Source organism: Elgaria multicarinata, chromosome 2, assembly GCF_023053635.1.
Source record: "Elgaria multicarinata webbii isolate HBS135686 ecotype San Diego chromosome 2, rElgMul1.1.pri, whole genome shotgun sequence".
NCBI lineage: Eukaryota > Metazoa > Chordata > Lepidosauria > Squamata > Anguidae > Elgaria > Elgaria multicarinata.
In genome coordinates, this window is record NC_086172.1 from 160053432 (window position 1) to 160197610 (window position 144179).

The 144179-nt window shown below is 44.0% G+C and overlaps 1 protein-coding gene across 1 annotated transcript; it reads left to right on the top strand.

Moving 5' to 3' along the window:
• Positions 1–48254: 48254 nt before the first annotated feature.
• On the top strand, positions 48255–108195 carry C2H14orf132 (chromosome 2 C14orf132 homolog). The gene is made up of 4 exons (XM_063118489.1): positions 48255–48281; positions 51632–51901; positions 107194–107466; positions 107802–108195. Exons 1-3 carry the CDS (start codon positions 48255–48257, stop codon positions 107416–107418), a joined length of 522 nt encoding a protein of 173 aa, XP_062974559.1. The 3' UTR covers positions 107419–107466; positions 107802–108195.
• Positions 108196–144179: the final 35984 nt, after the last annotated feature.

The window sequence follows — 144179 nt, forward strand, 5'->3', positions numbered from 1 at the left end:
AATGGAGGGTTGCCCTCCCTGGAGGCGCTGCCTCTCCACGGCTGCTTAGCTGGGCTTGCACTGTTCTCAAGGTGATTTAAAACTTGTCTGCCTGCACCTGCTTGGGAGGTTATTCGCCCTGTAAGACCAGGTCCATTCATCACTAGACTGTCTGTCTATGTAGAGCACATGTCAGGTCACTGCCGTAGTTTTCCAGAAGAGGCTAAACCAAAAGTATCTGTTGCTGCTAATGATAAGCTTCCCTTATCAGGGAGCATGATCCAGACCATAAATAAATACGTAAAAAACGTGATTAATTTTGGATACTGGACGTGTATGTGCAAAGGGCTTTTTTCCCCATTATTTTTTTTTAAACAAAAGGTAGGGAAAGTTGTGGTGGCAAACCACTATGGAGGCTTATAAAGGACAAAAAGCTGGTTTCCTCCCTATTCTTGCAGTGCAAAGGTGGCAACGGGGAGTGGGGCGGATTTGTGGATGACACAAAACTGGAAAGTTTGGTCAACAGCCATGATGACAGAATGAAACTGCAATCTGATTTGGATAGGTTGGAAAACTGGGCTGAGAGGAACAAGATGTCCTTTAACAGGGAGAAATGTAAGGTATTATATTTAAGAAGGAAAAATGTAGGGTACACATGCAAGATGGGGGATTCATGGCTTGAAAGCACTACAGTGGAGAAGGATTTGGGTGTGGTCATTGACAGCAATCTGAACATGAGTCAGTACGAGATAGCCACTAGAAGGGCTAGCGCAGTTCTAGGCTACATTAGAAGAAGCAGTGGATCTAAGATGTGTGAAGTCCTTATTCTTCTCTACTCGGCACTAGTGAGACCACACCTGGAGCATTGTGTACGATTCTGGGCACCACCTTTCCAGAAGGACATTGACAGGTTGGAACAGGTTCAGAGGAGGACCAGAAAGATGATACAGGGACTTGAAGACATGTCCTATGAAGACAGGCTGAAGGAACTTGAGATGTTCAACCTGGAGAAAAGAAGACTGAGGGGAGACACGTTAGCAGGGTTCAGGTACATAAAAGGGTGCCACAGGGAAGATGGTCAAGAACTATTTTCCTTGGCCACAGAAATTAGGACCTGAAATAATGGGTATAAGTTAAGGCTACTTAGATTCCAATTAAATATTAGGGAAAACTTCCTGACTGTAAGATCTGTAAAACAGTGGAACGGTCTACCTATGGAGGTCGTGGGTTCTCCATCTCTGGAGGCTTTTAAGAAGAGGCTGGACAACCACCTCTCATGGATGGTTTAATGGGTTTTCCTGCACACTGCAAAAGGTTGGACTAGATTATCCTTGTGGTTCCTTCCAACTCAACAATTCTGTGATTCTATGGGTGCAGCCAGCACTGGGTCTGGGGGGTTGGAACTGGCTCCTAAGATACCTGTAGTTTCCCACCCCTGCTGAATAACAAGGTGTGCCCACCAAATGTTGGGATGGGTGATCATCACCCTCCTGCTCACCCCAAAATTACACAGAACATTTGTCATCCATTTATGCTCTGTACTTCATGACATGCGGACACAATCATACATGTACTGTGGCCATTTCTGCATGAGGCATTTATCATGCACTTGTGATTGTTAACTCATGGAAGTTCACAGGTCCTTTTCACAATGTAATAAATCTCCAGTGCCTCTCCTATCATTTTTAAGCTTTATGTTGCCATTTTATAAATCGCCAAAAATGCAGTAATAAATATAAACCTCCATCAAAGAGGTGGTGTACTTCCAGAATTGTGTAATACTGCAGTGCTTCCCCCAAACCAAACGCCTCCCCCCCAAAAAAAAATGGAGAGGGGGAAGTGTGTGTATTGTGCTGATTGTAATCCTGCAAAGACTCTGGAAGACGAAGCCCCAGTAAGCATGTGGTATTTTTGCTTCATATATGTAATCTGTTCAGGACTTTTCCAAGGAAAAAAACGGGTATACATGTCATAAATTAATATGCAAATAAATAAAAAGGAAAAATAGCCACAACAAAAGTTCTGTAACCTCGAGATGGCATTTCTTTGTATAACCTGATCAAGCAAATTCAGGCTCAGTTACAACAGCTGGGATATGGGTTTCAAATACTTTTCTCACTCATTCGGTAAATACAATTTTCATATTTCAAACAGCATCTCTGAGTGTCCTTTGGAAGTGATTTTTAGCAACTGCTCAAGGTTTAGAAACAAAATCTGGCGATTTGACCCATGTGGCTGTCTTCAAAACGCCCATCTCCAATGGTTTGTATCAGAAGATTCTTCCAAATACAGAAACGATTAGCAAGCTGTGAAGTGGCGAACTGTAATTTAAGGCCTCCCTTCCAGAGATAATTAATCCAGTTAGTGAAGAAAGCCTGAGTGCTCATCTCAAAACAGGTCATTATGAAACAATTGTTATCTACTGAGGGCCATTTCTTTCTCCTTCCCTTCTTCCAAATGCCCTGCTGAGGCATAGTAGAACATTTGTCAAGTGTCTGCTGACTTCCCTCTGCCTGAGGGATGGACTGCAATTACAGCACAGTAAATATTTCATTAGAAGAAAGCAAAGCAGTAGAGGCGCCTATAGGAGGCCAACTTTTCTTTATTTAAAACTTTTATTAGAATACAAGGAGATGATCTAACTGAGGAATGAGTCTCTGAGTCCCACTTGCCAGTCAGACTGCTGGGTCACGTTCGCTTTCCTTCTACTAAATCCTAAATGTCAAAGGCGATTTAAAAGAATAATAAAAAAACCAATCCATCTTCTCAGCCATATCCAAAGAAAGATGGCTTCCTTCCTTGATACTTAAAACTGCACTTACACTATAGCAGTGGTGACCAACTTCTTAATAAGTGCGCCACAAATCATGTCCTGGAACATAACCAGACACTACGATCAACATGGGGGGGGGGGAGGGCCTCTGAGTGCCACCTCTGAGGGAGGCTTGGAAAAATGGCAACAAGAGACACGGCCTTCACAGTGGTGGCCCCCCTCTAACTGTGGAATGAGCTCCCCATTGAGGCCTTCCTGGCGCTGACACTCATCTTTTTAGCGTCAAGTAAAGCCCACCCTCTAAAGTCCCAGGCATTTAATGGTCTATGACGAGCCATCTATGTCGGCTGTTTTAGAACAGGTCTATTAGGGGCGGAACATTGTTTATTTGTTTTTAGCTGTTTATATTGTTTTAATTTTTCTGTGTTAAAAACTTTAGACTATTTTTATTTTGTTCTATTTTGCATTTTTATCAATTGTTGCAAACTGCCCAGGGAGCTTTGGGTTTGGGTTGGCATAGAAATGAATTAAATAATCATTTTAGCTGAGTATATTTATTGTTTTACATTGTTCTGATTTTATCTCTACACCGCCCTGAGATCCCAGTGATATAGGGTGGGATACAAATGCTTTAATGAATAAGTAAAATAAATAATCCTGCCCCATGCTAGCTACGCATAGCTTTGGGCGGCTGGAGTTGGATCAAGGCACAAACTTTGCTTGACAGTGCTTGAGGGTAATGAAACCACCAGTACATAATGGCAAGGAGGAAATATGTTTCCAATAAGGGAATCGTTTGCCTTCAGTGATGGCCTGGATCTGACTGGCTACATGGGCCATTTCTATACCAGTCTGGTGTAAAGGGAGGAAGGGGGGAGGATCTCGTGATATCCTGATCATGAGATCCTCCCCTTAGTCCACCTGCAGACGCAACATCCCGGAAGGAAGGAGGGTGTCACCCTGCCATTTTTTTTAATTTTTTTTTTAAGGAACTGAGCACATGTGCATTCCAATGAAATGTGAGGGTGTTTTTTTTAAAAAAAAAAGAAGCCATGACCGTCCCTCTCCCCCCCACCACCACCCCCAATTCCTCCCGGCCTGGTTCCTTCTCTCTACTGTTCCCCTCACAGGGAGGAGGGAAGAAGCCAGGACGGGCGGCCACATCTCCCGTGGTCTCAGGATGATCCCGAGGCCGCTGGAAGAATCGGATTTTCCCGGGGAGTACTTATCCCTGGGAAAACCTATTCTTGTCCTTCTTTCCTCCTGGGAGTCCCTGTGCATCATTTGGATGCACAGGGACTCAGCCGTGACTCAGAAACGCCCATGTTCTACTAGATCCCTGATAGGCTGGGATTATAGAATGAAGAAGTCCTTTCAAGTATAAAAAGAGATGGTGCCATTAAAGCAATGGAGCAAGAACGCATCGGCTGAGAGGAGGGTGAAATCAGCAGAAGAGTCAAAGGAAGGTTATGGTGGTGGTGTGATGTATGAATGCTTTTACCTTCACAAACTGGCAACTTTCACCATCCCATACTGTCAACCTTTTCACAGCATTTGATTGCTTTTATGGTTTGTTGACTTGGCTGCTTTTACTTTACCGCTGCGGTTGTTTTTTAATACTCTATTTGTTTGCTTTTTGTTGTGTCGGTTGGTTTTGTGTGTTCGTTTCTTTGTTTCATCTACTGTCGTGAGCTGCCGTGAGGTTTCAGGAATAAGGCAGGATAGAAATCTTGTTTGAAATAAACAAACAAATCCACCAAAACTTTCTCAACCAAAACCGGTACCTTGGCACCAATCGAAAAGATTCTACTAGAATCTATAAGCACTCGCATTAAAGTCAATTATAATCCAATTACTGGAGGTTATTCAAAGGTTATTTTGAAAGTGCTCCACAGAGAGAGAAAGACAGCATTTTGTTCATTGACAACAGTGGCTGAAACAGGGAGAGGAACTCCTGCAGGAGGCATCAAAATAGGTTTGAACTCCTGCACAATGGGGAAATCTTCCTAAAATCAAAGGGTGACCTTCACAGCAGTCGGATTCAGCAGTGCTCCTAAGTCCTGATGAAAGAAGAGTGTCTGAATAATTAAACCAAGGTGCTTTTTATGTGACTGACATGTTGACATTGATTAATTGTCTTAATATTTGTTCCGAGTTCTCTAGCTGTACAACGTGATTAAAGATACTGTTGGAAATTAGTGGCTTTGTTTGCATTCCACCCTTTAAGCTGTTTGCTAAATAATTTACTGTAATTAGCTATTAAACGATGGAGTATTTCAAGTGAGAGTTATGCAATATGACTTAGTATATATATATGGGTTGGATCCAGCTCCATTTCTGCCAGTTGGAGCTGTTGGGAATATGGCAACTTTGTCTGCAAGTTGGAGAATGGGGAAGTGTTGCAATTAATTCATGGGAATTTGGGCATAGCTAGGCTTTGAATCTCTATAGCCTACAGTGTGGTTTCCTGCTCTTCCCCTCCCCTCTCTCTGGCCTTCTTCTTGCTGGGTGCACAAGTGTTTGTTCTCTCTTCCAGTCCTATAGAATACAAACAAATACACTGAACAAATTTTGTTTGAAACTATATGCTGTATCTCCATTTTTATGCAAGAAGTGGTGAGTAAACCATTTTATCTTTTCTTCACTACAGAAGGGCGTGGTGGTCTTCTTCTTCTTCTTCTTCTTCTTCTTCTTCTTCTTCTTCTTCTCCTTCTCCTTCTCCTCCTCCTCCACCACCACTTTTTTCTTCTTCTTCTTCTTCTTCTTCTTCTTCTTCTTCTTCTTCTTCCACTGTGTGGATGTGGGACTGATAAACACTCATTCTGTTCTGCCTTTTGTTTTTCTCTGCTAACTGCCCTTTTAAGTAGGTGGCAGCAATACCAAATAATTCCCATCAGGAGCAGCCCATGAGCAGAAGTCTGCTCAGAGCACTTTCACCAGTGGAAAGTGAGGTGAGATGATCTTCGCTGATTCTCCCCCTTTCTCTGCAACCCCCTGTGCCAACTCCCGCACCCCCAGATCTAAGAGTCCTCCACCAACCCTAACCCAAAGCAGCTTTGGTGGTCTGCAGGGGAAGGAGAGAATCAACAGATATCTCCACCGCCTTCATTCCATTTCTGATCCGGGAGGATTCCTCCACTGAATCAAGAGCTCCCTGCATACAGATGGAGCAATTCTATCCATGAGGGTGGGGTGATCCCCATTATTGCCGATACTGTACCCCCCCCCTAAAAAAAGGTCAGGTGGACAGCAAGTCAAGAGACCTGCCTGGCCTGGATGTCATGCTTTAAGGGGCCCTTCCTCAAAGCGAGGCACTGTGAAGTGGCCCTGGAGAGTTTGCCAGTATTTTAACAGTTTATCATCCTATCTGTATTTTAAATCTATATTAACCTCTGCATTGCTGCTCGGTTTTATCCTGGTTGTGCTTTTCTATTGCACTTTTATACTGTGTTTTTATACTGTTGTTGGTTGAACTGTCTTCGTGGTTTTAATTTTTCTGAACCGCCCTGAGAGCTTTGGCTATTGGGCAGTATAGAAATGCAATAAATAAATAGATCAATAAAACAAAACTCCAGAATGCACACACACACACACCCAGCCACCCCTACTGCGAGAGCTTCTCTAAAATTGAATTCGCCCCTGTAAAAGGTTCCCCACCTCTGTTGTAAGGTTGTTCGAAACTGCTGATTCATTCTTCCAACTTCATTGTCAGCCACCTTGAGCCTTCCCTAGATAAGGCAGGATCAACATGTTTCCTATGAAATCAAATAAAAGGCACAACCCAGCCGTGTGTCCCAACTTTCACTGGCTGGTGGCCACAGTTTGGGTTTCTTGTTGACCAGCGATGATTGCTTTCCCTTGTCAGATGATATCCAAGTGACTGCATTTCTGTGGGTCCCTTACAAACAGAGAAGAGGAAAACTAGGCCAGGTCTGAAGAGAGCGCACGAATCTAACGCTGAAGTGCACATGGGCAAAGTGCATCAGCTTAGTTCTTCTGGGCACAGCAGAGAAAGTTTGGAGTCCAAGTTGTAAGAAACAGAAGCTTGATTTTGCAGTAGAGTCTTTTCGCATGCACAAAAGCATGCACAAAAGCATCCGAGTGGTGTTTTTCCCCCTGCAAGCATGACACTTTACAAATGGTGTTTCCCTTCTGGAGACCATAAAACTGACTCACTGGCAATATAGTTCCTTTGTGCCTGTGAACAGTATCAGGGGGAGAAAAAAAATACACACAGGGTGACCTATTTGCTTGAAATGCACTCTACACCCCGATGTACAGTTAATTAATCTTCACTCTCCTCGGCAATTTCTTTGTGCTGTAGCCACCCAACTGGCCCAGTAGCAGTACATCTAATACATGAGTTCAGCTCACTTCTCTGCAGAGTTCTGGCAAATGTTTTAGCACTGAATTTCTAAGAGCCTTTCAAACGATCGGCCAGAGAAAAAGCAGCTATTACTTGTTTATTGCATCCTTTAATGAAGTGGAGATAGGGAATCACACTGTTGCTGTTGGATCACCAGTAATGAGCAATCTTTGAGACTCTCTGAGATTGCATTTTACTGTGAGTGCATGCGTACGCACATGTACATCCACGTATATTTTTGCATTGCCACTTGCAAACTGTAGTTGCATGCATAGGCAACCATACAACACTCCCTTTTTATTGCAACTACATAATGTCAGGAGGGTCAGGTCAGCACAAAACCTTCCACACTAACACTCAGAGGTTCCCTATGGGTTTACTTGTGTGTCAGCCAAGTAGTCTGTGACTTAGCTGCTTTATTTGGCCAAGAGGATCAGATCCGCACAGGCAAGGAAATCCACAATTAAGCTTTAAACACACACAATAAAGTACCCATCCACTGAATAAAGACTCACAAGACATGAATTTAGTTGAATCCACACTAGAAGCCAAGCGCTCATGATTGGCCACTTACGAAAGTTTGAGGGTCTTTTACATGACAGCGTCAACACCAGGATGTCTCCTGTGGTATCCCCTGGAAATTCCACTCTGAAAAGAACCACTTTTAAAGTGGTGACATCCTGAAAAAAGCGGGATCTTCCCCACTAGATGCCACTGTCTCATTGAAGTGAACGGGGGAGAAGTATTCAATTCAAACCACATGACTGCCCCTCTCTCCCCATGTAATGCAGCCCATAACAATCATGCCAAAAAGCAGGAAGTGTGAAAACCCTGGGAAACAATGCAGTTTTGCCTTAATGTAGAGATGCTCCAAGAGCCTAGGGGGCAAAATACTTGCAAAGATGCCTTGGAATGGATATAACATTAATAAAATGGTGAGCTTAGTCAAACTGTAATTAGTTAATTGGCTTGTTATTCAGGAGTTGTTGCTGTTTCCATAGCTTTCATGCATTTCCAAACTTTCTGCATTTGCTTCTGTAATTTTCTCCACATTCATGTCTTCGGAGCATACATTTTTTAAAAAAAACGTTCATGATCATGCTTATGGAACTGTCTGGGCTATTCTTCCAAATTGTAGTGTGAAACAGCTAGCCCACAAAAACCACAGGAGAGAAAGACCATTTCTGAGACTATGTGAAGGTAATCAGGTCCTGAGCCTGGACCAACAGCTGTGGACCATCAGCCGTGGTGGCCTGATGACTACTACTGCTCCACTGCAAAAAAGAGGCATCTACTCAAAATGCCTCCTAAATGAGTTGCAAATGGGTTTAAGGCAGCTTCCCCAACTCTAAGCTAGATCTACATGACGGCTTTTTGAAGTGCACTGATAGCTGTTGGGGCCCAATCCACATCCCATATACCACTTTCATAGTGTTGTTTCCTGCCTTTTATTCCACAATCGTACAGATCTGGCATAAGGTGTAGATCTGGCCCTAGTCTCCAAACTTTGGACCATCTGCATTCTCTCTCTCTCTCTCTCCCTCTCCCCTTTCTCTGAAGCCATCTGCTAGCCTTGCCCTCCAGGACTGAGCACCATACTGGACTGTCTGCCTCATTAATCCTGGTCTCTCGAGCACCCCAATCTGCTGACTCGACCTCCTGCCTCCCTGGAAATTTGTGGGTTCTGCTGTCCACAGAACAGGATCAGAAAAAATTGGCAGAGGGGTAGGTGGAGAGAGAATGCCTTGAGTGAGCGGACACACTTCCTTCTCCCGAAAAAGCATCTCTGGATAAAAGCCAGTGATTTCTGTCTAAGTAAACGCAATGCTTCCCTCAGCCAGTGGGGCCAAAGCAATCTGATGCATTATTTAGAATGTCATTGCGTGCATGCTGTGGGCATCTATCAGGCTGTACCTGTGACATCACAAATGGCATATGAGACAACTCTCTCCCACTCCAGCACCTGCACCAGATTATGACTTAGATCCCTGCTTGCAAAGAAGGAACTGAAATGAACAACTCTTAATCATAAGCTACCTTTAAACCAGGATTTGTTGTTGGTTTACAGATCCTGGCTTGTTTGGGTTCAATGAACTCTAATCCTGAGTTCAGCGGTAACAACCAGCTATCCATGGCTGTTTTATTTGTCTGGGTGAAGAACAAGCAAGAGTGAAGGGTTGTATAGACATGTGGCTCATGCACATTGTGGTTTAATAAGCCAGCATTCCTGGCTTATCATTATGTGCAAATGCACCAACTGTTTGGATATACTGGCCTTAAGGAAGATGCAATCCAACATTCTCCCAACTTATGAAAAAGGGGAAAGAAGCAAAGCAGGATTTCTTTGTGGGGGGAAAATGAATTCACAGCACAGTCACAAAATAGTTTGTGAGAGGTGATATCATTTGGCGGTACCAAGGCATTGCCCAGGTGACCTGTATATCTGCCTGTTCAGTCTGCTGTCCAGGTGCTGTTGATGGCCAACTTCTGCTGTCTCTTTATCTTTTAACTGGACTTGGACGGGCCAACTCTTCAAATAGAGGATTTCTTCAAAATAGAGGCCACCCCATTGTAAAAGAGGGCACATAGGCCTTAGCTAGACCTACCTTTTATCACACGACAGAGGAGGGAAGATCTCGCGTTGTGTTTCACATGAGATCCCTCCTCCATTTACATGTGACGACCTCAGGAGGAGAGGCATCGCACCCGCCCACCATTTTTTAAATTTTCTTAAAGCGGAATGAGTGCACGAATGCAAACGGTAAGTGGTTTTTTAAAAAATAATTTAAGTTCCCGCTCCCCCGACCTACCCCTGATGGGCGCAGCGCTCCTGGCTCCACGAGAGGAATCGCGTGTAGCCAGGTCAACCCATGGCAACAGGCCACACATTCCATGGTCTCGGGGCCAAAGGGTAGGGCGAGATCCCCGGGCAAGGGAGGGATCATCCCTCCCTGATCCCAGGATCCCCTGTGTGTCATGCGGATGCACAGGGACGATCCTGGGGTTCACCCCGGAATAAAGCCCCATCTAGCTAAGGCCATAGTTACCCTACATTTCGCCTTCTTCCAAAAAAGTGAAAATACTGCTTTCCCCATGACTGTTTGCAAAGGATGATCATGGTCCTTTGGCATGACATTCTGTTGTTATTTGTGGCTTTTCTTCTCTGCTCATTTGTTTATTTGTTAGAAATATTTGAAATAGCATGAGAGAGTGTCAACCCACTTCTTTGCAGGCAGGCCTAAAACTACCCTTCTTCTCAAGAGATGTAATTGAGTCTGGCCTAGTTTGAAATTAAACCAGGTCCTTCTCCGCACCCCGCTCCCAAAACAATTGCACTTCCTTTTCATCTGTCACGTATTCCACTGATAGTGTTTTTTTTGTTGAAGTCTTAACCACCCTACAGCATCTAGTTTGGAGACCAAAGACAGGGAGGAGTACATTTTTAGTGTTTTGTTTTTTTAAAAAAAAAATCTACACACTTCTACCAAGCATCACAGTAATGGAAGCATGCAGTAAATAAAAAATGGTTTCCACAAAGTTTCAGAAGTAAGTTGCACCTGATCAAAGTTGTTTTTAGATGTATGCTGTCTTTGTGTATATTGTCTATTGGATGTTTCAATGGTTTAAAATTTTGTATATTATTTTTTAATGTTTTAATCATTTGTAAACCACCCAGAGAGCTTCAGCTATGGGGTGGTATAGAAATGTAATAAATAATGATGATGATAATTCTATCCACTAATCTCCTTCCACTATTAGTGGATTTTTTGGGTCATTTGTGGTGATATATCTTCCATATATCTTTAGTTATCAATGATAAAAAAAGTCAGTTTAAAAATAACTGCAATTCTTTCTTTCTTTATTCCTGACCTTTCACACCTCTGTTTTTACTGAACAGTTTCTGGAAGATGTAATTGTTTCATGAGAATTTCTTCCTGGATCTTCTATTGCAGCTTCAGAGAGAACAGGTGGGAGAGACAAGTACTTCACCAAACTTCTCCTGCTTCCAACTTTCTTTGTCATTGTTGGACAGATTGTCAGCCAATATCCAAGTATCCACTCTCTGGGGTCATCTCAAAGAGGTCTCTTTTCTTCCAGCTGCCACATATCCAGCTGCTAACAAGTCTGGCTTTTCTTTCATCTTCTAAATCTCAGACACCTTCCACAGTGCAGCTCCAGCTTAAACCTTCATCCAGGTTCTCGTCATCATCTCCCACCCCATGTGGTTTGCAACTCCTTGATGGCCTGCTACCTCACCTGTCAATTCCAAAAAAAGCCTCTGCTAAAATCATCATTGTCTCCTGTCACTAGGAGCTTAACTCCTTTCTCATTAAATCTCTTCACTGTCAGTATCTACTTCAAGCTCTTACTCCTTACAATGTCATGCACTCCATCTCTTATTATAGATAGATTCAGACAATTTGAGCTTATCCAGAGCTTTCCTACCTGAGACAGTTATTCTATGCTCACCATTCCTTACTCACAGTTGTTTGTGGGTTCGTTAGATGGCATCAAGAAACTCTAGTTTCGCTTCTGTTTTTAAAGAGGACTTTCACAATTTTGGGGGTAGGGGAGCAGGGAAAATAGGGTATTATTTGTGAAAGCAAAAGGAAATGTTTTCCCCCTATTTGTATAATTGCATTATTCCTCCATAACACAGTGCCACCTAGAGGTTATATAATGGAAAAGCAGAAAAGGAAACATTCTTTGGGTATAGCTCAATTCTCAATTCTGCAATATAGCAGAGTAACATCCTCCTGTCGAAAATTTCCCAGTTATATATTTTAAATAAACCTGATTCCATATTCCCACACCCACACTCCAGCAAAGAATCATAACACAGTTTATAAATTCTGGTACTATACCAATCATTTTTTAAAAAAATGGTTTACAGGGCAATTCTATACATGTTCACTCAGATATAAGTCCCACTGTGTCCGTTCAAGCTTAACTCCCAGGTAAGTGTGTATAGAGAGCCAGTACAGCGTAGTGGCTAGAGTGCTAGACTGGGAATTGGGAGATCTGGGTTCTAGTCCCCATTCGGTCATGGAAGCTCACTGGGTGACTTTGGGCCAGTCACAGACTCACAGGGTTGTTGTTGTGAGGATAAAATGGAGAGGAGGATTATGTATGCTGCCTTGGGTTCCTTGGAGGGAAAAATATCACATAATAATAATAATAATGATGATGATGATGATGTAATAAATAAAGAATATAGGATTGTAGTCTAAAGTACTCACTTGAAGGGAAACCTTGATGCTTACTAGTCTACAAATGCAGAGCAATCAGATAGTAGTGAGATGGAAGAGTCTGGAAGTAGTAGAATAGACTGTGCCGACAGAGGGCCAGGGGTCACATAATTGTACCTTCCAGAAAAATGCTCGGTGATTGGTAAACTAGCACCATAGGCAGTGGGTTGGAATATAACCTTTCTCTGGCCTTAGCTAGACCTACCTCTTAGCACGTGATGGAGAAGGGAAGATCTCATGATGTGTTTATTGCGAGATCCCTCCTCTGTTTACACGTGACGCACGACGACCTCAGGAGAGGCGTCTCACCTGCCATTTTAAAATTATTATTAAAGAGTCAGCAGTGCATGAACGCTCGTGCACAAAAGATAAGTAATTTTTTTAATTTAAATTATTTTCCCCACTCCCCCCACCCTGAGCACCGTGCACTGTTCCTGGCTCCTCGTGAGGAATCACGAGGAGACCGGTCAACCCTCAGCACCCAGCCACATGTTCCGCGGTCATGGAAAAACCAGGTGTCAAATGTAGGGTGAGATCCCGGGGCAAGGGAGGGATCATCCCTCCCTGATCCTGGGTACCCCTGTGCATCATGTAGATGCACAGGAATGATCCCAGGGATCACCCAGGGATTTTGCCGTGTCTAGCTATGGCCTCTTTGTATTTTTGACTTACAGGGAGCTCTTTACATGGAAGAGGAATCAAATTTCAAACAATGGCACATACCCTCATGCACCCGGAAGTGGTTCCATCCATTCTGACACTTCATTTTGCTGCAGGGGGAGACTAGGCCTTACTCCTATCACTTTAGTCACTACTCTGAACCTTACACAACCAGCAAAGGAGAGGCAACAAGAATAAAGTAGGGCTGTGCTCCGCCCCGTTTCAGGTCGTAGTAGCGGGAACAGAGAGACCTGCTTCGCCTCCACCAAAGGTGGAGGCAAAGCAGATTGGGCGGGCAGCGGAGCGATTCACTGATTTGTGGAGCGCTCTGTGTGTTTTTGGAGCTCCGTCCGCCATTTTGAACTTTTTTCCTATAGGATTGCATTGTGAGAAGAAATGCCTATAAGTTCTTAGTTTTCAAAGCTAGATCCCTGAAAGCTATTGTGCTTAGACATTGATGATTGGGGGTCATTTGTGTTGATTTTCAAAAAACCGTTCAGCGGTTGGGTTGCTATTAATTTTTATAGAATGGTTAAAAGTGGGAGGGGGGAACCTTTTTTTTCAGCGTTGATTGACATCTTCATTCTTCATCTCCCAGTCGTGATAAGTGATCAGCCCATGTGAAGCATCCTCCAATCCCAATGTTGGAGGGGGGGGAATAAGCAAAAAGGGATACTGAGTAACTTTTCTTTCTTTGTCTTTGGCTCAGACTATTATTATTATTATTAATAATAATAATAATAATAATAATAATTTATATAGCGCCATCAATTTTCATGGTGTTGTAAGAACAAAATAAAACAGAATACAAAATACCCTGCCATATGACTTACGTTCTAAAATCACAGTAACAAACCAACAGGGAGGGGAAAGGCCAACCAGCATGGGGGACAATCAAACAAATAATAAAAACTAGTATCGTCACACTACGGATTATAAGCTTTTGAGAAAAGAAACTTTTTTCAGTTTTTATTGGATTGGTGAAGCAGTAGCCCCAGCAAACGCACACACACAACCTTAAATAATATACAAAGTAAAATAGCAGACAGGCAACACAGCACTGCAAGATACCCACAATAACCTTGGTGGACAACTGGAATACAGTGGTGCAAGTGGATGATGTCCTGTATGGCATGTGGACGTGCCCGGTGCCCAGTGCCCTTGGGGGGGGGGGTAATCAGAACCCTCCAAAGGGGAACCAGTGGAAGCCAATGATTTGCACAAGTTGATGTGTGATGTGGCTTCTCAAAGGCAAGTACTTAGACAGGACCAGCCGAATGACTGTTGGCACAGTCCACTGTTCCCACCCACCCCGACATCTCCTCCTCAAGGTCAAATCTGCAGCTTAAAAATAATTGCCTACATTTCTGGAGGTCATTGTATTTACTAATCCAATATTTGTATACACCGATTCATCTTCAAATCTCCCATCCATTTCCATGGACAGTTTCCTGCGTTCTCATCAATAGGAGTGGAAATTATCCCTGAGCTGAGAATTCCCCACTTTGATCGCGATTGAATAACTTTAATTCCCAGATATTGTTAAGCTTGTGAAAAGCTTCAGATGCCGTCCCCGTCATCCTCTGCATTCTAATAACACCTTCTTTTGTTAAACCTGTGCCAGCTAACATGGAACTTTCCCAAGTAGGTGAAATTGTTTTCCTCCTTCAATTTCTCACCTTCTAATAAGATGCCTGAATTTCAAGCACGCCGGTCTTAGTCCTATTGATTTCAAGCCTTAATGGACAAGCAATTTCTGCAAGCTTAATTGTCTCAGCCATGCAATGTGTCTGGCAAAATAAACATCTCCTATATATTTGGCATCTATTCAGGCTATTTTCAATATTCCCCTTTATTGAAATCTTTCTCATTATTGAATCTACAGTCTCAAATGACAAAGATGATATGGCAGTCCCCACTGTCAATAGGAGCTTCACCACTGGTAAATTCACCTCCTCATCCCTGAAAAAGTTCACCCCTACACCATAAAATGGCCACACTGACACCTGCACCTTCACTACCTGAGAATGGGGAAGCAAAACTGGAGGGCTAACAGAGACATGCAAAAATGATGAACGAAACTAGACATGAAGGGGGCAGATTGCCATGTATAAAGATGCAGCAGAGACTAGGATTTAGGGCTAATCTACACCTGCAGGCATTTCAGCCCGGAAAAGGGATGCTTCCGTGATTGGCACTCACGAGGCACATGGCCCTGATGTGTACTGCAATTTCAGGGGCATCGTTGTGGGATCACATGTACCCCGTTACACCGCTTGCGCATGTGGTTTGGCAGAAATGGGTGGTGCTGGGCAGATGACACAGCTACAGGGCAGAGGGTTTTTTTTTACTGACACGTGAGCCATGCACACAAGTGCAGACGCACAGCAACACATGGGGAGATGTGCTCCTGTGTAGAGATAAGTTTGCATTTAAAAAACAAACAAACACCGAACACACTCCGCTGTAAAACACACCGATACCCACCCAAAACATGTGGTGGAAATGGCGATTCCCACAAACCTCTGATACCCATGCACATTGGCTGGGTGTGTGTGTGTTACATTTGCCCACACCCATTTTGCCTTTGGCCCCACCCACCACTGGAATGCAGCCTGAAATTAATTTAGCCTCGGGCTAAAAAACGGTCAACACCTCCCTTGTCTTAAAAGCTTATCAGAGATCGCTTTAGTGAGAAGAAGAGTGACAGTGAACATATTTACCCGGAAAACGGCTTGTCCTCAACTACTGATTTTCCCTGCAATGCAAAGCTGCAGGGAAGCATTGGCTGTTGTTCATTTTTGCAGCACACATAACTGTGAAGCCCCACAACTTATACAATTGCTGGATGTGTTGAAGTGCCCATTGTTACTTCCAACTTTATGACCTGGTTTGCCACATCACCGCAGCCCACCATGGCTTAAATAATGCCTTATTTAATCCATGTTGGGTTACAACATCTGTGGGAACCAGGTTGTAGATTCAGTCCCGCATGGCTTCTTGTTTCATCTGAACTTGGCAAGGGTGGCTTGGTGGTGGTTAACAAACAACCCCATGACCCCTATTAACAAGCCACCATGGTTTATTAACCCCCTGTGTATCATGCACACCAGGCCTTTGAGAGACTCTGAGCGCTTCCACACATTGTCTGATTTCACATAACCTGATAACTCATGCTCAGTGGTTGAATCTGGGCTGAGTGTGGGATGGTCATTGAACTGTGGGTTATCGTGTTGTCTGAACCCAGTGTGTTTTTCTGCAGAGTGACTCATTTTTCTTGAACAAGCCACCAGAAGAACCTATGGCTTGTTGTTGGGTTGTGAACTGTGCTGTAGTTTGTTAGCACAGCTAGGTTCAGACAACAGAATAACCCATGGTTCAAAGACAACTTACACTCAACCCATACTTAACCGCTGAGTGTGGGTTATCGGGTTGTGGGAACCTAGTCATTGGCTTTGTCCAGCAATCACAATGCTTTTGCAGGAGACCAGCGCACTGAAATCCCACTATGCTGGACTCCCACAAGCCAAATACTAACTGAGCTGGTTCCTGTGATGACTGATAAGGGTCTTGCTATTTACTGTTTTACTCTGTACAGCACCATGTACATTGATGGTGCTATATAAATAAATAAATAAATAAATAATAATAATAATAATAATCCCATCAGTGTGCCTGCATGTGTGTGTATGTAGTGGGAATGGGGTGGCAACCAACACACAAAACCAGCAATGGTGGCTCAAAAGCCCTCTGATCAAAAGCCACCTCCTTTGTCAGAGGTTATCCGAGTTGCAACTTCACTGATGGGGAACGTGCCATCTGGAAGCCCTCTACAAGTCTATTAATTCCTTTCCAGATGTTGTGATCTGCCAGATCATCCCTTTCCGAAAGCTTGATAGCTGTGAGTAATGGCCTGAATACACTCTCAGCACGGGGTGCTCAAATGATCTGATTCCATTCTCTTGGTCAGCCCAAAGATTTGTTGCAATCAGCAAGCTGAATACACATCCTCGGCCGGCATTTGGTGGTGTGTTCCTCTCATCTCTACAGCAAATTGCTCAAACTAGGAGAATGCAGCAGTCGCTGGCTAGTTCAGCCATGCCAAGCTTCCACACTCAGCCAGAACAAATGTTCAGCAGCTGTTCACAGTTTGGCAACCCATTATTGATCAAGTGTAGCAGGCTAGTTTGGGTGTCATAGAGCAGGACGCATGGGACACACAGCTCCTGTGGAGGCTGGTAGCTCCAATTTCAGTGGGTTGTGAATTCATTCTGAGTTCCAGCCAGAACTCTAAAAGAACTATCCAAAGTGCTTAACCCTATGCTAAAATGTGTTTGGCACCTTGGAGAGCTCCTTTAGATTTCTGGCCGGTTCTGACTGAAACTCAGAATGGATTCACTGCCCCACCAAATTCGTAGCTGCCAGCCTCCACTGCACAGCTCCTACACCTCATTTCCACTGCCTCCCCCAGCATCCACTGCCTGAGACACCCATCTCACTCTACCTAGTAGTAGGGCTGGCCCTGGTAAAGATGATGATGATGATGATGATGATGATGATGATGATGATGATGATATTTATTTGTATCACACCTTTTGCCCAATACTGGGCCTCAGTATAAATGCAATACATACATAAGTACCATGACTAGAGCAAGTAGTGGTTCTCTCCCAGTGGAATGCATGAAATGTCCTATTCCTTTAATAAAGTCTAGTTCACATGAAATTATTAACATGTTCAAAATAATAATAATAATAATAATAATAATAATAATAGTAATAATAATAATAATAATAATAATAATAATAATAATAAATGTATTTCTTACCCACCTCTCCATTATAATTGAGGCGGGGAACAGCAGTAAGTATAAAATACATAAAATACTGATTGAAAACATAGTATACATTGTTAAAACATCCTAAAAACATCCTAAAAGCATCCTAATTCATACCTAACTAACAATAATATATAAACACATCAACAATGATGGGTTGGGTCCAGATTTAGTCCTGCACAGAGTAAACCCACTGAAATCAATGGAACTTCTGTTCATCAGGACAAACTTGTCCCATTGCAATGGGTCTACTCTAAGCACCCAGCCCAATAAATTTTATTTTTATTGTAATGAAATTAAAAATAACCCTTATCAGCCTATAAAGAGGGATGATACACAATCAATTATTACATCATAAACAAAGACACATTAAAGAAAACAATGAATGGATAATAGTGGCCAGCCATACTTCTAGAAATACAATGCCAGACAAGGACATATTAATTGGAATTTACTCATTGTTTAAAACTTCCTGCCTAACATTTTTCGTAAGGCTTCATAGGTTCTAAAATCTAATAAATGGCTGCCAATTCTTTGACGAGTTTTTCTTTACCAGCTTTAAATTCAAACCATAATAGTTCAGAACACATTAGTATAAGTATATTAGGATTAACGTAAGTATACTCAGTCAGATTTTTCAAGACCACTGCTCTCTGGAAAGGATATGTAGCCACTTCCAGCAATAATATATTAACACAGAGAGAATTATTTATTTATTTATTTATTTATTACATTTTTATACCGCCCAATAGCCGAAGCTCTCTGGGCGGTTCACAAAAATTAAAATCATCATAAAACAACCAACAAGTTAAAAATACAAATACAAAATACAATATAAAAAGCACAACCAGGATATCGTGGCTACTCCCTTAAAGAAGGAGAAATTTGATTTATTTTTTAATTGTAAGGCTGCAACCATTCCTTATCCCAGAGGGCCACCTCTTGGCACAAGAAGAGAAGTGCAGTGCCTTCAGCAAGCATCACAGATTACTGACAGCTGCTGTGGCAACGTCTCCTGTTTTTAGTTCAACTGATATTCTTTGCACGCATCCTAAAATATTTGCTAGAACCAGCCCGGCAAATCTTTTGGGGGAGAACCTGTTTATAATTTAGTTAAGGGCTGCTTCTCATCAGGTATTTTGAATTTGGGCATAGATACCCAAGTGCAAGCTACGTGTACGGAATCTATTTCAGAGGATGCATGCAAGTTTCAGATGAAGTTTTTCCTTTTAAAGTGTGAGGAGATAGCAAGCAGCCTTCCCCAATCTCCAGATGTGTTGGACTGCAACTACCATGCTCCCCAGTTAGCAATGATCCCCTGGCTGGGGATGATGGATATTGTAGTCAATCAAATCTGGAGGGCACCAGGTTGGGGAAGGATATTTTAGAAGCTGTTTGTTAAATTCGAACGGGAGCACTCGTGCATCCTTTCAACCAGGTGTGCAGGACACTGTTCAGGTGGGGGTTGGGTGACATTGGTGGGCATGGCAATTTTGTCTGTTTTTGTTTATATTATATGCTTTTTATGGTTTTAAATTTTGTATATTTGTTTTTAATGTTCACTGTTTTTAACTTTTGTAAACTGCCCAGAGAGCTTCGGCTATATAAATGTAATTAATAATAATAATAATAATAATAATAATAATAATAATAATAATAACAACAACAACAACAACAACAACTCATACTGACAACTCGTCAGCACCCCACTGCCTACCCATTTCAAGTTTCCTGGCTTCACCTGGCACATGCAGTCCCAAACCACTTTCAGCTTGCAGTTGAGTCTTTTTTTCAACACTGGCAACGGCACAGCATCCTCCACCACACCTGAGGGCAGCAGCCAGCTGGGCGGGGTGGGGTAGGGGGCAGGGCAGGCCACAAGTCCCACAGCTCTCTCCTCCAACACCTTGCTGCCATTTCCCAGCATCTGCTGTTTGAGGTAACCAACTCACTATGCCTAATGGTAGGGCCGGCGCTGCATTCTTCCTAGATCTGCCCAAGCGGCTTGGGACAGCATGTGCCACGTGAAGCCGGGGACTTAGTCGGCTTTTGTATATGTACAGGGAAGGAGTGCCATCTTGCCCTTTGCCTCAGGCAGCAAAATGTCTTGGGCCAGCCCTTGACGAGTGGCACCACCTGAGTCCCCTCATAAACATCCTTGCTGTATCTCAGATAGGAGCTAACAGGAGACCTACCTCCAGGGTGGGAGGATTCTTCCAGGGGGAAGGTCTTGGAGACTTTGTGGGCAAGATGTGATGGGAGGAGCCTATACTCTTCCTTTAATGAAGGAAAGAAAACAGCTTTACTCACAAGCATTCTTGCTCATCGAAATTTATGCACAGTTGGGGTTTGTTCAGTCCATTTCTTTGTGTTGTACAACAAAGGCAGGAGCAAGAGAGCAAGCCATGTGCTCCCAGGAATGGAGGAAGGGGGAGAGAGAGAGAGAGAGAAGGAAAGGCACAGGAAGGGGAACCACGCTATAGATCCTAAGGCTAGCTATGCCCATGCATTAATTAATTAAATGGAGCTCTGCCCCCCTTCCTATAACTTGCAGGAGAGATTGCAATATTCCCAACAAGATGTGTTTGTTTTTCCTCATCCTCTGGAAAGACCACATAAAACACAATCCATTTGCACTGGGCAAAAGTTTTCAACAAGGAAACAGCGAGAGTAGAAGACACTTCTGTCCCAAAACAGAAGAGAAAATATTCTCAGGTGCCTGAAAAGACTTTTCTTATGCCCAATGTGTTTCAAAAAGGGCTTTCCTTCTCAGGGGCTGCTTTGCGCTTTTTGAACATTTTAAGACAATAGAAGCATTGGAAAGATTGATTGCTTGATTGATTATTTTTTGTGATACATTTGGAGAAAGTTAAGTGGCCCCTGGGGAAGGGAAGATCTTTCTGAAAGCATTCACGGGGCTGTGTGACTTCCTGCTTCTTTTCACCCAGCCCACTGCCAATGAATCCAAGGGTCAAAGTCAACGTGGGCCAGTATAGTATTTAAAGGGACGGTGTAAAAGCCGGAACGGAACGGAACAGGCCGGAACAGCCCCATTATATTAAAAAACCATACCAAAAACAGTGGCATGTGTTAGCAACACCTGAGAACAATATTTTAAGACTAAAACCATACCAATATTATATCATTATTAACCCCAGAACTCCCAAAATGACGTCCGGAACAGAATGGGATGGCCGGAACGGCCACTAGGGAACGAGCGATATCAACCAAACTCACCAGACATGCATAACTAAATGGCAGGGATGCAATAGGCCACAAAAGTTTCCCCGAAACCACGTTCAGATACCCGTTCCGGGCAAAAACGTGTATTGCGCAAAATGGGCCGTAACGGCAGCTTCCCAATGAGATAAGCGAACCAAACTCACCAGATGCACATGACAAGGTGGGACAAATATAGAAAGCTCCAAAAGTTGCCCCCAAACCACGTTCAGATACCCGTTCCGGGCAAAAACGCGTATTGCGCAAAATGGGCCGTAACGGCAGCTTCCCAATGAGGTAAGTCAACCAAACTCACCAGATGCACATGACAAGGTGGGACAAATATAGAAAGCTCCAAAAGTTGCCCCCAAACCACGTTCAGATACCCGTTCCGGGCAAAAACGCGTATTGCGCAAAATGGGCCGTAACGGCACCTTCCCAATGAGGTAAGTCAACCAAACTCACCAGATGCACATGACAAGGTGGGACAAATATAGAAAGCTCCAAAAGTTGCCCCAAAACCACGTTCAGATACCCGTTCCGGGCAAAAACGCGTATTGTGCAAAACGGGCCGTAACGGCACCTTCCCAATGAGGTAAGTCAACCAAACTCACCAGATGCACATGACAAGGTGGGACAAATATAGAAAGCTCCAAAAGTTGCCCCGAAACCACGTTCAGATACCCGTTCCGGGGGGAAACGCGTATTGTGCAAAATGGGCCGTAATGGCAGCTTCCCAATGAGATAAGTGAACCAAACCCACCAGATGCACATGACAAGGTGGGACAAATATAGAAAGCTCCAAAAGTTGCCCCCAAACCACGTTCAGATACCCGTTCCGGGCAAAAACGCGTATTGCGCAAAATGGGCCGTAACGGCACCTTCCCAATGAGGTAAGTCAACCAAACTCACCAGATGCACATGACAAGGTGGGACAAATATAGAAAGCTCCAAAAGTTGCCCCCAAACCACGTTCAGATACCCGTTCCGGGCAAAAACGTGTATTGCGCAAAATGGGCCGTAACGGCACCTTCCCAATGAGGTAAGTCAACCAAACTCACCAGATGCACATGACAAGGTGGGACAAATACAGAAAGCTCCAAAAGTTGCCCCAAAACCACGTTCAGATACCCGTTCCGGGCAAAAACGCGTATTGTGCAAAATGGGCCGTAACGGCAGCTTCCCAATGAGATAAGTGAACCAAACTCACCAGATGCACATGACAAGGTGGGACAAATATAGAAAGCTCCAAAAGTTGCCCCCAAACCACGTTCAGATACCCGTTCCGGGCAAAAACGCGTATTGCGCAAAATGGGCCGTAACGGCACCTTCCCAATGAGGTAAGTCAACCAAACTCACCAGATGCACATGACAAGGTGGGACAAATATAGAAAGCTCCAAATGTTGCCCCAAAACCACGTTCCGATACCCGTTCTGGGCAAAAGTTCATATTGCTCAAAACAGACCGTAACAACAGCTTCCCAATAAGTCAACCAAACTCACCAGACGCACATTACTAGATGGGACACATATAAAAAGCTCCAAATGTTGCCCCAAAGCCAGGTTCCAATACCCATTCCAGGCAAAAACCCATATTGCTCAAAACGGGCCGTAACGGCAGCTTTCCAATGAGGTAAGTCAACCAAACTCACCAGATGCGCATTACTAGGTGGGACAGATGTAAAAAGCTCCAAAAGTTGCCCCGAAACCACGTTCAGATACCCGTTCTGGGCAAAAGTCTGTATTGCCCAAAACGAGCTGTAACGGCAGCTTCTCAATGAGGTAAGTCAACCAAACTCACCAGAAGCACATTACTAGATGGGACAGATATAATAACCTCTGAAATTTCTATGAAAGTCAGGTTCTGTTACCTATTCCGGGCCATAGTTCATATTCCCAAAATTAGCTGGAAAAGAAAATTATGGGTGAGGAAAATGAGGCACTATCTATTGTCGCGAAATTGCCTCGAAAGGCAACTTCTATGTGTGTGAATGCAATCAAATAAACTACTTTCATTGTACTAACTGGAACATTTAATTAACTTTCTCAGAATCCAGAGTGAAGTTCTGCAAAGATGGTTTCCTACAGAAGCCCATAGTTGTCATGTGGTTTGGTAGTGTGCTTAAAATATCAGTCTATGATGGCATTGTTGGGGTTGGGCTGTCTCATTCCATCATGAAGCTTACAATGACCTGTGGCTATTCACATCTTTCAACCTAACATATCCCACAGGGTTATTACAAAATTGGGAAAGGCCATTGTAGTTCACCATGCGTTTCTGGGTGGCGGGTGGGATATAAATGTTCTGTCAAAAAAGCCCAGGTCTTTTGAGGATTGCCATGGGAGTACTGGAGGCTGCATTACAGGAAGTCCAAAAACGCGGCCCCCAACCCCTTCCAGGACTGATGGAGGCCTTCCCCTTCAGCCCTTTCCCCCAGGAAATTGGGTGCCAGTCCCGGTTGCCCTGGAGATCTCCATTTTTCCAGAGGTCTCCCGGGTTTTCCCGGTCATCTGGTCACCCTTATCACACCAGGAGACAAAGCGTTAATGCCCACATTCCACAATCTTGACAGGTACCCCTCCCCTCCCCAAACATGGAATTTATTTTTAAAAGCCAATCACACAATTTTTAATTGTATGTTAGGTGTCTTGAATAGGTTAGCCCCATGTGAATAAGAGGGAGCTAGGTTGACCATTTGTTTGATTCAGTATAACCCATTGTCATTGGCTGTGATGTTCTGAAGCTTTATTAACATATACACTTCTTTAGTCATATTCTTTATGAAAACATGAATACAAGAAAAATAACCACAAACAGTAAGAACAAAAACAATGTACATAATATCTATATACTCTCTCTCTCTCTCTCTCTCTCTCTCTCTGTGTGTGTGTGTGTGTGTGTGTGTGTGTGTAAATGTAAATGCTAACATATAGCACCTGTTAACATAAATTTTTGCCTACAGTGTAGATTATTCATTTCTCACAACACTTTGGACATTTGAATATACCACGAGAAGCTTGATTTATCTCAAGGCAAGAGAGATGGTGCCAGTCCTGACAGGCTCCCTCGCACAGAACCATGGTGTCCTCCTTGGGTTTCTTGCACTGATCACCCATTAAGCACAAAGACCAAGATGAAGTGTTATACTGTTGTATTGCTGAAGACAAGAACTGGATTGTAGAAAATGTTCCTTTCGGTGGTTTTCTAGAAACAGGACTATTGAATTGCTTAATTTCTCTCTGATTTATTTGCTTCTTTATTCTCTGCTGCTGTCTCTGCATTAAACTTGGCCGTGGAAGAAGTGATTTGTGCATGAGAAGTTCATTTGCAATCCACTGCCGTACAGGCACCATGTCTGCTGGGAAAGGGACAGGTGAGCCACTGCATAGCACATGTGCAAAGAGACATACAAAAAGTTTGGTTGACTTACCTCATTGGGAAGCTGCCGTTACGGCCCATTTTGCGCAATACACGTTTCCCCCCGAAACGGGTATCTGAACGTGGTTTCGGGGCAACTTTTGGAGCTTTCTATATTTGCCCCACCTAGTTATGTGCATCTGGTGAGTTTGGTTCACTTATCTCATTGGGAAGCTGCCGTTACGGCCGGTTTAGCTCAGTACGCGTTTTTGCCCGGAACGGGTATCTGAACGTGGTTTCGGGGAAACTTTTGGAGCTTTCTATATTTGTCCCCCCTAGTTATGTGCATCTGGTGAGTTTGGTTGACTTTCCTCAATGGGAAGCTGCCGTTACGGCCCGTTTTGCGCAATACCCGTTTTTGCCCGGAACGGGTATCTGAACATGGTTTTGGGGCAACTTTTGGAGCTTTCTATATTTGTCCCACCTAGTTATGTGCATCTGGTGAGTTTGGTTTACTTTCCTCGTTGGGAAGCTGCCGTTACGGCCGGTTTTGCGCAATAGGCGTTTTTGCCCGGAACGGGTATCTGAACGTGGTTTCGGGGAAACTTTTGGAGCTTTCTATATTTGCCCCACCTAGTTATGTGCATCTGGTGAGTTTGGTTTACTTTCCTCGTTGGGAAGCTGCCGTTACGGCCGGTTTTGTGCAATACACGTTTTTGCCCGGAACGGGTATCTGAACGTGGTTTTGGGGCAACTTTTGGAGCTTTCTATATTTGCCCCACCTAGTTATGTGCATCTGGTGAGTTTGGTTGACTTTCCTCATTGGGAAGCTGCCGTTACGGCCCGTTTTGCGCAATACGCGTTTTTGCCCGGAACGGGTATCTGAACGTGGTTTTGGGGCAACTTTTGGAGCTTTCTATATTTGCCCCACCTAGTTATGTGCATCTGGTGAGTTTGGTTGACTTTCCTCATTGGGAAGCTGCCGTTACGGCCGGTTTTGCGCAATACGCGTTTCCCCCCGGAACGGGTATCTGAACGTGGTTTCGGGGCAACTTTTGGAGCTTTCTATATTTGCCCCACCTAGTTATGTGCATCTGGTGAGTTTGGTTTACTTTCCTCGTTGGGAAGCTGCCGTTACGGCCGGTTTTGCGCAATACACGTTTTTGCCCGGAACGGGTATCTGAACGTGGTTTCGGGGAAACTTTTGGAGCTTTCTATATTTGCCCCACCTAGTTATGTGCATCTGGTGAGTTTGGTTTACTTTCCTCGTTGGGAAGCTGCCGTTACGGCCGGTTTTGTGCAATACGCGTTTTTGCCCGGAACGGGTATCTGAACGTGGTTTGGGGGCAACTTTTGGAGCTTTCTATATTTGTCCCACCTTGTCATGTGCATCTGGTGAGTTTGGTTCACTTATCTCATTGGGAAGCTGCCGTTACGGCCCATTTTGCGCAATACACGTTTCCCCCCGAAACGGGTATCTGAACGTGGTTTCGGGGCAACTTTTGGAGCTTTCTATATTTGCCCCACCTAGTTATGTGCATCTGGTGAGTTTGGTTCACTTATCTCATTGGGAAGCTGCCGTTACGGCCGGTTTAGCTCAGTACGCGTTTTTGCCCGGAACGGGTATCTGAACGTGGTTTCGGGGAAACTTTTGGAGCTTTCTATATTTGTCCCACCTAGTTATGTGCATCTGGTGAGTTTGGTTGACTTTCCTCAATGGGAAGCTGCCGTTACGGCCCATTTTGCGCAATACGCGTTTTTGCCCGGAACGGGTATCTGAACATGGTTTTGGGGCAACTTTTGGAGCTTTCTATATTTGTCCCACCTTGTCATGTGCATCTGGTGAATTTGGTTGACTTACCTCATTGGGAAGCTGCCGTTACGGCCCATTTTGCGCAATACGCGTTTCCCCCCGGAACGGGTATCTGAACGTGGTTTTGGGGCAACTTTTGGGGCTTATTGCATCCCTGCCATTTTGTTATGCATGACTGGTGAGTTTGGTTGATATCGCTCGTTCCCTAGTGGCCGTTCCGGCCATCCCATTCTGTTCCGGACGTCGTTTTGGGAGTTTTGGGGTTAATAGTGATATAATATTGGTATGGTTTTAGTCCTAAAATATTGTTCTCAAGTGTTGCTAACACATGCCACTGTTTTTGGTATGGTTTTTTAATATAATGGGGCTGTTCCGGCCTGTTCCGTTCCGTTCCGGCTTTTACACCGTCCCGTATTTAAAGGGGAAGGTTTCAACAAAAATAGACTATTTGCAATTGAAGCCTCATTGGCACTAATGTGAACTTCCCCTGGAAACACAAGTAGCAGCAATAGATGGGCTTTTTTGGACAGTATTTATTTATTTATTTATTTCATTTTTATACTGACCAATAGCTGAAGCTCTCTGGGCAGTTTACAAAAATTAAAACCACAGAAACCATTCAAAATATAAAACAAACAGTATAGTGATAGACTATTTATTTATTACATTTTTATACTGCCCAATAGCTGAAGCTCTCTGGGCAGTTCACAAAAATTAAAACCATAAAAAGCACCAACCAACAGTCTAAAAACACAAAATACAATATAAAAAGTACAACCAGGATAAAACCACATAGCAGGAATTGATATAGAGTAAAATATGGGATTAAAACAGCAAAGTTTAAATGTAAGTTATATTAGGTGTTAAAATACTGAGAAAATAAAAAGGTCTTCAGCTGGTTCCACAGCCAGGGTGCCTCAGAAGAAAAAGCCCTCCTCCTATTAGCCACCTGCCTCACTCCCTTTGGCAGGGGCTCATGAAGAAGGACTCCTGTGGATGATCTTAAGGTCCAAGCAGGTACATATGGGAGGAGGCGTCCCTTCAAATAACCTGCCCCCAAACAGTTTAGGGCTTTGAATGTTAGTACCAGCACTTTGAATTGGGCCCAGACCTGGACTGGCAGCCAATGAAATTGTAAAAGGACTGGCGTGATGTGGTCTCACTGGCCAGTCCCTGTTAGTAAATGGGCTGCCCTATTTTGTAACAGCTGAAGTTTCTGGACCATTTTCAAAGGCAGCCCCACTTTAAAATGCTGAGACAATAAAAAGGTCTTCGTCTGGCATCTAAAAAAGTATAGTGTAGGTGCCAGAGGGAGCTCATTCCACAGTCAGGGTGCTACAGCAGAAAAGACCCTCCTCCTGGTAGCCACCTGCCTCATTTCCTTTGGCTCACAGAGAAGGACCCCTGTGGATAACCTTAGGGTCTGGGCAGAAGGCGTTCCTTCAGATAGCCTGGCCCCCAAGCCGTTTAGGGCTTTGAATGTTAATACCGGCACTTTGAATCAGGCCCGGACCTGGACTGGCAACCAATGAAGCTGGAAAAGGACTGGCGTAATGTGGTCTTGTCGGCCAGTCCCTGTTAGTAAACGTGCTGCCCTGTTTTGTACCAGCTGAAATTTCCAGACCTTTTTTCAAAGGCAGCCCCACGTATAATGCATTTCAGTAATCCAAACGAGAGGTCATGAGAGCATGGATAACTGTAGCTAGGCTATCTCTGTCCAGATAAGGGCGCAGTTGGTATATTAGCCTAAGCTGATAAAAGGTGCTCTTTGCCACTGACTTCACCTGTGCCTCAAGTGACTGTTCTGGGTCCAAGAGCACCCCCAAACTACAGACCCGATCCTTTAGTGGGAGAGTTTCAGAGAGATAAAGAGTTACATTCCCTCTCCCTAAGCCCACACCTTCAAGGTTCCACAGGCATCTGCTATTTACGTAGCAAGAAAGTCCACATTAATTCCATTTATTTATTGTCATGTCTAGTTTGACAATAAGGGAATAATCTGATGCATATTTAGACAGAAAAAAGGCCTACCTTGTTGTATGAAACCAGTGTGCCATGTTATCTGTTCTGTGCCACCTAATTTAGCCTGCTGCCTTCAGATATAGTGGAGGATGCTGTCTTATCATCAGTATTAAGACAGAATCATTTGCCAGTCCAGTCAGCTTTTTTACATGAATGCGAAAGGGCTCCTTTGCCTCAGGCAGCAAAAATGTCTTGGGCCGCCTCAGCATTTAGGTATGATTCCCCTCCTCCCAAAATGTCTGATTTAATTGGGTGACTAACGGTTAGGAATTAGTGACCTGATTCACACAGCTTTAATCAAATTTGGAGCCAGCAGAATTCTCCATTCCTCACTTGGTGATTTCAAAACAGGTTTTATCCAAGACCTTATAGCATCCTCCACCACTAGAAATAGATTGTTTAGCTGCTAGAGTTTACCATCAAGAGGAAATTCTTTTATAAACCTTGCATAGTCACATGGGGGCAGAAGAGGCTTAGCAAAAATGAATGACTCATAGCAATATACACAGATTACCATGTTGCAGGAAAACCATCTTCCCTTTTTAGATAATAAATCTAGAGATACAAAATATACTGGGGCAGGGGGGGGGGGCGGACATAGAAAGATTGTGGTGGTAGCAAGCTGACCTAAATATATTCAGTAGGCTGTGGAGATGGAACCTACATTTGGGAGCGGGGAGAACACTGTTCAGTCTGCATTTTGAAACAGAGCTGGCAATTTGCACTTCCCAAACAAGTATGTAAAATGGAATGTAGCTATTGTTCAGCATTTACACTTCTTGGAATTTTGTAATGTAAATGTCTGAATAAAAAAAATGCATGCAAAAAATGCATATATGAGGAGAAAGTATTAGGAGAAAGTGCATACCAAAAAAATGTGTATGTTGGTGAAAAAATGTGAAAATGGGGAAAAGAAAGAAAAAAGGATTATATGGGGGGAAGTGTTTGGAAAAAGAGGGCATATTAGGTGTATAAGTGCATATAAAAATTATTTATTCATTTTTGCATTTATATCCTGCCTTTTCCCCTCCTTAAGGAACCCAAGGTTGCATACATAATCCTCCTCCACTCCATTTTTTATCCTCAGAACAACAACCTTGTGAGGTAGGTTGGGCTGAGAGTCTGTGACTGGCCCAAAGTCACCCCATGAGCTTCCATGGCCAAGCAGGGATTAGAACCCGGATCTCCTGACTTCCAGTCCAACATTCTAGCCACTGCACCACATTGGCTTTCTTAATGGATGCATTAGGAGAAATGCACGCACAAAAATATGTTTTTTAAGTCACCAACAGACGTGGAAATAAGATGGAGCAAACTAAGACTTGGAAACATGAGAAACAAAAGGGAACAGAAATGGACCGATATGTAAACACACAAACACATAGATCTGCCCACATCATTGTCTCTTGTAGGTTTCTGATCACGCAAAGAAAAATGTATGTAGCAATGTCCATAGCAAGTACGTACATTCATAGGCTCTGTTCCCATAGAGTCAACAGCATGTGCATAGCTTGCAACAGAGTCTGCCACACCAATCCCCTCTCTTTTCCCTGTACCTTTTGGGCCAAACTGGACCTGACACTAATTGTGTGAGTGCACTTTATCATGTCTAGTTCTTTATCTTTTAAGCAGTAGTCAATGTGAGGCAATGCAGGGTCAGAACTGTGATGCCCAGAGATGGGGAAGGTTTTTTTATCCTCCCCAGTACATTTCAATCTTGTTGAAAATCCATACACACGCACATACGCACACAACTTTTTTTTTTTTACGCCAGGGAAAGAGGTCTCCACACTGGCAACCATTTGTCCAGTGGAGGCTTGTGGCTCTGATGTCAGTGGAGATGTGAATCCACTCTGGGTTTCAGTCAGAACCACTCAGAACTCTAAATGAGCTATCGAAATGAGCTATCTAAGAAGTCCCCCAAAGAGGTTCAGCATTTTGGATAGCTCCATTAGAGTTCTAACTGGATCTGACTGAAAGCCAGAGCGGATTCACAGCTAGAGATGTCCAGATTTCCTGAAATCTGTCCCTCGTGTGTTTCGTGCATTGTGCTGTGTCGTTCATTCTGGCATCCACTGGATTCAAATTGTTTTGTTTCCATTATATGGAAAAATACATAAATAATTCCTTAAGAACTTTCACAACAATTTACATAATTTTAGTTAGTATGTAACATTGAGAGTATTCCATTCCACTTTTCCCACGCATATTTTCCTGCAAATAAATGTGTGTAAATTTCGGGAAAGTAAGAAAAAAAATCCGAAGGACTCCGCGCAGCCTGGGAAGGTCAGTCCTCAGTGGATTCCGCAGGTCGGATTCTTAGAAATCCAAACCTGTTTATTGCTTCTCGAATTTCTCCAGCATCTATATTCACAGCCCCACTAACATCGGAGCCAGTAGCCTCCACTCAAATGGTCTCATGTTGTCCACGAATACATCACCAAAGGAAAAGAGTAAACACGTCACTGAAATGAGGATGCAGGTTTGCACACAAAATTGCATGTGTTGATTTCTATGTACAGATGCAATTGGGAAGGGGATTCATTTCTATATAACAATACACCATAGTATGGACAACTGTGACCAGAGGAATAGTGTATCTGCTTGTTCAGTCTGCTGTCCAGGTGATAACTGTTGATGGGCAACATCAAGGGCCCCTGTTGCTCTCCAGTCTGATGGTTCTTTACCTTTAAACTGGACTTGGACAGGGCAGCCCTTCAAACAGAGGATGTCTTCAAATAAAGGACTGATCTCTCCTCTTCAAATAGAGGACTGATCTCTCCTCTTCAAATAGAGGGCTGATCTCAGACAGCCTTTCAGGTACAGGATTGTCTTCTGTAAAGTAAGATTCCTGGCCACCCTAAAAGGCGTAAAAGTGTGACCGTATCAACATTGCATTGAAAATGCCAGGGATGCACCTTCCAGAAATGTGTAGTATCCTCAAAATCTGAAATACAGGCCATAGCTAGACGGGGCTTTATTCCGGGGTGATCCCCGGAATTGTCCCTGTGCATCTACATGATGCACAGGGGATCTCGGGATCAGGGAGGGATGATCCCTCCCTTGCCCAAGGATCTCGCCCTTCCCTTTGGCCCTGGTTTTTCTCCAGTCCCAGGCTGAGCCCGAGACCATGGAATGTGTGGCCGCGCGCCACAGGTCGACCCAGCTCCACACGATTCCTCACGAGGAGCCGGGAGCCACGCACAGGGCGCAGCGCTCCTCAGGAGTGCTGCGCCCATCAGGGGTAGGGTGGGGGGAGTGGGGAAAGTACTTTTAAAAAAATTTAAAAACTTACCTTTAGTGCACAAGCTAGTGCGCTGCTGCCCCTTTAAATTTTTTAAAAATATGGTGGGCGCGACACCTCTCCTTCTGAGGTCATCGCGCGTCGCATGTTAACAGAGGAGGGATCTTGCAATAAACACATCGTGGGACCTTCCCTCCTCTGTTGCAGGCTAAATGGTAGGTCTAGCTAAGGCCACAGAGTGTCACAGGGAGTATATTTCAATGGAGAAATCAAATGAGGAAACACACTTTTCTATCATTTTTTTTTTTTAAAAAAAATGCTATTTGGAAGGCTATGCTCATTCTTAGATTATTTTTTTAACTCAATTACAAAATGAAAATTACTTTCAACAGGAGATGGAAGGGAGGCTGCATTTTGGCTCAGCCCTGAAGATAAATAAAGCCAAAAAATGAATTATTTCACTTGGTTTGTGTTTTTCCTTTTTGCAAAGAAGTTATCTCCTGTCTAGCGAACAAAGAACACTTAAGAGCATGCACACATGCCAAATTGAATCTATCACTCAAATGAATCATCTAACGCTTTGTTATTTATTAAGGCATTTTATCCATTTCATTTGGAAATCTCAAATAAATATGACCAACTGCCCTGTGTTTAATTTCACTGCATTACCCATAGACCATAAATCAGTTCATTAAGCAACAAGTGCAAACAAAAAAAGTTGATGGAAAAATAATAAAAGGGAACTCATCCAGTGGATGAATCCAAAAGCGGATGAGGTAATAGTAGCATCTTTAAAAAAATATAAGACTTTTTTTTTTTAAAAAAAGTATTGTGCCTAACAAAATGTATTGTGGTTGACAACTATTTTGTTGTTGTTGTTTTTTAAAAAATAGTCTCTTTGGGTACTATCCTATGCATGTTTAACCAGGGGGAAAAAGTCTTACAACTCCCAGCTTTCCCCAGCCAGTCATGGGAGTTATATGACTTTTTTCTTAAGGGTATTTCTTCATTTAAAGCAGTTTGACAGCCCTTCCTAACCCTGCCCCAGACTTTTGTGGAGGTTCTTCTCTTTATGGCAAACATCTCTCCATTTGTACAGTGTCTTTTGGAAAACAGTTTTTCGTCTTAGGTAAGAGAGAAGGTGCAGTATGCGTTGTGTCCCAGAAGAAGTATAAAGTATTTTTAGGTTTTGAAAAGAAGTGTGAATTTCATCCCATTTTAGCCTATGGGCTTTCATAAGCTCGTATTTGCAGGATGGGAGAGGGAGCAGAATGGAGGGTGAGTGCAGCCCTCTGGTGGAAGGATAGCATTTCAACCCCTTTTTTGACCCTTATGAGCCACTGTAGGGAGATTCTGATGGGACTGGATAATAGGAGAAAATTTGTGAAGAAAAGGCTGAGGAGACGATGAAGAGGCAGAAACGGAGATGGAAAAGAGAGGCATCATAAGGAGAAACCTGGAAAGAGAGCAGCAGCAACAACATCCTGCCCTTCCCCCAGTTAACAGTCAATAGATGCTTGACAACCATCTTCTATCAGTAACTGAGGCCTACTGCTAGAGAGGGGATTTATTTAGGGTGACCCTATGGAAAGGAGGGCTCCTGTATCTTTAACAGTTGCATAGAAAAGGGAATTTCAGCAGGTGTCATTTGCATGCATGCAGCAGCTCATGAAATTCCCTCTTTATCACAACAGTTAAAGCTGCAGGTGCCCTGCCCTTTTTTGTAGAGCTATACAGGAACGACCATAGACAAAAAAGGGCAGGGCTCCTGCAGCTTTAAGTATTACGAGGAGGAGGGAATTTCTGCAAGTGCTGCATGCATACAAATGACACCTGCTGAAATTCCCTTTTCTATGCAATTTTTAAAGACACAGGAGCCCTCCTTTCCATAGGGTCACCCTAACATTTATTTTAAGGGGAAAAACCTACCTTTGGGAACATATCACTGTCGGAAAACCTTCCCTACATTTTATTTTATTCTTCAGATACTTACTTTATTTTTATTTATTTCTAATTCATTTGGACGTTCATTGGCACCACCACCCTTTTTTCTTTTCTTTTCGATGTTAAATAAATCCTATTTCTTGTTTTATATGTTGCTCACTGAATTTCCTCCACCTGGTCTCAGGGAACAGGAGCCATGGTGGCCGGGAGGCACTGCACACTACTTTGGGGTCAGCATCTTTCTCCCTCACGCATTAGCTTATTTATGAACCTGGGTCATAGACAGGGCCGGTGCTACCATTAGGCCAACTAGGCAGCCACCTAGGGTGCAGACCTCAGAGGGGCGCAGTGCTGCCCTTTAGGGGTCACAGTTTTATACAAATTAGCTGTTTTAAGGAAAAATAATAATAAAAGGAGAATATAATAGTTCAGAAACTCTTCTTGAATAGCTGAATCAAAGTTGGCAATTTGGAGTGGTGGGGTACAAGTAGTTCGCCTTGCCTAGGATGTAAAATTGTCTGGCACCGGCCCTGGTCATAGAATCATAGAATAGTAGAGTTGGAAGGTGCCTGTAAGGCCCTTGAGTCCAATCCCCTGCTCAGTGCAGGAATCCACCCTAAAGCATCCCTGACAGATGGTTGTCCAGCTGCCTCTTGAATGCCTCTAGTGCGGGAGAGCCCACAACCTCCCTAGGTAACTGGTTCCATTGTCGTACTGCTCTAACAGTCAGGAAGTTTTTTCTGATGTCCAGCCGGAATCTGGCTTCCTGTAACTTGAGCCTGTTATTCCATGTCCTGCTCTCTGGGATGATCAAGAAGAGATCCTGGCCCTCCTCTGTGTGACAACAGCAGGTCCCCATGGTACTTCCAAATGTAACCCCACTTTCCCTACCAGCAACCCTGTAGAGCATTGGAAACCATGGGAACTGCTTCTGTAAGGGAAATATAATTGTTGTCTACTACCCAAACCAGTCTAGACATCTAATATTGTAGGCATATTCGGATGACAGACTAAGCCATGGTTAGGCCACTAACCACTTTGCAGCAAATGGTTAGTGAGGATGTTTAAATTAGGGATGTGCTCCGCTTCTAATCTGACCGGAGAAGCAGTAGCGGAGCGGGGGGCTTCGCCTGCCCTTAAGGCGGAGGCAAAGAGGATTGGGGGGCCGGCGGAGCGTGGCGAAGAGGATCGAGGTGAAGGCAGATCCTTCGCCTCGATCCGGAGCTCCGCCGGAAAGGTAAGTGGGGTTTACCGGGCCCTGCCGCTGTCGCTGTCGCCCATGCGGCGACGGCGGCAGGGCCCGGTAACGCCCCCCGCCCTCCTCTCCCTTACCTGCCTCCGTCCGCGGTCTGTCAGCGTCTCCAATTGAGCCCGTGGTTCCAGCAGGAAGTCTGGGCCGCACTTGCAGCCCAGACTTCCTGGTGGAACCACGGGCTCAATTGAAGACGGTGACGGACCGCGGACGGAGACAGGTAAGGCCCCCCTCCTCCTTACCGGGCTCTGCCGCTGTCGCCGCATGGGCGGCGATGGCGGCAGGGCCTGGTAACCCCCCCTATGGGGGGGGGACCGGAGCTCCGATCCGGATCCGGAGCTCCGAGCGGAGCGGAGTGGGCACATGCGGAGTCGGGGCGGGGCGGAGCGGGCCGATCCGAAAATGGCGGATCTTAAAGTGAAGCGGAGTGGGGGGTCCGTGCACACCCCTAGTTTAAATTGTGGTTATGTAGTCAGATTAGGAATGGTTCACAGCATACAGTAAGTCATGGTTCACACAACAAACGAAGCCATAATGTTCGGCTCAAAATGCTTAACCACCATGGCTTAGCATGTCGTCTGAACAGGGCTAATGAAATTCAATAAGGTAGTGTTGGAACTGGAGGTAACCACAGCGTAGGATATGCATATTGCCTAAATAAGATGTCTGTTAAGGGTGTTGCCCTTAGCCATCATTCCCCCGCATTTTGGAGCTTGAGTGAACATGGAAAGCTCTTAACACAATGTGTTAAACTGAAAGGTATTTTGTTTATTGAATTATTTAATTTCACAGTGCCAGAAGTATACATGGCAGTTAACAGAGTAATCTAAGTAAAACAGGCAGACTGCTTCCGCAAGGAACTTACAGCTGAACTTCAATAGTCATGGCAGGTTGGCTGGAGGGACACGTCAGAGGGATGGAAAGAAAGGATGAGCAAAAGTGACAACACAACACGTCACATATGAAAATAGGGTCATGCTTGTAATATCACTATCCTAAGGATGTTAGGATGGTCTGTGTGAGGCCCACAGATTGGGTTGAGTTTTCAGGTCTGTTATTTGCAAACCCAAGAATTCAGATTATATTTTTCCGCCCAGAAAATACGCAAATAAATTTGCAGCAAGTAATAGAATTCTTATAGAATTCATAGGGAGGGGGCAGTATCGTGCTTATTGTTAACATAGGGCATGTCTAGACCAGGGGTGGGAGGGGGGAGGATCTCGTGATATTCGGATCACGAGATCCTCCCCTTTGTTTAGACGCGCGCGCCACATCCCGGAAGGAAGGAGACGATCCCGAAACAGTGGGAAAAACCGGGCTAAAAGTGTTTCAAGATATCCCAGGGAAATTGAGGGATCATCCCTCCCGGTCCCAGGATCCCCTGTGCATCATGTGGATGTACAGGGATGATCCTGGGACGATCCCCGGGATATTGACTGGTGTAGACATGCCCATGAGCCTCGTGTGGCGCACAGCGGTCAAGCAGCAGTTTCTACAGCTGAAACTCTCCCCACGGCCTGAGTTCGATCCCAGCGGAAGCTGGTTTCAGGCAGCCGGCTCGGGTCGACTCAGCCTTCCATCCTCCCGAGGTCGGTAAAATGAGTACCCAGTTAGCTGGGGGAAAGGTAATAATGGCTGGGGAAGGCAACGGCAAACCACCCCACTATAAGGCCTGCCAAGAAAACGTCAGCAAAAGCTGGTGTCCCACCAAGAGTCAGTAATGACTCAGTGCTTGCATGAGAGGAGAGACATGCCCATAGTGAGCAGAGGGTATTCATTAAAATTAAATGCCATGTACCTGGGGTATCAGCCTGACCAAATTTCAGCCGCAATTTGCATAATTTGCACAAATTGCATCTGTAATTTGTGCAAATTTAAAGGCACAGAACATCCACTAACTGGCCTGACTCACTGCAGACCAGTTCAGGCCAGTGAGTGGAAAACAGACTGAAGTCCAGGGGACCAGCCAATGAAAGCTTATCGACTTCTACCTCCCAAACAAATTCCTCCGACATCCCTAGAAATGATGTCACCATAATAGGGAAAACTGTCTGGATAATCTGTGTGCCTGCTCTATCTTCTGTCCAGATGCTTAGTACTGATGGGCAGATTTAAAGCTCCAGCACTCCATTCTAATGGTCCTTTGTCTTAAAGTCGACTTGGCTGGACAGCTCTTTTGCCTGTGTCGTGGGATGCATAAGTGGCCGCCCTGGGGGGAGGGTAGCATTTAGCTCCCATTATCCACACCTCCCCCCCCCCCACATATAAATCAGGCATGGGAAATGTGTATCCTTTCAGATGTTGAATTGCAACCCTTGTCAGCTGAAATCAACATGGCCAAAGCTGGGTGACCATGGCTGTTGTAGGCCAAAACATCTGGAGGGCCACACACTCCCCATCCCTGCTAAAAATCGGACAGATATGGGGGGAAATATACAAGTGGCTGCCCCCACCATGTCTAGTTTGACTCTTAAAATAGGGTGATCATATGAAAAGGAGGACAGGGCTCCTGTATCTTTAAAAGTTGCATAGAAAAGGGAATTTCAGCAGGTGTCATTTGTATATATGGAGAACCTGGTGAAATTCCCTCTTCATCACAACAGCTAAAGCTGCAGGAGCAATACTAGAGTGACCAGATTTAAAAGAGGGCAGGGCACCTGCAGCTTTAACTGTTGTGATGAATAGGACATTTCACCAGGTTCCCCATACTGTATATACAAATGACACCTGCTGAAATTTCCTTTTCAATACAACTGTTAAAGATACAGGAGCCCTGTCCTCCTTTTCATATGGTCACCCTACTTAAAGGGCTGCTCAGAGTTTTACTTTCATGAATCATCTTTGGATGGAACATGCGGTTTGGCCCTGAGTCAATAAGCAATAAACTTTGCCTCCTGCCCTGAAACAGATCCACTGCTCCCAATGAGATGACAAGCCAGCAAGCATATTGTGTCAAAGTGCCACTAAGTGAGCCGACAAAACCTATGGCTCTTTTATTCAAACCACTTGCCAGCCTAGAGGTGTATTTTATCATTAGAGGCATGCAGCTTCCATTGGTTAATGGGCAACTTTACAGGGCCAGTGACAGGCACCCAAACAGGATCTGACATGCAGGGTATATATAGACATCCACGCCTTCCCACAAGCTGGGCAGGCACAGTCCCTGGCTGAACATGGGCTCCCTTAAAGCAAGATCTGAGAGCAATGGGGTGTCACATGATGACAACAGCTGCGAGTAGACTGGAATAACAAGTTTGTTTGAAGTGGGGGAGGCCTCAACTTTCGAACTTTTCTCCCCCAAGGCTAAAAAGTTGGCTACTTCTGTGGAAGTTTTAGAAGAGTTGGTTTGTGACACAGATTGTCAACACTATTGGCATCTTTGGATGCCTCCTGCTTTTAAAACTACTTTCTTTCTTTCTTTTTTAAAAAAGACTGATTCTCTAAACTCATTGATCATAGGAGGCTGCTTCATTATTTATTGTTAGTTACTATTTATCGTATTTATACCCTGCTCCACAGCCAAAAAAGGCTCTCAGAGCGGCTTACCATCAGTTAGCAAAGAAGACAGTCCCTGCCCTCAGGCTTACAGTCTAATAAAGACATGACACCCAAGGAAAAGGAGTTCAGGAGGGAAGAGGAGTGAGAGAGAGAGAGAGAGAGAGAGAGATTAAGTAGACCAGCAACAGGGCTGATGAGATTGTCCTGCTCCCAAAGGAGGGGAGTCCAATTGGAGCAGGCCCTGACGTTTCCTCCACCTGCTCTTGTCCCCTTGCTCTTCCTTTTTCCCCACAGGGCCAAGATGACAGTTAGCCCTGTGGGGGCGGGGGAAATCCTCATCTTCTCTTCTCCAATGACTCCTGTCTTGGTGCATTTCCTGGGATATCCATAAAAGGACCTCCGGCGTTCTTCCATAGCATTCCAGGATTTATGCTTTATGCCAGCTCGGTCCACCTAGCCAAGCACTGTGTACTCTCACTGAGGGCTCTATCACACGTAATTTCCCCCTCCCTCCATCTGCTTTGCCTCCGTGTTTTTTTTACTTCCGATGCTCTTCCGCTTGTTTGCTCTTCCACTCCACCTTGCCCCATCTCTTTCTACCTCCAGTTCATTGGTTGCTCCTTCCCCCCCCTTTAACAAGACAGGTCCTGTCAGATGAGTACTGCCTTTCTGCCTGCCAAAACTATGGCCTTAGCTAGAACTAAAGTTTATCCCAGGGTCGCTATAAAGCAGTCGTGTGGCTCCTGCCTTTTATATTCCACTTTCATTCCGCTTTCATAGTGGAATATCCTGCTTGGTGTAGATGAGACCTATGTTTAAATTGGAGTTAGACTAGACAGCCCTTCAAATACAGAATGTCTTCAAAATAGAGGACTGTCCTCTATAAAGTAGTATGCATGACCACACCACACAGCCATTGCTCACCAGCCCACTGCAGCAGGAGGCTGGGGGGCAAGCATCCTAGGCCTAAGCTAGACCTAAGGTTTATCCCTGGATCATACAGGGGTCAAACCTGTTCATCTAGGTGACACACAGGGGATCCAGTGCTTAGGCAGGGGCGAACCCAGGATGATCCCAGGATAAACCTTAGGTCTAGCTGTGGCCCTAGTCAGCCAGCCAGTCTTCTCAATGCCACTCATAGTACTGGGAAGCCCAGCCAGAAGACGATAGAGAAGACGATAGAGAGGCCAACATGCTACCGGTATGGTGGCTAGTTAACATTTGGCTCCCACGATGCCAATGCTTGAGGGACATGGAGGAGAAGCAAATGACTCCCCCCCCCCCTCATCTAGAGGCAAAAGAAACCAAATCAAATGAAAACCAAATCCGGCTAGACTGCAGTTGGCAATCATATATACTTTTTTAATGAACGGCCTACAAAATACAGCAAGGACCAGCAATAAATCTGCACCCTCAGCTTGTATCAGACAAAGAATAATTGGGCCAGAGTGAGGCAGCTGCCTCAGGGTGCTGGTTTGGTGTGTCATGAAATGGCAGCAAATTGTTATCTATTGCATTTATTATTACTGCATTTTTATTGTGTGGAATGGAGGTGGGAAAGGTGCTGGCATGATTTTCGGCCTCAGGTGCCTCTTGCTTCTCCACCTCAGTCAGCAAAATTTCTTGGACTGACCCTGAACACAGCTTTCTATATTGAGAAGATGGGATTCAATGCGACAACTTTAGTGCCATGTCATACTATATGGCTGCTATGTCGAGGCTAGGTGAAAGCATGGAGCTAAGAAACAACAGGTGTTACACACAGTTCTTACTTCTCATTCATAAAGGGATGGTTTAGGTGATAGGACCATGATGCAGCTAGGGGGAGAAGCTCTACCTTCACATCACTGGGCAAGCCCTATTTTCTTGGCACACCTCGCCCCATGAAAGGTTGCACTCAACAAGAATGTGGCATTGGGACTTAGACCTTTGGTTGGGACTGACTGGATAGGGCAGTTCTACCCCACTTGGTTAGCTCTTTCATGTGTACCAGCTTGCCACATGGATGGACTTCTCCACACAAAGGTTTGGAGTGTGGCAAGTCTTTTGCTGAGAAGAAAACTCTTGTAATCCATCAGAGGATCCACACAGGAGAAAGACCGTATAAGTGCTTGAAATGTGCAAAATGTTTTTCTCAGTCACAACTGCTTACTAGATACCAGAAGACAGCCCATAGTGGCAAGAAAGTATAGAAAGGTGAAAGAAACCTTACAAGTGCATGGAGTGTGAAAAACGTTTTGTTGGCAAATCACAAAGAATACATAGAGGAGAAAAGCCATACCAATGCAGAGAGTGTGGGGCACCTTTTTCCGAAAACTGAGCTCTTCGAATATACCAGAGAGTCCACACAGGGGGGAAACCACATCAAAGTTCGGAATATGGGAAACATTTTCAAAAACACCGGAGGGTCCACATGGAAGAGAAAATATAAATTTTAAATTTTGTACTTTTTAATACTCACTGTTTTTAACTTCTGTAAACCGCCCAGAGAGCTTCGGCTATGGGGCGGTATATAAATGAAATAAATATATAATAAAATAAAATAAAAAAATAAAAAATACATAAATGATTCATCACTGATCCACAACAAGAATCAGTGGTGGAATGGACCAGTGGTGGAATGGACCAGGCCATCAAAGGTTGACATTATCAGGCACCTACTATGGCATACCACTTAAAAGGGGGCCCACATGCCTCCCAACCCTGCTGCTGCTTCTCCTTGCCATTGCCACCCACTTACCCAGAATTTCGCAACGTACTTCTCAGATTAAAACCTGTGTGTCAAAACTCTTTCAACCCAAGGGGACAAATTCAATTTCAGGGAAACTCTCAGGGGCCACATTTCAGCAGGGGTGAAGAACATAGGAAGGGAGTGTGGAACCCTGCCTGGGGTCCCCAGATGGCCACCCCCTTCCTCTGGCTCCACAGTAGAATAAAAGAACTCTTTCTCTAAAGAACCTAAGAAGAGCCATGCAGGATCAGACCAAGGTTCCATCTAGTCCAGTATTCTGTTCACGTAGCAGCCAACCTGTTGTCAACCAGGTACCCACAAGCAGGACACATGGCAACAGCATCCTCCCTCCCATGTTCCCCAGCAACTGGTAGATATAAGCACACTGCCTATGATACTGGAGGTAGCACACAGACATCAAGACTAGTAGCAATTGATAGCCTTCTCCTCCAGGTATTTATCCAACTCCATTTAAAGCCATCCAAATTGGTGGCCATCGCTACGTGTTGTGGTAGTCAATTCCACTGTCTAACTATGCACTGTGTGAAGAAGTACTTCCTTTTATCTGTCCTTAGTCTGCCACCAATCAGCTTCACTGGATGACCACAATGGCCTTGTAGTTTTCTGGCTTTTGTGCTAGTTTTCCCCATTCGAGGAGGTTTAAAGTAAAATATGCTTGCATTTTTATTATTTCCCCCACCCACCCACCTTGTTTGCCTTCAGCCCTTCCCACAACTGTAATCTAGTTAAGGCTTTTTTGTTAACAAAAAAGCCTTAACCACTGTGGTTTAAGGTGTCTTCTGAACAGGGCCTCCCTCTCCCTCTCCCTCTCCCTCTCCCTCTCCCTCTCCCTCTCTCTCTCTCTCTCTCTCCCTGAATCTCCTGGAGATTCACATCTTTTTGGCTGGGGATCCCACTCAATCCTTGTTTGGAGGACTTAAAAGCCTTGTTGAAATATGAGGAATAAAGCTCAACAAATGCTCTTCTTTCCCTAACCATAAACAACATTAAGCTGTTTGTGATATTCTGATCCCGACGAAGCAGTTGTTGTGAAACAGGTCAAAATAAAATCGGAGGCCTGTAGCTCAAGCATTCAGTTATCACTTTGTTATTGTTAACTACTTGAGTTTGGTTCTGTTAACAATTTGTTCAGTTTCGTTAAATACTTATGTTTGATTATTGTTATATAAAATGTTTAGGAGGTTTATGATAGGTTTATATAAAATTCTTGTTTACCACCCCAGTTGCTTTGATATTATCTAACATTTTAGCAGTTGTGTGCTGATTAGCATGTTTTCATTTTGTTAATTCCAACTGCTCTGCCTTCTGCATTGTTGTATTGACTCAGTATATTTAAGGCAGCGTCTTCTCCACCCCCTGAGAATTTGGGAGCTGCCCTAACATTCAGCCCTCGTGCATTATGCATGCAGTCAGTCCTCCCTTGCTTTAGTAGAACCCCTACTTGAGTGTAGACCTGGAAAACACTGATATAAAGATTTATTTATTTATTCATTTATTTATTACATTTCTATACCGCCCAATAGCTGGAGCTCTCTGGGCGGTTCACAAAAATTAATGCATGCAGCACACGACCGACACAATCACCACTCATAAATAAATAAATAAATAAATACCTAATAAAAGGCCCCTTTCTGGAGAAGGAAGTGGAAGAGATTGGAAGGCCATCTTCCCTCGTAAAGCCAACCAGAGCTACAGTAAACCCACAATTCTTATTGATGTTTTATGTTTGCTTGATGGAACTCATCCATGAGCCAGAAATACAATCCTCTTGTTCAGCTGTAAATCAATTGTTACCCTGTTCATAGGGGATTTCTGAACAGGCATCTTCTTGCTATGCATTAGGAGGAAGCTAATGTCACAGCGCAGCTGTGTGTCATCTTTGCCTGACAGCTGCTTCTCTCTTCAAAGCATCCTTCAGAGGATGTGGTTTGCAGGTGGAGATAGGGCATTCAGTACTTCCCCTGCCATCCTATTTGCCCCTAACATACCCTCTAATGCTAGCTGCTGCTTCCTTTCACAGGTTTCACACCTCGGTTTATCTGGCAAATGTGGGTCTGATTTCCCATGGGAAATAGAATCATAGAATCATAGAATAGTAGAGTTGGAAGGGCCCTAAAAGGCCATTGAGTCCAACCCCTGGCTAATTGCAGGAATCCACCTTAAAGCATCCCTGCAGATGGTTGTCCAGCTGCCTCTTGAAGGTCTCTAGTGTGGGATAGCCCACAACCTCCCTAGGAAACTTCCAATTGTTGTACTGCTCTAACAGTCAGGAAGTTTTTGGCTTAGGGGTGGGGAGTTTCAGGGGCCATAGGTTAGCAGAGCAAGAGTTCAGGATTGCCTTGAAGATATATGATTGGACCATATGGTTAATACAAAAGGATTAGTTTCAAAAAAATTACTCACAAATTATTAAATATGTCAGAATATGTCAGATGGGCTGGAAATTAATATGGGAAAATATTAGGAAACCAATAAATGAGCAAAAGATATGGCATAAAGTATGGGTGACACAAGCAAGGAAAACTGTTTCAATAACTCTCAGGGAGAACACGTTGAAATTGTTACACAGATTGTTACATCACACCTGAACGTTTGGCAAGACTAGCCAACACAAATAACACAAAATGTTGGAGAAACTAACCAGAAAGTGTTATATATTCGTATGTGGTGGGCCTGTCCTATTGTGTCACAGTTTTGGAACTTCATATTTTTAGAAATGGCAAATATTACACATCAGACCATACATGTGACACCACCGTTAGCTTTATTATCAATATGGGAAGAACAAAATGCAAAAGTGACATCTCAGGATTTAATTGAATTCATGCTGATGGCAGCCCAAAGAGTTGTAGCTACAAGTTGGGAACTGCAGAACTTTTAACACTGAAATCAAGGTATATATGGAATGATGGTCCTTTCTACATCATACCATAAAGGGAGGGAGGGGGGAGGATCTCACGAGATCCTGATCATGAGAACCTCCCCTTAGTCCACATGTGGGTGTGACATCCCAGGAGAAAGCAGAGTGTCGCACCTGCCATTTTTTTAAAAAAAAGTAAACTTAAGTTTTTTTTAAAAAAAAAACAAGCCCCGCCCCCACACCCATGCCACCTTTGATTGCTCCCACCCTGGTTCCTTCCCTCTACTGATCCCCGCTACTCATGGGGAGGAGTGAAGAAGCCGAGATGATCCCGAGGCTGCAGGAAGAATTGGGTTTTCCCAAGGAGTATATATCACTGTGAAAACCCATTCTCATCCCTCCTTCCTCCCAGGAGTCCCTGAGCATCATTTGAATGCACAGGGACTCAGCCATGACCAGCCCGGATCTTCAGGCTGGTGTAGAAATGGCCTATGGCAAACAGCCACGACAAATAAAATTAACATACCAACTGAAATTAGCTAAAGGCAAAGGCAAAATAGCTGACTTTTATTAAATAGGGCAGGATTTTGTTCTATACAGTGATCAGGGACATACACAGGAGTTTCTGTCAAAGCTTTTCCTCAGATTATGGAAAAGAAACTAAATATAAACTTAATATATTGAAGAATTATAAAGAAAGCTTTAATGCAGCCTATGAATTCCATTGATATCTTGGTCTGTAAAGTAAAGCAGAAAAATATGACATTTTTTTCCTATTCAATATATTTAACGTAACATTTCTTTTTATCTATTTACTTACTTATTTATTAGTTATTACATTTATTTATTTATTTATTTATTTCATTTTTATACCGCCCAATAGCCGAAGCTCTCTGGACCGTTCACAAAAACCGCCCAAGAATATGCCGCCCAGGAACCCAAGGTGACTTACATGTTCCTCCTCCTCTCCATTCTTATCCCTACAACAACAACCCTGTGAGGTAGGTTGGGCTGAGAGTCTGTGACTGGCCCAAAGTCACCCAGTGAGCTTCCATGGCCAAGCAGGGACTAGAACCTGGATCTCCCAACTCCCACTCCAACTCTCTAACCACTACACCACACTTGCTCTCCTCTTTTCTTTTTTCCTTTTTCTTCTTCTTGTTGGTTTGGTTGATTTTGTTTTGGGGAACTAATAAAACCTTCAATAAAAAATGCACAACTTTTTTTCCCCCTCAAGAGCTGCATCAGGTGTCTAGTGGGTTGGTAGGAGGCACAAATTATTATTATTATTATTATTATTATTATTATTATTATTATTATTATTATTTATATAGCACCATCAATGCACATGGTGCTGTACAGAGTAAAACAATAAAATGTTTATTACCCGCCTCTCCGTTTAGATCAAGGTGAGGAACAACAATAAGTATAAAATACATAAAACTGTGCATGTTGATGCATGCACTTTCCACTCAGACATGTTCTCTCTCTCTCTCTCTCTCTCTCCCCATTCACAAACATTCACACACATCATTCACACACATTATCAAAACTTTCACACACCACTCACACAGGCACACACAGAGACACCAGCTTCTTCTCTCAGTATTTTCACTGACCGTTCATGCAAACATTATCCTGTGCTCTTTCCCCATTATTTCCTTACGATGGCTATGCGGCCGCATTTCTCTCACATTAACTGGGGGGTAGGGGGGGTAGGGGGGTGGAATTCTATCAAATCACTGATTATTTATTCAGTTCCCTAAGTGGCGCTGAAGTATGAATGAAAAATGTAAAGCATTTCCTAAGTGCACTTTCTTCTGGCAATTCATTCCAATCAGCCTCTTGATTAAAAATGCAGCATCCCAGCTCTGCTTTATGTTGTAAGGCAACAACAGCGGGTGGGGGGAAGGTGGGACATAATGCACTCCGTCTCCAGGCAGGGTTCCACGCATCCATTTGGATGAGGCTTACTAAAGACAACACACTGCCAGCTGCTTCGGTGCAAGGCCTTCCAGTGCAGAGAGCAGAGGGTGGGATAAAAATGATGTGTGTGCAGATGTGTCTGTGTTGGATAACATTTAATTAACTAGAGCATAAATAAGTGGTTCCCAACCTGCTGCCATCCAGATGTCTTGGACTACAATCCCCATTAGCCTTGCAGAAGCTGGGGCTGATGGGAATTGTAGTCTAAACATCTGAGAAGCAGAAGGTTAGGATAGACTTCCATAGGCCATAGCTAGATGGGGCGAAATCCTGGGATGATCCCCGGGATCATCCCTGTGCATTCAGATGATGCACAGCGGATCCCGGGATCAGGGAGGGATGATCCCTCCCTTGCCCTAGGATCTCGCCTTACCCTTTAGGCCCAGTTTTTCCGCGGCCTTGGGCTGAGCCCGAGACCGCGGAACGTGTGGCCGGGTGCTGCGGTTTGTCCCTGCTCTTCGCGATTCCTCGTGAGGAGCTGGGACCTGCGCACGGGCTGGGGTGCTGGGGTGGGGTGGGGTGAGTGGGGAAAATAATTATTTTTTTAAAAAAAATAACTTACCTTTTGCGCACAAGCGTTGGTGCACTGCTGGCCCTTTAAGTGTAAAAAAAATGGCGGGCACAATGCCTCTCCATCTGAGGTCGTCACGCGCCACGTGTAAACAGAGGGGGGATCTTGCAATAAAACCATTGTGAGATCTTCACCCCTCTGTCACGGACTAAGAGGTAAGTCTAGCTAAATCCATAGATGAATCGGAAGGCATGTGCATCCTTTCAGGCTGTAGATCTATTTCATTGCTTTATCGTTGTTTATTTGATGAATTTGTATCCTGCCCTTCAACATATTGGTATTTCCAGGATGGCTCCTCAAATTAAAAGGTTAAAACAACAGCCAATAATAGCAAGCAACATGTCCATATATGAAATAAAACAGAGCAGAAAAAGGGCAGAAAGTAAACACCCAGCTGATCAAAGGAACCTAGCTGTGGGTTAAAAGGCCTGAGAAAATAAACAGGTCTTTGCCTGACACCAAATCACATCGAAGAAGCTGTCAGACAAGACCCCCCAGAAAGAGCATTCCATAAATGGTGCACCACAGCCAAGGAGGCCCTATAGATGGGCTGTAGATGTTGTGATGGCCACTAAGGGCACAATCCTAGCCAGAAGGGGGGAAAAACTCCAACTCCTGGCATTCTCCAGCCAACATGGTGACTTAAAAAGAAATTAGATACATTCATGGATGTTTATTAAATCACAGCATTTGAAAATGGAACTGCCATGTCCAGAGCCAATGCACCTTTGGTTGCTAGAACGGCCATGTGCCCTACTTTCAGAGGACATTTCTCAGTTTGATGATTCCTCTATTCCAGCTCTGGTTTAAAGATAACCCTAAGGAGGAAGAGCGGGGGGGGGGGCAGGAAGTTGTCCATGCACAATTTGCACCAGACTAAACAGGTACACGGGTCATCTGGTCCCCACTACAGTTAGATGTATTGTATTTCTATTTAGATTATAATGATGATGACATTTTATCCCACCATTTTTCCTCTTTCAAGGAACCCAAGACGGCTTACATGGTCCTCTCCATTTTATCCTCACAACAACCCTGCAAGGTAGGTTAGTTCATTGCCTGGTGGTGACTAGAACTCGAATCTCCTGGGTCCTGGTCCAGCACTCTATTACACCACCCTGGTTCTCCGATCGTAATGATTTCCAAATTTGCATCTATATGTATACATTAGCATATGCACATTTCATGCAAATCTCTGTCCTCTTCTTGGAGTTTGAGAAATGTGTTTCTTCTTTTGGGAGTGATGCTTAAATGGGTACCCAATCAGTTACTAGCTGGTGTGGACTGCATTTGAGGGCAAACAACTGTGGTTGGCTCTCTCTGTTTTATGAGCTTGCCGGTTGCATCTGGCTAAGTGGTTTTAAATTCAGGGAGCTGCACTGTGGACTTTTCAGTCTGATACAGAAAGGGAATTTTTAGATTCTGATGTTCTTACTGTTTAAATGAGATCCATGAAAGAAGAGCTGGAAATTGCTTTGGGGAGTAAAACACGACATACAGTAAATGCAAACTTACATAAATACAAGCACATTTTAAATTCCTCTTCAGAAGCCAGACTCGATTGTCAAATTTGGTTACATCTGCTTTATGAAGCAAAAGCAGAGCTTATGTACACATTCAGTGCAACAAAGGATTTCCTACTATGCCAGAGGAAATCTGACAAACCCAGCTATTCGCTAATTGACTTATGTTCCATTGCACTGAGAAAAACAACAACCTCAACAACAAAACCATGGCCTTTTTCTCTCTTTTTTTAAGTACACAGATTTAACGCATTTTTTCTTAATATGCTTTTATGCATGTTTTGAGTGATTCGTGTATTACGCAATTGACAGTGTGATCCTAGAGTTGTCTGCTCAGAAGTCAGTCCCATGGAATTCAATGGGGCTGACTCCATGGTAAGTGCGTGTAGGGTTGCACCCTGCATTTGCTTTTGCAGTGGGGTTGTTCAATTGCATAATTCATCCAAGGTTCTAAGGCATGGACAAACATATCATATAAACTGTTTCAGGCTTTAAAGATTCCTTTTAAAATGGAAGACTTGACTCAGTCCTAATGCAAATCCTAATAGAAGGCAGAAGGCTGATGGATGTCACATTCAACAGCAACAATAAAATTGGAGCAAACAAACTCTTCAACTGGAGGATAGCAGTCAATCAATTAACAGTTTCAGTAAAAAGAAGATTCAAACATGGTCCCATGTAAAAGTAGTCATTGACATGGGAGAGTTGTATTGATTTATTTGAGGTAGTTCTAGGCCACCTTTACTATGCAACTCTCTGCCAATGATGGCCTTGTCCTCAATCCACTCTTTGACCTTATCATTCAATAGGCTTGCATATAGTTTCCCTACCATCGATAGGAGACTAATGGGCCTGTTGGGGTTTTGTTGCTCTTGCTGATTTGCTCACTGGCTGATCCCTGCTACCCACGATGGATTGGCAGTGCTGGGTTCTGATGACATGCCAACCCATCATGGGCAAAACAAGCCCTAGAACAAGCCATATGTTGTTAGGGTGGCTTGTTGCCCATGAACAAGCCACCCTGCAGAAATCGGTCTGGGTTTGGACAACATGACACTCCACTATGGCTTGTGACCTACAGTGGGTTGTTGTATCATGCAGACCAAGTAAGTAGGTTGTGGTTGGTTTGATTAACCAACCTGTTTATATGTCTGATGGTCTGTTGACCGAAACAATAAAGATTTGATTTGATACAATGTACTCTTTTACAGAAAGATTTGCATTTGTAAAAAGTGGGTTACAAGCATGTTTGAGTAAAGCTGCTGTATCTAGGACTGTGCCTCCTTGACAAAAATTTAAAAGCACTATCACTCTCCCAGGATGAAGATGCTGAGCAGCTGGTTAAAAAAAAAGTTGCCTGTTGAATGTCTGCCTGTCTTTCATGCCATAATAATAATAATAATAATGATGATGATTTGTAGAAAAGGAAGAGGAAAAGAGAGGAAAATATACACCACAGGCTATGGAAGTTAAAGAACTATGGCAACAGGAAAAGGTTATAACTATTCCACTGGACACATCAGTCATCACATCAAAACAATTTATAGAAAACCTTCAGAAACTGGGCCTGCCAAAATACATCCATATCAACATCCGGAAAGCAGTCATACTTAAAACAGGCTCAATAGGAAATTTCTGAATCAATAAAAGACAGCATGACTTGGCAAAGCCCATCATGTCCATCTAGAAAGACAACCACAAGAGAGGAGAAATAATAATAATAATAATAATAATAATAATAATAATAATATCAACCTGTGACAAATGATAATAGATGGAACCAGTGATGCAGCTATTGCCAAAGTCCAAGACATTGCAACTCCAGGTGTGTGTTTGTGTGTGTGAATGACCATCCAGAGAGCAGCAGGGCAGCACAAGCCAACTCCATTTTGTACCTGTGGTCATGATGGGGCTACAATTTAAAATGCAGAACTGCAAATGCTCAGAGATTATTATTATATTATTTTAAAATCAGAGTTGGCAAAAATGTTCTTATAACATATCAGGGATGGAGGAACACCTTTAAACTACAAAATGGCACTTGAGGGGGGAAGGAGTTGCTGGGGAACATGGGTGAGAAGGTGCTGTTGCACCATGTCCTGCTTTGTCCTGCTTTGTTGGTCCCTGGCTGACAGCTGGTTGGCCACTGTGTGAACAGAATGCTGGATTAGATGGACCCTTGGCCTGATCCAGCCTGGCACTTCTGATGTTCTTGCGTTCTTAAGGAGAGAATTGTTAATTGTGTGCTTCAAAGCTGAAGTAACACATGCCACTTTTCTTTGTAGTAAGGCACAAATCAGACCAATAAATAAACCTGACACAAGACCATTCAGCCCAGGGTCTAAAATGACCTAGCTGCCCCACTGGAACCATTTGACCCCAGGTTTGAATGGTGAAGATTAATAATAATAATAATAATAATAATAATAATAATAATAATAATAATTTATTTCTTACCCACCTCTCCACTTGGATCAAGGCAGGGAACAACAGTGAATATAAAACACATAGCACATAACTGGACAACAAGTTCCAAATTTTGGTCATTTGAAATACATCTCCACTGCCACCATCACCCCTGCTGCAATGACGAAATTCATTGGAACATTGGAAGCTGCCTTAGACAGAGTCAGACCCTTCATAGAATCATAGAACAGCAGAGTTGGAAGGGGCCTACAAGGCCATCGAGTCCAACTCCCTGCACAATGCAGGAATCCACCCTAAAGCATCCCTGACAGATGGTTGTCCAGCTGCCTTATTTCATCAAGCCCAGTATTGTTGTCACTGACTGGCAACGGCTCTCCAGGGTTCCAGGCATGAGTTTTCCTACCCTACCCAGAGATGCCAAGGATCCGAACCTGGGACTTTCTGCATGCAAAGCCTGTGCTCCGCTACCGACAGGGATAGCTGGTGGCTCCAGTGCCAGTAAGGCTCTGGATCTGCAAGGGATCTCAACGTACAGCTTGCTTATCATAGAATCATAGAGTTGGAAAGGGACCACAAGGCCATCGAATCCAATCCCCTGCTCATTGCAGGAATCCACCCTAAAGCATACCTGACAGATGGTTGCCCAGCTGCCCCTTTGAATGCCTCTATGAACTAAATTGGTTATTTTATTAACTAATGCATGTCCCATTTTTGTTCACCATGCAACTCAAGGTTGCTTGCTTCCAGTGGAGGCTGATAGCTCCATTTTCCATGGGGCTGTAAAGCAATTCCGGTTTTCAGCCAGAACCAGCCAGATCTCTGAAGGAGCTATCCGAGGTGCTGAAACAGCCCGCAAACCCCAGGTTCAGGACCTTGGATAGCTCCTTCAGAGCGCCGACTGAGTCTGACTGACATTCAGAGCGGAGCCACTGCCCCACTGACATCAGAGCCACCAGCCACCACTGACCTACGACCCCTCTAAATCCTGTCAGAGGGAGCGAAATATATTCATCGCGGGCCTCCTCGACGGCGGGGGCGGGGCCTGCTGGCGCGGAGAGCTGCTCAGGTGGTTGCTCGGCGCCGCTGCGCACTGGCTCGCTGGTTTCCCCTTGGCACGAGGCAGAAGCCCTCATTGTTGGAGGAGGCCAGGCGGGGAGCCCGGGTTTGTCGTCCCCCCCCCCCATCTGTCTGTTTGGACGGAGCAGCCGGGGAGAGGGGGCGTGACCAGGCGGCGGCGAGACTCCCCGCGCGGACGGCTTTTCTTGCCGAGACGCCGACGCCGCCTCTTCCTCCTCCAGAGCTTTCGGACAGACCATGTTCCCAGGAAGCTGGGGACGGCCGGGCAGCCGCGCGGGCTCCGCCACCCCGGGGAGCTGGAATTGGTAACGCGGCCCAAGCTGCAGCCGGCGGGACCCCCTCCCCAGCCCCCCAGAGAGGCGTCCACGGCCGGGGGCGGCGGCGGCGGCAGCGTCCTCACCACCAGCTTCACCAGCACTTCGACGACGAGGAGCAGCAGCAGCAGCTCCGGGTCCAGCAGCACCATGGACCTCTCCTTCATGGCTGCGCAGGTGAGTGAGGGGCGTTGGGGAGGAAGGGCAGGGCGTGGCAGGGGCCCCCTTTCTCCTGAGGGGTGCCCCAGCCCGCCCCGGGACATCCCAGCCCATCTGGACGAGAGATCTCCCCCCCTTTCCACGCTCCCCCCTCTTCGTACCTCAACCCCCCAACTCGTTGCCCCCCATCACCACCACCACCACACTGAATATTGGCAGGTGCGCAGCCAGCTGGGCGTAGCGTCGTGTGCCCATTCATCATTCTCTCTCTCTCTCTCTCTCTCTCTCTCTCTCTCTCTCTCTCTCTCTCGAGTTTAGTGGACATTGTGATGAATGAGGCTTTCTGGGACAACATCGAAGCTGGCTTGGGAAGGAGGTGGGGCGTGTTTTTGCACAGATTTCAGGGCGGCTGCTCTGATTGAGATGTAGCGATTTTTCAAATTTTATTATTATTTTCTAAGAGGGCAGAGATTACAAAGGGTTGGCTTGATTGAATTTCTAGGCAACGTGTTGAAAATAGATATCTCTGAGAACAGGGAATGTGGGGGAGGGAAGAGGCAGGCGTGTGCGTGTGTGTGTGTGTGTGTGTGTGTGTTTATGCAACAAGCAAATCTTAATATTGTCCATGGCAGAGATGGATGCATGTGGCTCTTCGATTGGTCGTATAACATACACAAGTAGACCACATGATTCCACAATTGTAAAAACAACGAAGAGCTTTGAGGCAACTTAAAAACCAGCACGTTTATTGTGGCTCAAGCTCTCATGGTCACTGTCCACTTCATTCAGTATGTCTGAAATGCCTATAAATGTAGAATGATTTAATTCACTGGTATAGCATGAAGGACCCTTCACCATCCAGGGAAGGGGGAAAATAATTTTCAAAATGCCCCCCCCCCCCGTCTGTATAAATATCCAGATAAATATAAACACATCAAACAGTGCAATCCTGCCCAGGAGGGACCACAGTTCAGAGGCATTGCCCATGCGTTACAGGCAGAAGATCCCAGGTTCAAATCTAGACCTCTTCAAGTAGCTTTAGCAAAGAATTTTGCCTGAGACAATACTGGACTAAATGGACCAATGGTTTGACTCAGTATAAAGTAGCTTTCTGTGTTTCTACTCAGAAGTAAGCTCCACTGAGTTTAGTGGGATTTACTCCCATGTAACTGAGTATAGGATGGCAGCCTTAGAGCTGTTATCTTGCTACATCTGATCCATCCGTCTGTCTCTCCCTGGAATTTGACTGCCTCAACCTGTTTCACTTCTCAATGTTACTATTTTCCTTTGTTACTTAAGGGAATAGAATAAGTAGGGCCTAAATGAAGGATTAACATTTAATTTCCTACGGGGATGAGAGGGAGGGGGAAAAACACATGTTGGATTAACTTCTCATTTCACTAGCTGGTTTATTGACTGAGCTCATATACTGGTACCATCTTACCAAAGTCACTAGGAACACATCTGGTATAATTCCCCTATTCTTCTCTCTCTCTCTCTCTCTCTCTCTCTCTCTCTCTTTGGGAAGATCTACCAAGAAGTACTCCTGCATGATTTTCATTGAAATGAATGAGAAACGCATAATTCCCATTCATCATGATGGAACTTACGCAGGAATAATTCCCAGTGTGCTTTTTGTGGGAGGGAAAAGGAAAATCCCTTAACAAACAATAGACTAAGTGCAACCCTATACATGTCTACTCAGAAAAAAAAAGTTCTGTTGTGTTCAAAGGTCTTACTCTCAGGTAAGTGTGACCTATGCCAATTTACCTGCAAGTAAACCCCACTTAACTCAGTGGGACTTCCTCCAAAGTGGACATATATGAGATCGTGCTGTTAAAGGGCTTTTCCGTTTTAGACGAATAGGTACCAACAGCATCTTTTGGAAAGTTGGCAATGAACCTAAATATAGCATGTCTGGAATCTCAACAAACGGCAACAACATCATTGATCATCACTGGCATGACTACTTTTCTGTCCTTTAAATGAAAAATGCCATAGTAACAGTAGCATTAGGAACAAACCCAATATATTGCGGTCTGCTAGCTAGCTATCAGACTATTCTTAGTTTGCAAAGCTTCGAGGTTCTGTCAGGTGATTTTGTGTTAAATTGAATTAGATTGCATTAAGGAGGGCTGAAATATTTGTCTTGTGTGGTAATGCTGCCTGTTAGGCTTTGTTTTCCTGGCCTGATGTCTATCTGCTTGATGAAAAGCGATGCAAACCAGTGATGAAAATACCCATCCAGTTGTGCAGTTACATTTGCATTATGTATTTCAGTAACAATGGCGGCAGGAAGACTCAGATCCTTTTACCCAAATTGCATGTTTGCTATGGAACAAGGAGATGTGTGTATGTTGTAACATGGCATTTTGTATTTTTCTGTCGTGTCACCAAAAAGCTGGCATTCTCCCCCCCCCCCCGACCTCACTTCTACTTTTTATTTTAGGAAGCTATATAAATGATACAATAAATAAGTAGTGGGACTCTTCTCAGCCTCAATTCAATATTCTTGATATGCCCCCCTCCCAAAATCTTTCCCATGGGGTGATCTATGGTCATAAAAGAAATAGAAAACTGAGATGGTTTCTTGCTGTAAGAACTGTATGTTTGCAATGTTTACAAAAATGCCATTTTTGCATAATGCATTGAATATATTTATGATTAAATTTAATTCGAGCCATTATTTTTAATCTAAGGCGAGAAAGATATGAACTGCACAGTCTGGATGCAAGCTTGAATTTCCCCAAGAGACTAAGAGCCAACGCTTGCTTTCTGTTTACACTGTTGGAGTGACAGTGGCCAGTTCTGCTTGGTGCTGAATTAATGTAACTAAAATAAGAGGCAGTAGGGCTTTTTCTTGTATAGTCTTCCATTTTCTTGAATTGCTTTATCAGGAACACAAGTGGGGGTTGCAACAAAATGTTGCAGTCCGGAATGCTCCTATTCAGTGACCTCCTTCAAGATACTCCATTTCACACTCTCCGTTTTTTTGTTACCCCACACAAGAGTACATCAGAGGTCCATGCCCACTGAGCATGCTCAGCCCTCATTATTCTGTGGGTTTTGGGTGTATCCCCTTTAAGTGTTTTTTTACCCTAAATATTTTTTTCATACTTTGCAAATTTTGGGGTCCCTGATACCTTCCTTGTGTGCATGTTTTGGCTACATACAAAACACTGGTATTTACTTTCAAACGTTGGAAATAGAGACAAAGATAGTAGCAGTACATTAATGTGGTTACTAATGCCGTGGTCAAGGACCACGCTGTTTCTGTTTTTTATAGCACTGGTTAAATTCTAGAAGAGGGGTGGGAGACTTATGGGCACAGGAGGCTGGTGGCTCCGATGTTAGCAGGGTGGTAAATCCACTCTGAGTTTCAATCAGAACTCTAAAGGAGCGATCCAAGGCACTGAACCTATTTTGAATAGCACCTTTAGACTCAGTTAGACTCCATCACACCTATTTTTCCCCCTCTGGTTTGTCTCCATGTTTTTTACCTCCATTTCATAAGCACGTCAAGGGCTCCATCACACATGGTCCCTTTCATGTGGGTTTTCACTTGTTAGCTCTTCCACTCCACCCTGCCCCTTCTCATTCCTCATCCAGTTCATTGGTTGTGGTACTCTGATGGGTGTGGGCTCTTCCCCCCTTTGCTCTGGCTTGGTTTGCTAGTGATTGCTTTTAAGGTTTCATCTGGACTCCTTTTCTGTGGACAATGATCGAGGGTTGAGGGTGGAGCACTAAATAGTCCATTCAACCGACTAACAAGTCCCTACGATGACATACTGGAGGAGGAGAACCGCCCCGCCCTTCCCTTTCGTCAGCAAGACTCCGTTAGCACACGCCCCCAACAAAGAAAAAAGTGAGGGGGAAATAATCCAGATTTTCCCCGCACCAAAATAAAACAACAAGGGGGGGAAGGACGAGATGAGTGCAGGACAGAGACAACATCATGTGAATACCGTGCTGTAAAACCACAGACCAGGAATGGCGAGTGTGCGATAAATTGCTGGTGTGATGGAGCTCTAAGAAGCAGGAGCCACACTACTGCTTTATAGTGGCATTGAAGTGGACTGACAACTCTTGGGGCCCATTGACACAGACCATATACCACTTTCATACTGCTTTCATACCGCTTTCATAGTGCTATATCCTGCTTGGTGTAGATCTGGCCCCAGAGTGGATTTAGAGCTCCATCCAAGGAACATTTTATTGCACACTCGTTACTGGGCACTCACGGAGTTTGCTCAGATCCATCACATGACATCGTCTGCCTCCCGTGCGCCTTCTGCCCCTTCTGGCCTTCCTTGCATGACAAAGAAAACCCCTCTTTAAGTCTGATGTTTTTTTAAACTCTGAATTGCTGCTGTCTCCTGCTGTGTGTAGGAGAAGCAGCTCCATTAGAACAGCGGACTCGATGGGCCTCGTGCTTGTTGGGTACTTCCTTTTTTGAAAGAGGAAGTAACTTGAGAAAGGAAAACATGGGTGGAGAAGTGAGGTAGAGAACGTGTCGTCCCCCCCGGTGTGATGGGGCTCTTACTGTCCCACTTACATCAGAGCCACCATTCTCCACTGTCTGTAGCCCTCCAGATATTGTTGGACTACAGTTCCCATCAGTCCTTGCCAGCATAGCCAACAGTGAGGACTGATGAGAGTTGTAGTCCAACAACATTTGGAAAGCCACAGGTTTCCCATCCCTGTTCCACAGAAAGGGAGAGAAAGAGATGTCATATTTTTCATTCCCTATCACGAAACCTTTGGAGGTACTCATTACTTTATATCTTCCAGTTTCAAAGAAGGTTCCATGGTGGAACCGTGGCTGACATGAAGTTTGCACTAAATAAATGATCATTTGGGGTAGCAGCATTGCCTGAAAGAAGACTCCGGAAGCTCAGCCGTAGAGCACAAGCCGTAGAGCACAAGCTTTGCATGCGGAAGATCCCAGGTTCAATCTCTGATTAGACAGGATCAGGTAGCAGAACTTGGAAAGATCCCAACACCTGAGACTCTGGAGACCCACTGCCAGTGAGAGCTAAGGATGTTTCAGGAATTTGAGCTTTGCAAATGCCTATACCAGGGGTCTCCAATGCACCACTGCGCCCACAAGGCCAGGCTGAGGCACCTCCCAAATTTTTTCACTCCCTGTGCAAGCCTATGGAGCGATTCCTCATGGGCTTATAGAGTCCCCCTGCCGAAATGGCTGGCGGGGGGATGTGTACCCCTCACAAAGAACCCTTGGCATGAGCTTTGCCCTGTCCCCTGCTGTTTTGGGGCAGGGGTGCTTTTTTGCTCCCTATATAAGCCCATGGAGTGAGTCCCATGCAAATGAATGGAGAAACACAGAGAGGGAGAGAGAAAAACAAGCCAGACAGAGAGAAAGAGAGAAAGAGAGAGGAGGGGAGAAATAGCAGCAAAAGTAGAAGAGAAAGAGAGTTGAGGAGCTAGAGGAGGCCTGACGGGGTGATTTTATTGTTGTTGTGTTTTTCATTGTGTTTTAATGCATTTGTTTTACTATTGTTTTCATCAAGTTTTATTTATGATTTTAAGCTGCCTTGACTGCTATTTTCCTTGGTAGAAAAGGGTGTGTATAAATAAATAATAAATAAAACCAGAAAGCAGGGGAGAAAAAAAGAGGAACTACAGAGAGAGAAGTAGGAGCCAGAGATAAAGAGGAAGAAAGGAAGTGAAAGCCAATGGCCCTTTCTACACCTAAGGATTATCCTAGGCAAATGGAGGGATCATCCCTGTCGGCTCCCAGGATTCCCTGTTTGTTATTTGGCTCATCTACAGGGATGTTCCTGGGATAATCCCCGGGGAAAAGGCAGGTGTAGAAATGGCCAATGATTTAGAAGGAAAGGGAGGGAGGAAGAGGAGAAAGAAAAACAAAAGGAAGGAAGGAAGGAAAGAATGAGAACTCAGAGGGGGGAAAAGAGAGAGAGAGAGAGAGAGAGAGAAGAATCATAGAATCATAGAATAGCAGAGTTGGAAGGGGCCTACAAGGCCATCTAGTCCAACCCCCTGCTCAATGCAGGAATCCACCCTAAAGCATCCCTGACAGATGGTTGTCCAGCTGCCTCTTGAATGACTCTAGTGTGGGAGAGAGAAAACAGGGTGAGTAGCACATACACAGGGTGAACTTTCATGAACACACATACAAACACAGATAAGGAAGTCCTCCTAGCATTTTTGTCATTGCCTCTCCACCCCACTACAGATGTCAATTTGTGGGGGCTTCCAGGACACTGTTTCAAAATGCCAGATGTGCCCGCAGGTCCCAAAAGTTTGGAGACCCCTGATCTATACAAAATGATTTGATCCACCCCTGTTGGACTAAGGTATGGGTTAGAACGTAGTTATCCAACAAATTTCATAGTTTTCCAAGAACTGTGACACAGTTCTCAGCAGTTTATATGTTTCAGAATGTACATTTAAAGGTGTATTAAAGGTGTGAAAAAATACAATTAAAATAATAATAATAAAGTACATATTTTGAGACAGTATCCAAAGATAAATCTGGGGATGGAACTGAATAATGTTGGATATCCAAAAAGGTTCTCTCTAAACTGGGAGAATGGGTGGGAGGGTGGTGTTGCACTCACGTCCTGCTTGTGGGTTCCTGGTCGACAGCTGTGTGGCCACTGTGTGAATGGAGTGCTGGACTAGATGGACCCTTGGTCTGATCCAGCAGGGCTCTTCTTATGTTTTTATATTATGTTCTTATATATTATGACTACATCATGAGTAAAAACATACAAAAGTGACACACCACCGGAAATAGATGGGTTTTTCCATCCTAGTCAAGCAGACACAGTACTGGATTAGATCAGCCTTCACCAACCTAGTGACTGCAGATGTTGGAAGAATGCTAGACTAGATGAGTTGGGAGAAGGCAACTTTATACGAAGGTAATCGTTGAAAGTCTTACATGGCTCCGGACCACAATAACTGATGGAGCATCCCTCCTGACATGAACCTACCCATATACTACATTCAACATCTGAGGCCTAATTCACACCAAGCAGGATATTGCACTATGAAAGTGGTATGAAAGCTGTATATAAAAAGCAGGAGCCACACTACTGCTTTATAGCGGTATTGAAGTGCACTGACAACTGTTGGGGCCCATTGACACATATCATATACCACTTTCATAGTGCTATATCCTGCTTGGTGTAGATGAGGCCTGAGACTCTTCTCTGGGTGTCTGCTCTGAGGGAGGCTCAAAAGGCAGCAACAAGGGAGAGGGCCTTCTTAGTGGAGCCCCCTCCCAATTATGGAATAATCTCCCCGATGAGGCCAGCCTGGTGCCAACATTTTTGCCTTTTGGCTCCAGGTTAAGATATTTCTCTTCTCTCCAGGATTTGGCAGCAGTAAGCCTATATGTACCAATTGGTGGGGAACATGGATGGCAGGGTGCTGTTGGACCTGTGTCTTAGTTGTGGCTTCCTGGTCAACACCTAGTTGGCCACTGTGTCAACAGAGTGCTGAACTAGATGAACCCTTGGTCTGATCCAGTATGGCTCTTCTTATGTCCTTATAATGAGTTTTTAATCAGGTCCTGATTGATTATTCTAAAAAACGTTTAGATATATATTGTCTGCATTTGTGCTGTCTGTTTATATGTTCTTAGGTAAATGGTTTTACACTTTGTATGATGCATTTTAATGGTTTTTAATTTTGGTAAACCATCCAGAGCCCTTCAGTTGTTGTGCAGTATAGAAATGTAATTCTTCATTATCTAGGGTGACCATATTCTGGAAACCAAAAAGGAGGACAACATGGTCGCCATGTTAAAATTATTTTTAAAAAATAATTTTAAAACCTCAAACTTTTTTAAAAATCCTAAAACTCAATGGATGGACAGATCTGTTTCAAACTTGGCATAGCTAAAGTCCTTGTTAAGAGCAATCATGGTGCCAAGTTTCATCTCTTTATCTTTAAAAATGACAATTTTAAAAATAATAATTTTAAAACCTCAGTTTTTAAAAAATTCTTTAAAAATCAATGGATGAACGGATCTGTTTCAAATTTGGTTTGACTAAAGCCCTTCCTAAGAGCTACCATCGTGCCACGTTTCATGACTTTATCTTAAAAAATGACAGAGTTATAAGCATCTTTGGGGAGAAATCCGGATTTCCCCTCCCGGATTTGTCATCAGAAACCCGGGCAAATCCGGTCATATGGTCACCCTATCATTATCAGCAGCAGCATCTAGACTACTACATGGTACTCTACGTGAGATTGACTTTGATGTCTGCTCTGAAGCTGTGGTTAGCAACAAGGTTCTTGAGTGGCACTTGCCATATGGAGCATATCTTGCCAGTTTTGAAATAATGACATTGACTGCCAATCCGTTACCAAGCACTATTCAAAGTGCTGGGCTTAAATCTATAAAGCCCTGAGTAGCGTGGGTCCCTAAAGGTCTTCCTGCTCCTTCAAGATCAGTCTCCAAGGGCTTGCTGCATATACCCATGCTATCTAAAATGTTGTGGCTGTTGACATCACACAAGGTCTTCTCAGTTGCGGCACCTTATTTGTGGAACCTCCTTCCTTGACAGGCTCGCTTTGCATCTCTTTTTGAAGTCTTCTTGTATTTGCCCAAGCCTTTAAAGTTCCCAGGTTATTTTCTTTTTAGTTGTGTGTTTATTTTATTATATTGGGTTGTTAACTGCTGCTGCTATTTGTTTTTAACCCTTTATGGTGTTTGTCATATTTTAGGTCTTTGGCATAAACCATTTTGAGAGCCAAAGCTGAAGAGCAGCTAATGCAACTTTTTAATAAATAACAACTAAATAACATGTTGAGGAAGAACAAACATGCGTCAATGAGCTAGTGGGAAAGAGCAATATTTTATATCTCTGCCTAACATTTATTTGGCATATATCACATTAAATTCAAAGCAGTATTATTTCTTAATTTTTTAAAAAATCTAATATACGTATATTTATAACTCAAGTTGACACTAGACTCCTCATAGAGTCTAGTTTATGGCCTGGTTCACAGGCAATGTTTTTTTCATTACGTGCGTACTCTGGACTATGGTTTAAATATGAGCCAGTTTGTACGATCAAAACAAGCCAGTTTGCATGCACCACCAATTTAAATAAGCCATAGTGGCTTGTTTAAATTGGCCATGCTTTTGTGCACATTCTCTGGGGTCAGGAAATGCAAAATAAATAAATAAATCCAGCCCTGTTTTGCACAAAAAAAGGCTCCGCTCAAGGCCAGGGGTGCAATCAGAGCACTGACAGGGAGCTTGAGGGGAGCTGCGGGGAGTCTGAAGCCCCTCCAAAGTGCCATTTGGACACAGTTGGAGGGGATTTCACTGGCAAGGGACAAGGGGAACTTGTCCATTGTTGGGGGTTTTTTGTTGCTGTTGCTGATTTGCTCACTGGCTGATGCCTGCTACCCACGATGGATTGGCAGTGCTGGGTTCTGATGACATGCCAATCCATCATGGGCAAAACAAGCCCTAGAACAAGCCATGGGTTGTTAGGGTGGCTTGTTGCCCATGCACAAGCCACCCTGCAGAAATTAGGGTGACCATATGGAAAGGAGGACAGGGCTCCTGTATCTTTAACAGTTGCATAGAAAAGGAATTTCAGCAACTGTCATTTGTATATATGGAGAACCGGGTGAACTCCCCTCTTTATCACAACAGTTAAAGCTGCAGGAGCTCTACTAGAGTGATCAGATTTAAAAGAGGGCAGGGCCCCTGCAGCTTTAACTGTTGTGATGAAGAGGGAATTTCACCAGGTTCCCCATATATACAAATGATACCTGCTGAAATTCCCTTTTCTATGCAACTGTTAAAGATACAGGAGCCCTGTCCTCCTTTTCATATGGTCACCCTAGCAGAAATCAGTCTGGGTTTGGACAACATGACACTCCACTATGGCTTGTGACCTACAGTAGGTTGTTGTATCATGCAGACCGAGTAAGTAGGTTGTGGTTGGTTTGTTAATCATAGCAACAACCCACCCTCATTGGGTTTGGATGTCATAATAAGCTGCAGCGACGGCTGCCAGAACTTGAATCTTCACAGTGGCTGCTGGCACAGCGGACTGCAGTGATCATGCAAACTGGCCCAATCTGGGGCATCTCCAGATTTTGGAGGGCCTTGGGGCAAGACGCCTCTATCCCATCCCCTCTGCAAGTGAGTTCATCTCTTCCTTGCTTCATTCTCTGCTACATACTTACCTTCCCCCTCTTGGCCCAATCTGTACCACTGCCCAGAGGGAGAGCACCAGGCATGGCAAATAAGGGGCTCTATCTCTTGTCTTTGCCTGTATGCTCAGAGTGGGGTGGGGGACAGGCAGGTGAATGGGCAGTGACAGCCTTGGTAAGTGCCCAACAATGCCTACCCCTGACTCCAGCCCTGAGCATAATGCAGAAGGTTAGTGGAGATCATGCTGACATATATTGTGATGTAGTGGTTGGAGTGAGAGCCAGTGTGGCATATTGGTTAGAGTGCTGGACTTGGACTCAGGAGATCCAGGTCCTAGTCCCCACATAGCCATAAAGCTCACTGGGGGACTTTGGGCCAGTCACTGACTCTCAGCCTAACGTACCTCATGGTAGATTAAAACAGAGAGGAGGATCATGTACACCACTTCTGGGTTTTTGGAGGAAAAATGGAATATAAGTGCAACGAACAATTGAATAAACCCTTTCATTTTTCTGGATCGAAGGACAAATCAAGGGCAAAAAGGAAATCAACCATCACACAGGAATTCCGTTATCTGCTTGCAAATGTAGGTCTTCCAAGTGTAGTAAGTACCCTAAGTGAGTATCCATGACAGCTGTGAATGCACCGTTCACATTTGGCAATGTAAACTTTTCTGGAACAAATCCAAGGAAATGAACTTTAAATAAGGGAGAGAGATCATATTATCCTGGGGTGGGGAAGAGGAAGAGAACCTAGAAAAGCGTATTTTAAAAATGCATGAATACCTGTCTACTTACAGCATATGCACTTCAGCAGAGATGAAAACTGCACAACTTCTTTGAAGCTTGGCAGCAAACATCAATAAAATCAGGTGTTGGCTTACTTTTATAGGAACGCATTGATTTAGATCCTAAGCTGAGTTAAAGGACTTCCTGGAAGGATTCTTCCTATTCCCCACCACCAGCACCTGTGACCCTGAAAACCCTCTCTGGAAAGTCAGGGGGCCCACCTGAGGAATGTGGGGTGGAACAGGGGGTACTGTTGCCAAGGGGGAAATTTTCCCAAATTGGTCTTGGATCCCAAGATAAGGAAGATCGTAGAAGGAGAGTTCCCACTAGCCTTGACATTTTGACTTTGTCATTAAAATCGAGATATATTACCAACATGTGTGTTAATTTTGAGGCTGCAAGGTTAGCATTCAGCAAAGTAGGTGAAAAAAGCTGGTAACTGCTTTTACAGCATGCTCAGGAATTGATTACTTTAACCCTGAGGGTCAAATGAAACTGATTCCTGACAGTCCTGGGAGTTTTAAAATGGGGATGTATTTATATCTCCTGGTACTTGGATGGCTTGGGAAGGGAGGTCTTGTGGACTTTTCTGTATTTGATTAGGGCACCCTTCCCCCTCAAGATATTTTGGACTACATGTCTCATCAGCCTCAGCTAATATAAGCACTAGTTGTGGGTTATTGGAGTTGTAGTCCAAAACATCTGGAGGGCACCAGGTAGTAGAAGTTTGGACTTCAGTGAATGGGAAGATGGACCCATGATGACTCTCTCTCTCTCTCTGGGCATGTCTACACCTACCGGCATTCTGGGAGGGAGGGGGGAGGATCTCATGATTTTTTGATCGCGAGATCCTCCCCTTTGTGCATACAGCATGTGCGACATCCCGGGAGGAACGAGGGATGTTGCGCCCACCATTTTTTCCCTTTCTTTTACAGAAGATGAGCACTCGTGTGCTCCATCGGAAATGTAAGTTTAAAAACAAAACAAAAAAACCGCTCTTGCTCCCCCACCCCGATGGACACAGAGTGCCTGAAGAGCTCCGTGCCCCATGCCCAGTTCCCAGCTCTTCTCATTTACTCGCAAGAAGCCGGGATGAAACTGGGACGGCCGCCCATACTTCCTGCGGTCTCAGGACAATCCCGAGATAGTGGATAAAATCGGGCTAAAAGCCATCCTGGTTATCCCAGGGTGGAGGGAGGGATGGAGGGATCTTTCCTCCCCTTGTACATCATGTGGACATACAGGGATGATCCTGGGACGATCCCTGGGATAAGGTATGGTGTAGACATGCCCCCCCTGACTTGAAACTAACTACCAGGAGGGGCCCCTGGAGGTTACTGAGAAGATTCTTGGCTCCTTGCTTTACTTGTGTGGGGGGCAGGTGGGGTAGGAGTGAAAACCATGACAGCCACTAGTGTCTATGCAAGAGCAGTTTGGGGGATATTTTCTCTTAAAGCAGCTAGAGCTTCTGCAAGAAACACAAGCTGCTAATTAGAGCTCACTCCATTCCTTTCCCTGTGGCTCAGCCCCAGGGCAAAGAAAAGGTAAATAAATAGGGAATAAACACTCCTGCAAAGACAAGGACTACACACTCACATGCACAGAGCACAGACAGACTCGCTTTAGCTTACATGGTCTTGATCGGGGATACATGTATGCAAAACAAAACAGCAGATTTCTAGCACAAAACTGCCGGCTTGATACCTGATGAGCAATCTATGACACCTGCTGAAATTCCCTTTTCTATCCATTTAGATTGCCTCCACCACTCCTCCCACCCTTCATTGGGTGATCAGAAGCCTCTGAGTTTGGGGGCTTCCAGTTATTGAGGACGCAATCATTTGGATTGTGTCCATCAGCAAGCCCAGAAAGCAGAACTTGAGAAAATCGGGACCCGTCAAAACGCTGGAGGAAGAACATGCTACAGTTTGGGAGTGACACAAGAGCGAGCCCTTTCTTGCAAGTCTTGACAACCAGGCCTCTGCAAGTGACGATATCCTGAAAAGGACTTCTCCATCCTTTCTTAATAACTGGTCTAGTACCTAATGAAACAGGCAGCCTCTTAGATAGTCTCCTAAGCTATGTAGAAGTTTAACGCTTAAAACCAACACCTTGAATTGAGCCTAGAAAATGGTGAGCAATCAGTGTGGATTTTCCAATATTGGAGTAATACAATCTTGATACTCTGTTGCAGCATAGCTGCTGCTTGTGGCTCTAGGTTCACCCATGAAAGCCAACAGGATTCAGTTCTTAGTAAAAAATAATAATAAAAAAAAAACAATTCTTTTTCAACTCTCCACCCTGCCCCCAAACCACAATTGTAGAAGCTATTCAACCAAAAGTGTTACTACCCTTCCTGCTTGTTGGTATATTGGCAAGGCACTGTGTCATTTGAAAACCCCTATTTAGATCCTTGAAGTGAAACGCACTGATGTGGAAAGTTAGAACAGTGGCACTGGTACGCTCAGCAGTGACCAAACTTGTTAGCACAGGCTCGCCTTCCGTGTGAAATGTTTCATGGCATGAAATCCCTTCAAGGAATCTGGAACGTTAGCCTTCGACACTAGGTTGATCCATCAAAACCTTCAGCTGTCAAATCAGATAGCTCCTTGCCTTGGTGAATGTGACGCACAATAGCACAAAAAGGTGGCTTTCTTGGTAGCTTACCTGTGCTTTGGAGAGGAGATTAGCATTGTTCAAAACGGAAATGTTTTTCAGATACGTAAGCTGGTGCTGTTCATCCAAGGTATGTCCTCTCATACGTATGTTCAAGAATAAACAATTATAAACAATAATTGCATTCATTGGAAGAATATAGTAATGGGAATGTAAATTCACCATAAGTGGGCAAAAGGTAGGATCACCCTTAGGTTTAGATTTCTTCTAGATGTTATTGCCGGCAGGCACATGTGCAATAAAGCATGTATTTGCAAGAAGACTAATGCACACGTGGCTGAAATTAGCCCCTTATCAAAAGGTTAATGGGGTTCTTAAATCCTGTTTAACCCCTATTATTTACAGTTAAACAGTGCACAGATTTTGTGTGTCTTCCAAACTCAAGCAAAATTTCTTTCAGAAATGCAGTCAGTGTCTCTCTGTTCATGTAGTGTCTCTCTGTTCACAAACACACACACTTGCAGAGAGAGAGAGAGCACACATTGCTTTGTTCCTCAGCACCTAAACCTTGGAAATTTATGTTACATTGTCAATTTCATTTGGGGGATGGTGGTGGTGGGAAGGAGAATAAGGGATTATAGAAAGAACTGCACTGGCTGCTGCTAGGAGCATGCAAATGTAGGGGTCTTCCCAGGGGCAGGTAGGGGAGGAGACTGGGGACATGAGGCTATGTGATATCCCCAGCTCTTCCCAGCCTCCTTCCCTCCCCTTCCCCGAAGCCTCTGCTAGATGGGCGAAATCACCCGTTTAGCTAAAATGCAGAGTTAAATGCATTCTAGCTAAACAGGTGATTGGATACTCATAAGACTCTGAATTTACAAGTAACTAGGGTGCATCCCATAGGATTGTGCCCTATGTTATATAAGCTGCTCTCCCTTCTAAGAACTAACACATTTCTGCAAGAATACGAATGTATTCACAAGAGAAATGTCTTGTGAATCACTGCACCATCTATCAACCGATTGCCTTGGTTCATTGTCGAGAAACTTTTCAAGCCATGGTGAGTTGCAGTTCCAACACTTTTTGTTTTATGCATCAAACAAAACCCATGTTACAATCCTCCCTTTTCCCATTTTCCCAAGAGCGAGAAAGGGCCTGTTCAGTCAATACGCTAAGCCATGGTTAGGCCACTAACCCCTTTGCAGCAAATGGTTTGTGAGCATCTTTAAACCATGGTTATGTAGCCACCATGGTAAGGAATGATTCACACAGCATGCTAAGTCATGGTTCACATGACCCGCTAAGCCATAATGTTTAGCTCAAAATGCTTAACTGTCGTGACTTAGCATGTCATCCGAACAGTTTTAACATCTTAAAACTACTGTTTATACTATGACGTATGATTTAACTCTTAGGTCAACTTCAGATGGCTCCATACTAGAGATGGGTGTGAAATAAACCAACCTAATTCACACTTTCCAAACTAATATGTGAACTGGGATGCAATTATCCGTCAGCTTTTGCACTTCTCTGAACTTTGTAACAGAAAGGCATACAAAAAGGCGTATATTCAGGGAAAGTACTTGCAAAAATGTGTGTATTATGGAAAATGACATACAAAAACTTTTGTGCACTCAAACATGCATACAAAACTTTGTGCAGACTTTTTTAAAAATAATAATAATAGTAATTGCAAACTGATACAGAAATGGAAGACCACAAACTTGTGCTTGAAAAGAAAAAGAAAACATTACAGAAAGTGAAGCAGATTTGTTCGTCCCTGTTCCGCACATCGTTACAGCAGATTTTAATCATAGCAACTCAAGCCCTTTCTACACCTAAGGATTATCCCAGGAAAATGGAGGGATCGTCCCTGCCTGTTCCCGGGATCCCCTGTGTGTCATTTGGATGCACAGGGATGATCCTAGGACGATCCCGGGAGGAAAGGCAGGTGTAGAAACAGCCTCAGTTTCTCATATTCCAAGAATTGTGATGCTACAATTAACATCCTCTTGGGGAACAAAATCCACAAAGGAATTCGCCCAAATGATTTACCATGCAGACTTCCACATGTATGCTTGTGTTTCAGGTTCATTTTGTCTATTTCCAGCTACTCTTTTAGTTAGCAGTCCTAAAATAAATCCCAGTTTGCTAAAATGATAATAACTTATCAAAGGGCATGTGAGAACATAACTAAACAGATGTCTTAGGAATTACTGTTACCTGTGAAGTGACCTATTAGTGGAATTGCTTTTGCCAAAAAAAAATGCTGTCATTTTGCAAATATAAATTTAACACCACTAGATTGAACATTGTATGGACATGGACAGATGGCTGGGACACTGAAATCAGAATTTTTAATGGCAGATTTGTGATTAAGGTGAGACAGATGGCATCCTGTCTTGGCAAGTGTGTGCAGAGATAGAAAAGCAAGAAGCAGCAAATTGAAACTGGACATCTTGCCTTCCTCTGTGGGCTTTCGTACCTCTTCTTGTACAGATAATGGCATAGGGATCGGGATGGGGGAAGAGGTGCTTTCTGGGGAGACCCTGCTCAGTATTGAGACATCCCTTGATACCTTTTACCTAGATGTTCAGAATAGAATTTAAGGCAGGAGTCTGGAAAAAATTGTAGCAAATCAGGTTCAAGCAAATGATGCCTCGGTATCCTAATTTGTTAACTAACTTTGATTAGGACAAACTTTTTTCCTCCAAGGAACCCAAGGTGGCATACATAATCCTCCTCCTCTCCTCCACAAGATGTAGTGATGGCCATCAATTTAGATGGCTTTAAAAGGGGGGTAGACAAATGCCTGGAGGAGAACGCTATCAATGGCTACTTGTTCTGATGGCTGTCTGTTATCTCCAGGATCAGAGGCGGTATGCACCATTGCTGGGGAACATGGGTGGCAGGGTGCTGCTGCTCTCATGTCCTGCTTGTAGGTTTCCCATTGACAGTCGGTTGGCCACTGTGAGAACAGAATGTTGGGCTAGACGGACCCTTGGTCTGATCCAGCAGGGCTGTTCCTATGGTCTTATGTTCTTAAGCGCTACCTCCTCAGATAAAAGCTCCTTGGGTGTAAGAATCCATGCCATATTCAGAAGGACCAGTGAGGCTGCATCCTACTACTATCCCTATATGCTGCATTTTAGCTGAGAGATGCCTTCCTACGATTCGGGTGGTTTTGAGAACGAGTCTCTTGGAGTCAGAAGATGGGGGCTGAGCTTCTCACCCAACTGTTGAGGATGGAAGCTCCTCTATCTTCACAGGAGTCTCTATTTTGGGGTGGTCAACATGTGCCCCAATAGCCATATTTGCTGGGGCCCTGCTGCCCCTGTCAAATTTGCTATCACAGTGGCACTAGCAAAATAAAGGTAGCGATTTTGCAAGCATACAAGGCATGCAAGGAGCACGCACTTCATTTTCAAGGAGAGTCGTGCTCCCAGAAGCCTCCGAGGAGCACAAGTCCACTTGCAAACAAGGCATGCGCTACCTTGTGTCCTTGCAAAAACATGGTATTTTTGCTGAGCCTACTATGGCACCAAATTCAGCAGTAGGGGTGGGGTGCAACCCCTGGCAGGTTTTGGGGAACCAATGTGGCTCTTAACCCCGGACATTGCACACCAGTGCTCTAGTTACTGGGACACAAGCCACATTCTCATGTTAAAATAGCAAATGGGATAACCGCTTGACTATGGAACTCTCAAGATAGTGCTTTTGTACTGGAAGGCACTTGTGGGAAGCAACTGTCCATGGGGTTGTTGCATTTTTCAGGTGCTCTGTTGGCTTTGTTCTTAGTCACTGTAACTAATTGTAAGGACCTATTTCAGATAAACAGATTTATAGGTGGGATGGGACGAAAGCACGTATCTTTGCAATAGTGAAATGGCTGCTATCTGAAAAGAATCAGTCGGGCCTTGTAGAAGCATCTTGTAGTTCCAAGCAGGGGCAGATCTACACCAAGCAGGATATGACGCTTTGAAAACGTTTTGAAGACTGTATAGGGAGTATGTCCTGGGCCGCAAAAGTTGCCACTACTGTTTTGTGAACCGCCCAGAGAGCTTCGGCTATTGGGCGGTATAAAAATGTAATAAATAAATAAATAAATAAACCGTTTTAATTTAAAGCAGTGGCGCATCCCGCCCAGGTCTGTTTTCATTGAAACACAATGAGTCTTTATTTATTTAAGGAGAGCCAAATTAAAAAAAAATGCTTTGATATAACTTATCTACACAATTTTGTTGTGTAGAGAGGTATTATATGAACTGAAGGGGGGGATGTTTTTTAGCCTAGCAAATTGAGTTCCATCTCCCCCTGTTTTCTTTCACCTGTTCTTTTTATCTTCCATCATTCTTTCGTTGTGATCAAATGAGCCATGATGGCTCTGTTTACTGTTTAATGATCTTAGCCTTTTATCTGTACCAACACAGCCTTGCTCTGAGCTGGGTAAATCTTACATAAGTTTTTGTCTGAGAGTTTCCTTTGTCTCCTTTTCATTCATGGTCTGCAGCAGCTTTCTCCTGAGAATGCCAATGCATAGTTCAAGGAACAGTGTGATAATTGCAATTTTTGCACACTTCATTAGAACCGAGGGCCAATCTTCATGCTGCATTGCCAGATACACAATTCATCTTGTGATATATATACCAAAAATATAGCCCCATGTGTAGCATCATTCTGGGGTATTGTGGGGAGCAGAGGTGGCCATCACCCCAAAAAAAAGGTTAAGAAAATTTGGAGAACATTCTGCAGTGTGGCTTTTTGTTTCTGGAGGGACAAGAAAAGACAAATCTCAGAAACTCAGAAAAATATCTTCTGAGGAATTTTGGCTCATCCCTTGTGGTCATTTTACAGGGTTCAGCATCTTCCCTGGGTTCTTCCAAATGTTAATTTTCAGAGGGGTGATTGTGGACAGATCTTTTCTCTGAGGCAGTTAGGATAAAGCTGTCCTATACGAAGTCAGACCGACTGACAGCTGCTCCCCAAGGTTTCAAGCAGGAGTCTTTTTCATCCCTACCAGGAGATCATAGAATCATAGAATCATAGAATAGCAGAGTTGGAAGGGGCCTACAAGGCCATCCAGTCCAACCCCCTGCTCAATGCAGGAATCCACCCTAAAGCATCCCTGACAGATGGTTGTCCAGCTGCCTCTTGAAGGCCTCTAGTGTGGGAGAGCCCACAACCTCCCTGTTAGAGCAGTCACACTGCTCTAACAGTCAGGAAGTTTTTCCTGATGTCCAGCTGGAATCTGTCTTCCTGTAACTTGAGCCCGTTATTCCGTGTCCTGCACGCTGGGAGGATCAAGAAGTGATCCTGGCCCTCCTCTGTGTGACAACCTTTTAAGTATTTGATGCTGTGGATTGAACCCGAGACCTTCTGCATGCAAAGCAAGTGTTCTACTGAGCTATGGCCGCAGTTGCTTATAACACCACGACTTTCCTGAAAGCTCTGTAGCAGGTGTGAGGTTGGCAGTGTTGTGTCCAGCTCCAGAGAAGAAGTAGCGTTAGTGCTGTTCCAAAATCTGCCATCCAATTGGCTCAGTGAAAGAGGCTTCCATTTTTCCCGTTTCATTTTCAGGGCATATTATAATTTCTGGTACCCACTTATGGAACACCCCCCCCCAAAAAAGTGGTTCTCTTGACACCTATCTTGTTATGTTTTCATGCTGTTTATTTGTTTTGCATTATATTGCATTATTGTATGTTAGATTTTTGATTGTTCTGTGATGTTTTAGTTCTTCAGCTGTGTGATCTGCCCAGTGAACACATTAGTTATTGAGCAGTTTAGAAATTAATAAATGTAATAGAGACAGTGTGGTGTAGTGGCTAGAGTGTTGGACTGGGAGTCAGGAGATATGGGTTCTACTCCCCACTTGGCAATGGAAGCCCACTGGGTTACTTTGGGCCAGTCACAGACTCTCAGCCCAACCTACTTCAAGGAGTTTTTATTGTGAGGAGGAGGATTCACTTTGGGTTCCTTAACAAGGTAGAAAGATGGAATATAAATATAATGAATAAATAATATAATACATGAATAATCAATGCTGGGAGTCAGCACTGAGGTGTTGGAGGAGAGAGCTGTTTGCCATGTAGGTTGCCCTGTTCCCTCTTAGTTGGCCTATTGCCTTCGGCATGGTGGAAGATGCTGTCCCGTCTCCAGTGTTGAAGAAAGATTCAACTGCCAGTCCAGTCAGCTTTTGGGTGAAGAATGTGCATGGAAAGGAAGGGGGCACCATTTTGTTCTTTTGCCTCAGGCAACAAATGCCTGCACCAGCAATAGTAATATAGCAAAGTATTATGCAACTTATGGCAGGACTCCTAGAATCATAGAATAGTAGAGTTGGAAGGGGCCTACAAGGCCATCGAGTCCAACCCACTGCTCAATGCAGGAATCCACCTTAAAGCATACCTGACAGATGGCTTTCCAGCTGCCTCTTGAAGGCCTCTAGTGTGGGAGAGCCCACAACCTCCCTAGGTAACTGATTCCATTGTCGTACTGATCTAAGAGTCAGGAAGTTTTCCCTGATGTCCAGCCGGAATCTGGCTTCCTGTAACTTGAGCTCATTATTTTATGTCCTGCACTCTGGGAGGATCAAGAAGAGATCCTGGCCCTCCTCTGTGAACAACCTTTCAACTATTTGAAGAGTGCTATCATGTCTCCCCCTCAATTTTCTCTTCCCCAGGCTAAACAGGCCCAGTTCTTTCAGTCTCTCTTCATAGGGCTTTGTTTCCAGACCCCTGATCATCCTGGTTGCCCTCCTCTGAACACGCTCCAGCTTGTCTGCATCCTTCTTGAAGGGTAACACACTTCATAACACACGAAGGATTTTCCTAGTGCAAGAGAAGAAAAAGAAGGTGGCGTCTGCGTTTAGGGGAGCAGTGCACAGTTAATTTTAGGGGTGTGCACGGACCCCCCGCTCCGCTTCACTTGCAGATCCGCCATTTTCCGGATCGGGCCGCTCCACCCCGCCCCCGCTCCGCCCACTTCCGCTCCGCTCCGCCCGGAGCTCCGGATCCGGATCCGGAGCTCCGTTTCCCCCCCCCATAGGCTTGCATTGAAAGCTAAAAAATTATACAACTTTTTTTCTGTTCAAGTTAGAAACCTCATGTTTGGCACCATGACACCTCATGGGGATATACACACGCATGCCAAGTTTCAAAGCAATCCCATCATCCCCTGATTTTTGGCGAATTTTTGAAAATCGGGCACCCCACACACAACATCCCTGCGAGGTGGGCAGGGGAGGAGGGAGGGAAGGCAGGCAGGCATGCAGCTGGCATTTCTGGGGGCATAAGGAAGTGAGCCAAGGATAAGCCAGTAATGCATATAAAATGGAATAAATCAATCAATAAACAAAGGAGGGGTGGAATTAAAAGCAGCAGTGTTGCTCAATAAACAACAAGAAGAACTTTTTTTAAAAGGCTATATCTGTCTTTTACCAGCAATAGGGGGACGTGCCCGGGGGAGGGGGAAGTAGCTGCCAGTTCAAGACACTGACAGCCACAGCTCCGAGAAGAAGTAAAACGCTCACTTCGACTCAGAACAGGCATTGCTCCACCACTGAAAAGTGACCATTCACTTCAACTCATGAGAGGCATTGCTCCACCGTTTTACTCTCTTTGGAAGGCTCTATGGCCTTCCAGTGCAGGAGAGAGTGGGGGCACGTCCACGATGAGATGCCCTAGGGGAGCTCATCCCCTTGCACCACATCGATTCAGTTGTTCACCAAGGTTAGGGTGGGGAGCAGTGCTGTGTTTCTATCTCTTATTCTTGGCTTAGTATATGATTTCAGGTTGTGTTTGTGCATTTGGTGGGGCTACTGTGTTAAAAAACACGGGGAAAAGCCCGTTCAGATGAAGAAAGAGAAGTTTCCCAGAATCCCAAGTTACCTGTTTTGCCTATGCCCTCCTCCAACTTTGGGATCATCATGACCGGGAGCTGACTCTGCCCCTCAGCCCTTTGAAAAAGGTATTTTTCCCGCCGATTTTTTAAAAACTTCTAGCCCGCGACCCGTACGATGCAGAAAGTTGAGAGTGGTCTCAAAATGACCCCCATCCACGACTCTCTGTGCACAAGAATTTTCAGAATGATAGCTTAAAACCCCCCCCAGTTATCCCCGATTCTTTCCCTCAATGCAATCCTATGGGCGAAAAGCCAAAAACGCAGTTTGAGCCGTGCGGTTGACCCGATTTTCACAAAAACATTGCACGTGAACCACAGCACGCAGAAAGTTGAGAGTAGTCTCAAAATGACCCCCACCCACGACTCTCTGTGCACAAGAATTTTCAGAACGATAGCTTAAACCCCCCCCCAGTTATCCCCGATTCTTTCCCTCAATGCAATCCTATGGGCGAAAAGCCGAAAACGCAGTTTGAGCCGCGCGGTTGACCCGATTTTCAAAAAAATATAGCACGCGACACGGACAACGCAGAGAGGTGAGAGTGGTCTCAAAATGACCCCCATCCACGACTCTCTGAGCACAAGAATTTCCAGAGCGATAGCTTCAAAAACAACGTAGTTATGCGCGATTATTTGCCGCAATGCAATCCTATGGCGAAATGTTTTCAAGATGGCGACCGGAGCGCTCCGCCTGAACTCGGAGCTCCGAAAAATGGTCGCTTCTCTTCGCCTTGCTTCTAGGGGGTCCACGGTCCGCTCCTACTCCGCCTCTGGGTAAGGCGGAGCAGGCCAATCCGCTACTGCTTCTACGCTCCTAATCGGAGCGGAGCACATCCCTAGTTAATTTGCTATGCCTGAATACAATACAAAACACTGATGGTTAATGCAGGATGCACATAAAAGCAATGTGACTAACTGCAACAGAGGAACCCTAATGCAAAATAAGTCTTTGGGAAGACTTTAGAACAACCAGTGGTGCAGTCATTTTTTACATTGGAATTAATGGTTTTATTCCCACCCCCAAGACAGCCATGTGTGTTACTTCACTTGTGATGCACACCATTAACTTTTCTTCCCCTCCTTCCCACCCCAGTACCATCACTAATTCATGTTTTACAACGGCTTCTACATTCCTGATACGTTAGAACAGCCTTCCCCAACCTGGTACCCTCCAGATTGCAACTCCTATTCCCAGCCAACAATGGCCATGCTGGCTGGGGATTATGGGACTTGCAGTCCCAATGCATCTGGAGCATGGCAGGTTGGGAAAGTATGTGTTAGAGAGAGAAAATATATACACAAAACTCCTTAACTACCCTGGTATTTTTTTAAAGAAAAAAAAAGACTCTAAGACTGTGCAGTTTTGCATTTTAAGCTCAAATCATACCATCATCATTGCCTACAGGGATAAAACAGAGTTTGCTCCTGCTGCCCTTGATCCCAGAGGTGTGTGCAGCACATTTAATTAAACTGTGCACCCAGGACTTTCTTTTTTTAAGGCAAACATTTATTGAATACTCAGTCATAAAGGGGATTATTTTTATTCATTTATTTATTAAACACTGTAGACACTGATGCATACTCCGTGTTTGGCTTGCCTGACTATGGGAGAGCAGTTGCAGGTGAGTGGGGGAATGAGGAGATGCTTCTCAAGCCCCCGCACTGGTGGGAGGAGGGGCTTACAAGGCAATATTAGCCTTTGGGGGCCCTCCTCCTCCTCGCTTCTTTGAAGCACAGCTCCAGGCGGAGGGGCTCTCCGCAGAGCAATTCCTTTTGCTCCCTCTCCCGGGAACAATGGTGCTCTCTCGGAGGCAGCAGTTCTTTGGCACTGTAGTGGAGCAGCTGGAGGACAACCAGAGACCATTCCTGCTATGCCTGGATCACCCTCTGGATCCCTACTCAGTGGTCCCCTCAATTCAGCGCTTATTGCTTGAGACATTAGGGTGTGCCTGGTCACACCCGACACACCCCTTGTGTAGACCTATGCCTGATACTAAACACATTGACCTGAGTTTAAGCACAATGTCTAAAATTTTGTTGTAGAAATGGATAATATATATTTTATGTGAAAATAATAAAATGAGCATCTGTACCCATGTATACATAAAATAACTTTAGGAATGGAATTCCTGACCGTTGGTCATGCTGCCTGAGGCTGATGGGAGCTGAAGTCCCAAATGTCTGGAGAACACCAGATTGGGGCAGTCTGTCTTAAAGCAACAAAAGGACTTTAGATCTGTAAGGAATGCTAAAAACAAAAAAGTGTTCACACACACACACACACACACACACACACTTTTTCCAAAGTTTCCAATTTTTCCAATTCCCCATGGCCTCAAAATTTCCAGAAATTTTACTATTCAGGGCTAGCCCCATGTAGACCCCATTGCAGTAGTCTAAACATGATGCAACCAAGTGCATCACTAAAAGTGATGCAACCCCAAAAACACACACACACAAAAACCAATCAAAAAAATCTTGTTTTCCCTTAAGACATACTCATATAGTTGTGTGCCTTCAGAGAGGACAGGACAAAGCAAAGGCAATTCCACTATAATCAGAAAGGAAAAAACAAAGCAGAAATAGACAATATGGATGGAAAGGAGTCCTTAGAGGTGGTGACCTGAAAAGGGTGTGCAATGTTTGTGTTTCTGCCTGAGCGCAACATGGCGTACACCTGTAACACGTGCAAGCTGGTGGCACTTTTGGAAGAAAAAGTGAGAGGACTTTAGCGGCGAGTGTCCACCCTCCAAGGAATAAGAGAAGACTAGGAGTTCTTAGACTGAACGGTGGAACTGCAACAGCAACAAGAAGCACATGAGATTGAAGAGCAACAGCCAGCTGAAGCAGAAGTGGAGTATGCTGAGGGGAGGAAAACCAATGAAGAGGAAACTCCCTGGAAAAGAGTGACAGTTAGGAGCAGAAGAACTAGAAGGCATTCTGCACCGGTGGAACCATTAGAGTTAAGCAACTGCTTTCAGCTACTGGAGGAAGAGACTGAAGGACAGTTTGCAGAGGAATGAACAAGAGGCAGAAATAGGTCAACCAAGAAGAAGAGAAGAGTAGTCGTTGTGGGAGACTCCCTGCTGCATGGGATTGAAACCCAAGTATGTCGTGAAGACCCATGGACTCGCCAGGTGTGCTGTCTCCCTGGAGCACAGATTAGAGATGTGACTGAAGGGTTACCGAAGCTCATAAAGCCCACAGACACATACCCCTTTCTTCTCATCCATGTGGGAACAAATGATGTCGCCAAGCAGAGCTACGAAGAAATAATTTCAGACTTTGAAGCTCTGGGAAGGAAACTGAAGAACTTTGGGGCCCAGGTAGTTTTCTCATCCATCCTCCCAGTTCTTGGAAGAGGATTAGAAATTGAAAGAAAAATACTCCGGATGAACGACTGGCTACGAAGGTGGTGCTGACGTGAGAGTTTTGGATTCTGGGACCACGGGCTACGCTACTTGGAACATGGACTGCTGGCAAGGGATGGGTTGCACCTCACAAGGGCTGGAAAGAATGTGTTCGGCCACAGCATGAAGAACTTGATCAGGAGGGCTTTAAACTGAATCTTACGGGGTCGGGAGACGTAAACTTCGAGGCAACAATGGATGAAGGCCAATGCACCACAGTACAGAGAACAGCTCCAATAGTGCTCCAAAATAGTGTCCGCAACAATGTAGGAACAAAGCCAGACTATAAAACACATGGTCTTCGATGTCTATATACTAATGCCCAGAGCATGGGAAACAAACAGAATGAACTTGAACTCTTATTACATGAAGACAAATACGACTTGATAGGTATAACTGAAACTTGGTGGTATGACTCCCATGACTGGAATATAGCAATTGAAGGATATAACTCGTTCAAAAAGAACAGAAGAAATAGAAAGGGAGGTGGAGTTGCACTATATGTTAAAAATACCTATCCCTGCACAGAAATACAGGCAGATCAGACTGGGAGCCCCATCGAGAGCATCTGGATTAAAATAAATGGGGCAAGGAATAAAAAGAACATGATAATCGGAGTCTAGTACCGACCACCCAATCAAGGAGAAGACGAGGATGAAACTTTTGAGAAACAAATTGCCAGTATTTCAAGGAAGTGTGATACAGTAGTGATGGGGGACTTCAATTACCCTGATATCTGTTGGGAGACCATTACTGCCAAAAGCAGCCCTTCCAAGAAATTCCTGACATGCGTGGGTGATAACTTTCTCCTACAGAAAGTGGAGGAAGGAACTAGAGGATCGGCAATCCTTGACATGATATTGACCAATAGGGATGACTTTGTGGATAAAGTGGCAGTTACGGGAACTCTGGAGGAAAGTGACCATGTCATACTTGAATTCTTGATTATGAAGGAGACAAAAGTTGAGTGTAGCCATACACGTACTCTGTATTTTAGGAAAGCTGATTTTAATAAACTCAGAACTATGATAAGTAAGGTCCCACAGCAAATGAGCCTAATGAGAAAAGGAGTGCAGGATGGGTGGGAGTATTTAAAAAAGGAAATTTTAAAGGCACAGTTACAAACAATTACAACAAGGAGAAAAGGTAGAAGACAACAGAGGAAACCAATGTGGCTCCACAAAAAGCTTATTGATGAACTGAAAACAAAAAAGGGTACATATAGGAAGTGGAAGGAAGGCCAGGCTACAAAAGAAGAGTACAGACAGGTGGCGCAGAAGTGCTGAAATGGTGTCAGGAAGGCTAAAGCTGTGAATGAGCTGAGATTAGCGAGGGATGCTAAAAGCAATAAAAAGGCTTTCTTCAGATATGTGAGTAGTAAAAGACAGAGGAAAGAAATGGTGGTTCAACTGCTTAATGAGGATGGCAAATTGATAACAGACGACAAAGAAAAGGCTGAAGTGCTCAATTCCTACTTTGCCTCAGTCTTCTCCCAAAAGCGGGTCTATGACCCCCCTGGAAAAAGTGAAGCAGAAGTTGAGGGGGCAGGATTACAGTCTGAGATTGATAAACACATGGTCAAAGAACGCCTAATTTCCTTAAATGAGTTCAAATCTCCAGAGCCCGATGAACTGCATCCTAGAGTAATGATGGAGCTAGCGGAAGAACTCTCAGAACCTTTGTCTATTATCTTTGCAAAATCATGGAAGACAGGTGAGGTGCCGGACGACTGGAGGAGAGCTAACGTTGTCCCTATCTTCAAAAAGGGCAAAAAGGAGGAACCTGGGAACTACAGACCAGTCAGTCTGACATCCATCCCTGGGAAAATTCTGGAGCAGATTATAAAGAAGTCAATCTGTAAACACCTTGAAATCAATGCGGTGATCACTAGAAGCCAACATGGATTTGTCAAGAACAAGTCCTGTCAGACTAATTTGATCTCATTTTTTGATAGGGTAACCTCCCTCGTGGACTGTGGGAATGCTGTGGATGTCATATATCTTGACTTCAGCAAAGCTTTTGACAAAGTACCACATGACATTCTGATTAACAAACTAGCTAAAAGTGGGCTAGATGGAACAACTATTAGGTGGATTCACAGTTGGCTACAGAATCGGACTCAAAGAGTACTTATCAATGGAACCTTCTCAAACTGGGGAGAGGCAACAAGTGGGGTACCGCAGGGCTCAGTCCTGGGCCCAGTGCTCTTCAACATTTTTATTAATTATTTGGATGAGGAGGTGCAGGGAACGCTTATCAAATTTGCAGATGACACCAAATTGGGTGGGATAGCTAATTCCCTGGAAGACAGAAACAAACTTCAAAGTGATCTTGATAGGCTGGAGTGCTGGGCTGAAAACAACAGAATGAAATTTAATAGGGATAAATGCCAAGTTCTACATTTAGGAAATAAAAACCACATGCACAGTTACAAGATGGGGGATACTTGGCTCAGCAATACTACAAACGAGAAGGATCTTGGAATTGTTGTAGAACGCAAGTTGAATATGAGCCAACAGTGTGATATGGCTGCAAGAAAGGCAAATGCTATTTTGGGCTGCATTAATAGAAGTATAGCTTCCAAATCACGTGAGGTACTGGTTCCTCTCTATTCGGCCCTGGTTAGGCCTCATCTAGAGTATTGCATCCAATTCTGGGCTCCACAATTCAAGAAGGATGCAGACAAGCTGGAGCGTGTTCAGAGGAGGGCAACCAGGACGATCAGGGGTCTGGAAACAAAGCCCTATGAAGAGAGACTGAAAGAACTGGGCATGTTTAGTCTGGAGAAGAGAAGATTGAGGGGAGACATGATAGCAGTCTTCAAATACTTAAAAGGTTGTCACACAGAGGAGGGCCAGGATCTCTTCTCGATCCTCCCAGAGTGCAGGACACGGAATAACGGGCTCAAGTTAAAGGAAGCCAGATTCCGGCTGGACATCAGGAAAAACTTCCTGACTGTTAGAGCAGTACGACAATGGAATCAGTTACCTAGGGAGGTTGTGGGCTCTCCCACACTAGAGGCCTTCAAGAGGCAGCTGGACAACCATCTGTCAGGGATGCTTTAAGGTGGATTCCTGCATTGAGCATGGGGTTGGACTCGATGGCCTTGTAGGCCCCTTCCAACTCTGCTATTCTATGATTCTAAGGCATGGATAACTGTTGCCAAGTCAGACTGACTCAGAAAGGCTTGAAGAGATTGGGAGAAGAGGTCTTTTTGTTGTGGCACATTCACAATGTGAACATTAAACCAGGAGGGGGAGCTCTGACCATGTCAGCTCAAAACTGTCGAGATGGGTGGTAAAGGCAGGGCAGAAAAATGGGAACATAAACTGATGGTTTTCCCAAGTTGTTGTTGTTGTTGTTTTTATCTTAAAGATGACTGTACAGTGTATGCGCATACGCATGGGCACACACACTCTACACACACAGTGTTCTGTATGAATAGGTTTGCAATAACATTATTGTACTATTGGAACTCTTCTAAAATCTCCAAGTTCAGAACCTATTTATTTATTTATTTATTTATTACATTTCTATACCGCCCAATAGCTGAAGCTCTCTGGGCGGTTCACAGTGTGTCGTTCTATGATGACTTTTGGGAGTTATGACAAGGTCTGATCCAGATTTTGACAGGGATGGCTATGAAGCAAAGACATTTTTATTCAGGCATGTAAGCTGGTCTGCGGCCAAAGGAGGTTTTAATTGGTTGGGTGCTGTCTATTTGATTATTGCTGTGTTTTCATTTGTATTTTAATGCATCTGTTTTTGTTAAGATTATATTTTTTATTTACAGCATTTATATACTGCCCTACATCTAAGCAGTTTCCAGAGCGGTGAACAATAAAAGATAAAATGAAAAAGATAAAAGAAATAAAACACCAAATTAAAATCTCTGTTTTATTTTTATTTATTTATTTGGTAATTTTTATTTTAAATTAAAAACTCATGGCTTGTCAGTCAAGGAAGGATTCCTGGAACAACGATGTTTTCTGTCTTTCATTCTTAGCAGCCCTGAGTGCCACTTTTCAATGGGATCTAAATCAATTAAATAAATAAAACAAATAGAGCAGATTTTCTCAAACTGTGGTTCAGGTACCACCAGTGGTCTATGAGCTGCACTTAGGTGGTCTGCAGAAATTTGCAGAAAGGTCTAGAATATCTGTACTTGGCCTTGCACTTAATTAATTTTTTTCTTACACGAGAGTTTGAGACCATTTTGACCATGACCGAATTATCAAACTGCTTAATTATTAAATAATTATTAAACTGCTTAAGAAGGCCCTGGCCTATGGCCTGCAGTTTTCTAATACGGCACTGGTGCAGTCTACTAAACTCCCTGCACCCACCTTAAAATGTACCAGTTAAAGACAAGGCTGTAGTTATTAAAATATGAGTTATGTATGTATAAAATATGCTATGTGGAATAAAGAGAGCTTATTCAGTGGTCACCTGGACAATTTTAAAGTTCTCTGTGGGCATTAAAAAAATGACCCAATTTTGAGAACTACTGATATAGACACCAAACACCAAAAAATCTTTTCTCTACTGGAAGCAGGGTAGGGGGTGAGGGTCTTTGAGATCTCTTGGACTGCCTTACCCATTTCCACTGGAAAGGAATTTTCCTCAAGAGAAAATATTTGCTGTTTTATAACCTACTTTTAACACCACAAGAATGGCCATACTAAGGGCCACTGGTTGCCTGCAAGGCAGGGTATAAATGTAAAGATTAATTGAATTTTAAATAAATCTTAATTGTAAAGCAGTAGAGAAATGAGTACACGCCACCCGGTGGGGGGGGAGCAGGGAAAACATGCCCTAACATGAAGGAGCTCATTTGCATATAGTGTTGTGCATGCAACAGTCTCTGGCTGCAGAAGGAGGAGCTGAACTTTGACATGGTTAGTGTTGGAGGTGGTACCTGGTTTGGGCTTGCTGAATCAGCTCTTTTTTGCAGCGCACCCCAGTTCCTGGTTTGGGCCTACTGAATCAGTTCTCTTTGCAGTGCACCCCAGTTCCTGATGCTGCTGAATCAGTTCTCTTTGCAGCGCACCCCAGTTCCTGATGCTGCTGAATCAGTTCTCTTTGCAGTGCACCCCAGTTCCTGATGCTGCTGAATCAGTTCTCTTTGCAGTGCACCCCAGTTCCTGATGCTGCTGAATCAGTTCTCTTTGCAGTGCACCCCAGTTCCGGTTGCTGCCACCTACCACCCACCTTATTGCATGCCTGGAGGATCCCTATTCATTCACTGTCTCCTGGTCTTGTGAATAAGGCTAAAGGACACAGGCTTCCATCGGCCTACCTAGACGTTGGGAGGGAAATGTGTTAATCAAAAGGTTGTCTCCCATGTTCTATTTTGGTTGCTTATTGTCAAACTGAATAAATACCAGTACTTATACCTCAGGTGTGTGGGTGAGGTTGCTACTCAGACATCTCTAAATTGGTGTCCCAGGTTTCCTGGGTGGGGGCTTGAGCCTGAGCTAACCTTACGGGAAAAACAAACAACCCCTAGACATAGAACCTGGCCCTGAGTACCGACCCAAGGGTTACATAATGTCTTTTCCTATAGGTTATTTTCTCATTATCTGTCAAAACTAACAGGCCTTCACATAGGCCTCATTCAGAAGACACCTTAAATAGGGTGACCATATGAAAGGGAGGACAGGGCTCCTGTATAGAACAGTTGCACAGAAAAGGGAATTTCAGCAGATGTCGTTTGTATATATGGAGAACCTGGTGAAATTCCCTCTTCATCACCATAGTTAAAGCCGTAGTTTAAAATGTCTTCTGAACGGGGCCATTGGGACAATATGTAATATATAGACATGTTTGGATATGCATGGGGTGGGGAGGGTGAATGAGTTGTTCTTGTAATACTGAAGTAACATGATAAAATTTAAATAGTAAGGTAAAATCACATACATCCACAGTTCTTGACTTTTTTTAAAAAAAAATGGGGTTGCAGGAAAAGCACAACATTTCATTTTGTTCCTGGGAGACAGATCTTCTTATCCTAGGGGTGTGCAAGACAGACTATGGTTATTGACTGGGAACCTCAGAGGTGGAGGTACTCTGTACATACTCAGTCACCTACATTATCATTACTTTGTGCATTCCAAGAATGAGTTTTACTCTGAAAAGCAAAATCCTAGGACTACGTGCATCCAGCACAGTATCCTTTATCCCCCCCCCCAAACAGTGGATATTTAACTGCACAGGTTTATATCAATGTAGGATTCCTTTGCTTTGTCTTACCTCACAAATTCCTTGCTCTTGATCAGCTAATCTAGCTCTATACAAATTGGGACAAATGTATGCATATATTTATTTATTACATTTTTAATCCATTCAATAACAAGAGTTCTCTGGGCAGGTGACAATGCAATATAAGAAACAGCTCCAAAGTAATAAAATCTAAAAGACTGAAATGCCTGGAAGAAATGAAAAGGGTTTGCCTGGTGCAGAAAATGTAACCCTGTGGGTGCCAGGCAAGCCTCCTTGGGCCAAGTATAATTGGGGTGCCACAGCTGAGAAGGCCTCCTCTCCTGTCTTGTAGCCACCCACCTAATGTCCTTCGGTGGAGGCACCCAAAGATGGGTTAAAGATCCAAGCAGACAGATATGGGAGAAACGTTCCTTTAACTCAGCCTACCCCAACCTGCTCCAATCCAGATGTTTGGAACTTCATCTCCCAAGATTCAATACCATTTGCCATGCTGGTTGGGGCTGATGGGAGTTGAAACTCAAAACATCTGGGGGCACCTGGAGGCTGGGGAAGGCTGCTTTAGATGCAGGATTCCTTGTATATATAGAGAGAATATGCCATGATAAACCAGAACCTAGAAATCACCATTTCTTAGTCTGGAGAGTGCAAGAAGAGGCCTTATTGTACCTGATCAATGTGGTTGTATGAATTGGCCTATAATCGTAAAAATCAATGTAATCCCTGCATAAAACACAATTTGTTGTGTTTTAGATTGTATGGCTGCATGTTATTTTTTTAAAGTTGTGCCTAGAATTTTAGACACTATAAATTGGGGGTGGGGAAACTGTAGGCATCCATATGTTGTTGGACTGGTCATGCTGACTGGGGCTGATGGGAGTTGAAGTCAGCTTCCCACCTCTGTTATAAATAATAATAAAAATTCTGAAACTAATAACAATTTGTATTAAATTAGTAACCCTCATCATCATAAAAAAAAAATAATGCCTCTTAAATCAATCTATCACACATTGAAGTTTGATATCTCAATGGAAGTTCCTCTGTCCTTTCCGTTAGTCTAATGAGCCAATGCATCTTAAGTATATTGCCTCCCCACCCCCACTCCTCACACATTTTCATTCTAGATTGTAACCACTTGGCTGCTAGGGAGGTAAACCCTACAACCCTCTGAAATCACTGACCTAATTAAGTATGACAGTCATTAGCCCAGTGAAATAGGAGCCTGCCTGACAGCATCTGTTTGAGAAAGCCCCCGTGTTGTTACAGTTTGACTCTACTGCATTTGATATGCAAATGGCGGCACTAATTAGACAGCTCTTCTTTCTGCCTCGCATCACGTGTGCCTTTCTCTCTTTAAGGTCATGGGCAAGATGCCTAGGAGACTTCAGAAGGCTTTGGAGTTGCATGTCTGTTACTACCCATAGCCCCTTTTGATTCCCAAAGGTGAAATTTGCAAGCGCATTTCGTATAGCACAAAGAGATCTGATGAGGCTTCTCCATATCTAGGATGTGCTCAGAGATCCATTGCTGGTTTTGCTGGCCCTGAACAAAGGATCCTTCTGTGCTGCAGGGAGGATGAAGGTGGCCATCAATGAAGCAAAGAGTGTTTGAGGATTGAAATATTCACAGGGACACCATTATACTACCGACCTTATTGTACGCCTGCAAAACATGGACTACTTATAAACACCACTTCCAACTTCTTGATAGATTCCATCAGTGCTGTCTTCCGAAAATTCTGCAAATTACTTGGGAAGATAGATGCACCAACATCAGTGTCTTGGAAGAAGCGAAGACCACCAGCATCAAAATAACGATAATCCAAAATCAACTCTGCTGGACTGGTCATGTTGTCCAACTGCCTGATTACCATTTTCCAAAACAGCTGCTCTACTCCCAACTTAAGGGCTGAAAACGTAATTTCTGGGCATGTGTATACCAGGGGAGGGGAGGGAGAGGATCTTGTGATATGCTGATGATCCTCCCCTTTGTCCACATGTAGCACACAATGTCCAAGGAGGAAGGAGGACTTGCGCCCACCATTTATTTTTTTTACTGAAGATGAGCGTACGTGCGCTCCAATGAAAAAGTCAGTAAAAACAAAAAAAACGCTCTCGTTCCGCCCATCCACCCCCCGACGGGCACAGAGTGCCTGAAGAGCTCTGTGCCACAGGCCTGGTTCCCGCCTCCTCGCGTTTACTCGCGAGGAGGCAAGACGAAGCCAAGATGGCCATCCACACCTCCCGCAGTCTCGGGATGATCCTGAGACTGCGGGAAAAATCAGGCTAAAGCCGTCCCGGTTATTTATTTATTTATTACATATATATACCGCCCCATAGCCAAAGCTCTCTGGCCCGTTTAAATCCACAATCCTATGCATGTTTAGATGAAAAACAGCCCTACAACTCCCAGCATGCGCTAACCAGCCATGCTGACTGGGGCATGCTGGGATTTGTAGATCTTCTGTCTAAACATGCACAGCACTGTCTCCTATGTTTTTTTTTTCTGAAGTATTTCTTTTCTTTTTGTAACTCTTGGGTTGTCAGCTATCATGTTGACATTCCCTCTTGTTCTGGCATATTTCCATTTTGGTTCCATAAATATTGACACTCAAAATATGTATTTGTATATACTAATATATAATTGTAATTTGCTTTGAATTGTTTTTGCTGTAAAAACTACTTGTTAGAATCATAGAGTTGGAAGGAACCTCAAAAGTATTCCAGCCCTACCCTCTGCTGATCCAGGAAACCCAGTACTAGAGTTTTTCTGAACCTCCGGTTCTGTGATATTTCTTTTCTCTTTTTCCCCCCATTTAATTCAAAGTACCAGCTGCAGAACTCCTACGATCAACTTGTAAACTTGCTGGTGAATTCTACAGAAAATACAAACATTTTGAATCATGTCTTACAGAAAACTCTGTGAGGATAGGTGGGTGGAAGGGAGAGGAATATGATTGTTCTTAAGCAATAGTATGTATTTTTGTATTTGGTCATGCAATAAGCATAAAGATGATTACTAGGCATAGAATGCTTTGTTCTTAAGGGCTGAGCACTTTTCCTGTAGTGAATCTTTCTAAGTAAGTAAATCCGTTTGAGTAAAACCTAATACATCTCTTTTTAAAAAATACAGCTTTTTGCGTGCCCTAATTTTTCAGTTGAGAAGTAGGGTGCTGACCCTACTTCAAATGCCACCACCTTCCCTCCTTTAAAATGGGGTGCATAACGTCATGTCTGGGGGGCCCTCCAGGATTTGCCAGAGAGCCACACACCCTTCCCCTGGCCCCATATGGTGGTTTTCTGGGTGTGTGCACTTTTTCCCCCATTCAAAAAGGTTGGAATGAATGGGAATTATTTAGTAGTGACGCTTCCTGTTAGAAAGGCAGTTAGCAGAGGAAAACAAAAAGGCACAACAGAATGAACATTCACCAGTCCTGCAAGTACACAAAGCTAAAAAGGAGAACATGCCCTTTTTCAATTGAAGGAAAGATAAAAGAGTTTACTCACAATATTCATGCTAATAAAACGCAGGTGCAGCATACAGTTTCAAAAGAAACACATTTGATCCATTTGTGTTTGCTCTCGGGCAGGACTCAACTGCTTCCCAGCAACGGAGAAGGTCAGAGAGAGAGAGAAAGAGAAGGAAGGGGAGGAGCAAAAGGAAGAAATCACAGGAAACCACACTATAGGCTATAGAGATCCTAAGGCTAGCTATGCCCAAATTCCCATAAACTAACAGGAACACTGCCTCTTTTAGTAACTTGCAGACGTGGTTACAATATTTCCAACAGAAATACCACTCATAAGGCTTACCAGCAGGAAGAGTGTTAAGGTAAAATATGCAGATATTTTTACCTGACCCTTTGCCTTTAGTCCTGACTACCATGTGGATGGTGTCCTTGAAAGTTTCTCTGAAATGGAATTCGATCCTTGGGCTGAAAGAGCTTCTGCATCCTGTTCTAAACAGCCACTTCAGTTTGGTTTTATTCATTGAGGCATGTACATGTCCGCCCTTCATAATATTTAGTTTGCAATGAAAATGAAACAACAATTAAAGAATAATCAACACCATTGAAGTAAAACAGTAGTTGCAATGTCATTTACAACGTTTAAAATAGCATCGTTCCGGTACATAAAATCCAAAAGCATTAAGACGAATGAGTGGACCCCCCAAAAAACATCTTAAATCAAAGATCAAACCATAGATGCAAGACAGAGGGACTTCTGCTCTCTCCTAATTCACCCTGTGGAAATTTGCTGAAATTTCTCTGAAAACAGGGAGACCCAGAACTAATGAGTGAGTTCTGTGTGTACAAATATTGTTTAAAACACTCCCTTTCTGGAACAGCCTCCTGGCTACAACAGACACCATATGCCTGCTTGCATAAAAACCCCTTGCACGGCCTGGGGAAAAAAAAACACCAAAATGCTCTGGGTTAGAGCAAGAATGGGAGCAAGCAGAAGGTAAATTCTGCTAGGTTTTGCTGTTTGAATTTTGGAGACCGAGATACAGAAAGTGTTGGCAGAAAGATGAAGCAGCTTGGGGTGCAGTGGTCTTCTTTCTGGGGAACCGCTTCCTGCCTTTGGGGTCCATTTGCTTCCAGATCAGCTTTGCTTTCATATCTGAAAATAAAGGAAGTATAACAAAGATGCCAAATGCTCCAGTGTGCTTTCTCATCCAAATGAAGACTAAAGCCTATAAGCCAGGGGGGGATGAACCTCTTAACGCCCAAGGGCCAAATACCATTTCGGAGAAGCTCTTGCGAGAAATATTCCAGGGCTGGGCAAAAGGGGTGAAGCCAAAATACCAACAACGCCAGCATAACTTAGTTTAAAGCTCTTGATGCTGGTAGCAAAGCTTTAAGAGATGCATCTTGACCTTTAGAATGGCCAAGAAGTCATACAGGGCATATCTACACTATGGATTTTTCCAGGGTCTTCCCTGGATCATCCCTGGGCATCCAAATGACACACAGGGGATCCCAGGGGCAGGCAGGAATGACCCCTCCATTTTCCTGGGATAAGTGGTTGCCCAGTTGTCCCAATTTTCCCCGCGGTCCCAGAACCATCCCGAGGACCGCGGCACAGAGCTGCGTGGGATGGCTCCATGCCTATGTGGGAGCAGTAATTTCGCCGTTCCAGGGATGGCAGGGGGTTGTTTCATGTAACGCAAATAACCGCACTGGAACTAATTTTGAATTGGTGGGTTACTTCACATCAGTGGAGCTATAATATTGTTATTTAAAAGAAATTTTAAAAGCAGTTATACTTTTCATTGCAGCTCCTTGAATTTAGCTCTTACACCTTGAGGAGCATAAAGACTTAGAAGTAGTAATATTTTTCTGGTATAGATAGGGAATTGCTGAACCAATGAAGGATGATATGGGGATATTGCATGAAGAAGCTGACAGATGCCACCATCTGTCAGGTACTCTTGCTGGGGCATACAACTGGTCAGAGTGTAGGCAAAAAGACAATTTGAATGCAGCATTCATGTGTTCATAGAGGCAGCTATGTATTCATGGAGGCTGGTATGGTAACATAAGAGGAATTTTAAAGTCTTCATAAAAAATGGGTATATATTTTTATGATATACAAAAACTTTGTGGGAACAGATTGTGTTCTAAATGTTAATTCTGCTCACCTCCCTTTCAATTCAATGGTCAAATTTCTATTGATCTTATTAGAGTTAGAGTAAAGCCCTTTAAAAAAAAATCAAAGTTTATAAAGGCAAATATTAACAAGTAGAGGAATGAAGAAATAGCAGCTACCTGTGCTTAGATCTCAGTAGTGAATGCTATGACTCCTTGGGAAGAACTGCCTATGTGCCCTGTCCCTCTCTGTCTCTCTGGGCATGGCTGCACCACAAGGGTGTAGGGAGAGGATCACAGACTTACCGGCTTCCATGATCATCCCTGGGTGTCCAGATGGCCTCGCGACATCCCAGAAGGATGTTCCTGCTATTTTTTTTTCTTAAATGAGAGGAGCGCACGTGCACTCCTCCACCAAAGGTAAGAAAAATAAATAAAAACACCCAATCCCAGTCCCAACCCCGATGGGCACGGAGCAGCTGAAGAGCTGCGTGCCCCATGCCTGGTTCCTGCCTCCTGGCATTTACTCATGAGGAGCCGGGATGAAACCGGGACAGCCACCCACACCTCCCATGGTCTCGGGATGATCCCGAGACCGTGGGAAAAATTGGGCTAAAAGCCATCCCAGTTATCACAGGGAAATGGAGGGATCGTCCCTCTCTGCTCCCAGGATTCGCTGTGCATCATGTGGACGCACAGGGATGATAATGGGACGATCCCTGGGATACAGCATGGTGTAGACATGCCCTTTCTCTCTTTCTCTCTGGGATGGGTAAAAATTCTGTTGAGATTACATTTTGATATGAACTTATGAAATTTCCACTTCCTAAACCTATCTGCAAATCAGAATGCAGCTATATAGCGGTATTTTCTTTCCCAAATTTTGCAATCCAGTTTGCAAATAAAAAAAAATGCACATTATAAGAGAAACGTACAGAAAAATGCATACAAGAGGCAGAAGTGTCTGCAAAATGCATATATTAAGGGGGAGTGTGCACAAAACCATACTGTATTAGGGGAAATCTTTCACACAAAAATGTGTGCGTTTAGCAAAGTGTGTTTAAAAATGTGGATGCTTGGAAAAGAGTTTACAAAAATGCATACAAAAACATGTAGAGATTTTCATGCGGACTTCGAACAAATTAAAAAAAACAGAGGCAGAAATAGGGTTGAATGAATATAATAAATGAGAAACTGAGCAGAATTGAATTCGACAGATTCATCCATCCCTTCTCTCATTGTTTGAAAGTCCCAGACCCCTCAAGTACTCAAAAGCATCATGCTTCACCTGACTCTGTGATTGGTCTCATACCATGTCATTCCCTTTGGCATATATATTAGTGTTTCTACCAGTCTTGGGGGAGAAGGCAGATCAGCGATCCTTTGCAACCCAATGGAAACCCGTTTTTATTTTTAGCTGTAAAGGGTCACTAGAATTAATTGACTCTCCAGTCTACAGTGACAGTATTGAGGTTAATTCCATAAGGATCATTTAGCAGGCATTTTCGGACAAGATTATTTGAAGGCACAGATAGAGTCAAATGTCAGATGAGTCTCTTTTTTTTTAAGGCTGAATTTTCAGTAATGGGAAGTATGTAGCACAATGTTGTAAACGTCCCGTCGCATTTTTATTTTATTTTTTGTATTAGCTGCACAAAATATGAATTACACATGGGGAAAAAACAGTAACTAACTGTTGAAACAGCTCTGTAGAATCAATTAAGTGTTATGTGTTGTGCTGTCATTAGATCCGTTACATACTTATAATGCATTCTAATGAGACTTACACACCCACTTATAAGGAATCTTTAGACATTGGCAATGGAGCATTTATGGTTAAGAAACTGATTCCTACCCAAAGAGATCCACACCATTGAAAAGGATAACACCACAGTGGCACATTTATTGAGGTTTAAACAGATTCAAATGCCTAGCTCCTAAGCAACTTAATCCATCCCCTGCCCCCTATTTTATTTTATTCACTGGAGAGACTCAGGCCATAGCTGTCCACATGACGCACAGGGGATCCTGGGATCAGGGAGGGATAATCCCTCCCTTGCCCTGGGATCTTGCCCCCTCCATTTTTCAGTGGTCCCGGGCTGAGCCCAAGACCGCGGTACGTGTGGCCGGGCGCCTTGTGTTGACCTGGCTCCGCGCACAAGGCGCTTCACCCATCGGGGGTAGGGTGGGGGGAGCGTGGCAAGTACTTTAACTTTTTTAAAAAAAACATCTTTAGCACATGAGTGTTCATGCACTGCTACCCCTTTAATTTTTTTAAAATGGTGGGTGCAACGCCTCTCCTTCTGAGGTCGTCGCATGTAAACAGAGGAGGGATCTTGCAATAAACATATCGCAGGATCTTCCCTCCTCTGTTGCGGGCTACACAGTAGGTCTAGCTAAGGCCTCAGTGTTCACCACTTACTACCTGGATTAATTTTCCTATCTGGACTTTGCTAGGTCCTACATCTTGGACCCTGGTAGAGGTGTCCTCCAATCTATATCTAGGTCCACAAGGGCCTGTTCCTTCGGTCTCTGCTTAGGATAGGTAGCTATAATGTTCATTTTCCCTTCCTTTTCTCTAAAATTTTCAGCTACACTGTCTTATAGTGGGAAACTTTAAGAATTGCATTTAACTAGTGTGATGGGAGTTTATGAGCTAAGTAACCATTTAAACTGTTGTAGTTTGGCCTACTATGGGCTCCATCACACCAGCGTTTTATCACACTCTTGTCATGCCTGGTTTGCAGTTTTGCAGCATGGCACTCAGATGACGTCGTGCCTGTCCTGTAGACACCCCGCCTCTTCCCCTCCCTTTTTTGTATTTTTCTAGAGTGGAGAAAGTTCAGGTTATTTCCCCCAAACAGAATTAAAGTGCCCTTCAGCCCCAGTGTAGTGCCGTCCTCTTGCTATTTCCTTTGTGGGTGGGGGGGGGGTGCTTTAAAGGGAGAGCTTGCTGATGAAAGCTCTCCCTTTAGAGAGGGTGAGGCAGTTCTCCTCCAGCACTGTGTTGGTAAATTGCTAGACAACAAAGCCAGAGCGAGATGGGGAAGAAGCCCACACCCATCACAATGTTACGACCAATGAACTGGAGGCGGGAGAAGGAGGGGCAGGATGGGGCAGAGTTGAGGGGGACGGCAAACAAGCAAAAGGGAGGTTTCGTCAGTATAGCACGATACCGCAAAAGGGGCCATTAGCTTGTCATGCTAATGAAACAGAGCTAGAAATCATGGATACAAACAAGGAGGAAAAGTAGGTGTGATGGAGCCCTATAACTTTTGTATGCCATAGCTATTTTTATTCAGTGCTCGAATGGAGTTTTCCTAATATTGTTTCCTATGGTAATAGGCCTCAGTAAGAGTCAAACTGTAGTTTAGTTTGCATGGTGTAATTTTTGCTTGTAACATTCACACTACTTTGTGGTTAATATAGTTAAAATTGTATTTTTTCTGTAATCACCACATATTTTACATTTTCTGCATGTGATATTCTTTTGCATTTACTCTTCTCTATAAACCATTCATAACTTAATACTTAAGTTAAGTGGGGATGTACCTCTGGGGAACCCTGGAAGACAACTTTGGGACCCCAAAAGAGCCAGGTTTGGTTTTGCACTCCTCCTGTACACACTTACCTGGGAGTAAATCCCATTTAACTCAGTGGGGACTGTTGTATAGGATTGTACTGTAAAAGGACTGTACAAAAGATGAATACCTTCATGGGCTTTCTATACAACTTAAGTATTCAAGAGCTCTTAAAAATTCTGAATTAGTCACAGGCATTTTGTTTTTCACTTTGTATCTTTCTGTTGGAAAAACAAACAGGTTTTGTTTTGTTTTCCCTTGGGAGCTCTACTGTTGTGGATGATTTATTATAATATTTCCATTGGGCTTACAGTTTGATGTGGGCACTGACCTGTCTCTAAATACATATATTTGAGGATGCATCCCCAGGTGGCTGCCTGACAGGTGGTGAGAGTGAAGTATTTTTCTGTCATTACCTGCAGCAATTACTCCACTCAGTTTAGTAAATCTATTTTGACCTGCAATGCTCTCTCTATAGAATGAGTTGGATGTCTCCTGAGCTTGCAGTAGAATAACAGAATCCTTTCTCTAAAGAACATAAGAAGAGACCTGCTGGATCAGACCAAGGTTCCATCTAGTCCAGCATTCTTTTCACACAGTGGACAATCAGCTGCCTGTAGGACATGAGTACAACACCACCTCCCACCCACGTTCCTCAGCAAATGGTGTACATAGTCATACTGTCTCTGATATTGGAGGTAGCATGTAGCCATCAGGTCTAGTAGCCATCAATAGCTTTATCTTCCATGGGTTTGTCCGATCTCATTTTGAAGCCATCCAAATTGGTGGCCATCACTACATCTTGTGGTAGTGAATTCCATAATTTATCTATGAACTGTATGAAGAAGTGCCTCCTTTTATCTGTCCTGAATCTTCCAACAATAATCTTCATGGAATGATCCTGAGTTCTAGTAATTATATGAGAGGGAGAAAAATATCTCCATACCCACTTTCTCTGCACAGTGTATAATTTTATACACGTATATCATGCCTCCCCTTATTTGCCTTTTTCTAAGCTAAACAATCCCAGCTATAGTAACTTTTCCCTGCAGGGGAATTGCTCCAGTCCCTTGGACATTGTAGTTGCTGTTTTCTGCAGTTTTTCCAACTCTATGTTATCTTGGCCAAGCATCTTAGGCCATTTCTACACCTGCCTTTTTTCCAGAGATCGTCCTGGGATCATCCCTGTGCATGTAAATGACACGCAGGTGATCCTGGGAAAAGGCAGGGACGATCCCTCCATTTTTCTGGGATAATTCTTAGGTGTAGAAAGGGCCTTAGTGAGAAAATACTGCATTTTCATTCATGTTTTAGAGGCTGGACCATGATTTGAACTTAACTGCACAATGCAGTGTTATTATTCCTGGTACATGCTGACTATAAGTATCAGATGAAAGATCCATCTAGTCTAATATTCCATTTCCCATAGTGGCCAGGCAGAGGCCTCAGCAGTGGGCAAAAGGCAGGATACAAATCAAGATGATGATGCTTCTGGGAGCATGTCTACACCAGACCTATATCCCGGGATCATCCTGGGATCATTCCTGTGCATCCAAATGCCACACAGGATATCCCGGGAGCAGGCAGGGACGATCCCTCCATTTTCCTGGGCTAACCCTTAGGTGTAGAAAGGGCCTGGGAGCAATCCAAGCAGAAGTAGGCTGGCCACTTATGTGTTGCCAAAAAAGAAGAAACACATCATGCCCCCCTAAAAAAAAATGGAGGGCAAAAGAGGACAGATTTGCATAAAATTTACATATGCTAATTTATGTGTATTTGGCCCCTGGGCCTGAGCTTCCACTCTCCTGATCTGTAGGATGACTGAGTTCCAATCTAGGGATGACCAAACTTTACCCACCATTACATTGCACACCAATCACCAGACTCGCACCGGCCTGGCGGCTGTGTTTGACATGTGTGGCCAGCTGCCAGATAGTCTGCGGGCATCTAATGTATATATCTAATTAGACCATTTACACTAGCAATGTGACACAATTTACAGCCACCATTTTGTGCAAAATCGTGATTAACATTAAACCCTCGCGATTTTCTGCAAAATGGTGGCTCACAGGGGAGCCAGATGCTCTGAACTTGCCTGACTAGGCACGCTTAGTCGGTCAAGCATGGGGGTCAAGCATGGGAGTCAAGCATGGAGGTCCAAGCATGGGGGCCCATGGGGGGCCCTTCTGGGGAGCCAGGTGGGTGGATGTCTGCCAGACTATACCACCACTGCCACCACCCCTGGTTTTCCACAACATCCCTATTCCAATCTGTGTATTTGCCCTTTGATTCACAGATTGGAGAGTCAGTGTGGTGTGGTAGTTAGAGTGTTGCTAGGATTCAGAAAATCTAGTCCCCAATCAGCCATGAAGCTCATTGGGAGACTTTGGGCCAGTCACTAACTGGTAGCCTAACCTACCTCAGAAGTTTGTTGTGAGGATAAGAGGCAAAGGGAAGGAAAAGGTGGAATATAAATGCAATTTAAAACAAAACAAAACAGGATGGTTCACTTTAAAATGCGGACCTAATGAAATACTTGAACATCCCACCTATTTATTTATGTCTGCATCACCCATCAGCTAAGCCCCCTGGGTAATTCATGAAAATTAAAACCATAAAATACTTGAACCACCATCAGAGTTTACTGGCATTGAAGCCCTCCTAAGACTTTCTGTCCTTAGCCACATTTTTCATTCTTCCAAAACCAATTGCTGTGAATGTTTTGAAGAAGTTGGCAAAATGGGACTGCCATGTTTGAGATTCCACGAAGCCACAAGGCAAAAGTTTGAGCGGTGGAGCCTTTTGAATCATCTCTAATTGGCAGCCTTTTCAGAATAAAAAAGTGGTTTCAGCTTGTACATCCAGGGGATGCATTATTCTTTCCTTTTTCTTCCCCCTCCCCCATTTTTTTTTGTGGGGGGGGGGGAAGTCTGACAAGGAAATGCTGCTTGAATAATATTCCCTCTGTGAAAATGTGCCAAGAATGAAGAACATAGGATCTGTATTCTAGGAATCTCTGGATATGACTGAGGCAGAAGCCACAGAATACATTGCCTATTGCAGTATCTGGTACCATCTGATGAAAGTAGGCCACGGTCTATGAAAGCTCATGCTGCACACAGCACATTTATGGGGCTCCTTATCGTAGCTGAATTCCAATGAGCTTTTAAAGCAGTTCCGTTTGTAGCATGGGGCCACTGTTGAATAGCAAAACGTGCAAATGCTGTGCTGTAGGGAAATAAGTAAACAGTAAAATAACTAAGAGCTCCACCCACATGCAAAGTTTGTTTGTTTGTTTGTGTACTGCATATTTATCCTGCTTTCCAGGCAATTATTGGCCTAATTTACACCAAGCAGGATATTGCACTATGAAAGCAGTATATAAAAGGCAGGAGCCACACTACTGCTTTATAACGGTATCTAAGTGCACTGACAACTATTGGGGCCCATTGACACATACCATATACCGCTTTCATAGTGCTTTCATAGTGCTATATCCTGCTTGGTGTAGATTAGGCCATTGTCTCCCATAAAAAAGAGAGGCGGGTCTTGCCATCAGGCTTACAAATTAAAATGACAAGACACAGACTGGGTACACAACACACTAACCCACTCTCAGTGGTTGAGTGTGGGTTGTTGTTGAACTGTGGGTTAGCATGTTGTTTGAACCCAGGACATTTTCCACAGTGTGCCTCATTAACCATCCAGTTATTTTTCTCAAACAAACCACTTCAGAACCCATGGTTTTTTGTTGGGTTGTTCAGGATGTTTAACAAGCCACACTTCATGGTTAACAAGCCACCCTGTGGAAAACGTCCTAGGTTCAGACAGCATGCTAACCCACTGTTCAACAACAACCCACACTCAACCACTGAGTGTGGGTTAACGTGTTGTGTGAACACACCGACCCAAGGGGTGGAGAGAAAGGAAAGAAGAAGGGTATCCATGTTTCAAGGCCAGAGAACAAGATGGAGAGCTATAAGTATTGTGTCCAGTTCTGGGCTCCACAATTCAAGAAGGACACAGACAAGCTGGAGCGTGTTCAGAGGAAGGCAACCAGGATGATCAGGGATCTGGAAACAAAGCCCTATGAAGAGAGACTGAAAGAACTGGGCCTGTTTAGCCTGGAGAAGAGAAGATTGAGGGGAGACATGATACCACTCTTCAAATACTTAAAAGGTAGGGTGACCATATGAAAAGGAGGACAGGGCTCCTGTATCTTTAACAGTTGCATAGAAAAGGGAATTTCAGCAGGTGTCATTTGTATATATGGAGAACACAACAGTTAAAAGTGCAGGAGCTATACTAGAGTGACCAGATTTAAAAGAGGGCAGGGCACCTGCAGCTTTAACTGTGGTGATGAAGAGGGAATTTCACCAGGTTCTCCATATATACAAATGACACCTGCTGAAATTCCCTTTTCTATGCAACTGTTAAAAATACAGGGGCCCTGTCCTCCTTTTCATATGGTCACCCTACTTAAAAGGTTGTCACACAGAGGAGGGCCAGGATCTCTTCTCGATTATCCCAGAGTGCAGGAAACGGAATAACGGGCTCAAGTTACTGGAAGCCAGATTCCAGCTGGACATCAGGAAAAACTTCCTGACTGTTAGAGCAGTACGACAATGGAACCAGTTACCTAGGGAGGTTGTGGGTTCTCCCACACTAGAGGCATTCAAGAGGCAGCTGGACAACCATCTGTCAAGAATGCTTTAAGGTGGATTCCTGCATTGAGCAGGGGGTTGGGCTCAATGGCCTTATAGGCCCCTTCCAACTCTACTATTCTATGATTCTATGATTCTAAGTGGGCATTGAGATGCACTTTGGGCCGGGCTGATCTTCGCTGGTGTCTTGCTTGAATCGCAATTGGTGACTCTTGTTCCTTTGGCTGATGGATGGAGCTAGGTTGTTCTTTCCCTTATGTCTGTAGTTCCAGGTCAGTTGGAGACAAGCATTCTTTGTGGCAGGGAGAGGGAAGCGAGCTCCTTGCACTGCTGCTTCTCTGGATGATGGATGCTCTCCCCGTTGACTCAGTGTCGTTCGTAGGAAACAGAAGCTGTCACCTCCTAGTGGCCCTAGCTCCCTTGGCTGACGGCAGAAGTTAACAAACAAAAAGTTTGCATTTCTGCATGGATATTATTTGCAACACCTGAATTTGTTTTGTGAGTAGACATGTTTTTTGCTTTAGTCTCTACCTATAAAGCAGAAAGTTTGTGTGTGTCACGTATGTCTCGAAATGTTTACCCCTTCCACATATGGTACTGCCTTAATGCTGTTCACCCAGACAGGTCTTCGTGTACATGGGTCAGAAAAAATCTAAAAACATTAATTTTTAAAGAATTTAATAAAAAACCTAGGTTTACACCTACAACTCCAGCATGCCTTGGGTGGGAGGCCAGACTTACTGGCCTTTGGCCGCCATTGTGATTCCTAAAGTCAGTCAACCCAATTCCACATAAAAGGAAACATCCCACATAAATGGGCTGCATCCATTTGTGGTGCCTCTTCCCATCTGCCATGTGTGGTTTTAAAATCATAACTAGATACAACAGTGTGCCTTTGAGAGGCCAAACTCTGGACATGCTCAGAGGTACCCCATCCTGATATTGCTCTTTTCTCATAAATTAGCATTTCCCAAAAAGCTCATGGCATGCAATTATTGTTCAAGCATGCCAACAACATTCAGGTCTTTTATAAAATTATTAGTTATTATTATTATTTCTTACCCACCTCTTCCTCTGGCTCGAGGTGGGGAACAACATTGAATACAAAAATATAAAATACATAAAACTGATTTAAAAAATAAAATCAATACATATTAAAATCCTAAAATCTTTTAAGACTTTTTAAAATTCATCTGGGTAGGCCTTCCAGAAGAGAGAATAACATCTCATTTGAACAATATTCTATGGAGTTACAAGTTTGCACTTTGTCAGCCTTCCCCAACCTAGTGCCGTCCGGATGCATTGGACTACAACTCCCATCAACCCCAGCCAGTTTAGGCTGCTGGTAGATGTAGTACAACACATATGGAGGGTACTAGGTTTAAGAAGGCTGTAATGGACACACATACATACACATACACACTGGTGATTTCTGAATCTGAACATTGCCTGTATAGTGACAAGTGCTGCATTAAAAGGAATTGATTTGGCAGACTTGGAACTCCCTCCGGAAGCCACTAGTTCATATTCCCTTAGTATGAATAGGCTGACAGACTATAAAGCTGTTTTTCTTTTACACTCTTTGTAAAAACTTCTGATATTCTGCAAGAAGACCATATTTTCATTCTTCCCAAAGTATCATTATATCTGGTCAGTTTAATCCCACCTTGGACAAACTGATCCATGTTTCTTTGAATGGAGAGAGAGAGAGTTCTACATCGGAATGCCAGCCCACTACATTGTTTGCCTCCTGCATTTTTACTGTGCTTGTTTGTTTTTCCTTTTATTCCTTCTTTTTATTTATGGATGGATCCGCTGTCGAAAACATGTGAAATCTGTCTGTGCAAAGCTTTATCCTGGGCAAAGATCAGTTGGAAATTGAAAGGATTAATCCCTTGCAGCCTGCATGAGAGTTGCTTAATCTTCCCCAAAAGTTAACAAATATTTTCACAATGGAGCAAAACAATCCTGAAATGTAGAAAATGGAGATGGATAGAAATGCAGGAAAGCTGCCTTGTATTACATGCCAGGTCAGATTATTGTCCATCTCTAGCCAGGACTTGTTTGCTCTGACTGGCAGTGGCTGTCCAGGATCTCAGATAAAGGTCTTTTACATGGCTTGCAACCTGCTTCCATTTTTTAAACTGGAGATATAAGGGATGTTCAGGGTTCTGGAAACAAAGCCCTGTAGGGAGAGAATGAAAGAACTGGACATGTTTAGCCTGGAGAAGAGAAAATAGAGGAGAGACATGATAGCATCTTCAAATACTCTCTTCTCGATGCTAGAGTGGAGGACACGAAACAACGGGCTCAATTTACAGGAAGCCAGTTTCCAGCTAGACATCAGGAAAAACCTCCTGACTGTTAGAGCAGTACAACAATGGAAGCCATGACCTAGGGAGGTTGTGAGCTCTCCCACACTAGAGGCCTTCAAAAGGCAGTTGGTCAACCACCTGTCAGGCATGCTTTAACATGGATTCCTGCATTGAGCAGGGAGTTGGACTCGATGGCCTTATAGGTCCCTTCCAGCTCTACTGTTCTATGATTCAGCAAAACCCAAGTACTTGGAGGTTCTCCAAATTCCATCATGAATCTCACTCTGACCACCTGAGAAAATGTTTGCATTTTCTCCCCGTGAGAGAGCGGTGGGGCTTGCCGCCTCTTACTGAGCACCCAGCGAGACATTCACAGTATTGCTGCTTTCCCATGCTGTCGAGAATGGCAAAGAGGGGGCAGCCACGGACAGTGATGGCTCAAACCATGACATCACCAGCCGTCACTTGCTCATGTTTTTTTTCATCAACCAGGATGAACATCACCTGAAGTGGGGTGGCAGTGAAGGGGAGTGGTGGGGCATGTCTTGACAAGGGGTTTGCCCCAGGATGGATCTGCAGCGGCGGCAGGTCATCTATATCACACAGCTGCCGTCGCGAAGCCATCCAGAGGCAAACCCCTCAAGTTCTACTTCAAAAAACTCAGCTACTTACCACGAATTTTTCCTCTCAGCAAAGAGCAGAGGCGCATTTGCTGTCTGTCGCCTTGCTCCAGTGTTGTGTCGAAGGTGTGTCCCAGCCAATAGTGACCCCTGATTGGTGGCCATGGCCGAACAGGGGGAGGGGGAAGGAGGGTGTGGACCAGTGAGCCAAATGGGAGCTGGACTGCCTCCGTGCCTCCATGGACCTTGCAGAGCTTCCCAAGACAAAGTAACAAATAAAATTTAAAGGGAACTGAGGAGGAAGGAAGTTGGGAACCACAAGGGAGATGTATACTTACCTGGGAGACAAGAGCAACACCTGAATGGGGTGAAGAAGTAATTCACAGTTCATTTAGGAGGACGCTTACTGGAGAACCTGGGACCAATCTACATCAGGCTTTTAGTCAGATGATGCACGGTCCTCTCCGTAGCAGGTGCGCTTATCACGCTTTAAAAACTGCATTATTGCACATTCATTTTGTGGCGGCTTTTCCTGTTACAGTGGCTTGAGCACTGTTTGAGAGTCCGCATGACCTTAACTTCCTTAACTGTTTGATTATTGTTTATGGAGAGCTAATTCTTGTTCTTTTAATTGTTTATGGAGAACAAATCACTTTTGTGTTATAGTTTAAGAGGACTATCAGTGAATATCTCTAGTACAGTCCTCTTCAGTAAAATCTAGCTAAACACACTTTGTACTGTGGTAAATCAGATGGAAACAATGGATTAAGGGGTTTTCGATGTTCCCTTTCCTCAAGTGCCACTAACATCCCATTGATTAAGGTGTGTTTGTGTGCAGTTTCCAAAGTACTCCTCAAATGTACACATTTTTCCATGGTTTTTCCCCCCAAAAAGTATACATTTTTCTAACTCATTTTGTTGTTGTTATTCCACGGATCCCATCACAAACTCAGAAATGTATGGAATTTAACTGGACATTGCAGTCAATATTGGGAGGTGCAAATTGGATTAATTCTGGTATAAAAAAACAGTACATCCCGAGATTGAACCTGGGATCCTCAACATGCAAAGCATGTATTCTGCCACTGAGCTTTGTTCCTTCCCTTATGTAGTCAGGATTTGGTTAATCTCCTGCTAATTGATGTTAATGAGAGATGTTGTTGACTTATTTTAGAACTGGGAACCTAAAGATTCTTTGTGAACCACTTCATTCAGATTTCAGCCTTCTCCAATGTGGTGCCCAATGGATGTATTGGACTACAACTCCCATCATCCATAGCTAGCATGGCCAATGGCTGACTGGGATGAATGGGATCTACAGTCCAACAGCCAGAAGGTTGGGGAAGGTTGTGCCACACAGAACATCAATTTGCAGAGGTATAGGGTAAAATCCAACATAAGCCCTACTTAGACCCGTTGAAATGAATGGGACCTTGTTAGAATGAACAACTTCTATTCATTTCATTTGGCCTACTCTAAATAAACTTACATTGGATTCTACCCATAGTTTCATTTGTTCCCAAAATCTGGAGATCTTCTCAGTGTATCGAAAATATAGTTTAAAATCCCCCCCACAAAAAAAGCTCTGAAGTGTGTGTTTTGTTTAGTTTTAAGTCTTGTAAAGGGCTTGACACTGATCTCTTAAGATTTCTTACCAACCCTGGGGAAAGTAAGACTTGCAGACTACAATTTAAATGGAAAGATGATGTCTTGTAGGACTTTGCTGCAAATAGCACATTGCCCAATTATAAGAATAATCTTCTCCCAAGGTTTCCTAGTAGAGACACTTCAGAAACCCAATAGGCCCCATGGCTGTTTGGTTATCTGGACTTAGAGCTATTGGTGGTGTTTTCTCCAGCAATAAAGGCTCCCATCCACTAGACTTTAGAAATTTCTGTAACATTGATTCACATGGACAAAAAAGAAGAGTATTTTTCCCAATTTACAATGCTTAAGGATCTTCTCTAAGAGGAAGTGAATTTGGGATTTTCTAAGTTGCTCAATTGAAAGTTTCTGTTCCAGTCTTCCACCGCTCTCAGTTCTCTATGGCCATAGCTAGACCATATAGGCCTATATCCCGGGATCATCCCTCTGCATCCAAATGACACACAGGGGATCCCGGGAGCAGGCAGGGACGACCCTTCCATTTGCCTGGGATAATCCTTAGGTCTAGCTAAGGCCTAAGACACAGAATACCACAGAAGAGTCCACAATATTCTAGTTCTGTAATATTTGTATCCTGCCAGCTCAGGGTCACATTTTCCATGTTCAGAGATGAGTGCTGTACTTAGGGTACCAAAACAGTACCATCCATGCATAAGGACTAGAAAAATATATACCAGAAATACAAAAACTCTTTGGGGGAAGAAACCTCTAAGGGATTCTAAAAACAGTCAAATGAGGACCGAACACATACACTCAATGGCCACAAAAGCAGATTAACTATTGGGGTGAAGGTGGGGAATTAGGTGGGAAGGAGGATGAAATGGAGTGCTCTAGACAGGAGCATTAGCAATGGGGACAAAAATGCTAGCATATTTTAGCGTAAAGCTCTTACTGTCCATAACTAGCCATAGAAGAGACATTTCAACATTTTACAATCGGGAAAACCCCACAAAAGCCAGGGAATGACCAAACGACCAGCAGCATGTCCACCTGGGTAAACCCCGGAGGGTAAGATTGGAATTCCAAGCAGGCTGGATTTGGCTTGTAGGCCTCAGGTTGCCTATGGCAACCCAGTGAGCCTCAAGGCTGAGCAGGGGAAAGTGGTGTGGTCATATTGGGAATTCCGGACGGTCAGACTGGGACCCCAGGTCATCTGGATTTGCTGCTCGCACTCCCTGGGGCTGAGCTTTCCTACCCCTGCCTTAAATGAATTAGATGGGCTGTGCGGTGTGTGTGGGACAGTGGTATCAGAAGTTATCTCTTTGGAACTTCAAGCCCACCCATTCACTTTCAAGGCAGAAATTGTGCCTGACTCCAAGTGAGCTCTGAAGCAGAGTTTAAATTCCTCAGAAGGACAAGATGAATTGGAAGACTCTTTTAAAATTCCTTCTAAAATACTGGTTTCATGCCTAGAAGCAAGAAGACACTTTAATACTCTGAACCAGGCATTCGCTTGAATAATTTCCATCTGGTTGGGTCCTTTTTTCCTCCTCCATTTTGACACTAAGTATATTGAGTCAGAGGCCTAAAATTCTGAAACCAATGTTTGTCTTACACGAAGCCTGTTTACTCAGTGGACATTCTGAAATAATGACCCTTGAACTCACCTCAGCCTCTTATTTATTTACACACTAAAGGAAGGGCAGTGTCAATAGCCAGGAGCTAAGAAAGAAACATTGGGCCTTCCAAAAACCCAAATGACTGCCAGCCCACTCTTCTCCTTCCTGCTTCTAACTTCTGGGCCATAGCTAGATGGGGCGAAATCCCGGGGCGATCCCCGGGATAGTCCCTGTGCGTTCACATGATGCACAGGGGATCCTGGGATCAGGGAGTGATGATCCCTCCCTTGCCCCGGGATCTCGCCCTACCCTTTGAGCCCAGTTTTTCCGCGGTCCCAGGCTGAACCCAAGACCGTAGAATGTGTGGCCAGGCATGACAGTTCGTCCCAGTTCTTTGCAGTTACTCGTGAGGAGCCAGGACCAGCACAAGGGGCGCAGAGCTCCTCAGGAGCACTGCACCCATCGGGGGTGGGGCGGAGCAGGGATTTTTTTTTAAAAAAAAATAAACCCTTACCTTTTGCGCATGAGCGCATCTTCCCCTTTAAGAAAAAAAATGATGGGCGCAATGCCTCTCCCTCAGGTCGTCGCATGCCGCATGTAAACAGAGGGGGGATCTCGCAATAAAAATATCACGAGATCTTCACCCCTCCGTCACTCAATAACAGGTAGGTCTAGCAAAGGCCCTTCATTCTGCCCCCACATTTCAGACCACAAGCAGTTATTCCTTCGGAGTGTCTGTATTTTCTCATCAACTTGCTGGTTCTGTGCCTTTGAATAGCTATTATCGTAAACAGTTAAACGAGTGTCCTCCCTGGTATCAAATTATCCACACAACTCTGTTCCTCAACTATGCTTTAATTAGATATGACTTATAGCTTCCATTTCCCAAAGAGAAGCGAAACAATAGTTTCAAATAAAGTTATTGTTTCTATTTCTAATGTTCAAGTGTGAGCGCCGATGCTTAGGTAACCAAAAGGAGAAGGCCTCAGAAGATTAAGCAACATCCTAAGGTTTGTAGAAATGCAAAACAAGAATATTTGCAGGGGGGACAACAAAACAAGACAATTAGACTGAGCAGGCTCACTAGACTCTGAATGCTGGATGACTGTTGGGGATGGGGGAATGGAAAACTGGAAAGAAGGGAAATCAAATGGAGTATTCGGAATGTATGCACATTGTGCCACAACATTTTGTTGCAGATCCAATCTTCCTACTAATATTAAACTCATTCTCTCTTCGGGTCCTTACATTATGTAGCCACAATGGCAACGTCTACCCACAGGAGGAAGGTATCAGCAGGCTCAGGCAAACCCCAAGGTACAAAAAATATGTAGGGGGGGGGAATTCTCAGAGGACCCCAAAACAGCCCAGTGTAGACTGTACATGCTTAATGACTGTGGAATACTGATTGACTGTTGGAAAAATGGGAAACTGGCAAGGGGTGGGAAAAAGGAATGGAATATCTTGATAGAGTGCATGACTGGCTGGCTAGACATCTGAACAGGAGCATTCCACACTAGAGTATTACATCCAGTTCTGGGCACCACATTTCAAGAAGGATGCAGACAAGCTGGAGCGTGTTCAGAGGAGGGCAACCAGGATGATCAGAGGTCTGGAAACAAAGCCCTATGAAGAGAGACTGAGAGAACTGGGCATGTTTAGCCTGGAGAAGAGAAAATTGAGGGGAGACATGATAGCACTCTAAAAATACTTAAAAGGTTGTCACACGGAGGAGGGCCAGGATCTCTTCTTGATCCTCCCAGAGTGCAGGACATGGAATAACGGGCTCAAGTTACAGGAAGCCAGATTCCGGCTGGACATCAGGAAAAACTTCCTGACTGTTAGAGCAGTGTGACAATGGAATCAGTTACCTAGGGAGGTTGTGGGCTCTCCCACACTAGAGGCATTCAAGAGGCAGCTGGACAACCATCTGTCAAGTATGCTGTAGGGTGGATTCCTGCATTGAGCAGGGGGTTGGACTCGATGGCCTTTTAGGCCCCTTCCAACTCTACTATTCTATGATTCTATGATCTACACCAAGCAGGATATTCCACTATGAAAGTGGTATGAAAGCGGTTTATAAAAGGCAGGAGCCACACTACTGCTTTATGGTGGTACTGAAGCGCACTGACAACTGTTGGGGCCCATTGACACATACCATATACCTCTTTCATAGAGTTATATCCTGCTTGGTGCAGATGTGTCATGGGCCCCAACAGTTGTCAGTGCCACTATAAAGCAGTAGTGTGGCTCCTTCCTTTTACATACCACTTTCATAGTGCAATATCCTGCTGGTGTAGATGAGCCCTAAGTGGAGGCTGTTGGCTCCAATGTCAGTGAGGCAGTAAATCTGTTTAAGGTTTTAGTCAGAGCCAGTCAGAACTCAAAAGGAGCTATCCAAGGTGCAAAGCACAAGCCTTCTACTGTCCACACTGCAACATTTTGTTGCAGCTCCCACTTTCTCAAACACAATCAAGTTCAGTTTGCATTTTGCAGGTATATTAGTTTGCATTTTGCAGGTATATTACATACCTTCCTGGCTGATACTGGAAATCCATCTCGCCTGTCAGTCAAACCAGGGTTTGTTTGTGTGTTATTTATAAATAAATAAAATAAGCACTTCTTCATTCCTGGTGCTCAGATGTTGCTGGCTGTTCTTAGATAGGTTTCATGCCCTGAAGGTCAAGAGATCCTTTTTTCAGACTCTGTATAGTAATTGGAATGTTTTGTTCTACTTGTATTTTAAATTTCAGCTTTTTATCTTTTTATGGAAGTACCTTAACCATTTTGATTCCCTCCCCCGCTTACTTGGATTAGTCAATGAATCAAGACTAGCGCCCTTTCTATACCTAAGGATTATCCCAGGAAAATGGAGGGGTCATCCCTGCCTGCTCCTGGGATCCCCTGTATGTCATTTGGATGCACAGGGATGATTCCAGGACGATCCCGGGGGGGGGGGAAATGCAGATGTAGAAACAGCCTTTGTGACAATGTCTGCAATTGCTGAATTAATATAGTTATTATAGTTACAAGGACCATGAATATGTAGATGGCCAAAAGTAACAATTGCTCCAAACTATGGTCTGGGAAATTGTGAATACGCTCCCTTCTCCTTTCCGTTTCATAATCATAGTTTGCCATGGTACCTTGTTTAAGCAAATTATTGGTAGTGTTACCCAAGAATGCGCTACAAATTAAGGTTTACAAACCCACTTAAAATCATGGTTTCACATCCTGGTTTAGAGGCAATTTCTGGTTTACACTAGCCAGAGTTTGCCTGATTCAGGTGTCCTAGCAGACTGTGGCCTGCAAGGAAGTGTGCATCCGTGAAAAAGAAGGGAGGGGAGAGCACATAAGGTAAGAACCACCTGATGATGTCAGGAAGGGGATGTAGCCATCTGGGGAACACTGGCTGAATTGGGGTCCCAGGAATTGCAGGCTTTGGCCCTTGGGCCCAAGGTTCAACACCTCAGTTGTAAGCCCATGACACACCATTCTATGTTTTGGAGAATCAGCAATGTGATGCCTAAATACAGCCAGTCTGATAAATGTGACAAAAATAGTGCAGAACCACTATAACTATTCATAACTATTATTCATAGTTATGAATAATTAAAGTGATTCATTGGAATGTGGCTCTGTGGGACTACCACATGTGGAAGGGCCTTTTTGGTGGTGGAACCCCAGCTGTAGAAACCTTTTCCAGTAGAGATTCATCTGTCCCATACACTTATGTCATTTAGGGACCAGTTAATTATTAGTGGAGGCCTGCGGGTATAGGCAAGTGTGACAAAGTGTGGGATATAAATAAATGGTTAGGGCATGTTTACACAGGTGTCATATTTGTCAGGCTTCTGAAAAGCTGATTTGGGTCCTATAAGCCACCCGTGGGAGCTCTTCCCAATATTACATTGGTCTTGCTGGAAAACCAGAAGTCAGTATAGGTGGCACAATTCCTGAAGAGGCAGATTCTGCTAAACTCTGTGCAATGTGCTTCCCAACTGTTCAAGCTGTATTTCAGTGCTAAAAAACTGAAACAGGAGCACATGAACGTTTCATATCCTCTGAAAAAGAAATGCCAATATAAAGTGGGAGCAAAACCCATTCTGTGGAGCTTGGCTAGTTTGTTGCATATGATGCGTGTCTATGTCTATCTCTCTATGGACCTCTACCTCCTGGACTTTACCTAATGTTCTAAATTCTTCTTCCACAGCTTCCAGTTATGGGAGGAGCCTTTATGGACTCACCCAATGAGGACTTTAGCACAGAATGCTCCTTGTTTAATTCGTCCGCCAATGTCCACGCAGCCACTTCGATGCCGAGCCAACCAGAAGAGGCATCCCGTTCGTCAAATGACACCATTTTGTTATGGATTGCAATTATAGCCACCATTGGGAACATTGTAGTTGTCGGCGTTGTGTATGCCTTCACATTCTGAGAAGACAGGTGGACGTCCTGGGCTTCACCATCACTCATGAACATGGATGTGTGTGTGTATGTAGATATAGAGATATATATGCGCACATACCTATATAAAAATGTATATCTTTATAAATATATGTAGGTAGATGCTGTTTGTTAACCTAACACCGAGTTTTAGAAAAGGTGGGCAAAAAAACCAAAACCCTAACCTTTGGTGTTCTTTGTTAATAATGTGGGGATGAAACATCTAAGTTTCAGCATAACCAACTAAATGTGGATTTAATGCAAATGGCCAGTGTGAGTTGCAATGCACACAAAGGGAAAGCATTTCTTTTTCAGCAAGGGCTCTGTCATTTGCTGACTGGTGAATCTGTTGCTTATCTTTCGTTTCTTTTGCAGTGAGGTTTTAGTATCTAATCTTCCCCCTGGACTGGAATTTTCAAAATGGATTTGTATATAAATGCCTCCTTCCACCTTACAAGGAGGCCATCTTATTCTCTTGCTCTCCAGAGGCAAGTAAGCATCCAGCTCTGGTCTAAATTTATTTAAAAATGGGAAGTGCAACTTTGTTTTAGTTGTTTTCAAAGCCCTACAAGTCAAGTGCATGTTATTCACAGAAATGTCATAATCGACTTCATTGATAGCGGAGGAAACTGATTTAATTTTTCAGTGCCTCATCAGTGGGAGAAAGAAAGCTGTGCTATCTAGAAATGGGAATTTGAAAAGACCCTAGTTATGCAAGGGTGGAAGTATAAGACCTTAAAATGGAACAGAAATTTGCAATCATATTGTTGATTGGGCCGTGATTTAAGAAGTCATGGATTCTGGTGTTTTTTCCTATTCCCTACTGTATGAAACCAAAGTTTTGGATGACATAGAACAGAATGAGACATTTTTCTGTGTGTGTCAGCGAACTATGAAATCATTTGTATCAGTGCTGGCTCCAGGTTTCTGAAGGCCCTTTGGCAAGACAGCCTCAATGGGCCCTCAGTAAGACTACCTTCTCACCGCCATTGTCACCAGCTGCTATTGCTCCTCATCTCCTATCTCATCATTGCTACCACTTACTTGCTTAACAAGCAAAGAGCCAGTGAGCAAGGAGGCAGTGGCATCTGTTGTTCCTCCTTCTCACCACCACCATTGTCCAGATCAGACTTTGGCCATAGCTAGACTTAAGGTTTATCCCTGGATCATCCAGGGGTCAAACCTGTTCATCTAGGTGACACACAGGGGATCCAGTGTTCAGGCAGGGGCGAACCCTGGATGATCCCAGGATAAACCTTAGGTCTAGCTGTGGCCCAAGAAGCAGGTGAACAAGAGGTTAAATTGGTGAAGAGGAGGAGCAACTCCAGGAAGCTAGTCAGTTATCCCCCCTGGTGGGGTATCCCCCTTGGCAGGTGCCCAACCATGCGTTCCCTTGACACCAGCTTTGTTTCCAAACTTTTGCCAACTTCATAGAGATAAATGTATGAGAAATGATCTCACGTCAAAAGGGAAGATACATTTTTACTCTATTATCCCTCTGAGCAATTGTTTTTAAGAGTGTGTGTCTACTGCTACTATCTTGGCCTCCATCATACCATACAAGGATTTTCTTTTGGATCAAGGATGCTTTCCCCTGGGTCCCCTCTCTTCATTCTGCCCCCCATTTCAGACCACAAGCAGTTATTCCTTCGGAGTGTCTGTATTTTCTCATCAACTTGCTAGTTCTGTGCCTTTGAATAGCTATTATCGTAAACAGTTAAACGAGTGTCCTCCCTGCTTTATAACATTAGGACCATTGAGTTGGAAGAGTCCTGAAAGGTCATCTAGTCCAAACCCCTGCTGATGCAGGAGGAAATCTACTGCTACAATATGCCTTATATAGAATCATAGGCCTAATCTACACCAAGCAGGATATTGCACTATGAAAGTGGTATGAAAATGGTATATAAAAGGCAGGAGCCACACTACTGCTTTATAACTCCTCTGCTGAGGGAACTGCACTGGCTGCCTATTTGCTACCGGGCCAGGTTTAAGGTTCTTGTGCTTGTGTACAAAGCGCTAAGCAACTTGGGACCAGGATACCTGAGAGAGCGCCTTCTCCCTTACCAACCTGCCCAGTCACTGAGGTCATCCGAGGGCCTGCTCCTGGTGGTTCCACATAGATCCATCCTCTGATTGGAATCCACCAGGGGAGGAGCCTTCAGCGTGGTGGCGCCCCTCCTGTGGAATTCCCTGCCTCTGGAGGTCAGGCAGGCGCCAACCTTGTACTCCTTTCGGCGCCTCCTGACAACACCTTTATTCCAAGAAGCTTTTCTTTAACATGCAGCCTTGAATCTCTGTTTTTGCTTCTTTTAAATTTTGTTTTTATTTTCATTTTATCTTGTACACTGCTCCGAAATTTTTCAATGGGGAGCGGTATATAAATATTCTAAATAAATAAATAAATAAATAGCGGTATTGAAGTGCACTGACAACTGTTGGGGCCCGTTGACACATACCATATACCACTTTCACACCTCTTTCATAGTGCAATATCCTGCTTGGTGTAGATTAGGGCATAGAGTTGGAAGGGACCAATAATTAGTACAAGGTACAAAAGAATAATCATAGTAAATGCTCTAAAAATACCCTTTGTACTTTTGCCATTTACTCTTCCAATATATCCAAATGTGGGCCTTAACATTTTTGCAGAAAGTTGCCACATTGCAGTCTGAAATGGCACACACGAAAAGCCACTGATGACTAATGGTCTGATCCTACCATTCACTCTGCAGTTGTTGCACAGAAAAACAGACCCTGAGGTTGCAATCCTGTGTGAAATTTCCTGGGAGAAAGCAGCGTGGAATGACGTGACTAAACACTGACTGGATGGAGGTATTGAGTGGAGTGCCATAGGGCTGGGCCCTGTACTCATCAACATAGTTAGTAATTATTTGGAGGAAGAGGTAAGGGAAATGCTTATCAGATTTGCAGATGGTACAAAATTGGGTGGGACAGCAAATACTTAGAAAACAGAAACAAAATTCAAAAACATCTTGAGAGGTTAGAAAATTGGGCAGAAAATGACAATGAGATTTAACAGAGACAAGTGCAAAGTTCTTTATTAGGGAAAAGAAATCAAATGCATAGGTATAAGATGGGGGTACCTGGCTTGACAAAAGAATGTGTGAAAAGAATCTTGGAGGTTTAGTGAATCACAAGATGTATATGAATCAGCAGTGTGATGTGACTGGTATATTACATACAAATATTAGCATAAGTACATACAAATATTAGCATAAAATTTGTATGTACTCATTTATATGCATAAATGCAATTTTAGAAATAATTACTGTAATTTGCACAAAAATGCAATGGTTCATTGTGCTTGTGGGACCCACCATTTGTGCAACTTCTGTAAAGTAGGGCACATGGCCTCTTTACATGTGTTTCCGTTCCTTCCTAATATTTTCAAACCAGTCCCAAGTACCTGCATTTGAGTCTATTATATGAACCTGAATTTCCCCGATTCTCTCTCTGCTTCCCATTTTAAAAAACTAATGAAAAGTAAATGAGTTCAATTTCCTGCCCCTGAGCATTTTTCAAGAGTAGTGCTGGCTTCATAATTATATCAATTAGGTATTCATCGGAGTTTGAGCAGCTCTGTGAAGATTCTGTAACCATGGCACATCTTGCTCTGAAAACTATATTTGCATGACCAGCAATGTAGAAAAACATTTTGACATGGTTACACCCAGTTGAATTTAAATTTAACTCAATCAGTTTCCAATGCTACTTGAGGAATTTGCCAATATGACGCTTCAGTTGTACTAATTTGTGGGTTCTAATCTAGGATCAATTAGCAGTATTTGTGTTTGTCTGCCAAAGAATTGAACCCAATTTTAAAGGAACATTCAACCCTGAAAAGGAGCAGATTAGAACTAACATGGGGAAGGGAAACCAGCCAGTATTTTAAAAGAGGGAGAGAAAGATAATTGTATAATCTTATAAAATGTGTGCAATGATTTCAGAAAAGATGGAGAAAGAGTCCCCCCCCCTTTCTCTCTAGTGTAGGGTGACCATATGGAAAGGAGGACAGGGCTCCTGTATCTTTATCAGTTGCATAGAAAACAGAATTTCAGCAGGTGTCATTGGTATGCATGCAGCACCTGGTGAAATTCCCTCTTCATCACAACAGTTATAGCTGCAGGAGTGTAGCTAGAGTGACCAGATACAAAAGAGGGCAGGGCCCCTGCAGCTTTTACTGTTGTGATAAGAGAATTCCACCAGGGGCTGCATGCATACCAATGACACCTGCTGAAATTCCCTTTTCTGTCCAACTGTTAAAGATACAGGAGCCCTGTCCTCCTTTCCATATGGTCACCCTACTCTAGTGCAATTTCCATATTCACAGTTTGCTGTTATTCCCTCTTCAGTGCAACAGTTAAAGCTGCAGGAGCCCTGCCCCTTTTTGTATATTGTCACTCTAGCTTTAACTGTTGTGATGAAGAGGGAATTTCACCAGGTGCTGCATGCATACGATTAAGCCCTCCTGCAATTCCCTTTTCTATACAACTATTAAAGATACAGGAGCCCTGTCCTCCTTTTCTAAAGTTAGTCACCCTATCTAAAGTAAGAAAAAGGAAAGAGCCAGTCTCATCTCCCTTCGGAGTGAGTGCCACAATCATAATGCAACTACCAAAAAGGCCCTGTCTTTAGTACTTACCCATCTAACCTTTCTATGAATGCTGGCATTCATAGAAAATTCTATTACATTGAACAGAAAAGCAACACTAACTCAGGAATAGTGATTTGTAGCTTACCTTGTTATTGCTACCTTTCGATTTTACCTGACGAAGAATTCTTGTGGCACCAAAGTTCATGCAATAAATGATAATTTATGGCCCAATACCTGCCCTACTTTGTTTCTCACATCCTTTGTTGGGACCAACATGCCAGTCATAATCAACAGAACTCTATATGGAGTGGTGAACATGTTCAATGCTAACTTGAATGAAAGGTGAATTAGCATCCTGCTGACATGCAGTAGCATCAAAATGGCTGCAAATTGTTCATCCCTGTATTGGCAGTGACAAAACCAAAGTCTCCAAAACATAGCTGTATTAGTCTACTTCACCCAAACCAACAAAGAATGTTGTGAGAACTTCCAGACATTTATTCTGGCATAACTTTTGTGGACTTTCTTCAGTGATCTATTGTGTCTATTTCCCTTTCTTATTTAACCCTCCTCTTTATTATTGCCAGCCCTTTCCTTAAAGCCAGATCACAAACAGGATATTTCTTTATGGATAATCCTGCCTGTCAGCATTTAACAAAATCTCCCATAGGGATTTTCATTGTGTTCTTATTTAGTATGGATGATGAAAACAAATCAAGTCCTGTTGAACCTTCTCCTGTAGTAGGCTAGGCTAACCCAGCTAGCATTCATGTAACTGATAGGAATGGAAGAATGGTAAATCCTATTGTATTCAATGGGTCTTAGTCATAGATTAAGTGTGCATAGGATTGCAGCCTAAATCAATTGCAATTGCTGTGGAGTAGACAGTCAAATGCCAACCCTATTTTTAATCTGCCCAGTAGCAAATGTTCTCTCAGTGGAATGCAAATGGTTAATCCTACTTCCAATGGCAAATTTCTGCCAAGAACTCTATTGATAGGGCAAATTATGACAATAAATAATTAGGGCTGAATTTATGAGGACTTGGGGCTTTTCTATACAAGGCAATTACCACACGCTCATCATTCCCTACTTATGGTTGCTTACAGATTGTTTAGACGATTACATGACCCTCCAGTTTCACATCTGTCTCTGACCAACACTTTTGGTGTGTGTTTTTAGAGCAGGGGAAATGAGGATTTTAATTATGAAAATGAAAGAAAGTGCAATTTCCTCTTGTGTATTAGTGCTGATCCACTATACCACAGCGCCACCTAGTGGATATATAGCAGAAAAGCAGGAAGGGAACCACTCCTCATGTAGTTCTTAGACATCAAGTTCTGTGATAAAACTGATACGGCAGATTTACAGCCTCGTGTAGAAAACCTTTTGGTCAGTTTGGTGATGAACATGTAGGTGGGCTCTCTAATTATTATTATTATTATTATTATTTATTTATTTATATAGCACCATCAGTGTACATGGTGCTGTACAGAGTAAAACAATAAAATAGTAAAACCCTGCCGCATAGGCTTACATTCTAATAGAATCATAATAAAACAATGAGAAGGGGAAGAGAATGCACCAAACAGGCACAGGGTAGAGTAAAACTAACAGTATAAAAGTAAGATCAAAATCAAGTTCTAAAACTCTACACAAGTCCAGAGTATGCTCATGCAGAGAAGCTTGTATTATTAATTTGTTTCTTTTATAAATCTCTACAAGGTCTGGGTTTTGTTTTTGTTTTTTTAAAAAAACTAAAGTCATTTGATTCTTTGAAACCATTTTTTGATAGCCGTGAACAAGTGGTAGGTGATGTAGCAAACTGGTCATAGCTTTGCCCTTCCCAGTTCTGCTCCTTCAGAACTTGACAACATTAGAACCAAAGCTTCCTTAAGGTGATGCGCTCTTGCTGCAAAACTGTAAAGTTCTGAATTAAGACATTAAGGAAAATATTGACGTAAATTTTGTAATGTGCGTAGTCTTATGGTAGGTCATTATTTATACTGAACTATTTTGCAAGACTTCTGGTGTATTTTCTCTCTCTCTCTCTCTCTCTCTCTCCAGCTTTTTACAAACTGCTGGAATCTGTTCAAGTGTTTATGATGCTTCGCACAAAATGCCATCATTTTGCAAAACACAGCCTTCCTGCTTTTCCTGGCACACGTGATTCTGTAGTGTGTGCTAAGATGAAAACACTCTCACAGCAATTGGTTGGGCTACCCTAATGCTACTGAAAGATGGGCATATAAAAGGGTCTCTGGGTGCCATTGGCTGAGATGCTCTGAAGCTACAGAATGGAGGCAGTCATGGTGTCAGCATGTGACATATTTATTTATTACATTTTTATACCGCCCAATAGCTGAAGCTCTCTGGGAGGTTCACAGAAAATGTTGAGGGAGCTGCTGAGGGCCCAGTACCCTAGCAACGCCCACTGCTAACACCTGCCCTAGGCCCTGATTGCATTTAGATTTTTTTTTTCTATCACTCCAACGATGGCCAAGCAACTGGGTTTTGGAACAGCCATTTTAATGTCCTTTAAGGCCCTTGCTGTAGCATCACTCCAGTGCATTGTGGGAAATTTAAATGGTGGCTCCAAGACCTGTCTATTTGTTGATCATTGGAACATTGAACCACTGCAGCCATCACTATCAGCTAAGCCTATTAGGATGACCTACTGATGAAGGGGGTTGACCAGATGACACTTTGTCAAGGGTCCTCTCAAACCTACCCCTGGTCCTGGTGGCAGTTCAGGTTGGAGGGCCTACAGGAAGGCGTGGTAAATAAAGTTGGCCTGTCTTCTTGCTTAATACTTGGGGGAAAGGAGGATTAAAAGATGGAGTGGCCCAGGAGAATGAGGAGCAAAGGAAACTGAAAGGGAAATGAAAACTGGGCAGAGAAGGAAAATGCACATAACCAGGAGCTAGAGAGATAAGGAAGGTTGAAGTTTACGTATTGATTTGAAATAACTAACTAGAACCTTCTTTCCAGAGTCTTGCGATGGAATCATTCTTTATACGCTATCTCTTTGATACTCTTTTCCTTATACTACTTGGTTTCTTTGGAAAGGCCAACAATTGTACTCTTTTTATCTTGTACGAATTGTTCAACAGAAACTTTTATTCTTGTAATAAATTGTTGTTAGGTGGGGTTACTGAACAGAGGAGAAAACATCAGAAACAGTTCTGTGTTTTACTTGGGATTTGTGTAACATCTTGAACTACTCATGACTGGTTTAAGCGAATATATATATATATATATATATATATATATATATATATATATTCTTTTTCACTAATACAATGCTCCTTGTCTTTATGGCCCTCACTGTACATTTGACTATTGTTATTAATTAGTGAAAACTGCCTTTGTTAAAGTACTGTTATATTTGTGATTTTTTTATTGAACAAAAACAGATATTAAAGTTATCAATGTTTGCAAATGGCGATATTCAATTCCTTTTCACTTTCTCAAGAAAACTGAGTGGTGATAAAGTTGTTTAGATTTCAAGGGTGGCCATAGTTGCCCATTCAAAGTCAGGATTCTTCTAACTGCTGAGGCAATTCTTTTTTCCCTTCCCAAAAATTGTAAGCACGCATCACTTTTACACAAGGCATGAAAATATTTGCTTTTATACTCTGCAAGAGGAAGAACTATCCATCCTCCAACAAATCCACCCCACAGTATTTCTTAAAACCCAAACTGACTGTGAAGGACTGCCAAAATCTAAACTGGTTGATGGGCAGCAAAACAGCAAAATGAGTTCAATATGAAATGATTCAGGCTATATGTAAATCCCCACCCTTTCAGTGGACTACTTGTCCCCCATGAACTGGTAAGAAAGTATCAGTGAGTTTCAGCAGTAATACACACTGCATGTCAGGGTGGGGAGTGCTTACCTATTGACAAGGTGATTGAGGGGCATTTGGGGAGGAAGATGGGTGACAGAAGCAGTGCCTTTTGATTATAGAAGAAGAAAAAGAGGAGGAGGAGCTGCCAGCAAATGGTTCAGCCTAGCATTAAAAATGATTCACAATGGGTTATAGAAAACCCAAACTCCACATACACATTGTTGGGTGGTCAGCCCTGATGGTTAGTAACCAACAAAGAGCACCTAATGAAAAAAGTGTGTAGCAACTTTAGGAAAACTCACATTCTTGTTGAGAAAGAGATAGAAAATAAATAACTAATACCTGTATAGAAATCAATGGTACACCCACAATGGACCAGCTCTGTATAATTCCACTTGCCCAGTGGCAAAAAGGATGTCATAGGCCTAACAATGGTGATGAAAGGGGTGACGAAATTTATCAAGAGATGTAGGAACCTGGCTCATATTCTCTCTTCCAATGCCTTGATGCCACCTCCAAGTATCTGCCATCTGAAGGAACCGCCTCACTCTGCCTAATGGTAGGGCCAGCCCTGAGAAAGAGAGAGAAAAGAGTGAGAGAGAAGCCAGAGAAAAAGTACACACCCAAGGTGCACATGTCCATACACACACACACACACACACACACACACCCCAAAGGGAGATGCTCCCAACATTTTTGAAATTGTCCACCCTATCCCACTACAGCAGCAAATTTGTGGTGGTGCCACGGGCACTTTTTTCACAATTCCAAAGAGCCACAGAGGTTGAGGCCTTGCTCAGACAAATTGCTATTCCGCGAGTGAAATTGCACAGTGAAATCTTGCCGTAACTTTTACTAGGATATGAAGACTTATTAACTGGTGGGTCAATATTGTCTTTTGACTACAGATCACTTGACCATAATGAAATATTGTCAAATAGTCTACAAATCAAGGGATGCCCTCATGTCCTGATGCTTAATTGCATTGCATCATGTCATTCATCTGGTAGCAAAAGCGGGAGAGGGCTCCTTGCTACCCAGCCATTCATGGTAGATGCATACATTCATTTAGAAGCGTGCACGCACGCACACACCCCGACCTGCCCTGCAGGAGAATTAAAATAGGCTTTCGCCTTTAAAATCCCTGTATCCCTTTCATTGACCTTGGAGTTGTAGGATAAAGCCAAACAGAACTGTTTGTAACTCTTGAACAGATGTGGGAAAGCTCTCCAAGACTCAGTTTGGGTATGGCCAGGCAATTTTCCGCAAAAACGAGAAGAATAGGGGGGAAACGACTTTCTCAAGAGTTCTAAATTTGCTCACAATTGCCATGTTCTACCTCCCAATGAGCCCACAAAATGTGAACTGCCCAATGCATCTGATGGCTTTTATGGTGTTTTTCTTTTCTCTCTCCCCCCACCCCCCAACCCCCCACCCTCTCATTCTCTTTTTATTCCTTTCCTGTTTTGCTCTTCTCATGGCTGCTTCAGTGGCGAACTAAAGTATGAGATGGAGAAGAGCTCTAGGATAGTAATTCTCACCTCACTTTTCAGGTGAGCATTCTGAGTTGCCAAGGTTCATATTCCAAACCATGAAATTGCAACATCCCTGATCTTATATTTGAACTAGCGGATGGACCTGGCTTCACATGGGTTGGAATTGCCTTTAGGTAGATACAGAGAAGCCTTCAAGCATACTTATACAGCTCTCACAGTTGGACACACTATGCTTGCCCCACCTGAGTGAAGGCACCCCTGCTGGCACAGCCACTGACACAGCGTGCCCCCCCCCAGTCCCCTGAGGGAGGGTTCCCTTAGATGAACCTGTCCACAACAGAAGGGAGGGGCCAGGCCTATAACTCAGCCTACTAATCTTCCATGGCTTCAAATTGTATCTTTTTTTCCCATACTTTAACAGGTAGGTGGTTTTCCTCCCCCCCCCCCAATATTTGGAGTTTGCTGGTTTAAATGTCTAGAAAACATGAAAAACAGGGTGTTATATGGTTAAGATCTCCTTGCAGCAGTGCTGAATCATGATGCAAAGTTTGATTGAAATCGATCAAATGGTTTTGAAGTAGTATATCTTTTCAAATTTAAAAACTTAAAATGCAAAGCACCTTGGATAGCTCCTTCAAAGTTCTGACTGGTTCTGACTGAAACCCAGAGTGGATCTACTGCCCCACTGACATCGGAAGCAGCAGACTCCACTAAGTAAAATTCCATAGATATAATAAACGTCAATGTAACACAAGCTTTTCCTCCCCCCACCCCCACCCTTCTTGTTTTTCTTTTTATAAAGGCCTAGTTAGGCTTAATTTGCTGTTCAGTATCACAGACATCTGCTGCACCTTCCTGCATTCGCATGCCAGAACCAAAACAGAAATTATGCATTGAAGTTGCATTGCCAGCTGTAAGTTGCTGTTTATTTCAACCAGCTGCCACTTTTTTTCCTTTTTAAAGAAGAAGCACATTTTAGTTATGGGAGCAGCTTGCATTTGTATCGTGGGTGTATATGTCTTGACACATACAAGAGCTGCTATTTTTATTTAACCATGGTGAACCCAAGCAACAAGAGCTTGCTCTCTCCAAGAAGCACCCTTCACTGTGAAGCCTGGGGGCTGCTTATAGGGCACCGGGTTGCCACCGGGTTAAGCAAAACCCCACACTTTCTCTGCAGTGGGGTGGTAGCAGCTAATCCTGATACAGAGGGAGGGTGCAGGGTTTCCAGTGGCCATTGTCAGGGCAGACACGGCCCCTGCCCTCTGCCCGGCAACCAATCAGGGTTCACCTTTTGCCCTGGAACACCCCCTGCCATGACTCCGGAGCACTCGATCTTCCAGAGCAGAGATTGGCCGTTTCTAAACCCATCAAATAATTTCAGAGTAGAGACATGCCCAATTGGAGCTTTTAAAGTCCCCGAAATTATGCTACTGTTTTTTGTGTGTGGTGTGTCTAATTGAAAACCTCCCAATAAGGAACATGACCATTTTGTGTGTGTGGTGTGTCTAATTCAAAACCTTCCAATAAGGAACATGCCGTGATGGGGTGGGGTAGTTTTGATAATTGATATTGACATCTGTGGCTAACCAATTAGGAATTGCCAGAGTGCTCTCCCTCCCTGTTCTGTTCTACTCCATTTGCAGGGTTTGGGGGAGGGAATGCCAATTAGTGAGATTAGGAGGCATTTGTTTGCAAAGTGAGATAGAGACTAGAGTGACCATATGAAAAGGAGGACAGGGCTCCTGTATCTTTAACAGTTGTATTGAAAAGAGAATTTCAGCAGGCGTCATTTGTATATATGGGGAACCTGGTGAAATTTCCTCTTCATCACAACAGTTAAAGCTGCAGGTGCCCTGCCCTCTTTTAAATCTGGTCTCTCTAGTGTAGCTTTTGCAGCTTTAACTGTTGTGATGAAGAGGGGATTTCACCAGGTTCTCCCTATATACAAATGACACCTGCTGAAATTCCCTTTTCTATGCAACTGTTAAAGATACAGGAGCCCTGTCCTCCTTTTCATATGGTCACCAGAGAGAGAGATCTGGTTGCATGTTTGTGCTCAGACTCATAGAAGTCAGCCACAGTGTGAAAGTGCAGCTGGGCTGAGTGAGTAAGCTTCTACACCTGAGTCAGGCACACTGTTTTTCAGTTAAACTATTACGGCTGGCTGGGCTTCCAGTGCAGGGGGTGGCCTTGTTGTCTTCCTCCTCCAAACCACGCATAGCCTCGACTTGCTCCAATGCCCAACCGACAGTGGGGGAGAGGTGCCTCCTCCTCCTCCTCATACTGCAAGCCTCCTGTCCTCTCTGAGGATGGGCAAGCTGTGTGCTGCTGTTGTGGCACTTTATTAAAATAGATTTCTTAATTATTATTGAGCTAAGCACTTCCTGCTGCTTCATTTCCTCTCCCCCACCATACGGATCATTCACGAGAGGTGCCTAAGATGACTTTAAAAATTCCCCATAAATCACTGCATGCAGGGGTCTGCTCCACAGTTGGCATGCCAAAAGCCCTCTTTAAAAGCTGTCATGGGGCACTTTCACACGTCGTACTGAGGCTGCTTCCATGCGGCTAGGGTGACCATATGAAAAGGAGGACCGGGCTCCTGTATCTTTAACAGTTGCATAGAAAAGGGAATTTCAGCAGGTGTCATTTGTATATATGGGGATCCTGATGAAATTCCATCTTCATCACAACAGTTAAAGCTGCAGGAGCTATACTAGAATGACCAGATTTAAAAGAGGGCAGGGCTCCTGCAGCTTTAACTGTTGTGATGAAGGGGAATTTCCCCCAGGTTCTCCATATATACAAATGACACCTGCTGAAATTCCCTTTACAATAAAGTGTTAAAGATACAGGAGCCCTGTCCTACTTTTCATATGGTCAGCCTACATGCGGCCCCAGTGCGACCCCAAAGCGATCGTGTAGCTTGCTTGTAAAAGAGACGAGGAAGAGGCGTCCTTGCCGCCGGCGGCACCACCCACCTCCCTCCTCGACGGCCGGGACGGAGAGCTCGGCGGAAGAAGGCGAGGTGGAGAGCGGAAGAAGCTCTCCACCCCGCCTTCTTCTGCCGAGCTCTCCGAGCCGGCTGGCGAGGAGGGAGTTGGGTGGTGGCAGCGGCACCGGCAAGGACGCCTCTTCCTCGTCTCTTTTACAGGCAAGCTACACGATCGTTTTCGGGGTGCACTGGGGGCGGATGGAAGCACCCTGAGTACGACGTGTGGAAGAGCCCATGGTGCCAATTTCCATGTGTTTATCTTTAAAACTGAGGGAGCTGTGAGCATTTCTGTTAATTCCCATTGACAAGAATATACCGGTTACCTGAACAAGGAGCGGTTTTTCATCAAACTATCTGGCAGAGCAGAGAGAGGGACCCGCTCTGGAAATCGGGGCAGGGAATCGCCTCTACAGAGCTCTGGCTCGAATTTCGAGGCAGCCAAGACCCACTTTGCACACCCCTAGCAAATAGGCAACCAGTGCAGTTTCCTCAGCAAAGAAGTTGCATGTTGATAAGGGGCAGCTCCCAACAACAGCACTGGCTCCTGCTTCCTGAAGAGCTTTAAGGGCAGCCCCACACCCATCCCTATGCTTTACTAGTTTCAGGACATCCCTCAAAACAAGGGACATTTGAAGGAGCTGCTCTTAGATCATGAGCTAGCTTGCTGTTGTTCAAGCAATATTTGTGCTTGAGAAACCAACTTCATAGGTGCACAAAGGACTCCTTCATGCCCTTCGAAACTAAATGTAGCTTATACAACCCAGTGAGCCAGAGGTCATTCGCGCCCTTCCCAAATAAATGTTCCTTCTGGCAGGGTGCGGAGAAAGACCCCCCACTAATTTGAATCAGTTTAACAACACTGGCCAGACAGGCCGGCACTGTTCCATACCAAACAATTCCCTCTTGGTGTAAGAACAGGCAGGGAATAACGTAAGCACTGCAAATAAACTGTGGCATGAATAAATTCCAGAGTAATTGCTACTGAATCGCGTAAACAGCAGAGGCTCCCTGAGCTAAACCGGCTTGCATAAGGGCTGCTCAATACTGCCTCTGCTTATGGAACATTCTCTGCCTTCTACATTTGTCAGTATTGATGATCCTCTTCATTTTCCGCCCCTCAATATTTATTTATTTATATTTCGTGTGTGTGTGTGTGTGTGTGTGTGTGTGTGTGTATACACCACCCTGAATCTAGTAAGATTCCAGAGTAGTGAACAATAAAAAAGATTAAGAAGACAAAGAAAACCAAATCACAGGATTAAAATATTTTAAACCAAATTCTGCCCAAAAAACCCCTAAAATGTCAAAAACTTGTATTGGTACCTCAATAAAAGGATCATTGCTCAGTTAGCATCTTCCAAAGTTTTGCTCTTATCTCATCACACTCAACAAGGAGCTAATTATCCAGTCCTTTGGTCCCCATTCTCACCAGCATTTATAGTGACTCCTCCTCTTTCTCATCATTGCTACCACTTGCTTGCTTGACAGGCAGAGAGCCAGGGAGCAAGGAGACAGACAGCGGCATCTGCTCCTCCTCTTTCTCCCTACCACCGTTGTCAGGACCAGAGTGATAAGCAGGTGAAAAGGCAGGTCAAGACGGAGAAGAGGAGGAGCAAATCAAGGGGGCACGTATCAGTGAGCCCCTGCTGGGGTGTGGGCTCTCACTAGGAGGCCAACCATGCCTACATTTCACAATGGAGCTGATGGGGTCCTCTGGAGCTTGAATCCCCTGCAGAATTGATCCCCTATAAACCAGGGAATCACACTCCCTTGTCCAACCATCTACACCAGCAACAAGCATGGAAGAATCTACAGAGAGGAGCAGGACTATAAGTCTTTAGAATGGAGATCTCTCCATTTAAGGACTTTCACTTCTCAAAGAAGCAGTGGAACCTCAGAGAGGTGATCTGGAGTTAAAAGCTTCAGTCAGATCCCAAAGTTGGAGCTCTTTACTCACAAGGAGCTTTCCTTGGTGCCGTGACTACCAACCAGCCATTGCGCCATGGGCTCCTGGCCAAGATCAGGACAGGGTGGGCCTTGAACAGTTGGGTCTGGACTCTGAAAAGGGAACAAATCACAAGCCTCTCTTTCTCTCATGGTTCCTAAGACAGCATTGGCTTGCCCACCGGGAATCGAAACCATAAATCTGTGTGCTGTGACAAACAACTTTAGGCGGACTGTAGACATCTGCTCAGAATTGGCTGAGGACAAATCTAGAAAAATCAAACACACGGTTTTTTGGTCATTGTTTTTAGCTTGCAAGGGTTTCTCTGTATTTGTAAAATTAAAACACGCACATGTTTAAAAGTCATGCTAAAGAGCAGGCTATTATGTGGCTCAAAAAACATGATTTCACAAAGCATTATATTACAATTTAAAAAGAACTCTGCTACATCAAACCCTGAATGCCCTCATAAGAACAAAAGAAGAGCCCTGCTGGATCAGACCAAGGCTCCATCTGCTTCAGCATTCTGTTCACACAGTGGCCATTCAGCTGCCTGCAGGAAACCCACAAGGAGGACCTGAGTGCAACAGCACCCTCCCACCCATGTTCTCTGATGTATACAGGCTTACTGCATCTGATACTGGAGGTAGCACATAGCCATTACGGCTAGTAGTCATTGATAGCCTGCTCCTCCAGGAATTTAACCCCCTCCAGATGTTTTGGATTACAAACCCAGCATCCCTGCCCATTGTCCATGCTGCTTGGGGATGATGGGAGTTGACATCCAAAATTTCTGGAGGACACTAGTTTGGGGAAGTCTGAATCCTAATACAACATCTGAGGATGAACTCACCTTTAACCCATTAAAAGGCTGCCCTAAAAAGTTTTAAGTATATAAAAAACAAAAAAACAGCACACAGTCTTCCAAATGTAGGAACACCATCAATTTATTTAACAGTATACCCAATATCAGTGGTCCAGAACCTCAGTTCAGTTGCCCAGTCCAACGGTCTGGGATTCTGCCCTGGCCCATTTCCTCTGGCCATTTGCCTTTTGTGTATTCCCTATCCCACCCTCCCCCATTCTAACAGGTTAAAATGTCTCTCTTAGGTCTTAAGGGCTCTTCACCTGAGCGAAAGAAGGCATGCTCACAGAAGTTTGCGGGTCCTTTTGACGATGTCATTAACCTCCTGCACATCTCCCGTGCCTTCCCCCAAGTAATCCCATTCTAAAAAACAAAAAGAAAAAACTGGATGTCCCGATTCATCTGAAATATGGGATTTCCTACCATGTGCAGCTGAAGTTATGCTACGAAGAAGGCACCATCCCATTCAAGGCTATGAGCACTGAAGAAAGGAAAGTTTTCAATTATAGACCACATGGTCGCCCCTCTCCGCTCATGTAATGCAGCCCTATTACAATTGCACAAGAGAAGCAGGAGGAAAAGCCCTGGTAAGGCAATGCAATTTCCCCTTAATCTAAAGAAGCTCTTAGTTACTGGCAGTAAGAGTAAAATATGCTGAGTTTTTTTTTCATTTTGGCCCCACCCCTTTTGCATTTGGCCCCACCCACTATTAGAATGCAGCCCCCAAGAGCTCCTGCAAAATGGAATCCAGCCCTCGGGATTTCTTTCGGCTGCAGCTGTTCAAATGATGGTTACTTCCAAAAGCAGCCAGTGCGTCCTACAAAGTGAGCAGAGGAGGCCACCGCTAATGACATCAAGACAGAGACATCGTCTTACCCTGAGCTTTGAAAGGTGGCAAGAAAGGGAGAACGCTTCAGTCTCCTTCCTGCATTGCTATAGCAACAAGTCCCATTTGTGTAAATTTCCAGGAATATTCCTGTGACATTCTCGCCTCCTCGGTGTCCTACTTAACTAGTGTTGTTGCTGCCCTGTTCAAGCTGAAACTGGTTTTCTGTAAGGTACCATTTCCCTGTTTTATGTGGGTACTTCACTGTGCCCTTTGGGGAGGATAATTGGGGTTCATTTCACACACACACACACACTTTGAAACGCAGGAGATTTTTCTTCATGAGCATCTATATTTCCTACCTGTTCACTAATTCTACAGACTGAGTGACTATCATTATAAAGTAGCCTTCCCCAATCAGTAGAAAGCTGTTATAAAGCATCAACTGTGCCTATGTACTAGGTAAGTTTCCTAGCGCCGGACCAATGTATTTTGCTGCCTCAGGCTAAGCAGCCCCAACTGCCTCCTCGCACCGCCCCCCCCGCCCAGGTCAAGGTGCATAGTACCCAAAGCCATTCAACTTATTTTGACACATGAGGCAGAAAATCCCACACGTATCTCTCCCATCCTTCATGATAAAAATACAATAACAACAAGTAATAACATGCTGCCCTTTCATGACACTGAAAATCTGCCATCTGAGGAGGCCGCTTCACGCAGCCTAATGGTAGGGCCTAATGTATGCCAAGGCACAAATCCCTTTGCTCTGGAGGAGGGGGAAGATGGTGGTGGTGGGGAATTATCTATGCTGAGAGTTATGCTATATTACTTAAGAATAGAGCAAGCCAAGTAAGCCACAGCTTAGGGCCTCATATTATGAGGGGCCTCTAAATATGTTGGAGATAACTAAGATGTACGATAACTAAGGCCGTTGCTAGACCTACCTGAAAGTCCAGTCGGGAGGAGGGGCGAGCCCCCGCTGCAGCTAGCACGGGCTGTGACCCCAGTCTACACGTCAGATGCGACAGGTTACAGGAAAGCCCCGTCACATCCACCATTTTTTTTTTGTCTTAAAGGGCCAGGTGCGCAGGAGCGCACCAGCGACCGAGGTAAGTTTGATTGTTTGTTTTAAAAGGGTTCCCTGCTCCCCCTGCCCCCGATCCCCCCCATCTCTCCCCGGCTGAGATCTCTTCCCCCCATCTCTCTCCTCAGCTGCGATCTCTCCCCCCCCCCGGCTCTGATCTCTTCCCTCCATCTCTCTCCCTGGCTCCGATCTCTCCCCCACCTCGATCTCCCCACCCCCCGGCTCCGATGGGCCCAATGCTCCTACGGAGCACTGAGCCCATGCGCGGCTTCTCCCGGCTACACGCGAGTAAGCTGCGTAGCCGGGAAAAGCCGCAGAACGGGCTAGACCTTCCGCGGAAATACCGGGCTACAAGCAGAGCCCATTACCCTGGGCCAAGGGGGTTGACCCCTGCCTTACCCTGGGATCCCCTGTGCATTATCTGGATGCACAGGGGCGAGTCCCAGTGTCAGCCCGGGCTAACCCGTGGTCTAGCAACAGCCTAAGATGAAATCTTAGCTTAAATATGTTGGAAAGTCTGTTGTGACTTACAGCAGAATTGCCTTAGGTAGAGAAAATGTGGCAACACAGCATTTAGTATTAGAGGGAATAAGCACAAATCAACATACTTTATTAGTCCTTTTATACCCATTTTCACAGAAGGCTATCTAACACTGTTTAACTACAAGCATCCCCTAATGCTGAGTGGTACCCTTTCATTATTCTTCCTATTATAATGAAATATACTTGTTTCTCTTTATTTTTATGGTATGGGGCCTCTGAATCTTGATATGGCTTAGGGCCTCAGCATGTCTTAATCTGTCCGTGGTTATGAAGTATAAAAACAACAAATGCTCTTAAAACCCACTGCTGAAAATGGGAGTCCCTACTGCTGATTCTCATGTCCTGTCAGTGCTGTCAACAGTCTAAAGTAAGCCAGGAGCCAAAATCCAAAAGAAATAGGACAAGCCAGTAGTCAGGACCATGGGTTGATGCCATGAGAGTTCCCACCTCAGCATTGCTGGCTCCCAAGGAAACTCAGTACTCAGGTAGGAACATCCCACAGGACCTGCCCATCTCATGTGATGCCATTATTCGAACATCATTGAAGCACTACGTCATCCAGTCACCGGGAATAGGCAATTGCACCACACAGTGAAGGTATGAATTAGGCCTAATTGCTTGAAGGTCAAATGGTATGTGACAGGTACAGATTTAAGAACATAAGAAGAGCCATGCTGGATCAGACCAAGGGTTCATCTAATCTAGCATTCTGTTTGCACAGTGGTCAACCAGCTATCCTCCAGGAATCCACAAGCAGAACATGAGTGCATCAGTACCCTCCTGCCCATGTTCCCTATCAACAGGTGTACATGGAGACATATAGCCTCTGATATTGGTGGTAGCACATGGCCATTAGCACTAGTAGCTATGGATAACCGTCTCCTCCAGGAATTTGTCTAACCCCTTTTAAAGCCATCCAAATTGGTAACAATCACCATGTCTTGTGGCAAATTCCATCATTTCACTATGCGCTGTGTGAAGAAGTCCTTCCTTTTATCTGTCCAGAATATCCCACCAATCAGCTTCATGGGATGACCATTGGCTGCTAGTATTATGAGAGGGAGAAAGATGTCCCCCTATTCACATTCTCCACACCATGACTAATTATGTATATTTCTTCCTTTCTCTGGAAGAACAGGAACCCTGCTCCATTTGAAATACGGCCACTGCCTATTTTTAGCTCGACTTACGTGTTAAGTCGTTATTGCTCTGTGTTCCTTGCACACATCAGACTATGGCTTCTATTTGAACAATATATTGGATTTAGGGAGCAGCCAAGACTTTATTATGAATAATGCAAATTGCTCCATTTGTGAATCACCCTCTGAATCATCACAGTGCTAAAGTTGTTATCATTTTTGTTCTATTGGTTTAATGCTTTCCTCTAATGTTATTGTCATCAAATATTCTCTTCAGTCCATATCATCATCCAATCTGACTTCTCAATAATGTAATCCTATAGCTGGAGGACAATTTCTACTGGAAATCATTATTTCATGTTAGGTTTGTTTGTCTTCCTGGGCTGTAAAATCAAAATAATTCACATCCTCAGTGTTTTTCATATGAATCACAATGTAGCCCATGAAACTGACTATAACCCCAAATACAAGAAACCACTCTGGTTCTTGTTAGAGGGGAATTAATTTGGTGTACATTTTAATGTAAACCTTCCTAATTTTGCACTTTTGAACCAATATATGTATCAAAACTCAGTTTTCCTTCCAATTCATACTTCTCTGAATTTTCCTAACTCTCTGTTATTATTTTGTAAGCATTCAAAATGTTTTCATTAGAGAAAAGTGCACACAGAAATGCATTTCTTCATGAAAATAACATTAAAAATACTTTATATAATGAAAATCACTTGCAAAAAATGTGTTTTTAAAGCAAAATTACATACAAGTCTGCATGCATTAAAAGAAATGAACACAAAAATCCTTATGAATTTTCTTGTCAATGGTTGTTAGAAAAAGTTCTCAAAATGTTAGATGAACTAATGTAACAGTGGAAAAATTAGAAACTGAGAGAAACTGAAATTGACGTATTCATCCATCCCCAGTTATTATCTGTGGTGCCTTTAAGCTTTTGGATTACAGTTCAAGTGGGACAACTTCCTCCTTTCATTTCTGGTTAGTTGCCCATTGATGTCAGCCAGAAACCCACCAAATTTCTCCAAACTTGCACTTCTATAGAATGACTAAGGGCCAAGGCAGACATGATATCAGGAGATCTGTCATCACAACTCCCATTCTTTATTAAAAGGTAAGAGTAGCTATTGGGGCAGGGGGTGGGAGGTGGAATCAGATCAGGGAATTGGATAGGAGTGTTAATCCTTATCTCTGCACCATGTTACCAACTGAAATCCAAAGCTCCTGCTTGATCCATAGGAGAAAACATCGGTAGCACCATATAAATAGATAGAAGATAGATAGTAGGGCTGTGCAAATCCGGGCCTTGGATTTGAATAATTGAATCGTGAAGGCCATTTTATGATGGATCCCCCATTTTAACGCAGAGCCCTAGAACCCCATACAGCCTACAAATCCCAGCATGCAGTGCCTGGGAGGGCTGTACTTACCAGGGCCCGGGACAGTGGGCATACGTCTACTCGCGGCAGTGAGCAGATGTATGCCCACTGTCCCTGGGCATACATAAATACAACCCTCCCAGGCACTATGTGGTGGGAGTTGTAGGCCCAAGGGCTCTGCATTAAAATGGTGGATCCATCATAAGATGACAGATCCATCATAAAATGGCTGTCATGATTCAATTATTCGAATCCAAGGCCCGGATTTGTGCAGCCCAGATAGATAGATACCTGTGCAAGTGTTCCTTGCTTGAGTGTAGACCAGAAGTGATGAGAGGGTTATGGGTGCACATGCAAGCCCCGCCCCCAGCATCACTGCATACCCAGCTGTCAGTTATACCTTTGCACATTGAAGGTCAAGGTCTGTAAAGGGCTCTGTAAGTATGTTCAGCTAAACACACTTAAAGAGATTCCGTGATCATGAACCCTGTTAAAGAAGGACTCAATATGCGAAGGTCTAACTGACAGTCGGGTGCATGGAGACAGTGGAGGTGGGACTTACATGGGTGCCCAAGTCCCTTCATACATTTTTGACCTACACATGAGCAGGTGAGCACCTGCGCAGGAATAGGGATAGAGATAGATATGGGTATATTTGCACAAGATGTGGTGATGGCCACAACTTGGATGGCTTTAAAAGGGGGTTAGATAAATTTCTGGAGGAGAATGGCTACCAATGGCTACTAGTCCTGATGGTTATGTGCTACCTTCAGAGGCATTAAGCCTATATACATCAGAGAACATGGGTGGGAAGATGTTGTTGTACTCATGTCCTACTTGTGGGTTTCCTGTAGGCAGCTGGTTGGCCACTGTGTTGCTGAGGAACAGGAGTGGGAGGGTACTGTTGCACTGTGTCCTGCTTGTGGGTCCCTGGTTGACAGCTGGTTGACTGCAGTGGGAACAGAGTGCTGGACTAGATAGACCCTTGGTCTGTTCCAGCATGGCTCTTCTTATATTCTTATAGCATCTTCAGGGGGGGATTTAATTTTCAAAATAATGGGGAAGAAAGGGTTAAGCACCATGGCCCTGAGTGCCCTGTTCTTAACAACAATGGCAACAAAACTAGCATAGGAGATCTGACCACAGATCTCTAGGTATCATGCATAGTTGGACCCTGACTGTGCTCTGATTTAAATTCCCACTTTTCATCCACCCCACTCTCCTGACCCGCTGTAGAGCACATCTAGACTCCTACTTGCAAAAGCAGGTGTGGCCGAAGGGCAGATAAAAAGGACAGAGGTGGAACCTGGATAGGAAAAGCCCAGTTTGACTCCACATTTAAAATGACAACTCAAGGAAAGAGTTAAATATGTGCTTATGTCTCTTACACAGACATGAATGGGATGCAAAGCACTTAACTTTGGCTGGGTACTTTGATTTGAGTGTTTGGTGCTTCTAGAAGTCAAGAACACAACACTGCACAGAAGGCCATTTCTGCTACCTCTTTTGCTCTTAGGGATACTTAACTTGAGAAGGCACAGATAATGCCATTGTAGAAGGTAAGCGACCAAGTGGCTTTTGTTATATAATACCAAATGAGGGAATGTGTGTGTGTGTGTGTGTGTGTGTGTGTGTGTGACAGACACACACACACACACACACACAGAGAGAGAGAGAGAGAGAGAGAGAGAGAGAGATTTACAACAGGTGGTTTTCAGATGCCATCTTACTTTTCAATACTTAATGCAATAATTAATCTTTGATCAGGGTGATCATATAGAAAGGAGGACAGGGCTCCTGTATCTTTAACAGTTGTATAGAAAACAAAATTTCAGCAGGTGTCATTTGTATGCATGCAGCCCCTGGTGGAATTCCCTCTTCACCAATTGGCGCTGAAGTTTCGGGGTGCCTTGGTGCTTCGGAGCGGCCCTTGGTGGTCCCTTACCTGCTGCCTCCACTGCTGACTGCCGCCGCTGCTGTCTCTGTCCTTGCATCTGGCGGCTTCCAGTCATATGCTTCGGGGGCAGTGGAAGCCGCCAGGATGCAAGGACAGCGGTGGCAGACAGCAGCAGCAGACAGCTGTGGAGGCAGCAGGTAAGGGACTGCCGCCATCCGCCGCCGCCATCCGCTGCCGTTGCTGCCATCTATCGCGTCCGTCCTTGCATCTGGTGGCTTCCGCTGCCACCAATGTAAAGACGGAGGGGGCGGCAGGGGGTGGCAGCGGGCAGTGGCGGATGGTGGTGGCAGCAGGTAAGTGGGGGAAAGGGAGCCTTTTCTGCATACCGGCTGCTCAGCCTGACTGTGCAGCCAGCACCCAGAAAAGTCCAAGTCGCCTCAGAAGACCCGAACCTCGCCTCAGCTTCGGAGCTGAGGCAGGTCAGGCAACCCCCGAAGCACCCCCCAAGCCAAACCAGGGCTGCGTCGGGGGCTCCGAGCCAGCCTCCAAGGCAAATCGGGGGGTGGGTGCACAGCCCTACTGACAGCTGTTGGGGCCTAATAACACATACCATGTACTGCTTTCATAGTGCTATAGCCTGCTTGGTGTAGATTAGGCCATGGTCTCCAATAGGCATTCAGGAAGAACTGCCAGACTCCTGCAAGTGCTGGGGGAGGGGTTTAATTTTTTTAAAAAAGAAGACCCTTCAACAACTGGCTACACTTTAAAAGGTATGTGGAAACACTGCTCCCCTCTCCAAGGAGAACATTTTCTGAAATTCTCCTCCCTGCAAAAGCTACGTGTTCCACAGGGAGAGAAAAAGGTCCTAAAAATAGGGGAGGCAGAATTTGGCACAGGACTACATTGATAGATTTATCCTCCAGTTTGCAAGGTATGTGGGAGAAACCTGGTTCTGGTGATGCAGGGAGCCTGGTTGAGAGGAATCCAAGTTTGAGACACCACCAGAGTCTTTCAGGAGTTACTTATTTTCCATCTTCCACTCAGTTGATGTAACGATTTCCTCACTCTGCAACTCCCGTGAGTCACTTTACATGGAAATTCAAAATAATGGCTTCCTTTTGCTACAAAAGGAATTTTTTAATAGTATCATCACCGCATCATGGTTTTAAAAATGGGTCCTGGGGCAGTCTGCAGTTTGTTTTTCCTAGATTATTTCATACGATAAAATGCTGTGCCACATCAAACATTCCTGAAAGCCAAGTTATGTCCTGATACTGATCTTAGAAAAATTACAACTGAGCAGAACCATTTAGGAAAACAATGGAGTAACTGGCAAGACAATGTTAACACCCAAGGAAGTCTCCTGGTAGGCCTCAGTATTTGCTAAAAATGAATTTCATCATCAGAAAGTGCTTCCTGATAGTGAAATCGTTAGAATTGAAAGGATGGTTTTAATTCCTTTGAGTAAGAAATTGTTTTCTTAAATAAACTTATTTGGAATCCAGAAAATGCCATCATTAAAAACAAGAGGTATTGAATTCCACCTAGAAATCCAGAGGAGAAGGAGAAAGAAAGAAATGTGTGAAGTAGGCTACAACCAGTTCTATTTCTGTCACATAGGGCGTTACTAGACGAGGCTGTAGCGCGCGTTACCTTCCGCAGCCACGTCGAGGCTTCCAGATGACGTTCACGAGGATCCGCCGTTATCCTGCGGTGAAGCCTCTTTCTCCCGACTTTAAAAAAGTGAGTTGTAGTGCGCCTTTTCCTGCTGTCCCGCGGTAATTCGGAGTACGTGTGGGAGGATGTGAGGTCACTGCGGTCGGCACTGGTCAGGAAAAGGCGTGCTAAGGGGGAGTGGTCAGCGGCTTCGGTCAAGCCGCCTCCGCCATTTGCGCGCAGTCCGCCAGCTGGGGCAGCGCGGCGGAGCGGCTTTTTTTGTTTATTTCCCCAGTGACAGTTTGCGCAGGAACGGAGGACCGCAAAAGTGGCTGGTGACTCCTTGCGGTGGGCAGCTACCGTGGCCGCATAATGGCGGTGCTGTACGCTGCCTGTTAGTGTGGGTACCAGGCTGGCAGAGGGCAGAGCTGTTTGTGGGCTGCTGCCATGGCTACGGCCAGATGTGGGTTGGCTCCTTGGGATGGGGCACAGGGCACAGAGGCGGTCATCGCCGCCGACACCTCAGAGGCATGATGGGAGATGTAGGCACAGAGTGGCCATGCAGACGATTGACCTCGGGTCATATGACACCCGCCACGACCCCCATCAGGAAGTGAGCGCATCAATGTTGACCCTCAACAGCACCAGCAGCACTTCGGCTGGCACTGGCACTGCCGCCGCTGCCGCCGCCAGGGCCGGCGGCGGCATCGCTGACGGCTGCGCAAGTTTGCGGTCTTTCGGACGTGCGCAAACCGTGCAGCGAGCGAAAAAAAAAGCCGCGGCAATCAGGCCGGTGTGGCTGCGCAACCGTTCTCACGGCGGCAGCAGCACAACCGGCGCAAACTTCCGCCATAAATCGAAGGCAGGTGTGGATCATGAGGCGTCACGGCTGAACGGGAAAAGCCGCTTTCACCGCTCCTCAACGACGGAACACCCGGTACGTCTAGCAACGCCCCTAGTGAGGTAAATATTTTCCCCATACACCTTAGCTCCTGCTGAAAATTGACCTAAACCTGTAATATGCCAATTTCTCATCTCATTGTGGGGAAACCATGACAGTTAAACAGGTATGAAACTAATATAAGTTTGTTGTTCGGGTATACCCCAAACAGAAAAGAAGAAGAAAAGATTAAAGCAAGGAAGGAAATACATTTTTTGTGAAGCTAAAAAAAAATGGCAGAAGATTTCAAGTTGAAGAGAAAAGTTTATTTATTTATCCTTGGCTGAAGGATCTTTGGATTTAATAAATGCCTCAGAGGCAGGCCAGGAATGATAACCCTCAAAAGGTAACCCATACCAAGTGAGTTACTGACACGTTCATCCATAAATATGCATGTGTAGCGTACTTAAGGCTTCCACAACTACAGATGTCATCATAAGTCCCTCCATAGCTGGGAGTGTCCACAGCTTGATTGGGAAGCCCATGTAAATCACTCTGAACTTTCTGGTGAAACAGTGAGATATAACAATGGCTGGGAGGTACTGGGAGTTCTAGTCCATCACATCTGGAGGGCACCAGGTTAAAGAAAGCATAAGGGGACCTCCATTATGTATTTAAATTGTTATGTATTTTAAATGTTTCAAATGTTTTAATATTGATGTGTATTTAACTACATTTTTAACTTTTGTATATTTCTATTTATAGGTTTTAACTGTATATGTTTTAATTTTGTAAAGCCAACTTGAGGCTCAGCACTGGGCAAAAGGCGGGATAAAAATAAATACAAATATAATATTCTGAAGAACCTATGATGTTTCACAGAACATTTTGAAACATGTGAGCACTGTCCCTATTAGACTGAATACTTTCAGACCAATGTGCTTTTTCCTCCTGCAATCCCCTTTTATTTCTTCTTTTTTTCTTTATCTTACAATTTTCAATAGTTATTTATTAGGGATGTGCTCCGCTTCTCCTCGAACCAGAGAAGCAGGAGCGGAGCGGGGGGCTTCGCCTACCCTTAAGGCGGAGGCGAAGAGAGTCAGGGGGGCTGCGGATCGAGGCGAAGAGGATCGCCTCAATCCGGAGCTTCGCCTGAAGGTAAGTGGGGGGGGAGGGGGACTAATCTGGCGCTGCCGGCGGCGCCATCCATGCAGCGGCAGCAGCGGCAGCACCAGGTAAGGGAGCAGGGAGGAGGGACACTTACCTTCCTCCATTGCCGGCTTCAATTGAGGCCCCGGTTGAAGCCGGAAGTGAAGGCCGAGGCCTCTTCCGGCTTCAACCGGGGCCTCAATTGAATCCCGCAACGGAGGAAGGTAAGGGGGCGGGGGTCTGGCCTACCTGGCGCCGCTGGCGCCGCCATCCATGAGACAGGCAGAGTGGCGCGAAGAGGATCGGACCCGATCCGGATTTTCCAGATCGGGCCACAAAGCGGATTGGGGGGTCCGTGCACACTCCTATTATATATGGGTGTAATAAGTGGTGCTACCAGGTCACAGAGCAACACGTTTGCCTTTGTGCTGGTAACAGGATGGGTAAGAATGGTGGCACTGGCAAGCAAACAATCCCCCCAAATGATTTCAGTAAGGTGTGTGTGTGTGTGTGTGTGTGTGTGTGTGTGTGTGTGTGTGTGTGATTTTTATACTGCCCAATAGCTGAGGCTCTCTGGGTAGTTCACAATGAAAACCATACAATTCAACAATCACAACATAATATAAGGCTTTAAAATATTAAAAAAAATACCAGGTAAAACCAAAATAAACCCAGCAGCAGTTACAGCCCAGAGAAAAGATGAGTTTTCAGGAGGTGGTTAAAGGATGTTACATTTCCTGCCTCGCAAACTGCCTGAGGGAGGATTTGCCAGATGGTGGGTGCCACTACAGGGTAGGCCCTCCATCAAGGTTCTTCATGGCAACATTCTGTTCGTTATGATTTATCTAGCAGCATCCTATGGGAACTGAGGACCTAACTATGAGCCTTTTTCTACACAAGGCATTTATTGTGTGCTCATGATTCCTCATTCACAATAGTTTGTGGGTGCTTTACATGACCTCGTCCTTCTTCAGGGCCTATCCTTTGCAACCATTTTAGCCAGGTGGATGGGTTCTAATGAAGAAAATCTAGTATATCCTTGAATGGGGCATGAAATCCTAGTGTGTTTGCACAATATGTCTCTCCCCTTCCCTCAACCCAGTTATCTGCTCTTTGTTTCTTTGAGCGTAGAACATTTTTAAATGTATGGCTTGGTTTCTGTTTATTATTCTACTACAGATCTATTTTAAGTATTCATTGTTTCTTCTTATAGTAGATGTTAACAATGGCCAACATCCCAGCTGGAAAAGAGAATTATTTATTTATTTATTTATTTATTTATTTATTTATTTGCTTGGTTGCTTGCTTGGTTGCTTGCTTGCTTAAACATATCCCTTTTAAAGATAAAAAGTAAGCAGCTTGATTTAAAATATTAAAAGTCACTTCACGGATCAGTAATGATGTCAGTTATTTTAACTTAAAGCCTTTCTCTTGACAACCGAAATGCTATTTCCCTTCAACTTGCCTTAGGAGAAAAATACAAGATTCACATAACTATTTATTTTATATTATTTATTCGGTCAAATCCTATTTGCCCATAAAAGAAGGAACAGTTATATAGAGCTTGTTCCTGGCAATCAGGACTCACTAGGCAACCTTAACTCCAACAAATCACACAATCCTATGTGTGCTTACTTCACAAAGCCCTGGATTCAAGATGCATCAGTGGAGGGATTTTAGAGAACTTCTAGGAAAGGGGGCAGAAACTTGAAAAACTCTCATGCACCTATGGACAGAATAGCAACATAAGGATTCGTCCTCAAAGTAGATGTTAAAAACATTATTATGGAGAATCCCAACCCTCCATGGTGGTACGCTCTAGCCTGTATGAACAAAGGGGAAAGTTCCAAACTGGAAAGGATTCAGATCTGAGAAAGCCAAATGATGAAGTTTGGAAGGCAACACTCGTAAGGAAAGTTGGATGCATTTCATCTCGTTAAGTGCTGCAAATTGAGTAGAGCATAAAATGATTTATTGATGGTTCCAGGGGGCAAGGCAAAAAGAAAGAGAGGACCATCTTAAACTAACTGACTCTGAAATAAATATCTATATTCATCTAAGCCATGAGGGAGACCATAGCTCAGAGGTAGAGCACATGTTTGCATGCAGAAGGTCCCGCTTCAGTTCCCAGGATCCCTAGATAAACTAGTGTCAGGAGTGGATGGAAGGGGGAGGGAACCAGGCCAAGGCCTTGGAGAGCTGATGCCGCTCAGAGTAAATAATAGTGGACTAAAAATGGACCCACGGATAAACTCATGTCAGGACTGGATGATGGGGAGGGAACCTGGCCAAGGCCTCAGAGAGTTGATGCTGCTCAGAGTAAATAATAGTGGACTAAAAATGGACCCACGGATAAACTAATGTCAGGAGTGGATGATGGGGAGGGAACCTGGCCAAGGCCTTGGAGAGCTGATGCCGCTCAGACCTAAGGTTTATCCTGGGATCATCCCAGGGTCATCCCTGCCTGCTCCCGGGATATCCTGTGTGTCATTTACATGAACAGGGATGACCCTGGGATGATCCCGAGATAAACATTAGGTCTAGCTAAGGCATCAGAGTAAATAATAGTGGGCCAAAGATAGACCAATGGTCTGATTCGCGATAAGGCAGTCTTGGATCAGTCATTAAAGCACTTGCTAACTGGGCAATGAGTTTTATCATCTTTGGCCCCAATCCAGCTCTAGTCACAAGAAGCCACACATAACCCGTGAAGTCCCTTGGAGAGGGATGCACATTCCCAATGGACGAAAAGCTACATCCAGCCCAGTGTGGCTTGAGGTTTTGGAGGGCCCTTGGGCAAGGCACCATCAATGGGGCCCCTCCCTCAGTGAGACTGACTTCTCCCACTATTGACAATAGAAGCTATTGCTCCACATTCTCTTTCTCATCACTGCTGCCACTTGCTTGCCTGACAGGCGGAGCAAATAGGCAGTGGCATGTACTGCTCCTCACCACTACCGTCATCTGGGCTAGAGCAAAGAGGCGGGTAAAGAAGCCGGTTGCAATGGTGAAGAGGGGAGCAAAGCCAATGAGCTCTTGCTAGTGAGCCCCTGCTGGGGTGTGGGCCCTTGGCAAGTGAGTGACCATGCCTATCCTTTTTGCTGGCCCTGATCCAGCCCACTCTGCAGAAGGCTTTGCACCTTCAGGTGAGAATTTGCACCCGTACCAGTTACATGGGGGAGAAGATTCCTTTCAATCATGGATCTCCCTTACAGAAGTTGGATGATAAGTCCCATTATTCCTAGGCAGCATGGCCAATAGACACGCTGGCTGTGGATGATGGGACTTGTAATACAGTGCACCTGGAGGGCCTCAGGTTGGGGAAGGCTGGGCTAGCCACTGGTCACTTAGTAGTTGTCCATTTCCCCCAACTTTTGCTCTCCCTCTTTCGAACTGATTTATATGGTTGAAAGCTACAAAATAAGCCTGCTGTGTGTCCAAAGTTGGCTTCCTGTCAAGCTTCTTCCCCTTCTGCTTGGTTGCCTCTCGGCTGATTTGCCTTCAGGATGCATCACCTCCGTGGCACTCAAAACCCAAAATTCCCAGTGTACCTTCTCTTCTTTGCACAGCTGACATCGACTTTGCGTCAACAACAGTAGCTTAGCAGATGTTCACTTCCTAAAAGGGTTAGAGAGAGAAAATGCAAAGATGCCAGTGTGCCTTCTGGTGCAGTGCCCCCCCCCCCCATGCTAGCCACAAACGCTTGGCATTTTTCATGTGGTTCAGGCTCTTTGTGGAACTGCGCTGTTGCACACTTTTCTTCAGTCTCCACCCTAGGGAATGCGGCAAGTAGCTGTGGTTTGGTTAGCGTTTCCCAAAACAGGGGCTGGATGAACCACAGTAAATCATCCGTAAGAAGAACTCACGAAAGCGAGCGTACAGGCACGTTTTGGCAGTGCCTCCGCCTCCTGCAGATGCCTTTCGAATCTCTGATCTGGTGAAGAGGCAGTGGTGAACAGGGATGTACAAGAATCTCGTTTCCACTTCAAAAACAGTAGGACATGCCCCGCTCGCAACCCAGGATGGGAACATGATTGCATTTTGCAGGCTTGCAATTGCATTTTTCTTCACCTTGCGACTGCATTCTCAAAATGCATCCTTTTTTGAAAAATGAATATTTTAAAAGATGCTTCCCCCCTCAAAAAAAAGTAAACATTGAGGTGCATGCTTTTAAAATGTGTATGCATTTCCTGTTTAAAAAATGCACACTTCTCCCAATCACAGGGGTGGTGTGGGGTGGTGTGGGGTGGCAGGGATAAAAAGATATTCAAGAATGAGGGAAATGAGCTTTGAGGAGAAAACCAGAGAACCCTGCCCTGATTTTATCTGTACGCTGCCCTGCAATATTTGGATTTATTTACAAATATGCAAGTGGAGCATAGGTGGAGGATAACAGCACAGCACTTTTACAAACAGGAAGCCCATTGCCACTTCCCCTCAGATCTCCATACAGACATGCCAGTGCTTTGTGGTGCCTTCAAGCCATCAGTTATATCTCTTGTTCTTTGTCTCTCACTCAGGCTTGGCGTCACAAAACTGCACTTCCTTTCTCATCTTCCTAAAACCTGTTTCTACTGTTACCTTGTCCAGATACAGAAAGACATGTCCATTCCTTCATATATATTTTTTATTTTGAATTTTATAACACATACAATAATCACAGTACATCAACTCAATATCCCACAATAATGAAATTAAAAAAAAACTTATTAAAATAATATAGTAATATCTCGTGCACCCCACCCCCCGGGACCCTTATTCTCCTTTCCAAAATTGTAATGTATCCTGCGACGGTTTACTTCCTTTCCCTTTTCCTAATACAAATTTAACAAATGGTCTCCAAATCTCATCAAAGTCATTTCGCTTCAGCACTCCTTTCTTAACTTTAATACTACTCGTGAGTCTGTCATTAATAGCTATATCCCAGACTTCTTTATACCATTCTTCTATTTGATAATCCCTTTGTTCCTTCCAAATTCCTGGCAATTATTAATCTAGCTGCAGTTAATAAATTATTTATTAATTCTTTACTATTTTGCATACATTTAACCCCTTCATGTATTGATAACAGTGCTGTCCTTGGCCCTATCTTTAGCTTCCATCCCATTATAGCATTTATCTCTTTAAATACTATTTGCCAAAACTTCTGAATGGCTTCACAAGTCCACCACATATGGAAATATGTACCTTTTTCCTGACATCCTCTCCAACACCTTGCAGAATACTTTTATCCATTTGATGAAGTCTTACTGGTGTTAAATACCACCTCCATATCCATTTATAATAGTTTTCCTTTATTCTTACCGACATAGTATTTAATAAACATTGGTTCCATATCTTTTCCCACTCTTGACTACTCAACTGTCTTTCCATATCTTGATCCCATGTGAATCTTGTCATTCATAACGTACAAGAAACATCTCCAGCTATTTCAAGTCATTTACTTCATTCTTTATCCAATCCCCCAAATGCTAACTGCAATCTGGAGGACACCAGGTTAGGGAAGGCTGAGGTAGATATTGGGCTCCATCACACGTAGGAAAACACACTCCCTACTGGCGCTTCTCCGCTCCTGTTTTCGTTGCTCAGTTACTTCCTGTTTCAAAACAGAAAGTAAACAATGAGCACGAGGCCCATTCAGTAGGCTGTTCTAATCCCGCTGCTTCTCCTGCACACAGCAAGAGAGAGAGCTTTATCCCACGTACCTGCTTCCTTCGAATTATCCCCGTAGCACTAAGCTTTCACCGTTGCTGTAGTTTTTGCTACCGGGAGGCAGCAATCCTTTGCATACCAGGAAGTGAGTTTAAGAGCTTCATCCCACGTACCTGCTTCCCTCGGATTATCCCCATAGCACTAAGCTTTCGCAGTGGTTGTTTTTGCTACCGGGCAACAGCGATCCTTTGCATACCAGGAAGTGAGTTTAAGGGGGGAAATGTAAATAAATAATTAAAAAATCAACAGAAGACCCAATTCAATTCAAATTTGTATGCTTAAAGCTCTCCCTAATATGTATTACTGTGCCAATTTTGGTGTCTTTGTCTTTAAAGCTTACGCAGATGTAAGCATTTGTTTAAAATCCTGCTCCTGCGCCCCAGCGGCAGCTCGGAAGATACGCTCAAAAACTAGTGGCTAAATATGGTGAATCTTTTGGCTTTATAGCACAATTAAGGCAGGATGCATGGGAGTACTTCACAATCAAAGTAGATTATAAGGTGGAAAACTTTGGAGTCCTTTGCACGCAATTCGCATTGATTGCACATTATAACCCTTAATGTGCGGAGAGAGCTCCGCTATTGGGCGGTATAGAAATGTAATAAATAAATAAATAAATAAAACCCTGGTGTGATAAAGCTCAGAGAAGCAACTTCCAGGTTTAAAATTACATCGGACTTCCTTGAGAGTTTTTTTGTTGGTCAAGGAAGGCCAGAAGGGGAGGAAGGCGCACGGGAAGCAGATGATGTCATGTGAGGAACCTGCGAAAAATCTGTGAGTGCCCATTAACAAGCATGCAATAAAACGCTTGTTGGATGGAGCCCATTATCTATGTATTTCTCCTCCACAAACCCCTGGCTGAATCTGGTCCTCCTAATAGTGGCCACTGTTAAGTTGTATGTACATGTTAATTGAGGAATGTCGTCCCCTCCTAGCTCATTGTAATTCATGCTCACTCTTCTGCTTTAACCCAATGCCAGTACACAGCCTCTATCAAACCTTCGGGCCGTGCTAGGTCAGCAGAGGCCCAGTGGGAACTTTCAGATCCCATAACATGATGACATAGAATATTACATCTTTTCTTACAAGAAAGCAGATTGCAACTCTACTTTTGAATAAAAAAAAAAAAAAATGATCTTGTTATTCCTAACCAACGAACAGAAAGTTTACTGAATAAATATTGTCTGCAAAGTAAACAGACATGCGAAGTTTTCAGCCAACCAGTTGGTGGATTTCATAATATAGTACTAAATATTTGGAAAACACTTGCTTCCACTTTTCCTTATCCACCAGTATTAGTCATTGGCTTGAGGTTGTGAGGCAGACATTTAGAGAAAATCCAAGAAGTGATGGAATTTCCGGTTTGTAGACATCATGTTGCATTTTTGCCAGAAATAAGTGAGGGATCAAAATGACAAATGATATTTGCAGAATACTGGAGGGGGAAAGAAAAACTAGTATACATTTCTGGTTGCAATTCAAGCAATCGCTTTGTCTAGAGAGGCCCAAGTCATCTACATGTGTCTGCTATGGGTTATATACAGCAATGCATACAGCCAAACACTGAAGCCTATTATTATTATTATTATTATTATTATTATTATTATTATTATTATTATTATTTAAATCTGTATAAATCTCTGCATTGCTTCTTGGTTTTATCCTGGGTGTGTTTTCATGTACTTTTTCTATTGTGTTTTTATACTGTTGCTTGTTTTATACTTTGATTTGTATTTGATGGTTTTAATTTTTGTGAACCACCCAGGGAGCTTCAGCTATTGAATTCTATGGTCCCTGGGAGAGTGTCCCATGGATCATAGGATGTAATGGATGTCTCCTCCTGATGCTATAGACACAGCTACAGCATCAGGAGAAGAAATCCACAGGGGAGGGTGGGTTTCCCTACCCCACCCCTCCCAGAAGCCTCAAAATGTATCCCAGAATCCTCAGAAGAGGTTAGAAAGGGTTAAAAGGGAGCATGCCAGTGGGCAGGAAGGGAGTGGGGATGTACATGGATGTCCACAAGCCTCTCGATCTCCCGGGCCCAGGTCCAGGTCACTGAGAAAAATGGATGGGCTCAGAGGCCCCATCTCACTCTAATAAACAAAGTGGAGGACGAAGAGGCTGTAAAAGCTTCTGCCGCTTCTCCTGCTCTGCCTGGCTCTGGGTGGCAGAGCATAGGATAGGTGGAGGGCTCCAAGATCAGAGCCCTCAGTCTACAGAGTGTTGGAGCTTTATCACACCAGCGTTATACTGTGCAATCACTGCGAATTCCGTGCAAAGGACTCTGAAGTTTTCCAGTTTATAATCTGCTTTTATTGTGAAGTACTCTGAAGTTTTCCAGTTTATAATCTGCTTTGACTGTGAAGTACTCCCATGCATCCTGCTTTAATTGTGCTATAAATCCAAAAGACCCGACCTATTTTGCTACTAGTTTTGGAGCGAACCGTTTGTTGTTTTCCGAGCGGCCACTGGGGATGCAGGAGCAGGATTTGATATTTTAAGCTTCAAATGAAACAAATGCTTACATCTGCGTAAGTTTTAAAGATAAAGAAATCAAAATTGGCATAGTAATATTTTTATTTATTTATTTATTTATTTATTTATTTATTTTTATTGCATTTTTATACCACCCAATAGCCGAAGCTCCCTGGGCAGTTCACAATAACTAGATATTAAGGAGAGCTTTAAGCATACCAAATTTGAATTGGATTGGGTCATCCATTGATTTTTTATGATTTTTTTTTACATTTCCCCCCTTAAACCCTTTTCTTGGTATGCAAAGGATCTTAGGAGCGCTGCCGTCCTAAGTGTGATTTAGCTAGCAACAACAACAACAATGACAGCTTAGCATTGTAGGGGATAATTTGAGGGAAACAGGTATGTGGGATGAAGCCCTTGATCCCTTAAGATTGCACTCTGAGGCATTCTTGAAATCTGCTGCCCAAGAGCCAATGTCAGGAGAAGTTTCGGAATCAATTCAGGGTGGGCCTTTACTGAGGAAAGACTCACCAGCCCACTGGAGACTGGTGGCTCTGATGTCAGTGGGACGGTGAATCCTTCATTTGTTTATTTGTTTGTTTGGTTTGGTTACAATATTTCTATACTGCTCCACATTCAAAAGATTTTGGAGCACTTAACAGACAAGAAAAAAGAATAAAAACACATATTTTTTAAAAAAATGCTGTTTTGAAAAGTGTCATGGGCTGAGCCCAGAAACAGAGTTCTGATGAAACTCTGGGTCCAACTGGAACAGTCTGGGTCCAACTGAAACCTGGATCGGGTTCACTGCCCCACTGACACCAGAGCCACCAGCCTCCATTGCATGAGCCTTCTCCTCCATATTTCTGACATACATCCCTGTTCCTTTTAGGCTCATGCAAACCACTCTTACACCTCTGACTTCTTGGCCTTCCTGTTTCCTGTTTCTGTACCACATGAGGGTCATATGAAATTGGCAATAGCACTAATTTTATATTGCTCAATTCTACTTTAGTACTAGAGGAGTGATTCAAAGGTTACTTTGCCACCATGGCATGAATTACTGTATTTTCCCTGTATTATTACTATTATTACATTCCGGTTAAGCAGAAGGAAATGAGATAAGGAGCAATCACCCAAAAAAAAAAAAAGAATGATGGGAATTCTCACGGGGCCTGTGACTTTATGTTATAATAGCCATTGTTAAATGTTAAGGTGGTCAAAAGACCCCCACCAAAAGCACTCAAGGTGATACCACCAGACCCCTCCTCCTTTCCCTCTGTTCATTAATAAAGAGTCATCAGAATGCAGTTGGCAAGTTGCTCAAGGTTGCTCTGCACTTTCTACCCCTGCAGGGAGTGCCCCTACTCTCCCTGGTCAAATGTAGCAGTCTCCAAAACCACAGCTTCTAAGGCTTGGATCCCGGATCCAAGTTGCCATAATCCCAGACACTTCGGCCCACTGCTCCTTGTTATCACCCGACACCACCCCCACCCACCCCAGTGGTCAGCAAAGTCAACTTCGCCTGCCCTTGCATGGGGGGCTTATCTGGTACAGTAAGTTACATAAACAGGGCATAGTTGTCACAATATCATGTATTGTTATCTGTTAGAAATAGATTCATTTATGGAAAATGTATAACTCTGCAATCGATAAGGGATAGGAGGAGGGATGAGCTCATTAGGAGGGGCATGGAATGTTATAAAAGATGTTGGTTGTGGATGATGGGTAGAGAAGCTCGTCTTCGATCCGTCGAGGGTGAGTTTCCTCCTACACATGTAGTTCAATAAAGAACGGTCACTGAATCTGGACTTGTCTGGTTTTCCTGTTCCCTCCCTTCTGGTTGGGGGTTTACCCTAACACCATGAATATCATACTCTTGAAGCTGTGACAGCACATTTACATCTTTCAACTGGGAAGATTAAGATATGCCCAGCTTTTTAAAAATGGTTATTTACATAATACATTGTGATTATAATACTCAATACGTAAGCAAACCCAGTACTGCTCACAATGATCACATTTTAACATCAAAATTAATCACAAATTAAAAGCAGCCTTAAGAATTTAAACACAATCATTTTTATACCAAAGCTGATATTAAATCATCCTCAGAAAAAGCAGCTCTGGCCGCAAGTTTATATGTCTCATCTGGGAAGCGTAAGCTGTGTCTGGCTTTTTAACCTTCATTCACTTCCCATCTATTTGTAATTCATGACTGATTC

Coding starts and splice junctions, on each gene's coding strand:
- C2H14orf132 (XM_063118489.1), top strand. CDS start 48,255: ATGGAATTCAATGGGGCTGACTCCATG. Junction 48,282..51,631: donor TCAATGGGGCTGACTCCATG/GTAAGTGCGTGT, acceptor TTCCTCCTCCAG/AGCTTTCGGACAGACCATGT. Junction 51,902..107,193: donor TCTCCTTCATGGCTGCGCAG/GTGAGTGAGGGG, acceptor CTTCTTCCACAG/CTTCCAGTTATGGGAGGAGC.